Source organism: Gasterosteus aculeatus, chromosome 21 (genome assembly GCF_964276395.1).
Source record: "Gasterosteus aculeatus chromosome 21, fGasAcu3.hap1.1, whole genome shotgun sequence".
NCBI classification, from domain to species: domain Eukaryota; kingdom Metazoa; phylum Chordata; class Actinopteri; order Perciformes; family Gasterosteidae; genus Gasterosteus; species Gasterosteus aculeatus.
The window spans coordinates 12,138,775-12,281,415 of record NC_135708.1 but is presented as its reverse complement, the minus strand read 5'-3'; the positions used below and the strand labels follow the sequence as shown (position 1 = coordinate 12,281,415).

General features: G+C 43.9%; 8 protein-coding genes and 1 long non-coding RNA gene across 32 annotated transcripts; 4 read left to right on the top strand and 5 right to left on the bottom strand.

Moving 5' to 3' along the window:
- The first annotated feature begins 67,214 nt into the window (after positions 1-67,214).
- Positions 67,215-70,607, top strand: LOC120811611 (beta-1,4-galactosyltransferase 1). Its single transcript, XM_040167130.2, has 2 exons — positions 67,215-68,494; positions 69,106-70,607. The coding sequence occupies exons 1-2, from the start codon at positions 68,135-68,137 to the stop codon at positions 69,772-69,774; spliced, it is 1,029 nt and encodes a 342-aa protein (XP_040023064.2). The 5' UTR covers positions 67,215-68,134; the 3' UTR covers positions 69,775-70,607.
- Positions 70,608-73,421: 2,814 nt separating this feature from the next.
- Positions 73,422-78,682, bottom strand: amer2 (APC membrane recruitment protein 2). The gene has a single exon (XM_040167128.2). The coding sequence runs from the start codon at positions 78,334-78,336 to the stop codon at positions 76,252-76,254; it is 2,085 nt and encodes a 694-aa protein (XP_040023062.2). The 5' UTR covers positions 78,337-78,682; the 3' UTR covers positions 73,422-76,251.
- A 5,208-nt stretch (positions 78,683-83,890) lies between these two features.
- mtmr6 (myotubularin related protein 6) lies at positions 83,891-93,705 on the bottom strand. The gene is made up of 15 exons (XM_040166991.2): positions 93,348-93,705; positions 91,304-91,435; positions 90,031-90,193; positions 89,765-89,922; positions 88,928-89,056; positions 86,763-86,897; positions 86,517-86,649; positions 86,294-86,403; positions 85,890-86,015; positions 85,684-85,733; positions 85,498-85,591; positions 85,306-85,412; positions 85,025-85,159; positions 84,770-84,896; positions 83,891-84,648 (listed from the first exon to the last, which is right to left on the bottom strand). Exons 1-15 carry the CDS (start codon positions 93,369-93,371, stop codon positions 84,277-84,279), a joined length of 1,995 nt encoding a protein of 664 aa, XP_040022925.2. The 5' UTR covers positions 93,372-93,705; the 3' UTR covers positions 83,891-84,276.
- A 202-nt stretch (positions 93,706-93,907) lies between these two features.
- Positions 93,908-104,884, top strand: nup58 (nucleoporin 58). 4 transcript variants are annotated; one of them, XM_040166992.2, is made up of 14 exons: positions 93,909-94,411; positions 94,874-95,037; positions 95,134-95,166; positions 95,275-95,544; positions 95,765-95,930; positions 96,112-96,177; positions 96,472-96,646; positions 97,005-97,084; positions 97,255-97,373; positions 97,476-97,558; positions 97,669-97,870; positions 101,966-102,049; positions 102,908-103,003; positions 103,380-104,884. In XM_040166992.2, the coding sequence occupies exons 1-14, from the start codon at positions 94,329-94,331 to the stop codon at positions 103,544-103,546; spliced, it is 1,788 nt and encodes a 595-aa protein (XP_040022926.2). In that variant the 5' UTR covers positions 93,909-94,328; the 3' UTR covers positions 103,547-104,884. The 4 variants fall into 4 exon arrangements, with proteins under 4 accessions (XP_040022928.2, XP_040022926.2, XP_040022927.2 ...); XM_040166993.2 differs by lacking the exon at positions 101,966-102,049; XM_078095772.1 differs by lacking the exon at positions 102,908-103,003.
- Positions 104,885-105,078: 194 nt separating this feature from the next.
- On the top strand, positions 105,079-116,983 carry LOC120812026 (ropporin-1-like protein). 7 transcript variants are annotated; one of them, XM_078095795.1, is made up of 6 exons: positions 105,079-105,281; positions 105,968-106,100; positions 106,748-106,868; positions 107,387-107,548; positions 108,120-108,295; positions 108,911-109,064. In XM_078095795.1, exons 1-6 carry the CDS (start codon positions 105,173-105,175, stop codon positions 108,960-108,962), a joined length of 753 nt encoding a protein of 250 aa, XP_077951921.1. In that variant the 5' UTR covers positions 105,079-105,172; the 3' UTR covers positions 108,963-109,064. The 7 variants fall into 7 exon arrangements, with proteins under 7 accessions (XP_077951921.1, XP_077951925.1, XP_077951920.1 ...); XM_078095799.1 differs by having other exon boundaries at positions 105,146-105,307; XM_078095794.1 differs by lacking the exon at positions 108,911-109,064 and adding an exon at positions 116,451-116,983 and having other exon boundaries at positions 105,183-105,281.
- On the bottom strand, positions 111,750-116,104 carry LOC120812056 (uncharacterized). Of its 4 annotated transcripts, XM_078095781.1 has the most exons (4): positions 114,153-116,104; positions 112,851-113,660; positions 112,629-112,772; positions 112,035-112,135 (listed from the first exon to the last, which is right to left on the bottom strand). In XM_078095781.1, the coding sequence occupies exons 1-3, from the start codon at positions 114,337-114,339 to the stop codon at positions 112,636-112,638; spliced, it is 1,134 nt and encodes a 377-aa protein (XP_077951907.1). In that variant the 5' UTR covers positions 114,340-116,104; the 3' UTR covers positions 112,035-112,135; positions 112,629-112,635. The 4 variants fall into 4 exon arrangements, with proteins under 4 accessions (XP_077951906.1, XP_077951904.1, XP_077951907.1 ...); XM_078095780.1 differs by lacking the exon at positions 112,035-112,135 and adding an exon at positions 111,750-111,853 and having other exon boundaries at positions 112,629-113,660; XM_078095778.1 differs by having other exon boundaries at positions 111,821-112,135; positions 112,629-113,660.
- A 2,587-nt stretch (positions 116,984-119,570) lies between the features above and the next one.
- On the top strand, positions 119,571-132,628 carry LOC120812058 (uncharacterized). Of its 12 annotated transcripts, none has more exons than XM_078095787.1 (9): positions 119,571-119,681; positions 120,343-120,475; positions 121,123-121,750; positions 122,792-122,821; positions 122,952-123,091; positions 123,397-123,549; positions 123,742-123,834; positions 123,934-124,182; positions 132,096-132,628. In XM_078095787.1, the coding sequence occupies exons 4-9, from the start codon at positions 122,809-122,811 to the stop codon at positions 132,231-132,233; spliced, it is 786 nt and encodes a 261-aa protein (XP_077951913.1). In that variant the 5' UTR covers positions 119,571-119,681; positions 120,343-120,475; positions 121,123-121,750; positions 122,792-122,808; the 3' UTR covers positions 132,234-132,628. The 12 variants fall into 12 exon arrangements, with proteins under 12 accessions (XP_077951913.1, XP_077951911.1, XP_077951917.1 ...); XM_078095785.1 differs by having other exon boundaries at positions 122,792-122,830; XM_078095791.1 differs by having other exon boundaries at positions 122,792-122,830; positions 122,948-123,091.
- LOC144389989 (uncharacterized) lies at positions 125,414-126,673 on the bottom strand. The gene is made up of 2 exons (XR_013454035.1): positions 125,705-126,673; positions 125,414-125,508 (listed from the first exon to the last, which is right to left on the bottom strand). It is a non-coding gene; the product is annotated as an uncharacterized LOC144389989 (long non-coding RNA).
- Positions 127,882-130,117, bottom strand: LOC120812055 (uncharacterized). The gene is made up of 3 exons (XM_078095773.1): positions 129,822-130,117; positions 128,289-129,329; positions 127,882-127,988 (listed from the first exon to the last, which is right to left on the bottom strand). The coding sequence occupies exons 1-2, from the start codon at positions 130,006-130,008 to the stop codon at positions 128,296-128,298; spliced, it is 1,221 nt and encodes a 406-aa protein (XP_077951899.1). The 5' UTR covers positions 130,009-130,117; the 3' UTR covers positions 127,882-127,988; positions 128,289-128,295.
- Positions 132,629-142,641: the final 10,013 nt, after the last annotated feature.

Sequence of the window (142,641 nt, the reverse complement as noted above, 5' to 3'; positions counted from 1 at the left end):
CATTTATGCACAAAGATACGCACAAAAAACACACACGCTTCAAGCTCTGCTGTGTGTGTGACCCTTAGCTAATCAATTTTTCGCCACATGATAGGGACGCCACGCGCCGCCATCATCACTGCTGCATAATTAGACAGCGACACACAGACACACACACACAGACACAGACACGCGCCTGCTGTTGTTGGGGTTCTAAAAGATTACGGTCTACAAAGACAAAGATGGCTGTGATTGTCCATTCTTAGCCGGGGACAAACACACGCAGGAGTATATGCACACACGCAGACACACATACGCACTCGTCTCTCGTGACGTCACCCCTGCAGCTCCAGCACCCTGGATGGATGTCAGCTTATGCCGCTGTATGTATTGTGGTTATTGTCATTCTAATGACGGACTGAAACAACAGTATGAAGAGCAGGGGAGACGGAGCTTGTGTCTTCAGATAATCCGACAGTCCACACTCTGCGCACACCAATTGGTCACAGTCAGGGGTCTGCCAAGCCAGATAGTGCAGCATGCACGTGTGTATGCTGAGCTGTGTGATCCGGTATAAGTGTGTGTGGAAGAAAGAGAGCGCGGCAGGGGTTGGTGGGAGAGAGAGCGGGCCGGATTTTTGACCATTTAGACCATTTAGAATATCTTTATATAAAAGATAACACTAATCATTTATATTTTGACATGGCCTGCAGGTGCAATATTAATCTAATTTACTGTGAAATATTAAGCATTATTAAAGAGGGAATACTGTAAAGCAGATGGTTGGTCCCATTTTTGTTATGTCAATTTTCCACACAGAGAATATTCCATCCCCCTTTATTGTATTGCGGCAGGATATTGTGTATCCAGGCAAACAGAACCTGGACTATCTGCATGGTAACTACCACTAAAAATAAGAGAGAAACAATTTTGTTTTTAGTAAACCGACCTTTGATTTTTCCCATTTCGGATTTAATTGCTTGATGCTGTAATGAGATAGACAGTAAATGTTCTCTATTGAATTATCTCTCTCTCTCTCTCCCCCCTCTGTCCCCACTACACACACATACAACTCTCTCTCTCTCACACACACACACACACACTGTACACAAGCCCATCCAGTGAAGTAAACATAATTCAATTGCATATCTGGATAACACAATTCAATTACACATAGGCATTTAAACCAATCACTCCCATGGTCTTCATTCAAATCAGTGACATCATTCTGACCATTTGTGGCACCACTTAGGCAGTAATGAGCCAAATGAAAGAGGAAATGTGCCACTGAGAACATCACAACAGGCTGTGGGTGGGTTAACGACTTAAATGGGGGTTCTGTTTTTTTACCGTCGCGATTAATTGACTTGTCTGTCTGTGGAAAACAAACAAACCGATGAGGGCTGCGTTAAGAGTTGTTGTGGAGCGCTTTCATGACTTAAATGCGCTGATGATGTCAGAGGAAAATCATATGATGTAAAGGGGGCAACTTTATGCAATCAGAACACAGCTAATTATTAAAGGGAGATGATCAAGAGCCATTCGGTTTTATTCATGAGGTAAGCCTGAGGGACAGATGTACCACTTATAAACAACCCAATAACTTAAAATGAGGTCAGTGGATGAGAGCTTTGGTGCAATCCCCTCCTTTTTTTGGGGGGCTGTGCTTTGATGTTCGAATACATACTTGAATTCTAGCCACAGCACTGGACTCTGAACTTCCCCCTTATTGTCAGGAGAATGTATTGTTTTGCGGTTGATGTCTTGACCCTATTTAGCATACAGATACACTCGGAGAGGAGGAGCAAAGCGTGGAGGGAAAAAAAGTGTCTTTAAAATGACAATAGTTATTACCTTTGAAATGTTAAAAGCCATCCCAGTATGGGGGGTTTGCTGTACAGTAAGTGGTTCCATCACTTAAGTGAAAGTTAATTGTACCCTGCATACATCCAGCGTGTAGGGCCTGTATGGTGCTTTGTTTAAAGCGCCCGCAAAAACTGCATGCGGCAATATTGAGGCAATAAGAAAAACAAAGCATAAAACCTAAGAACTAATCCTCCGACTCCCATAAGGAGAGAGGGCGATTGGACTGGCTGTAAAGTAATGAAAATAATTCTTTCAAGGTTTAACCTTTTTATGGGGTTTAACCTTTCAGAGGTCACCAGACATGAGCTTTATTCCTCTGAGAGATGACGGATGTTTTATTTATGAGCCGGGGTGAATAATCTTGCAGTCGCCATATACATTTATTTAAAAAAAAAATACACAAACACTTCAGTGTAACACTAAATGTACGCTCGGATGTTCAGACTTCACTTGTGCGTGTTTGTGACAGAGAAAAAGATAATAAACAATATTTGAAAGGCCTGTTTATTTATAACAGATTTGTTAGCATTAAACCCGTGTGCCTTTTCTCTTTAAAGCACTGTCAGTGTAAGACCAAAGGAAATGTATATTTTTCTCCCACAGAGATTCTTTCCCGAAGCAATTAAACGGAAGACACACACAATGTCATTTAAAGTAAGCGATATACGACATGCAGATTATGGCAGCACATAACTATTTGCTATCTAGATATTTAATAGGTTGACATCTACCTGACCATTTGAGCTGTGAGCTTTCTTGTGATCCACTATAGAAGGGGGTCCCCGATCTCGTATTACTAGTTTGTATCTTTCCATTTCTTCCACTGGAGCTCTGAGAACTTACTTTTTCCTGGTTCAGCATTTATATCAAGTTTCTTTGTGTAAAACAAACCTCCGACCTGAGAAAGTCAAAGTGCCAAAGAATATAGCCAGACAAAACCACAGAAAACTCAGATTTTAATTGGGTTTATGTAAGCCATAGGCTTACAGATAGATTGCGTGGCTTCATGCTTTCTGCCCGGCTTTTGAGGACTAAACTCTGAGGCATTGAAAAGCATGAGATGAACAGTGTTTTTTTTTTTTTGTAGTTTCGGTACATCACTTGCCCAATCACGTGGCTCCTTTCCCTTTAAAGTTCAATCAAAAGACTTCCTTTGATAGATTTTGATGTACCGAAGTCCTTTCAAAGTGAAAAAGTGTATGTTTTTCAAACCTCTCACATCACAGATTGGACCGCTGCCTTGTTCATTCACAACTGCTTGAACCCTGTAAGACAGCGTCAGATGTAAAAATAAAGTGAAATAATCATTCAACTTTTTCTGGTATTTATTTTTTACGTTGAAATTGGCAACCGGGCATGTGGTTTCGAGTAGTCCAGTGTTGTTTGGGAGCATTGATTTATTCTGACACCAATGTGTCAGTTTGCTTTTTCTGGGAAACTTCACTCAAGCTGCCACGTCGTCAGAAGTGAACGCAGAAAGATGAACCAAATTAAAAGAGTTTCAGAGTAGTAGAAGCTGAGGTGAAAAGGAGGACAAAGTGGAAAATGATGACAGAAAAATCATAAGCGAGGGATCACGGAACGGTTAAAAGGCACTTAAAGAAAGTGGTGGGTTAAAAAGAAAGGACATTTAATACGTCTAAGTAAAAGGCATTCTATTCTACTGAGAGAGTACAGCAGCAGCCAGATGTAGATGTAGGTGACCGCAAGGGGCCAATCAGCTGATTTGAGCCAATAATAACTAAAAATACATGTCACACAATCTATTTGCTCTTGTAATTAATCAAGTAATAACAGCGCATCAAAATCACATGGAATCTAACATCTAACACAATTAGAATATAGATATTCTATATAATAACAACCATAATCCTAAATGAAACGTGCTCTTTCCGTTCATGTGTGTTCATCTTCCCCCCCGTCTATACCCGACATTTCATCCTCTCAAAGAGCCCTCATCCCAGCATCACCGAGGATCTGACCGGCAAATAATATGGATCGCCGTGTCCATAATGTGTCCCCTTACGTGTATTAATCAACTCTATTGACCTCACTTTCTCCCTGCACGCCACTCCGGTTGTTTGTTTACCATTACGGGCGAGTGTCTCGGCTGCTCAATAGCCCACCTATATCTGCATATAAACAATGAAAATATCAGCTAGGTAACAAGAGTGGGGACAGCAGGTCAATAGTGCTATGAGAGGTCTCCAATAATCAACTGTGTTGGGAGGCAGGCGAATACAAGCAAGCGGTATTGACGGGCGGGGGTTGCTTTCAATCAGCCGATATCCACTGGCAGGGAGATCGGCCGCACTCTGCATGCGCCCAGAATTATCAGTGATGAAGAGATCAGGTGGGAAAAACGGGAGTTGAGGGAGAGAAAATGAGAGGGAGGGGACAGGAGGCTGCAAGGAGGGAGGCGCTAAGCGACACAGCTGGTTCAACTTGTGCCTCTTGTTTGTAGTTTCGGGACTCATTCTTTTAGCAATACCTGTTGCTCGCCGACTTAATGATGGGATGACGGGACATGCGGCAACAATGTCCTTAAAAGAGCAAACCGCAAAATAAATACCCAACCTCTGATCGTATGACCCGTTGGGTTTCTTGACCGGTTGGACTTTTCAGTGCAAACCCGGACTGCAGCTCCTGAGGAAAATGGGCTGTGAGAGGTATAAAGAAGGAAATCTGTAAAAATATGATCCACATTGGGAGGAAAAAAAGAAGTATGTTTGACATCTTAGAAAATATTATCTTTCAAATTCATTTTTGGTAAAAAAATTATTTGGTTCTCTAACTGCAATCAGAATTGCTGTTTGCCCCTGTTTGAATCTTGCATCAAATGAATAATTGTACTGTCCATCATAGCAGAGATGGTGACTGCGAGGGTCTCCCTTTGAATGTCGGCGAGATGGGATCAATTCTAGCCTGATTGCATGATACACACACTCACACGTCCAGACACACTTCAAACCCCAGTGGTTTCCAAGCTGCCAACACATCATTTACATAATCAGCTCTTTTTAGATAGTGGACTTCCTTGTTTTGGTAAAATATGTTTAACCTCTTCACACAAACACACACACACACACAATTCCCAGCCACGTAGTGCTGTGCTTGGGTCATATTTAGGTCACACCTAAATTGGCTGAGGGCAGAAGGCCTCACAACTTGTAGTTTATGGAGGCAAATTAATTAGTGGGCCATGCAGCACCGTGAAGTCAACACATTATGGATGCAGCTCACATCACATGGACAGCAATACCATCATTGCTCATTTCTCTGGCCTGAAGCAAGGGTCATTGGTACGGGATAAAAGTAGAAAAAAAACAAAAACGTATAAAATGTTAAATAAAAACGTATTAATTTTGCAGTCATTTCGTATCCGTATCAGGTTCTAATGTATCCTGTTATGGAACGCAAGGAAATCAATCCAGTTCATGAAAAAGTGTTTATCTGAACAACCCAATGGCTCCAACAGCTGGAACGTGATAAACAATGTGTTATCTGTTTTTTCTTCATAGCACAAAAACATGATATTTGACGAGGACAGTAACCCGAGTGGGTTTAATGCAGGAGATTATAAATAAATACATTTTAACAACCACAGCTTAATGAAAAAGAACAATAAATAATACGCAAATTATTGTTGATATGCATATTCAAAAATCAATCAAAATTATGAAGGTAAAAAATGTTTTACGTATTGTATTGTTTGGGGGGAGAATATACATTTCATATTAACCAATAGGGATTTTTACACTTGGCAACAGTTGCCATGAGGTGCAAAGCCTGTAGACTTCTCCCCCCCCACCGGGGTTTTCATTTACATATCGAGCGGCAACCGGTGAATGACAACGTGGGGAAAGTGTGTCGCTCGTTTCGCAGCCGACACACACACACACACACACACACACACACACTTCTGCACTCTGCACTCGTTCAGTGCCGCGTCGGCTGCTGAATCATCAACGGCAGAGAAACTCCCATCGCCGACGCCGTCAGTCAGCGCGGTGCAGTTCAGGCGGTGACGGGGGAACAGTTGGCAGCTCGGGGGCCCGCGGGCCAATCCACACCATATGGCGGACGCTGTAGCACCGCTGTGTCATACTCTGGCATGTTTTAACGACCAATTAGGCTCATTAGACCTTGATTAGAGACGGTGAAGCCTGGGGGAGTCACAAGGGGAGGAAGGCGGGGAGGGAGGAGGGGGGTTGATGACTTATCAAGAGAGGGAGAGAGAGAGAGAGAGAGTGGTGGGGAGAATGTAATGAATCAGTAATGATGTGCACTCGTTGCATGAAAGATTAGGAACAGGTGTTCTCTCCTTGAAATGGATGGACCGGTTGAGTTCAGGTGAGAGCCTTGATCTTGTATTGATTACACTTATTAAATCTCTTCCTGTCATGTGGTGGAGATGTAGGTGAAGGGGGGGTGGGGAAGGTTATGAAGAGCTTTGAACCTTGAGGTAGCTGGGAAAAGTCTACATCTGTTGTTTTTTCAGGTATCCTGACAGAGACGATCGCGTTTTGACGGACTGTTGGGGAGGAGGAAGGGGTCTATGGGGTTCTATGCGGCCGATTTGACACGGATTGGCGCAGCGGGTTTCCACAGGTACACAAATAACCAGGTGACATCACTGATGAAACATCAGGGAAGAAGGCATCTCAGCTCAGCTTTTACCAAAACTGCCCTATTTGCCTAAACCCTGACGCGGGGATTATCGGGGTAAACATAAGTTGACTGCGGCGCTCGTGGCTCTAAAGTCTAAGGAATCTCTGGAAGTACTCCGGTGTTTCAAATTGGAGACCTATCGTCGCCTCGGTGTTCGGGCAAATAAAGGAGGAAGTCGGAGGGCAACTGAGGCGGAGGCCGAGGTAATGGGTGAGAGAATGAGGGAATGAATCATGCTGAGTAATGGAAGTGGGAGAGGGTGAGTTAACCAAGTCACAGTGAGTGAGTGAATGAAAAAAAAACAGAGAAAAGCACACGGAATTTGATTTAGAAAGGACTACAGGAAGAAAAATAATATTCCCTCTCTCCTCGCTAATAGGATTTAGCCCCTCCCATTGAATCCCTTTCACAATATCATGAGGTTATTTCTACTCCCTGAGTTTATTTCACTGTTTTTTATGTTTTGTATCACCATCACTGGACGGACCCAGCACAAACAAACCCTTCACAAACAGTGGAATGTGTTTTGTCTTTACATCTGCTGTGTTTTCTAGCGGCTAATCGCTGTCATCCCGGAGCATTTAACGGTGGAGGTTGTGTATGTGTTTTTGTGTGAAATGGTCTGCAGGGGATTAAGGCTCTAATGATAATTCTACATATGGTGGCTGGATAAACCTGCCTGAGCACTGAGATCATAAATCCAATCTGACGATGATAATCCTTTTGCCAGATGAGGAATTAATATCAAATGTTCTGCAGTGGTCAGAAGGAGAAGCTGTGTTTGTGTGACACTGAGGACAGGCACGTTTACCGAGAAAGTCACAAAGGAAAATAATAGCAGGATAAATTTGTTTTTCTATGTTCTTTTGTCATATTTCCTTTTTTAGTTTGGCTCGTCTTTCTTTCTTTTAACCCATCATATAATATATATAATCTGTCCCTGCATTCATTCTAAATGCTGGTCAATAAATTAATAAATACATCCTTTGCCTTTTAACTGAATCTTTCACGTAATCGTGTGTCTGTATTCCAGCTGCCTGCAATATTTGCAGTGGTGGTTTTTTCTTTCTTTCTCTTTTTTTTATTGTGTGAAGTCACCCTGCACTAATCCTACAGTGTTGTTATTAAGCTCAGGGCCATGGAAATGGTCAGGGTGTAAGACATGCAGAGTGCATATAAGCCAGATTAGCACTGAATCAACCCCACAAACATTGTCGCCATATTCAAATTCATATTTATATCTGTGTTCTGCTCAATAGGCTGTTCTGCTGTGGTGCGGTTTCTGTGTAAAAGTTCAGACAAAACACGCCGGGTTTTGGTATTCAGCATAGGAACAATTATGCAAAAGTGTTGGGAGAGAAATAGAGCGGGAGCATGAGGAGAGGAAATAAAAAAAAAGCAGTGCGAAACGGATGGGTGATGGAACAAGGGGAGGCCCTTATTGACAGAGTCAGATGATGTTGGGCTACACAAACTGAGATTTAAGGAGGGAAAGTCGCTCGGTGAGCGCGGTGGAGCGGCGCTAAAGCTCAGAAAGAGGGAGACTGACAAAGGGAGAAAAAACGGAAGTCAGAGTTGGCTGAAGGAAAGAGTCAGAGATAGAAATTTAGAAAAAGAATGCCTCAGAGATATGGAAAGAGAAGTTGAGAAAATACAGGGTTTGGTGTGGAGGGGAAGAGGGGGATGGGGGGGAATTCACAGGCGGAGAGGGGGAGGGAAAGGGAAGTGAGAGAGAGAGAGAGAGCTCCAGATCCAGTGTTTGACATTTCACCTTGCTCAGTTGATAAGGGGTGTCACCCTCTGGTCCTCAGGGCTTTGACTGCTGTCTGCAGTCATCACCCCTCCCCAGCACAGGAAACTATTGATCAACCAGACAGCACTGGCTGGGCTTGTGTGTGTGTGTGTGCATGTGCGCTTTGCTGCTAGGTGGGTAGAGATATGTGTATGCAGGGTGTTTTGTTCCAGGACCTAAAAGGATCTGCATTTGGCATGTAATCGTTCAGCCTCCTCTCTCTTTATTTTCACATCTTGCTCCCCGTAACGTCTTAACTTATCTCATTATTTGTGCAGTCGGAAGTCCATTAAGGTTCTGTGGCCTTGGCTGAGTGGAGTGAGAGATCACAGGGCTAAGAGACAGAGACTGCCATTAAAAGCCTCAGTACTCCGTGCGGTGTGAAGAATGGCTTCACACACACACACACACACACACACACTTTGCTGTACTTGGATTAGACGGCAGTGAAACAGTGGGCTGCAACGGCTTCAATTACTGCTCTTTTCCCCTCCATGACACCATTTTTTCTCATTAATATATTTGGGGTAAAGATCTTTTGCTTTTTGTCACCGTGCTCCAGAGCAAGGCGTCCAGGACTGAAGTGGTGCAGTGAAACTTTGAGCCTGAGTGAATTGTGGTTGCACTCGGCGGCACGTCGCCGGAGTGCACAGCTGACTTCTCCGGGATAAATAAATGTCGGCGCTCACGCAAATTACAAAAGGGAGCAGTTACACACAGACGGATCCGTCAGACAGACTGAAATTACATTACAGAACAAATGCCTCTCTAAATAAATCATTAATGCATCAGACGGATGCATTTCGGGGGCGGTTCTGTTATCAGCAGCAACAAACAACGTAGTGTACGATGTGTGGTCTTGTTATACAAAACACTGTTTTAATAAGACTAAGATTTAAGAAACACATTACTGAGTTTGACGTAACGTGAATTTCCATAATCAGAAAAAATATTTTAACTCAACTCCAACTGATATACACTTAAATCATTTTAATCAAAAGTATGAGGCCTTTTTGGACACACGGGCATTATAACTGCAGTGATTGGGTACCTGGGTCCAAACACAAATAGGTGTGTGCGGTCTGTGACACAGACACAGTAGAGTGAGATTGATTTTCTTTCTGTTCAGACTCTGATGTAGATGGGAAGGTATTTCATATTCCACAACACCCACGCTTCATTATTATTATCTCAATCATGTGATCCCTCACATGCGCATGCTCACGTCCGGGATGAGTGTGCAACTCTGCATCGGTCCCCAGACTGCGTTGTATTTTGGGTGGCCAGTTATGGCTACATGTGACTCACACTTCCTTAAAAACGTTTTCCACCATCTGTTTGATACTGCCATCGACTGCCCGCTGACTCCTCACTCACCACCCTTGAACCCCCCCCGGAGGGTGAGGGCTTCTAGTGACACACGAAGCAGAGTACATCGCCAACCCACCAGCCGCACATGTATTGTTTCGGGGGGCTGGTTTGGCAAACCGCTCACTGACTGACACTGCCGCTGCCGCGTGGGCGGGGCGGGTGACTTTAAAGGTTTAAAACGTTTTGGGGTCGATTCAATTATTTTTTTTACAACAACTTCAAGCAAGTGAGTTTCTCCTTGCAGCCCATTACTGATTAAAATGATGTAAGACAATTGCAGATCGTATTAATTCATTGACACAATACAGCGGAGGCTGCTGCAGATCCACACTCTCGTTTTGCTGAAAAACCAGCTCCTTTTGTGTCTGACTTTGGTAAATAGTGAGTTTTGGCTCAATTCTAATGAATGTCACTGTGATCAGCTTCAAATCTCTACACAATGATTTTTGTTCCATTCTAAATGAAACTGAAACCGTTGTGTGCGAGGTAGGAAATTAATATAGAACCGTATTTTGTGCGTCACCTATGTTGTAGGAAAAAATAATAGTTGAAGAAATAGTTTTACTTAAAGGGCCACAAGTTGAACCAATATACCAGGGAATTATTCTCATACCTAACCGGAGTCACACTTAACCACACCCCGGGTAATAACCTCAGCCCTGAACTTAACCTCAGAAATATCGCACGGCGAACTTCACTCAGCACCAGCCAACCTCATCTTATTTTCGCCGCAGGGTTATTTGGTCCTCGCAAAAGTAGAAATATGAGAGCGTGCGCACACACACACACACGCACGCATTTAAACACGAGCATTGGGGGAAATAAATGATGCACCTGCATACAGCATTGAAAATTCCTCCAGAGCTGGATGGATGCAAGGGCCTGCTCCACTCTGCATTCATTGCATGGCTCAAGGGAAAAGGAGGAGGGGAAGAGAGAGTGAATAAAAACGCGGGCAAGCACAGACTCGTGTTAAAAATGACACAATTAGTTCAACTCTGAAGTGCGTGTTAGTCGCGCATGGCTTCCCCCCCTTACTCACATGAGGTGATCAGACAGGCAAATACTCACAGGGCCTGGACGTATAGTCCAATGGAACACTCATATGCACACGCGCGCGGCCCAGACAATCAACAAGACGTGCACACTTATTACGGCGACGCGGCGTACTACAATACAAGCGCACTTCCCCTCTCGCTCTCTCATCTACACTCGCGTAAACAGGACTAAAAGCTTCTTTCTCGGCCATTTGTGACACAATATTTTGTGGGAATGAAAAAAAACACAGACATACACGAGTACAGAAATATAATGCAGTAACTACAGTAAATCACTTGGTCGCTCTAATTCCAAAGCCTCTCACACTGAAAAATTGATCTTTATTTTCAGGGCAATGCACTTTGAAACAAAAGGGAAAAGGAACTTAATATGCAGGAAATGAAGAAATGAAAACCACAGTGCACAGAGCACTTTGAGTTTGCACTTTCAAAGCCGGGAGAAACGAACGTTTGAATCCCCCCCCCCACCCAAGAGATGGCAAGGGAAAGGCAGGGTCTGATTTTATTAATTTCATCTGTAGTTATGTTTCTCCTGAATAAAACATTAATAAGACCAGGAACAAGGGAATAACAGAAACAGAAAGAAAGAGCCGCTTCCCTTTTAATTAGCAAGTGCATCTCTCTCTCTCTCGCTGTTCTTCTGTCAATCAAGCCGTCTTTCCTCCTAACTGGAATGAATGGGAGCTCCGTGTCAACTTTAGAATCACGGCATCCTACTTTGCCGCAGCATCTTTAGAGTTTCACTCCGTGAATGGAGCTGAAAACACGCTAAAGGGGAAGGGACAAAAATAGGAAACGAATGACTCTGCGGTCCGAGGACGGTTTGTTAGTGAAGCGGCCGGCTGTGAATACATCTCATCACCGCATGGACGGCGACGTCGGGAGCGTACAGACTCCGTTGCCTGTGTGATTCCACTCTTCAACCGAAGGCGTGAGCGTGCAGCGATCCTCACCGGACCGAGCTGGAGTAGATGTGAGCGGGGCCATCGAGGCACATGGGAGTTAGAGCTAAAGTAATCCAAATAATCAACTGGAGAGGAAATCGCACCAAGGCAATTAGTCCCTGTGGAAATATTAGACAAATGGGATCGTGATGGCATAGCAAATAAAATTACCATAACATGAGGTCACTATGAAGTCAACAGTGTTATCGGATTGTTACAGTGATGTTCATTAGGGGAAGGATCGCGGGTTGCTAATGGTCATGCCTGCCATCAATTATACTGAATTTTACAGTCTTTTGACATCGGAGATAGTAGCCAACATGCAGCCGCGTTAACAATAAAAATGACTATGTATGGAAATAGCAGGCTAATGGCATTGCGAGGTGAACGCATGAGGGATATCTCAGAGATCATAATGTTGAGCTATGGAATCAAAAGGTCTCGAGGGTGCTTTTCAGGGGTGCTTGTGCCATGCCTAACAAACTGTACACACACACACACACACACACACACACACACACACACGTGTAGTCTCCTCTGCTTTGCCCCAGGGTGCAGCCAGTCTGAGATCACACTGGCAGGTTCGCTTGCAAAGCTGCAGCTTCAGGCTCGCAGACAGAGAAGACTACAGACGGCCGCTGCTGCAGGTGGAGGCGCCGAGCTCCAGCAGCCTCGTTCCAAAACAAGTTATTCCCCGTTTGAAAATGTGTGACAAAGTGATTGCTGGCATGAAAGTGGAACTCACATTTGAATGTTACTGATGTTATTAGCTTTCTTTAGCCTCTTACCCGTGGAGAAGTGTCTTCCGACAAGTACACAGTTTGTACTGTGGGATGTTTTTTGTTGTTGTTTTTTTTGTTGTTTTCTGAGACTTTTGTATCTGACGCGACCCTGTGGGAAGTGCTCCGAGCTCTTCCAGCGACTGCAGCGGTTTGACGCCACTTTTGTGTTGCGTATATATTTCATTTTCCTCGTGCGGGTTCGCAGTCAATCTTAATTTCAAGCAACTTTTAAGCAAGTTTGGCAAGGACGTGAACTAATGTGTGACCATTTTTGATTTTTAAGCAGGAAAAAAATGGAAGTGGAGAGAGAGAAGACGTGCGGAGGCGGGTTCGAGAGTGGAAGAGGCAAAATGGAAGTCTGGGGCGCAACGAGGGGTGAGAAAGTCCCACCAAGAGTGAAGGGCCCCGGTAATGATTGAGAAGGATTACCAGAAAACTCAGTGGACTGGGAAAGGGGGAGAGCGAGAGGTAAAGAGGATAAAAGTGAGAGAGAAAGTACTGTATGAAGGGCAAAGAGACGAGAAAGTGACGCAAGCTGACGTGTGTGCGGGAGGGGAGAGGGGGCCTCTAATTCAGAGAGAACTTGATTCTATCAGGAAATGAAGCCATGCGCGGGTTTTACACGACTACAGTGAAAATAATGCACAATGCTTAAAGCGAATTGACAACGTTTTTTTTCTTACAATTCAATGTGAGCGAGGGCAAAAAGTTTCTCTGGAGTTCGTCCAAGAACTCCATCACCGTTTAGAAGAAGCTCAACACACAGACAAGACGCAAACAATTACTCTTATATTTATATATAAAATCAACACAGGCAGCCTTGGACGGAAGGATGTTGTTTTCCATGAACTTTAAGGACGACAAACTGATGCTTTAGAAAAGATTTTTATTCAAGGATGTGAGAGGATCCGAACTTTGCAGCAGCAGCAGCAACATTGATTAAATATAACATATAAATCTTTCTTCAACAGTCTGTTTACGATTCATCATTTGGGCCGCGCTATCTTTGTTTTTCCATTTTGATATAAAGTGGGGATTTTTTTAATGACATTTAAAAAAAAATGTAATTAAAAACGATAGACGTATATTTACCTTTACTCACAGTAAGCTAATCAATAGTACATGTCATGTCTCCTACTACACACTAATATATATATATATATATATATATACACACACACACACATATACACACACACAGAATTTATATAAAAACAGTCATTTCCATCTTTGTACCAGTACGCTTATTTAAGTATTGTATTTTAAAACATATATTGTGCTGTTTTTCTGTTGAAGGGAAGCTTTGTGCGACGTGCAAATGAATCGTTGGGGATACATCATCTGGCTTGGTGCCGGGGTCTTTGTGTTTCTGTGGTCTACCTATGCCTCCTATTGGTCTCTCGCTGCAGTCCACCACAATCTCAGTCATTTCACAGCAGACGGCGGGAGGGAAAGGGAGCGAGTCCGGGAAGACAGATGAGAGACAGAGACGAACCGGGGAGAGAAGGGAGGAAGGATGGTCACTGACGGAGTGGGAGAGGAAGAAAGGAGAAGGCATGTGGGGGAAGGACGGTGTGAGATAGAACGAAATGGGGGTGGGGAGGGAGGGAGGGAGAGAGGGAGGTAGATCTTATGAATGTTGACCACTGTCCCTCTACATAAATCTGCACATTAACTGCATCAAAATGAGGCTCCCCGTGTTTTCTCATCTTCTCCTCCCTCACTATTCCTTTTTTCTCCTCCACACACACACACACACACACACACACACACACACACACACACGGCACCACCGGTCGCCATCTCGCATCTGATTGGGCGATGTCATTTATAATGTCTGTCCACATCAGGGGACAATGTAGGGACCTCGGCCCCAACAACACTTCCCCCTGTCACGCCCCAATGCCTGATGGGTAGAAATAAACCAACTGCCATGCCGCAGAGAAAGCGACAGTGTCACACAGCTAATATCGACTATGAATAATGGCACGTTGCGATTACAACTGTTCTGGTTCTCATCTGCCTGATAAACATTAGGGAATTGAATGAAAAAAAAATGCAGAGGCAACGTTGATCTGGTTTCATAAACGCAGCGGATGCAGAGAAGGTAAAAAGAGAAGTGCGCATTATTTTTTGAAGAAATGTCTTTTATTTACCGTATCTTTAATAAAAGAGGCAAAAGAAAATGCGGGGAAATATTTTGAAAATATATCACGATGTCAATAAATATGATAGAAATATATTATTTTAAATAATGGACAATGTGGCGAGGGAGCTAAATATTACCTCACACTTCAGTATGTATGTTTGTGTATATATTTAAATAATGTCCAAAGTAAATTCAATCCCTACAGCAACTAAATTGATCATGAATTTAAACTAACATTTAAATTATTTAAATAATCATTTGTATTTACAGGAATAGTACTTATAAGTGTGATAATCCAACAAAATATGTATCAGGGATAATTAAAGTACAAATCATTTCAAACTCCTTAATCTAAAACATTGTGAAAATATGATGTATGTGGGCCTGATGAAGCAGGGAAAAGTTTGCAGGCAAAATGTAATAAAATATTAATAATAATATATTGATTGTGTATTATGTACATATGAGACAGATGTGCAAATATAATTTTTCACAACTGCAGGCTGAAACTGGTCATTTTTCTTTTTGATATTGATTTTAGTGTTAATGGCTATAAAAACTAAACTATATTCAACACAATTAGTCAAAAATCCCGGACTTGAATAAAAGCAATTGCGGCATCTTAAGATTAATATTAAAACGTATACGCAGACCCTTTGCAGAGGTAAAGCGACCACACGTGTATCCTACACACTTCTATTCTTCTGTATCTCACTTCAAATGAAAAAGACATGAAAGATTGAGCCAAGCCTTTGAAGCAGATGCCAGGGCCACTGACTCCCTCCCTTATTCCGCCGCCACCTCCTCAAAGGCAGCTTGACTCCAACACGCGGCGCGGGGACATTAAACGGGCCCGGCTCAATTCTAACGACCCTCCACATTTTCTGACCGCGCGGATAAAGGGGGGGGGCAGCCGCCGATGCACGGCCATTGTGGGTGTTTCGGCAGCGAGCGAGCGATCTCCATGCGTAATGAGTGAGCTGTTGGCCACTATTGACCCTCCCGGTCAATAATTACCAGCCTTGAAGCCTGAAGTGAGTCTATTTTAGGACGGGAACCCCCCCCCGGTTCAACCAGCTTAACTCGGGGCATAAACACAACAACTTTTTTACTCCCCCCCCCTCTCTCTCTCCGGGTAATCCCACTTAGTTGGTTGTGAAGAGCAGCAGAGAGAAAGAAAGAGCCGAGGCCAAAGCCACAGAACATCGGGAGGTCTTCCCCTCTCCCTCTCTCCCCCTCCTCTCCCTCTTCCCACAGGTATTTCATCCATGTGGTCACATGTAAGTCTACGGAAAGTGACCAGAAACAGTTGAGCTGATTGTTTGCTCGCCCCCCAGGAGCGGCTTTATGCTAATGTTTGCATCGCTGCCCACAAAGCCGCCGCCTATGTCCAAAGGCACATCAAGGAAACGAGAGAGCGAGCCGAGCCTTTGTGTGCGCCGTGTACAATAAAGGGAGGATTTAGAGGCCTTGCCGGCCAACCGCGGGGGACGAACAAAATGAATGAAGTGAAGCGGAGTCGGGGACTCTCTCTCGCGCCGGGTCGGGTCGGGGTGGGGTAAAAGGGGGTGAGGAAAGTGTGGGGGGGGGGGGGGGGGGGAGGACTGGCTAATGCAGCCCCTCCATAACCTCCCTACCCGCCCCGTCTCATCGGGACAGCCTATATATATCGCAGACACGTTTGGTCTCTCCAAAAGGTCACAAAAGGGTAAAACTTAAGAGGAAAGATGAGAGCGCTGCTGTCATAAAAAAAGAAAAAAAAGAAAAACGTGTGTAAGGGGAAAATAAGTGGCTATTCCTCTTAAGCCGCAGATAAAATATTTCAGATTCAACGGTGCAGTGTCCTGGCTGGATTTATTGCTGAGGTCAAAACCCAGTGCCGATCAATAGTCAATCAGAGTTATCAAACACTAATTATATGAGGAGAGTGTCCAGATGTACTGCACAGATTGATCGTCCGGTATTTGTTATTTCTCAGCAGAATATGTCTAATAACTAGAAGCCTGGCTATTAAATGACTCAATAGGAATTATTATAGTTCGGGAACCATTTTTTAAATTTAGTCGGATTTTAATTAAACGTGTAAATCATGATGAATATAATTTCAAGCCACCACAATATTCAAAAATTAAATTAATTATTGATGTATTTTATTTAATACTGTATTCATTAATTTGATGTTGATTTACAGATAAAGATCGTGTGCCAGATTTATTTCAATTCATTTTTACTGGCAAACAAGCAAAAATAAATCATTTTTGATTATTTATTTCAATATTACATTTAATATCAAAACAAACATTCAGAATAAGCAGATATCCGAAGGGAGCAGGACCTCATTGCATCTGTACGATCTGGAGATCTCACAGATCGGCTTTCAAAAAAAGAAAAAAAATACAAGGGGGCTGCTGGAGAAATGTAGTGTAATGGAAGCACTTAATAGACATGAAAGGTTTATACTTGAAAGCCCCATCATCCCCCTTAATGCATATCCATTTGTTTATTGAAAAGGGTCTTCATTAAAAACAAGTTGGAAAGGGGAAGAAAAATGAAAAATAATAATTATCTTGATGGCCTAAAATTGCATCAAAATTAAGGTATTTATAGTGCAAGTGCACCATAATCCCTTAAGTGCTTAGTGAAGTTCTGTGATAATGCCACAGACACAGAAAAGGCAAAAACAAAAGCAACTCTCAGAATGTCCTTTATTCCTCCTCTCCCTGCTTTGTTTCACCTCACATCTCTCTTTTCAATCAGCCTCTGCCTTGCTCTCTCTTCTGGCCTTCTCCCTATTTTCCTCCTTTTTATGTTGTTGAAAATGCTCTAATTGCCCCCCCGAAAAAGCAGAAAGGGGAGCAAAGGAGAACAACTTCAATGGGAACTCTCATAGAGATTGAATTAGAAATTTCATTGCAGTTTATTACTTTCTCTTTTAAATTTCAAGGGCGTTGGGGGCGGCGTGTTTCCCGTCTGTCGGACGACGAGGCTCTCGTTGCTTTTTCTCTCTTGCGTCTCCCGACGCCTCACAGCAGCAGAGACGTGCATCTCTTGACCTGTATGTTAAATCCACAGTTCCACCAGTGACATCCGCAATGCCCGGACAAGTGAAGGGAGAAAAATGGTGTATTCGTGTGTGTAAGTCTGTGTGTAAGTCTGTGTGTGTGTGTGTGTGTCGTGGGGGGTGGGGTGGGCCACGGGGTGATTTTTTTTTTTTTTTCTGCCCCCGTAACCATGACAACCCTCATCTCTAGAGCGGTGGAAGGGAAGGGATGGCGACTCACTCTGGGAGATTCTGATGTCTGAGGTCCCCCTGATTTCTTTTGTTGTGCATTTATTGTGTGTGTGTGTGCGCGCGAATCATTTTATAAAATTTAGTTTGACCCAAACCGGCTCAAACACATAATACATTATAAACCTGAAATTCTGAAATCTGAAAAATGAAAAATGCTCCGTCTATATCTTTTATGTATGAATTCAAATTCCACCTTTTCTTTTTCTCCAAACGGTCATCAAATCCAACACAGCTCAGCATCTACAGTCACTAACATTTCTCAGATCAAATTCTACGCCACCATTTCTGAATTCGTATTCGTAGCGCGGCCCGTCTTACGTAGGCAGGAATACAGATAGGGGAATATGAATGTCAGAGGGAACATTTTAATCATTTGGCGAGGTTGGAAGCACAATCTCCAAACATCCACATTTTGACACACAATCTCTCCCTCCCTTCGTCCTCTGGTTTCATCATCTCATCTCACACCCTTCGTGTCTCAGGGACCTATTAAATCCCCCCCCCCCTCCCCCTAGTGTGTCTCTCTCTCTTTCCCTCCCCCACTCCCCCCTCTGTGCGTGCATTAACGTCTATAACAAGTTATTATTATGAATGATATTGTTTCCCCTCTAAACCTTTTGTATGTGGGGGTCATTTAAAAATAAGAATTGCACTTATTTTAATCCTTTCAAACCTCTACACACTGACAAAATAACCGCTAACGTTATTTGGCTCCGACTGGATCAAAGTTCTTTTAACTACAATCTCATGTTGATGCAGATTAACAAACTAAACACACTGGTTTGTGTTCGCGTTGATACTTAATGTGACATTTCAGCCAGTGCCTTTCTTATACATCAGCTTTTCATGAATGAAACAAACCTACTTTAAAAGGAGAATATCTCAAATCTACATTTACACTTGGGTTTAAGTTTTTTTGTCATGTTTCATAGTGAACCTGTGTAAAAGATGACACGGAAAAAGAACTGTAATACACAAGAACAACACACCTGCACACGGTTTTCAGATTCAGTCCACTAGTGGTTATGTGTACTGTGTCATAATATTGTGTTGTGAAAATGTTGAGGCCTGGTTGGGTTCATCTTAGGATCAAAAGATAAGACAAAAGACGAGGGGATGCTCGATTAGATAGAAACACGGCTCTCCTGCGCCTCGTCTCTCTGTGGAGCAGCGCCAGCGCGAACCTTGTTTTACCGAAGAAGAACACGTCGGCGTACCGAGGCAGTGATACCAAACACCTTTTCTGCTAACGCCCCTTGATAATGTCACTTTGCTACTATAAAGTATTGTAGTCTACCTCTACTCCATTCCACCCGCACACACACACACACACACACACAAACACACACGTGCACACTCACCGCAGGCTTTTCAGGCTCCAGCTGCTGCCAAGCACTGCATGAGGGCATAAATTGTCAGGTGTTGGCCAGTAATTCTAAAATGCAATCTTCTCGACCCCTTCCCTGCTATCTCTCTCTCTCTCTCTCTCTCAATTTTATTCTCTCTCCCTCTTCACTCCCCTACTAGTCTTTCTAAAGCTCCTTCCTACCTTGTTTGCCTGTTTATGTGACCTTTCTTTCTGCATCTTTAAATGCATGCTTCTCCGGTTTGGGTTTGTCTTTCCCTGTGTCTGTCCGTCCCTCTCGCTTTCTCTTTATTAATGATAGCAGGAAAAGGTCACATGAAAATGAGTGGCAAAAAAATGTCCTAATGGGTTGGACTAGTGGGTTGCGTTTCTGAGTGGGGGCCCCTACCGTACAGAGGGGAAACAGTGTCCCCATTATGAATAATTCTAAATTACATTTCTACAACTTGTACAGAGAATTAAAGCGAGGGCATGAAGATGAATGGGAAAAGACAAAGAAAGAGAGCATGGAGGGAGAGATGGGGTGGAAAAAAAGAGTGACAAATGGAAGATCAAACAGTGCAAGGCGGAAAAAAAGTGAAAAGAAATAGGAGCAAGGAATTAAAGGAGAGGAGATGGGACAAGAGAAAAGGAAAGACGCCCCCCCTCCACCACCTCTCCACGCCCCTGAAGAGATGGAGTCAAGGAGTATATGAAAGGCAGAATAAGAATGTGATAGAGAGGTCCCAGGCAGGCAGAGAGAAAGACTATTTGTCTCCTCTCTTGACACAATGGGATGATAATGCATTTTAATGACAAGACCTGAGACTGGTTTTATGAGGGGACGGACACAGACACACACACACACGCACACACACACAACAAGGGCACGGGAGCTGTCGCCCCTCACACCCTCTTAGCACATTCCTCGGTCAAACCAGAGGAAGCGGTTCGCCGGACTGGACATTATTCCCTGTTCAGAGAGGCAGGCGGGGAGGAAAGGAGTTCAGTGAGAAATCAGCAGGAAACTATGGAAGAAGGCAATTTAGAAGCAATCAGAGGGAAATTTGAGGCGGATTAGGCCGAGGGCTTATAGGAGCGGGGACCCGACGCTGGATCCATCTGTCTATGAGAGGCCTTCATCAGCAGTCATCTCTTGGCTGGCCAAATCAATCTATCCTGCTCTCCTCTCCGTCGATCTCTCTCTCTCTCTCCCTCCCTCACCCCTTTCCTTTCCATCCACTCGGCTGTCCTTCCCTCTATTCCACTTATCTCCCACTCCCACCACCCCTTGTCCCGCTCCCCAACGTATTACACTCAGAGACCAAACGACCCCAAAAAAACAACAAAAAAAACCTGGCAAGAAACGGCGAGCGTCCAGCGCGTCGCTCAAGAGCACATCGACAGCCGCGTGCCCGACGCGCTGCTGAGAACCTCACCTTTCAACCTGTGATTGTGTAGGCCGATAACCGCAGGGCCCCTCTACTCCGTCCTTCCCCCCCCGCTCACTTCCTTCCATTTCCTGGGTGAGGAAAAAAGGTGTCTGTCTGTGGGTCCGTCTCTGGGAGAGTGTGTGAGTGTGAGTGTGTGTGTGTGTGTGTGTGTGTCGGTGCATGTGCGTGATCATACAGGCAATATGTGAGTAAATGATGAAGTGGGAGTTAATAGGAAATCCACCGCAAAGCACAGACTGTACCTTAAAAAATTGTCGGGCACACGGTAGATATCTACTTTGAAATGAATTGATTCAGTCTCCAGACACTATTCGCCCAATTTTCTATATTATCTCCTTTCTATCATTTACCATACATCAGTTATCATTGGGACTCATTTATGAGGCCTATTTCATCTTTGGAGAATTCTCAGATGATAGAAAACTGATCTCTTCTGCTTTGGTATTACTTTTGACTGGCCCAATCTCAGAGCGGGCAGAGTTGAAATTGCTATAATATTCTCTCAGTTTCAGCGTGTTGCTGGCGTAGTACTTTGTATTACAACAGGACAGTCATAGGGTTGACTGGCAAGAAAGGTAAAAAAATACTAAAAAAAAAAATCAACTTTAAATGTTTAAAATATACAGAGAACACCTGTGACCTCTGGAAACAAAGTGCTCGTTGGCGAAGCATTGAAGTGCAGCAGAACAAAGACAATTAATGGACTTTATGGGGGTTTATCCCAAATAAATGAACCGCAATTCCGCTCTAGCGACGTTTAAAATGCTTCGCTCACATAAACGTCTTCGCTTGTCAAATCTGCGTTCTGAAAAACCCTCCACAAGGCGGCGATCTAGATGTATTCGCACAATATGGGCCATAGAGCGACATAGAAGTGAAAAGCAGACCACATGAAAGTGCAATAGAAGTACTTTGTTGTTTGTGTTGGAGGTTTTCCTCGCTGGTTGAAACCAGCTGAATAATCCTCAGCTGACCAGCGTGTTGGTAAACTACGGTGGCCTCCGGAAAGGGATCTTTAGGATTTGAACTATTGGCTCAATGACTACATTTTTTAAAAACATGTAGAATTTATTTATTAAAAAGAATACTTTATAAGGTCATATGTCACTGGAGTGTATAAAGTCTCAGCCGGCTTCAGCCGATCCTTCATGCTGCCTTTGTGTTCAGGTGAATAAGGTTTCACTTCTGGTACGCATGTTCACTGAAGTGTTGATACGTGTTGCACGTAGAGTGACAAGCGGAGTTGCCATGACGCTGAATAGCCTTCACTTCACCCGGTTCACTTTACCACAGCAGCCCCTCTTCTACGTGTGTGTGTGTGCGTGTGTCTATGTGTAGTTGGAGGAGCTGGACCTTTAAATATTTTGCCCCGAGGACGGTTTAATACCGGGTTTCGGAACGCGCCCCTACCTTTACATAAACCTCTCGCTAGAGCCACTGTTCATTCTTAGCAGTGATAAAACATTTTACAATAAACCCCCCTAAATGCTACACACTGTCCCTTTAAATCAATGAATAATTGAGATTAATCATTATATTGCCATAATCTTGCAGCCTTACGCAGTGGCCACCAAAACATGCCTGTGCCACAGCAGTGTTTGATCGGTTGGCCTTCTGCCCTCATAATGCACGAGTTACCGTCACGCTACAGAGTGAAAAACATGTCTTTTTTATTTTCAATCACAGCTCGATTGGATTCATGAATGAAGTGAAATGTCTTGCTAACACATTACAATCACCTGGTAACAACAGCATCACTGAAAGGCAATGAAAGCCATGTGTTTCTGGAACAAAGCCCACTTAACGCGCGTTATGTTGCATTGAGCGTCATCTTAGTCTTCAATTTATAGCCACAGACAATGAACAAAGTTCCAACGTGGCGAGCCGTAATGAACACTGCGTATCCTTTGCCACGTGATGATTTGAGCTAAATACCGGTGTCATTAGCAGATGCTGCCTTATAGCTGGGAGGCACTGGCCCTGCTTAACGGTTAGCACTAAACTGCTAACGAAGCGCATGTGAAGCCATGCATACATGACATTTATTACATTAAACAACAACACCCGCGTGCTGCTTAGAGCAAGACACTGATCCCTTGTTGGATGATGCATAATTACCCCAGACGTTGTAGAACTGGTACAGAGCCACACACACAGACACGTCCACGCACGCACACAAGCATGCCCCGACGCCACGGGGTGGGAGGAGTCACCTTAACGCGAGCACACAGACCCGTGCGCACACAGCCAATGACTGACTGGGACGATCCAACTTTACAGCTTTTGAATACTTGAAATAGAAGCAGAGGCTGCATTGAGTCAAAGACAAATGGATGCTTTGATATCAAATATATTTTTTAGATTTGTTAATAGCATTTGGAGTTGTGTTTTCACACGCAGACACCGCTACTAAACTGATCTTATAGGAGTTAAAATATTTTTTTATTGTATCAATGCCTGAATGTTTTTATAAATTGCCTTTAAATGTATTCAATATGTTATGAAGCCACACACTGAAATTCATTAGCATTTAATTTAAAGAGCTAGTTGCTAAGTTGCTATTAAAAGACAATGCAAAAGATTCAAAAGATAATGATGAGTAAAAGTATTTGTCTGGGTTTGTTTTACCTTGTTTATAAGTTGGGAAGTTTACAAACGGTCATGAAGAATATTATTCTCAACATTAAATGATATTGTTTAAATATCCTTAACTTTGGTTCCCATTCTCCCTAAAAAGCAGCATTTCAGATGGAATCTTGCTAAGTCTTAAATATTGTTTTGTTATCACAAGGATCCAAAGAAGCAGTCACGCTAGGAGTTAAAGAGATCCCCATTTCTTTGTATGCCTGCAGGCTAAAGTGATAGTGATCTCCTGCTGAGATGGAATTAGCCATAAACTCATTTGCAGTGCCATGACCTGGATTATGGGAAAGGTGGGTCATGGCAGATATGACGTTGTCCTCATTAATATTCAATCGAACAATGGAGGCTGATACGCTGGAAAAATCAAAGGCTCAGCAGGTGGGGACTCGTCCAAGTTCTCCTAGCATTGAAAAAGAAAAAGGATTACTGAGGCGATGATCACAAGCTCCACCACAGAAACTACTGGAACAACAACGCGAATTAAGCAAGTCATTCCACGCATCTAGAAAAATATAGTATAATAGAAGTCAGGTAGCAGAAATAAGTCACTTTAGTACACAGTAGTCACAGTAACGTGCATTTCTTGGTGTAAGATAAAGCACTAACTTTGTTTTTTTATTGAAAAGTATAAAAATATATTGGTTCCATCTCATGTGCAGAACAACAAGTCCAACAAATGTGGCGGTGCACCGTCGGGAAACGACAGCTCCACGTGCCTCCGCTTGAATGAATCTGAGGAGCAGATTGCCTGCAGTCAAGTCCCGCCTACAATTTATTTGCTGCGCTGCATATTCATTATTAAAGAATCACCGGATGTTTACGCCAGACGGCGGACGGGAAAACAGCAGAGCTACGGCGAAACAGAGGAAGAGTCTGCATAGCATGCGGAGGCCATTTTTCTCCCCCCGCCGTGCTCCGAGGCCGGGAGAATTAGAAAATATCATTCTGTCAGGGTGATTTGATAGTGCGATGAAAAATGTCAGAAGTGGAGATGACAAATCATGGTGCTGAGGAGAGGGGACTCGGAGACAGGGGATGTCATTTGTCATGAGTGCCATTTGACTGCACCCCGGTCCTCCTCCTCCTCCGCCGCCCTCCCTCCCTCCCATCTGCCTCCTTTTCCAACCCCCCCTCTCCCCCCTTACCTCGTCCGATCTCTGCCCGTCTCTCCCTCCCTTTCTCTTTTCTTTGTAATGATCTATTTGAACACGTTCTCATCTTTCTTCATCCTCCCTCTCGTGCATCCTCACTCCGCTCGGCTCACCCAAATATTGCCTCCGTTTTCCATCAACTAGCATCAACGGCGGCACAGTGTTTCTAACTTTGCAGAGATTTAACCCGTTTTCGGACCAAGCACTTTATGGGTTTTGCTTCACCATCCCTGTCAGTCGCTTCCCACCTCTTCCTCTTCCTCCCCTCCTTGTCAGTCAGTGGCATTGAGAAGGTTTATACACACATACACTTCATAGAAATACGGACACAAATGCATGGTCAAAATGCCAAGACTGGTGACATTCCAGTTTTTTCTTTTTTTTACCATTAGGTGTGCAGAGGGGTGCGTGTGTGTGTGTGTGTGTGCGTGTGTGTAGGGAGGGGGGGCTTTTTGAATGAATCCGTGTAACATCATTTGCAGTTATTATTAGGAAAATTCACTCACTCCTTTCCCTCATACGTTTCATCGTGCTGTCCCTCCCTCACCCCAACACCCCACCCACCCGCCCCCTCCAGCCCCCTCCTGTTCCCCTCCTTGGCCCATCAAACCCCTCCTTCCACTGTAGCCTCAAGGTGCTATGCATCTGTGTGTGTATGAAAGACAGAGAGAAATCCAGAGAAGAACGAGCATACATACATATATAAATATACATACATGTGTACGTGTGTATATAAAAACCATATAGCCTAGACCTGTACAATATCTATGTATATATCTATGTTCATTTTTGCATGAGGAGGGAGGTAGGGAGTGTGGGAGGGGGTAAAAGGTTGAGGGGGTTGGGGGGGGTCTTTGCTTTGTTGGGTCTGGCCATCGTCAGTGTAGCGTGGTCTGCAGCACCATCCAGGGCCTTAATGCCGGGGTAATTAAGGAACAGCTTCAAGGTTGCATGGACACAAGACAATCCGCGCCTAATGAAGTATCGATCGGCTGCATAGGGGCCCATGCTTGGACTAAGACAAGCTGACATTCATTTAGAGCAGGGCCACAGCAGAGACAGCAAACACGCACACGCACACACACACACACACCACAAAAGCAGGCTGATGACAATATAAGAGACTCAACGGCACTCGGTTTTAATCACATGGGAAACAATGAAGAACCTCGTTTAGAGCCGATGGGTTTATCTGTGTGTGTGTGTGTGTGTGTGTGTGTGTGTGTGCGTGCGTGCGTGCGTCTCTATCTCCCTATCACTCTCTGAGCGACCAATAGGAGGCTCAAAGCAATCTCCCTCAGAAAACAGTACTGATTATACCAATGATGATTATGGTGATAATGATCGTCCTGCCATCAGCCCGGTCATTACTGTCTATACGTATATGAAGAAAACGTGTCCCACCTTACAATCAATGTCATCGCCACATTTTTTTTTTTTTCGACAGGAGGGTAATAACCTAATTCCGATTTTCTCAACCTATTGTATTTACATTTTAATTTTCTCACATTTAGTGAAGTCTGATAGTCTCGTCGAATGCAATTTAAGCTCAGGCTGCACAACATGATGGAGATCAGTCAGCGGAACAGCTGCTGAATCTACATTGGCGTCATGATCACAAGTGTTATCTCTTCTTGAAAGAAGTCAAATGTGTGGCGGACATCAACGGACACCTTTATTCACCTGGTGTCCTGGACGTCAGGCCGACGGTTTCAGTGAATCGTAGTGAGTGAGCGAGTCCATTTGAGGTTTCAGAGCCTCGCGCAGGGACACCCTGACCCGCCACATGCTGGCTGCCGGCACAGTGGCCCCAAATCACACTGGCTTGTTTCTTTTCTTTTCTTTTTTTTCTGAACCAAATTGTCTCCCTTCGTATCTGCCTTTTAAAAAATATGACATGCACTGTTGAAACCTTTCCCATAAAAGCTTAATGTGCGCAGCAGCAGGACTCGGCTGGGCCGCCGTACACTGTGTTCTCCGGACTGCACCTCCTTCACCGCCGCGTGCGTCTACTCACAGGCCTGCATATTACAGTCCAATGAGAAACGTGACTTTACGCTACAGACAATCAATCAATCAATCAAATGCTTGATCTTTGTATGTTGAACGTGTATAGAGACATTGTTTGTTTGTTCCGCGTAAAATACAAGTAATCCAAAATCTCTCATCATATATGATTCTTACTGAACATAACTGACTCCAAATGTGTGTGAAGACATATACATGTATTGGTGTGTGTGTGTGTGTGTGTATTTATTTGTGCCGCCATAGTGTCCACTGTTACAGTTCCCACCTCAGCCAGAGGCTTGATGATTAGGCTTGATGATTGACATATGCTTGGATTCACATCTATTGGCCTACTTCTGAGCTGATTGAAGTCTTGACTTCTCATCTCCAGACAACTTTATCAAGGCCGTAATGGTCCGACAATCAGACTGACAGACAGAGACAAAAGAATAGAGAGGAGAAGGAGACTCAGAGAGGACGGGTTGAACATGAATGATCTTGATTGTAATGGGTATAAGTGCTGTTTTTCTTCAGATGCAAAGAACTCAAATCTCTCTCTCTCTCTCTCTCTCGCACTCTTTCTCTCTCTCCCTCCCCCATTTCTCTGTCCACACACACACATAAAAAACGCATGTGTTAAACGATGGCAAAAAAACAAAAAATCTGAACATAACTTTGCCATTATAGCATTCATAATTGCACAAAAACTGCACAGCTTGCACTCTCTACTCCCACGACAATAGAGCTACATGTTCGGTGCCTATTATTCCCGGTCTTTGTATTCAAATGTATTTAAATGAGAGATGTTTAGATCCACTCTGCGCTGGCAAAACAGCCCAACGCTCAGAGCTGCACAAAGACGGGGTACCGCTGTCCAAGTTCCATCAATAACCATGATTTTGAGGACATAACCCCACTCTCACCCCCGTAGTCCAAGCAACTTCTAAACCTGCAGTTAAAGCGCTGACTTCACATTACTATGCCTCCTGCCCCCCCCCCCCACCCCTCGCCCACCTCCCCCTCCCTTGATCTGGCGGCGTACTGTGAATTTTTGAGCAGCGCCAAAATGCTCTCATTTTAACTGATCGCTCCAATCATATGCAAATGTGGCAGGCAGGTGGGGGGATATCTTTCAGCGGTAATTGGCGGTTTTCTAATGGAGACTTCGGGTGTCAGTTGGAAATATGTTTTAAGCCTTAATGAGTTTTGACGGGTCAGATCAGAAAGCGCATGGCACGCAACTGTGTGCGTGCGTGTGCTCTGGCTGCGCGGCTGCGTGTGTGTCTACGGCGCCACGCGGGACCTGATGCATTTTTAAACAGCGCCAATTACCCCACATAGTGAGCTTTACCGAAACATTTTTATTGTGTAACACCCGTCACGTATAGAGACATCAGCATTCATTACGCTCACAGTCACAGCCAGGTGATATCCAAGGTAATCCAGAACTAAAAGGGGGAGAACGACTCAAAACGGATGCTAAATGCAACTGACTCGGGAGGGTCAGATATAACCTTTCATATGATAATAACGTGCACTCACCCCATCACCACGTCGCACAACGCATTTCAGATGTTCCATAAAAATGTTAAATAAAATAGCAAAGGTCCCTTGATCTAGCGTTTTCATGCATTAATGGGAAGAAGAAAAAAACACACACACACGATAGGACAGTTATCACATGTGTGTCATGGTTGCAACAAATCAAGCCTGGTATGAAGTGATTTGAATAAATGCCTGTTGGTGTCCGTGAAAGTGAAGTATCCGTAGCCCGACCGAGTTTGACCGCAAAACATCCGGCAATTATTTCTTTTGCATTGGTCAAAATGCACGAACATCCAAAATCCGCCATCAATATGCATGCGTCGCCATCCCTTCAATTTACAAAGCAACTCATCACTTCGCCCGGCAATAAAAGTGCAGCAGAGGCAACAGATTGCCTTGACACTCCAAGTGGTTTTAGATTTATTGTGCATAATAAACACATGAGCAGGTTTTGAATGAAATCATCCAATGCATCTACATCTAGTTTTTCTTTATCTGTAGTGGGTGCATGTGTAAACGAAGGGCTGGGTACGCGGCGGGACTTCTGCACGCGGACGGATCATAAATCACAGGAATTATAAATCATGGTTTGTTTGGACGTAGGGAAGGCGGTTGAGGAGTGAAACCGCTGTCCAGTTTATAAAAGCGTGCATTAATAAGAGATGTCCTCCTGGGTGGTCGTAAATACCAAAACACGCGGTGGCAGCTGATGATTTGGATTTGGGGAATCAGATGACGACTCTTTTGCATTCTGCATGGGGGGGGCGATGCCTGCTGAAGTTTATTGTTGCTGAAAAGGACTAATCGAAAACATTATAGCTGTGGATGTGTTAGGGACCAGAAAGGACCAGCTGTTCTCCCTAGAGAACCACACTGTGACTTAGTGGACTAGTTTATGACTTAGTGGAGTCATAAACTACTTGGTCATATGCAGCAATATGCTTTGCCTTTTGAAGATGCACTGACACAGTCCCACATCAGAAGGAGAGTTTACAACTCATCTCTACCTGGAAGGAATGAGGCGTTTCTCTTTAACTCCTGCAGCATGACTTTTCGGTTCTCAGTGAAATTCAAATACCGAAAAGTTGTAGCTAAATTTAGTTTACGTTACGGATTTGTTAAGCGCTCCTCTGCCTCTCTCTGTAACTCCCTCGCCAGCCCTTCTGTGCGGGGTCGCATGTTTTTCCCTCGTCAGAGTGGGTTTTCCTCCGGTTCTCCGGCTGCTTCTGCAGTCAGTCCAAAGGCATGCTGGTTTCAATTGTTGTCTTTGCCCGATGTCAATTATAAGCAGTACAGATACTGGATTCATAAATGCTAAATACTATTGTTAAGGTTGCTGAGGAACATTATGTCACTAAATGCTGCAGCCTGCAATCGGTGCTCTCTGTGCAACTGAGGAGTTCAAAGCAGTGTATTTAGCAGTGCTTTGCTAAACAAACCTCCATGTCAATTTATGCCATGTGGAAAAAAGTAGGGCAGCATAATCCTTAGCACAAACCCAATCTGGAAGATCTGAAGAGTACGTGATTAATTCTTTGGTATTAATCATGTAATTCTTTCATATAAAACAAAGCTTAATCCTTATTTGCTAAGATATTTGACCTTGGCGAAGAGTTAAGACATTACAGCTAGGATTTAAAATGCATCTAAAGATTAAAAATGATGGTTGACTATTACTAAAGATTATAAATCCAAGGAAAATTGCTTTTTCATTATGAAACAAAACTGATTTTACAAGGGAGCTACAGGGTCAGGTGGTATATGAGGTGACAACCTGAACGAGAATGCCGCATACATTTATTGATGGATAGGAGCGCCGGATGGAAGATAAGACATTGCTTTGTGTTTTGCATTCATATTTTCATAATTTGCCCCCCCTCTTTTCCCCAAAGCATAGAAATTAAAGTAATGCCCTTGTAAGAGAAACAAGATTTGTTCCAAATTTATGCTTCACTGCTGGAGGCTACGCGGCACCTCAGACACACCGAGTTTATTTGATCTCTGCTCGTTGAGGGGAAAAACTCCTTTATGACTATCAAACGTGTCTCACTCTTTCCCCGCGAATCTTGTTTACCGTTGCTGCCGTGTGTTTATCTGTGAATGAAAATGACTCTGGAGACAATTTGTGAAAGTTTATGTATTGGTATCGTTTGGTTTAATTTGCCTTGGTTCAAGTGTGAACTTTGTCTTGTTGCACCGTGAGAATAAATATATGAAATGAATTCATTTGGATTGAATAAATATTAAATAAATGTTAACTGCATGTTAACATTATTTAGTTTTTGTTTTGTTTAAAAATGACAGATGAACCAGAGAATATCATTGCTATCATAGGGGACATTATTGTAGCGTTCCTCCATGTCTTAGGGAGTCAGGGCAGTAAACAGAAGGATTAAAGATTATGTTGCCTGGTAATAGGGTTCCACTGCAAGGAATCACTGCGGAATGTCACTTAACCTAGAAATGGCAAACTTCCCATTTTATTAATGAAATCCTGTTTGTTTTGTTTGTCTGAATTTAAATTGATTGTATTAATTTCTGGTGTTTGTGACTTAAGCCCTCAACGTCGGGTTTCTCTCAGATGCTGGGAGTCGGCTTTGAAGGATGGAGCATTGGCGGCGTCGAAAAGCGAGGCCTGGTCTCTGAAGCAGATGAGCCCAGGGGACAGCTCGACACGACACGCACAAACAACTTGTGTTGACCTTGTTGCTCTGGGCAAAAGGCCTTCAAGGTATGTATGCAAAAGCTCCAAAAGAAGAGTCTGCTTTTGAAGTGTGTGTGTGTGTGTGTGTGCGTATGTGTGTGGTTGGGGGAGTGTGCTTTCTTTCAAACGTGGCCATGGATACCCATAGGCCTGAATTCTATGAAGCGCTTTGATATGGGCATCTCAGAGTGTTTATAATTACAAACACACCCGATCATGATTAAAACATTGCTACCGAGCACAGAGGTGGCCGGGGAGAACTGGTCTGACCCAGAGTGCGTTTGTGTGTGCACGTACCTTCAGCGTGTGTGTGTATGTGTGTGTGGCATCGCAGCGACAGGGGGAAGGGGGCGGGCCTTAGATCTCCCGTTGACATCATCAACTGTCGCCAACGCGAAGGCGAGCCGTAAAGACACGCGATCAGCATGTCACACCTGGAGGGCTGACAGCCAACAGTGCTCATGTCTCTCAGCATGTATATTATGTGTGCGTGTGAGGGGGTTTGTTTACGCGCACACACACACACACACGTATGTCCACGTGTGTTTTTCATCATGGCCATGTTTCAAACGGCGCATGTTTCAAAGAGACGACTAATCCCCAGAAATGAGGCATGAGATCAATATTCCCGGGTTTAATTGGATGCCGACTGATTCGGCTCAGAAATAGTCGGCACGTCATCCCTCTGTCATGGCAGTAGAGGCCCACATGTCGGCCGATTGGACTCGTGTAAAAGCGTGCAAGAAAAAGGGAGACCAACAGACGGGCAGACAGACAGAGGAAGTGAAAAGAGTGGAATTGGGACTCGACTTCAAAGTGTGAGGACGTTATGATTGCTCCAGCCATTTAAGGAGTGGTTGGGGAAAGAGGAAAGCCTCGGGGGGTTGTCCCATCATCATATGCCCCACTTGCTGCTGTGATTTGGTGATTTTTGTCCGGAAGCCATGTTTCGAGAGGAGCGGGAGGGAGTTTGGGAGGGCAGGGGGGCTGGAGAGAAAGGAGGGGAGGAAGGAAGCCAAGGACAGAAGGAGTCAGGAAAAGAAGATGGGTGGTTGGGGAGGAGTGTCCGGGACCACTGTCAAATGGTTGAGGTGTTACCATGGCGACGGTAATGAAGGGTCTTAGGACACCCTGGGGGGATGGAGGAGGAGGAGGGGCCTGGGGAGGGAGAAGGGTGAGTGATGTTGCAGAGGAGGAGGGGGGTAAGAAGTTGAAAGCTGGAGAGGAAGAAAATATAAAAGAGGCCTGCAGGCTTTTTTTTTATGCTCAGACAAACTTGACTATGTTGACACACATTATGCCACAATGCCGACATGGAAATGTACTCTCGGATGTGATGTTAACACTCACACATCACATAATTCTGTATAAAGCGTTCAGAAAAAGCACAACTCAGGTTTGCTTGCTTGTCTACATTGGATTAGCCACAGCAAGCTGAATAAAATCCACTTAATGTAAGTGCTACTTTCAGGTCAAAAGTCATGTTTGGATTTCAACTGGGTCCTAATTGTATGATTGCACATTAGAATAATACATATATATATATATATATATATATATATATATATATATATATATTATATATATATATATATATAATGTATTATTTATTATTATTATTTATCAGTGGAAAAAGAGAACAAACACAATATATAGCTAACCAAAATCAAAAGCACTGAATTACCGGTTACAATTAAGATTAAATTTCAGGTTTCAAACAGAGTTCAAAAGACTATTTTCAGAGTGACTTATTCCTTCCAACAGTAGAACATTTCACACCCTCCCCCAGTTCTCACACCTGCTACGGTTATTATCTTATTTGGTATCAAGGCGCTCACCTTTGAACACTTCAAACTTTTACATTAATTATTGGTTGTTTACTAGATGGCTAAAATCTAAAAGTATACCCAATCAAGATCTATGTTTTTTTCTAGGTTTTATCTAAAATAAAGTTTCTTTGCTTTTTAAGTTGTAAGCTTGAACATTGGCACAAAGAGACGTCTAGTAGACAATAGAAAGTACTAAGATGCACCTGTCCACAGTCACATGGACACAAGCTTACTCTCCAAGTTCCGATGGTAGCAGTTCAGATACAGCATGTTCATTATGTTAATTATGCATGGAAACTGTCTATCGGTTCCATGAACTCTGGCTCCGGAGTTAAATGGGCCATGCTCCTGCTGCTGGTGAGTTTCCACATGTCAAGAGCAGTAATATGTTTTAATGAGCCTGTTTCTCCGGGTGAGAGACTAAACTTCTAAATCGGGCATGGGCGGAAAAAGATGAAGAACCTCCGGCTTAAAACAAGCAGGACTTTTCCCATCCAGAGTGGCCCACATATTCAATTTATAGAGCACTTTGTGTCGGGGGAAAATGTTCCATTTGCTAATGTATTGCAAATGGCGTGTGTATTACATCAAAGAGACGTTGAAGAGCTGTTAACCGGGTTTACAACAAATTGCCAGGCAAATTTTGGGGCAAACTTTTGAAATGACGCAAAACTAATGTGAATTAGGCGTGTTTGCATCAGCTGGTCGCCGCCTATAGCGTGCTCTGAAAGTGCTGCTGTAGGTGGTGCACGGCTGTGACACACCAGAGAAGAGGGGGTTTTGAAGTGGCCACCGGCCTTCCGATCCTCCTACAATAGACAGATGGAGAGAGGTCTTCATTTCAGCGCAGGCCATGATTCATGACGGGCATTGGTGGAAATGTCCTGGAGGACCAAAGTGGAAGCGGCCGGTCAGTCGTGTGAGCCTTTGCTGTGTCTGAACGGACTTTGCAACTAATTCGCATCAACCCTTCTGATAAAAATAAAAAGGTAAAACGAGCTTACGTGAGCTTAAAAGAAAAGTCATGTTTTCCATACAGCTTTTCTAAAGTGATACTTCTGAATGGAAAATATGGAAAGCAATGCTTTCAAATGGATATCTATTGTAATAATATAATACATGATAGCGTATAATAAACATTAGTAAGTTAGTCATAAAAGTTGAACTGACCGTCTCTGACTGCAGATTTGTGATCCATAAAGAGGATTTAATAAAGAAACTAACTACAAATAAGCTTTTTAGAGTTTTTAATGAATGCATATGATCTTATTCATAATTTACACTTTCATCTGCAACAAACATTTGATCAGTATGCAATGTACAGTCGAGGGAGATTAAAGTCTCTAGCTTACATCTTGTGGTTAGTAATCTTCTCTCTGCCCAGAGGTAAAACAAATAAATAAATGTCGAAGAAACACACGAAAACTAAAAAATGTAGACGGTGCCACTGCCATAATGTGCACTTTTATTTGATGTACTATAATCAGATGTGCATTCATTGCTGCCCGCAAAGGCATCTAAGAGCCAATAATCTTGCCCTGGAGGAGATCTTTGGCTGAACTTGAGCTGATCTCAATGTGTGGTCTCAGTAAAAGTCTAAACAGATCCACGCGGCTCTGCGCAGCCGGAGATCCCTCATCGCTCATCGATGGGCTGATCAATACCTGGACATGTGGGTATTGACTAGGGTAATGATGATAGCTGCGCAACCGCACGGCCAAACACACAATATGGAAATACGGCCCGTACGCACACACACACGCACACACACACGGACACGCGCATACCTCACACTGGTTCGCACTACACACACTGTCCCACCGAACTGATCTCAGAAGGCAACCGAGTGTGCGTGTGTGCATATTTGTGTGCGAGTAAGCCTGTGTGTGTGTGTGTGTGTGATAACAAATAAACAGCACAATGGTTATTGTAGACTTTCCACAGCACCACTTTATTTGCTCTTTACTGACCCCGACGTGGCATTGAGTGACATTCATTGACGTGCTGACCCAGACGGACTCACGCCATAAGGCCGAGAGTTTGACTCCATCGGCCGCTTTTCTTTGCGCTTTTATTTCCTGTGACAATAGATTCCCATAGAAAATAGAAATAAACGCCTGGCGCTGCTCTTTAAGAGTCCATTGAAAGCGGCTGGCCTCACCTGCGAGGTTTAGACCCAGACTGGGTCACGGGTTCGGGTTTTGGCAGGTCCTCACTGGACAAAAGAAGCAATATATTTGAATGAGTCCCAGCCTCGTGGTAAAAGATTAAAGCACTCATTGTTGTTCTGTTAAGTTTAGAGACCTCTGCTCAGACTGGGTCGGATAGGGCTCGGTTTTAGAGCGTTGTTTTATCCTGCAATCCAGCGAGGAGGTTCACTGTTCTCCTTCATGTTGGAATTGAATTAAACAGTTCAACAGCTAAACTCTTTCATCACGATTCCTCCAAGGAGCGGGATTTTGTGGTGACTGGCAGGAGCTAAATTAACGAATCTAAATCACTTTTCTTTTCAAGTTTAACCAAGCCTTAAAAATGATTTGAAACACTCGCTTGGCTGTAAAAAAGGAGACAAGAATATATAATTTAGAGGGAAAATAGAGACGTACACACATATTTGGACGGTGCTAAAGGTGTGCACTGGTCACCAATCAGAATACGTCCTCGTGGCTAAAAAGGAGGGCACCTTAATTCATTAAAGCAATCTCGGCGTGTCTTCGTGTTGGCTTGAGCCGTGACACACATCAATGCATTGTTCAGGGAGGCCCAATAAAAGCAACACTGACTTAACAGGCAATTGTGTCTGTCTTGCTGCAAGCGCACTCTTAGTCACAGACAGTGAGTTTATTGGGCGGATCAGTGTCAGGAGCACATGCACACACACACACACACACACACACACACACACACGCTGCTTTAATAAGCCCACACTTTAATTTAGGCCCCGTCACTACAATGAGGCTTCCAACATCAGACAGCAAATTGTTCTTGTTCAATGAAAAAAAAACATCCTGTCTTCTTGTCTGGAAAGAAAGACTGGCGGACAAAACAAAAAAAGGGGGAGGGAGGGAGGGAGGGGGGAGACAGTGAGTGTGCAACCATGTGTGTGTGTGTGTGTATTAGGGCATGGATTTGTTTGCATGTGTGTTTGCGTGTGCACGTGGGCAAGCAGCCCCGTCTGCAGTTAGTGCAGATAGAGTTGTGTGTGTGTGTGTGTGTCCACCACGTTGCACACCTGGTGCTTCTACATATTTATCTATGCATGTCACATATATACATATATACACATACATATATACACACACGTGTTTCTGCGTGCATACGTGCACGTGAGAGTACTTGTGCATGTTTCAAACAGTCGTACGGGTGTAGAGTACTCCATGCAGGAGTTTGTGTGGGTGTGTGTGTGTGGGGGGTCTCAATGTCTCTACAGCCTCTTGAATATGTTTAGTTAAATAAGCCGATTGTTCTTTAAAAGCTTAATCAAACCCTAATTAGCATAGCGGTAATTGCACTTGCCTCGTGGCGGTGGCCCATTGACATGGATGCCCATGTTAATTATTGTAATTGCCTTGCTAATGCTATGAATACTTCAGAGTTATGCAAATTGTGATGATGAGTAATGCACCAAGTGTTTGAAATAGCTGTCATTAAACACACGCGCACACACACACACACACACACACACACACAGAAAAGCAGATTGTTGAATTGGTGGGAGAGTCTCTTTCTAATGGTAACACTCGCATTGACACCCAGGTGAAGACATATTCATACTCAAACACATGCACAGTAGGACAAACAAGTTAATACAAAAGGGACACGCACAGGCACCAACATTGACTAACAACCCCCCTGCCTACACGCCATCGAACACTCAGATCAAAGTGTTAAATCATGAAGATAAGAAGCTCTCAAAGAGTCTAACACTTCAAGGAGGGTGGTAGTTGTATTAGTACAAAGAATGAATGAGGGCTCACACACACACACACACACTCCATGGCAGACGTGCAGCATGTTGGACTGTTCTATGGACTAATTACCCTTGGTTCATCTCTCTCATCTGCCTTACTCACTCACTCTCTCACACACGCACACAAACACACATCAATGAAGGCCTGTTGACTGCTGTAATCCCGTGCTAATACTCCGGGGAGTCAAATCAATGTGACCCCACAGTCTTTGTGCATAAAGCGCTGCTATAATGAGGGTGGTGTTGGTACACGACGTGTGTGTGGGGGCGCGCGCGCACAAACCCACACACAGACACACACGCACAAACACTTGGTTCATCTCTCTCTCGCTCTGTTTCTGAAGATTAAAGACTCAGTAAATGATAATATAAAAGTGCGTCTCCGCGTGAGGCAAATGTAAGAATTCTTTTGTTCTAAGTGTGCGGCCGCAGTGTCGGACCACCAGGCAACATTTTCACACCCATTCAGGGAATTAGGGGCGTACATTTTTAAATATAATAATCAGATTTGAATTAACACTCCATAGAATGTTGATTGTTTTAAAACACAGCATGGGATTTATAGTTTTTTCAATATGAAATGTATGCCTAAACTGAATTGCATACAAGCGTATAACTTCAAGTGCATTTTTAAGTAAGCACTCATTTGAGTATTGCCGAGCGTATTTTGCATAATGTGTACTGTACAATGCTTGAGTCATTTGGGAACTTGCAAATGCAATATCCCATCCACCCGTGAAAGATTAAATAAGGAACAAAAAGGCAACAAGTCTGATTGTTGCACTTGTGTCCATATTCCCAGATTGCTTTCTCAGCTCCTGAATGGACACCGATCATTGAAGGACACGCGTGTCATAAATATATTATCATGCTTTGCATCGTTTAATGTAAAACAATTAAATGCGTTCCCAACAGGGACGGTCATTGTGGTGTAGACGGAGACAGGGGACAAGAAGGGCAAACGCAGACCATATATACACTGCATACCCATCAAATCATGTACATACATGCGTCACCCACTCACACACACACACATAGTGACACAGTCCACACGGACAGCTCCCAGGAGAGTGCCACTACAACTTCCACCACTTTATTATTGGTCAATTTGGAGGCTTCTTTCACGGGGGTGACATGGCTTAGGAGATGTCACAGCCCAACCAATCAATACCACTCTGAAAGCTCAGGACCCACAGCCGCAGTATGCGGTGGTGCGTGCACATGTGTGTATGTGTGTGTGTGTGTGTGTGTGTGTGTGTGCGGGCACGCGCAAGTGTGTGAGTTCCTGAAAGCTGCAGCAGCTGTGGATGGACTCTCCCCTTCTGACCTGTTTACCGGACAGTAATTACATGGGAAGAGACGTCCGTCCGGCTACTGCTGACCAGCTCAACTAATGAAGTACAGCGCAGACAGATAGGCAAAGAGAAGGGCCGGTCAGGGAGACGGGATGGACAGAGACAGATACACAAACACACACACACACACACACAACAACAGATGGCCAGATACAGGAAGAGATAGTACACGTGCACTTGTGCTGCAGATGCTTTGTTTCCACTTGTTTGTTTTGCAGGGCCCGTGTGTGTGTGTGCGCGTGCGCCTCCACGTACGTCCTGCCAAATACCTATATGCGCCAAGTTTAGCCGTAGCCCGTGGCGGGGTGGGCCCGACTCGTGGATGAGCAAGCCTCACAGCGTGGAGGCAATCCCCCCGGCGTGAGTTTCTCAGACGAACCTATTGATTCTATGGATTTCCACCCAAAGTTGTGATAATGATACATCACGGACGGATTTGGCGGGACGGGCTGCTGGGAGAGGAGGTGGCGGAGCAATTTGCAGCCTGAAAAGTCCGAGGGGGCGACTGTGATTACTAATACCCCGACGAAAACAAAAAGGAGGAGGAGAAACGTGGCCCCTTCATCTCTGCGTCCGTCCCTCCGTCCCGCTCTCCTCGGGTGTCTCGTCCCCCGGTGTGTCGATATGGATGTATGAATTTGTTGCAGATGGTTCGGGCGCAATGGATTGGCTTTGCTGCTTTGTTAAGGATAAGGGCTGCGCCGGCATCATAGACTTTGCCGTGTTTAGCGCGTGAGCAGCAAGAACAGAGCTCAGATAAAACCCTTGTGCCTTATGTGTGCTGTTTTCTTTTGCTTTGCTTTTTTTTCCTTGCCAGGCTCAGAGCATCTTATCTTAGCGGCTCAATCCCGAGGTGTTTTGTAATATTAAAAACTATATTTCACTTTCTGGCTGAAGGGTGTTTTAAATAAATGCATGAGTTCTTCTTTCCCCCACTACACTGCTGTGCAGTGTTGTACATCAGCTTTTTTTCTTTCTTTTTTTGAGCTGTAGATTCCAGCGTGATGCAATATGTTCAGGGAAGCAAATCACACTCTTTTGGGGTCCAAAGATGAAAAGTTCCCAGCGACGACACAACGTGAGCTCCAAGTTTAAGGTGCCTGCCATGTACTTTATGTTGGGATCTTAGTTGGCTGGCGTCTATGAAGCCGAGGCAGTTGTGCTCCAGCCGGGGCAGGTTAATTCGAGTTTATAATGTAATTCGGAGAAAAACCTTACAGTATTGGAACATAATCCCTACGAGTGAAAGTATACCCGAATTACTTTTAATTCAAAGTTCCTGAATAAAAATAACTATCTTTTAAGCCTCTTAAAAATGCAGAAAAATTACATTTGTGATGCGGGCGATGGAAAAACACAAGTTTGCATGAAAGGCAATAATTTATGGCCCATATTTCACTCTGATTAAAAACCTAAGCAGCGATTATAGCGTCTACTCAGCAATCTTCTCTGACATCAAGGCATGTTTTTTTCCTCATTCTAATCCACTACATTATAATTATTCAGTCATTTCAACTTTCATAGGGGAAAAATAATCATCTTTTGGTTATGCAAATGATTGGGCCGTTGAAAAGGCCTTCCTTGGCAGATGGCTGGTGTTTAAAATGGGGTATGTGGTCATTTGGGTATTTCCGTCACAAGAAGGATCTTTGATTTAATAAAAAAGGGGCTTAGGCTCATTCTGAAGTAAAAACAATACAATTACTCTATAACCACCGTTGTGATTATAGAGAGTATTTTGTGTGTGTGAACACTTTGGCTCTGCTGCATTTTGTTCAACACTTGTGACCCACATACTTTCCTTACAATCTGATTGCAATTATTGATGCACCACGTTGTTCATTAATCCTCAAATACTTCAGCAGTGTCATCTGACATTCACTGCAAAACAGATAGAAGCATTTAAAAAATGCTCTCTTCACATTATGAAACAAGCTAAAAAAAAGGGGGGGGGGGTTTAGTAACCATCAAATGGTGAGGGGCACTCTTCAACCCTTTTCTACTCCCTATTTAGTCCTCGCTCATAAAAGAACAGTCTCCAGCCCCTTTGTCTTTGAAAGAAAAAGTCTAGCTGCCAGTCGGTTACCCAATCCCCAGCCGTTACAGCCAAATCAGGATAATAACACCTCCCTTTAAACCAAATGACCGCAGCGTGGGACTGCCAGCTAAAATTAATTCCACCTCTGACCAGAGGCGAGAATACCCCACTGCTTAACCCCCTCTACACACTCACACACCCACATGTAAGCTCTCTCACACACACACAGACACACACACAACAACACAAAGACACACTTAAGCACTTACGCGCGCGCACGCAGGCTGATGCATGCGCGCGCGCGTGCACACAGGCACAAATAGTGAATATGGAGGAGTCCTCGTCGGCGCTCGCTACTCACTATTCCGTCTTGCCTGTCAGCAAACAGCGAGCGGCAGCTTTCAGCCGAGCTATTGTGCATTTAAGCAAATGGTTCCCTTTTTCTCATCCATCTCTGTAATCTAACACTAAACTTTGAAATGATAAAACAGCCGCAACAAAGTTACAAATTCCATACAAATTGGGGGGGACTAAGCTAAATTTGGCCTCCTTTTGTCTTGTGAGTCGATGCATGAGATGATGAAGACGAGTCACGAGTAGGTAGCTCGTCTTGTTAGAACTGGGTTTGCCTTTAGGTGGACCGTTAAACATCTCAAACCTTTAATTGTCCCACGGCCGGATTTGAAAACTATTTGTAAACTATATAAAAAAAGCGCCGACACATGATATCCTGTGAAGAGGTACTGTATGCTGCCGCCGCTCAGCGCAAAGCCTGTTAAAATGTGTACGTATTGAATGGAACACTTGATACCACAGCATTAGCTCCCCTCTCCAGCGATATTGATTTACAACATCGATATAGGCCGGCTCCCTCTTAATACATTTAAACTCTAAAAACAGCAATATGTCACAGCTACTTGACTGTGATTCTTCAAAATAAACACAATGTTCTAAAAACACTGCGTGACGCGTGTCTCCTTAGACCCTTGGTTTTTTTATTTTTTTATTCTGGCTTGCTGTTAGGTGACCTTTTGTTAAATCCTATTTAAGTGACATTCGCTCTCCTGTCTCGGGGCGCACTTTGTCTGTGTTACCGAGTGTTGCAACTATTCAGATTTCCATGTTCTTCATGCTTCACGCCATCATCGAACCAATAGAGCCTTGGCCTTCTCCTGCCTTTAAGGTGTTTATGCGCAGACAGAGGTAGCAAATGATCAAGATTCATTGCTGCTCATTTGTCTTCCCAAAACCAGAGGAAAGACGTCCACATTTGATTCAGGGGCCCGGTGACTTTCTGATGAAGATTAAGAAGATGGGAGCAGCGTGAGGTGACTTTTAACGCTCAAAAGTTCTTTACACACATGGGTCTGTGTATAATTAGAAGCATGGATCTACAAACGGAATTGTTATTGTTATACTATTGTGTGTGTGTGTGTGTGTGTGTGTGTGTGTGTGCGCGTGTTTGTGTGTGAGAACACGTGCGCCACCCATGCGTGTATGTGTTATTTCTAGGACAAGTCCAAACTCTGTCATGTTGATTAGCTGTAGGTGTTAACACACTAGATACTGCCTCCTCTCATTCGCTTCCCGACTGCTCAATGTCACTCTGTCTGGCTTCTCTTTGCTCTCCGTCCTCCCTTTGTCTCTCCAGCTTGTATCTCATCCATGAAGCCCATTCTATTATTATTATTATTATTGTCAATACAGATGGTTTTCATTCCGTTAGTGGTACAAAAAAAAAAAACGGACATCCAGAGCGTTTCTAAACATCTTTGGCCCGTTTTTTGCGGCGATATTTCAGCTTGTTGCTAATTGGGCCTTTTCAGCAGCCACGGCAACCATGCGGCCATCAACAGATTGTGTCCTCTCAGCTGACAGCCTCCCACCAACTGCCTTTGTGCCTCTGCCACTTGACATCTCCATTCGCTGTGTGTGATGATGTAAATAATTACACTCAATTAGCACTTAATTAAGAACGCTGAAACAAAAGGACAAGTCCCCGGGCGCAGCTCGTCTCCTCTCGCCCCCATCTCACTGTGCACTGCTCTCTCTCTCTCTCCCTACACACACACACACACACACACACACACACATCAGGGAAAACAAAACATGTCAGCTTTTGACAATGTGCCATCTGTCCTGGAGCCAAGAGATAGGCTTAGACACACGCACACACAGATACAGCCCCTCAGCGCCCGTAAGACATGCAGGAGCACTAATCGGGTCCTTAGGCGAACATAATTACAGCTTGCCATGTTAATTACCTAACAATTAGCGGGCCGTCTCTTCCAAGGGGGCAATCAATGAATTAGCTTGAGATTCCCTGTGATGAGTTGGCAGACGAGCCCTTCCCACCCACGCTCTCCTCACTTCTCCCAATTACTCCGCGTCACTTTTTTCGGCACTCACATTCACCCGGTGTACGTGTCCAACACGTGAAGAATGAGCACCTACATGGTGCAGAGGATAGGAATTAAATCAAACTTCGACCCAATTAGCTTAGTGTATAACCCAAGGTGGAATGTAAAATCGTTTTGCGCCTTCAGTAAGCAAAGTGGTCAAGAATTTCATTTCCCCGTCTCTATATATGCACCCACTGCCTGAGGGCAGCAGTTTAAGATTCAATGTAGAAATGGACTGAGGGAAGAAATGTTCAGAAAAATAATCACAATAGAGGAAATTGAACAAATTGGGTGTCTTGTTATTGCTCTTTGTCTTTGTAATCCCCGCTCGTTATCACATGAATAATGGGAAAATCTCGCAGCTTCGATGCCAAATATGAATCTTAATGCCAATTTTGATTGGAAACAAATTGGTGAAGCAGGTGCAGTCCTGAGACTAATGATCAATAATAAAAAATAAAAAAAAAACTCATATTTCATCATTTTTAGAGGACCAAAAAGCTATCAGTTTGAGAAATGTGCACCCGTTACGAGAAATCATCCATCACTGCCCCTATTGAATTTCCCATATTAAAACTCCAATATGGAAGTCATATAGGCTGATAACACAATCAGATTGAAAATTGAGAAAAATTCACCTCCTGCCGATAAATGTATACCAGGGATTAATACACTTGGATGGTTGCTTCCTCTGGAAAAAAAATAAATGAATGTATAAAATGAAAAACTGTTGACCTCTCAACAAACCTTTTGCCCTCTCGCGTTGCATTCAGGCCAAGACGAGCCGTCTTACACTATGCACGATAACCGCACATTTACACAACCACGCATTGGTTCTATGAATACGCATCTGCCTGCCTGCTGTGGCAGCTGTTGGTGACATTATATACCATGAAATCAAGAAAAGATGCAGCATAAACTCGTTTAAAAACATCCTGCTGGGGTTAGAAACATTAAACAGTCCAAAATGGATACACATTCTTTTCTTTTTTTTCGGCATCACCATCCCTGACCACAGTGGCCATGCTAGTCCAAGCCAAGAGACAGCTCTCTAATAGGCCCGGCTGTCTCCTTCTTAATTTGCTGAAATTGCAAAATCAATAGGTGTAGTCGTGGCCGCCCGCTCCCTGTTTTAGTGGGAAAAGATAAAGTCTATGGGAAGGCAATCTTCACTTTCAATTTGCTCCCTGTTCAGCATCGGGGCCGAAGTGCTTATCACTCTACTTAAAGAGACCGTATGCCTGTCTCGTGGTGCGGGAAGTACTGGTGGACAGGCGAGCGGGTCGCGTGCTCGCAAAGCACAGTCACACAGATACGCACACGTCATGTTCTGATCACTCTACCACAGCCAAAATAATACCAGCATTTTTAATTACTGTCCGCTCTGCAGATTTGCTTAACTTTCTAAATCAAACATAGCGAAATGATCATCATTTAATCTTTCCGTCGTGGATTTGACTCCTTCTCTCCTGCTCTCTGGGTGTGAAAACTTTAATGTTTAGTATCTCAAGACTCCTCTCCCGAGTCCAGAGGAGTGTGTGGGGGGGGGGGGGGTCTTCTAATTCTAAACCCACGGGGATTATGTGACAACATCTTGGCTAAACCCTGTACTGTAAGATCGGTCGCAATGTGTCACAGGAATTGTTGCTTTCCATTGTACATTGGAGTGGGCTTTCATGCATGTGTTTGCAGATGTGCCTCCGAGGACAGATGCGCGTGAATGCACGCTCGCCGGAGAGCGTAGACGCGTATTTGCGTGTGTTTTGAGAGCGCCGTGCTCTAAGCAGCTCTTGTCAGGAGGATCTTTTGTCTCAGCGAGCCTGTTGGTCCCTCTCCTAATCTCCTCTTGATGCTGCATTTACCCATAATCCTTTCTTTCATTAACTGCCCTCCTCGTACAGCGCCACCTTTATTGCAGTCTTTCACTTTCTAATTGCAAAGAGACAAGAGCAGGGGGAGGTGTGTGTGTGTGTGTTGTAAAGAGGCTGGGTGGGTGGTGGATGCAGCCGGGGCATCTGCATAAGAAGTTGTATTTGCAGAGGCCGGACCACAACCGAGGGGAAGGGGAAGGACAGAGGGTGTGGGTGGGGTTGGCTTTGTGGTTGATTGCAGAAATAATTTCAAATGTTGTAGAAAAGGGCTTAAAGAAAAAATTTAATCTAGATATTAAGAACATTATATGACCGAGTTAAGAGGGTCACTGCTCTTGGCAGGAAATCCATAGAAATTAGAAACAGGATTTTGATGATGAAAAAGAGACGAAGGTGGGGGGGGGGGGGGGGTAGTTAATGTGTGTGCTTGTAGTACCACCATTATAAGTACAATCGTACCAATTCGTAGAATTCTCTAATTACTTTGCGACTTCAAAACATTTTTCAAATCATCCCGCATTATAATACAATAAGCAGATTTACCGGAAGAGAGGAGGAGAGACACGGGGGAGAGGGGGAGAAAGAGCAGCAACAAGAGAGGGGAGGGAATAGAAAATGTTTCCAAAACATCCACTGGTGGGTTGCATTTTTAAAATGTTGTTTTCGTGTTGTTAGCACGAGGCAAAAAGAAGGAGGGAGGGGAAAAGGGGGAGGGAGAGGAATAAGAGAGGGGGAGAGGTTCAATTTTGAAAACACTCGTACTTATGCATATTTATGATCGTGCGTCATAAATGCACTTTATGATAAGGCAAATAATTCACACGGCGCATCACAGACATCACTTTAACATATTCTATAAGCAGAGTTAAAGAACGCCTTGTTTGCCGTTTCCCATTTCTCAATAACCCTTCCAACAAAAGCCCCCCCCCCGCCCCCCTCCTCTCCATCCTCCCCACCTGCTTCCCCCACCCGTCTCTCTCCTCCACCAATGAACACCCGCTTCAGCGAGGCCCTATACTTGGTTACACACTGGCCCCTATTGGCCGTCTCACCACTCGGCCGGATCCAACGTGGTGCATGCAAATAGACAGAAATGCACTTCTAAATATGGTTGAGCTTTTCTTATTTGGTGTATTGTAGAATAAAAGTTGCCGTCCTGAAATGTCAGATGGTGTTATTTTTATTATGTTGCGACTACATTTTATTACTTCAAAACACACAAGATCGAATGAAAGGGAATGAAGAGTAAATGATACGTAAATTAAAGTGGAATTCTTACATGGGGGGCGTGTTTTTTAAAACTGTAGATGAATCTCATTCACAAGTATCTAAAAAAATGGTCTGAAATGATGGGATAGTTTTCATATTGATTTCTTTTACTTCAGAGAGATTTCTTTCTTTTTTCTCGCCCAGACATAAATATTTGTTCAGGTCTGAGGGAATGAATATCACTGTCAAAAACATGGAAATTGATCTCAACAGTAATATCCCCCAATTAATGTTGGGAGTTCTCTTTTTCCAGGGAGGAACAGTGCGTCAGTACATTTCTGCAGCTAAATACATGATTATACTTAAGCCCCTGTAGTTAGGTGTGCCCAATTTCCACACACTAACACAGAAGGACCCCAAGGTCACACACAGAGAGGCGGAGGGCAAAGTGAAAGACCAAGAAATGGAGAAACAGGGAAGGTGTTGTATGACCACATTTTTTTCGCTACGCTGTTCTGAAAGACATTCTGGAGACGAGGAAATCGAGCGAGTTACAAACCGGGCGACGGATAACCTCGGGGAACCTATGTCACCTACAAAGTGTCAGAGATGATGACGAGTGATCACAAAATAATGAATGTGTTCCCTTTGCGGAGGCGACGGGCTCGTACCTGCACGCGCCCTAAACATCCGGATCCAGGGAGCAGAAGGAGAATATGGGAAGTTGCGGTGGGCACCTTCTACATGTTTTTTTTATAAACTCACTCACTCACTAAAATGAAATAATATTTGGAAGATGATTTGATAAAAAGCGAATAAAAGGAGAGTTGCAGCTTCAGACTTAAATAGCAAATGATAAGGATTTGTACGTTTTATTTAAGGTTGTGACATTTTTTCATTAGTGCAAAGAAGAGCCGTGACTTTCTTACATTAAACTTGATTTACTAGACAAAAACAGATTCTGCAGGGATATTTAATGTGAATGTTTTGGGTTAGGGTTGATTTACATGTTAATATCATAATGACAAATATATACTGGAATATGAGATTTGCTCCATATTGCCCATCCTGGCTAAATAGTCTGAGCTTTCTACATCAACATCAACATCAAAATATATGCAAAAAAAACTTAATGAATCCTGATAGAGAGGACTGAATATTCTGTTCAGTCTATTCAGCTCCATTCATTCAAAACATACTTTTTATATCCAGTTTATCCATCCAGTATTTAAACTTTAAAAAAACAACTGTTTCCACATTAAAGATTCCTGACTGAGGCGTTGCAACGCAGATGTAAAGCAGAAGTAAAGCAGAAGTAAAGCAGAAGTTGTCGAAAAGGCCTCATGCACGGCAGTGAGGTTGCATTTGTAACCACACGGGCAAATGAAACACACGCATTTAGCCTCAGCTCTTCACGCTGAACGAAAACACCAAATGTATACATCAACACGGCCCTTATATTCAGTTTCCTCAGACGGCTTTTCAACAGTTTCTCCTGCCTATGCAAAGGAGTGCAGTCTCTCGCACTCCCAATCGCGGTGGAGGGATATGAGTCGCTGAATATAAATGATTGGGAGTGATTGATGGACCCTCCCACTTGCCGCCCTCCACAGACGGATAGAAATTCAGACAGGCATATGCATCTCTCCTGCTCCTTCCTGGCACCTCTTTCTCCGTCTCTCACTCACGCTGTATCCGTCTCACCCACTCACTCGCTAATCCACTCAGTCACGCATTTATATACACATGAAAACATGCTAATTCTCAACAAGTTATAAACCATTAATCATGTTTTAATTTGGGCCTTGGAGCCCAGATAAACAGTCAACAATAAAACTCAGACGCTCAAGATTAATCTCAGTTTAGTCTCAAAAAGTACTATGTGCAATATTCGCTATAATTAGCATATCATTAGAATATTTCCCCCTCCCCGTCACAGTTTATGAGAGAACCTGCCGGAAAGAACAACAATATTTTAATGACTAGCTTTCCGAGAAGTTGAACATCAACTCTGCAGACTACAGGACATGACCAGTATACATGAATAAATCAACTCAACGGACCATGAGAGTTTTCAATAAGTCACTGCAGCCATTTTAAATCCCTCAAGGTGTCGACTTTTGCTCCACGGTGAGACTTAACGCGTGACAAGTAACTGGTGAAAAACCCTTCCGACTGGTTCTGCACCATCCCGATTGACGGCACAACTCACCTGACTGTTCAATGCGTCAAATTTGACTGCGGCTCTGCCTGCACCTGGCCGTGCACTCGCTGGGGATCTTTCCCTGACAAAACAGCGAGCTGGGAAGAAATAGGAACCCGCACTCAAGAGGGCCAAACTCGAGCAGGGGGGCCTCTTTAAAACATACACAAGAATAAGAGAGTGTTTACAGTGAGAAAGTAACAAAAACACACGGCTGAGACTGGGAATATACAACGCGGTGGACACCCAAGAGCGAAGAAATAATAAGAGATAAGGCTTCATGGTACATACGGCATGCCGACGCAGACAAACAGCAAATATCTACAAAAAGGATGTATTTACCCGACTGTTTCCATCCGTTCCCCTTTCCCAAATGCCCGACTGGCCAGGTGTGTGTATGTCGGTGTGTGAGCTACCGTTGGAGGCTCTGTGTGTGTGATTTCTTCTCAGACAGGAGACTGGAAATGGGGTAGAAGCCATTACACTGAGAGAATCACCCAGAGCACCCCGAAATGAGGGGCAGGGGCCTGTCAGCACGCATGGATGTGTGTGTGTGTGTGTGCGTGTGTGTAGACAGGGTCCAGCCGGTGACCTTCTTCCAATGAGCCCCCCATGATTTATTTACTGTGCCCTTATCCAACCTCTCCCTGTACACACACACACACACGGACGGACAAAAACATGATTTCTAGTATTTCAGCGATAAGCCAGAATCTGCAAATGTGGCGTTTTTTTCTCCCCCCCCCCCCCCTCGCTCAGGACAGGACAGGCAGGAGAAAATGGTGTTTGGTGCGAGCAGAACAGATCTGTCACCCTATCTCCCGCTGCAGTACGTCTCATTTTCCCCTCCATTTCTCGAGCCTCTCGGTCCTCTCCTCGTTGTTAGCTCCTTCTCCAGAGCCAATGTCTGCCTCTCACCCTCGGTCTCCCATTCTCACCCTCGCTGCGCCTTCCCCTCTCACGTTTTGTACCGCCCCGCCTAGTCGAGATGCCGTCTCCCGCTTTTCACCCTCTCCTTCTTCTTTTCTCTTTTTCTCTCTCATTCATTCGTTTCCTGTCTCCCTCATTTTCCCTCTCGCTGTCTCTCTCTGCGAGGGGGGTGGGGTTTGGCTGTCGTGGAGCGAGATGAATTTCAGATTGCTGTCGGGGCAGCACAGCGCTCTCATTGGACAGAATGAGCCGGGGAGGAGAGGCAACGGCTGCAGAAAAGAAGGAAAAAAAAAAAGAAAAGAAAAATGACTTTTTTCTCTTCTTTTTTTTCCATTGGCTGCATATGACCATAATTGCACCCCCACACCCCGTTTCCCTCTCTCAGCAGAGCAGCAGCAGGCTCTAATTTGAACCACCGGAGCCAATTATGCAGATTAGCTGCCCTCAGGTTGACCAATGACCTTCTCCCAGCGTTTACATTTGTTTACAATATGCAAATCACCTCTGGGTTCAAAAACTTAGCTAGAGTGTCAAAACACCAATAGACGAACATCGTACTGCCTCGAAAACTCCTCACTCTCTGCCGGGACACAGGAGGACGGGCACGCGCCAATGAGACGATAAGATGCTGGTTGATGAAAGGGTTTTTTTGGGTGGGGGGGGGCGGGGTCGTACAGAAATTACTTAAAATTAAACACTTATTATCTTGCTTTGTCCTCATGTCTTCCCTTTCTTACTGACATCTTTCTTTTTGTCTCTCTGTTCCTTCCTTCTTTCTCCCTCCCTCCATGCCTCCACCCCCCCCGCCCCCCGTTGGTGGAGAGATGGAAGCCGGTCTGTCTAATTAGCTGTATGGTTTACCTTGGCTCAGTGGGGCCCGGCTGCCTTAGCCGGGTTTAAGGTTTAAACAGGAAGATGGACGGGCTGAACGCTGAAACCCTAGACTGTAATTAGAGAGGCTCACTGAGGGCACACCGCTGCTGACACAGAGCCTCTGTTCCGCCGAGCGTGTGCGCGCGCACGCACACACGCACGCACACACACACACGCACACACACACACACACGCACACACAGGAAAGCTTGGGAGTTGGACATACACACAAAATGCATGAAAACAAAAAGGTGTGGGCAACGAGTGCATCCACCCATCCAGGCACGGCCACTGGCATGAAAACTTCTGCTGTTTCCATGACAAACACACACACACGGTTTGAAATGTGCGATTGCTCTCATTTAGTTCAATCTCTTACTCAAACTCATATTTCTGCGGCTTATTTTTTTGCGTTGCAGCAAGATGTCCCCAGAACAGAGCACCAATTATGTCTTCCCCCTCACCTCCTCTATTCCAGCCGGCTCTCCACCACTTGTTCCTTTTTTAAACACTCGCTTGCTTTCCCCTCGCATCTCGTCCCGTGATTTATTACTTTTTTTCCTCCGGATTTTAATCCTCCCTCTCTCGGTTACGATCTTATGCTTTGTGGTAGAACCCATTTCTATTTTCCGTAGTTGGGCAGATTAAAAAGACACACAGCAAAAGACAATGTGACACACGAGCGTGCATGCCCGTCTGCAGCTGGTCTGATCGGGCTGTTTATTCCCCTCAAAGTTAACTTCATCAAAACAAGAGACAAAGAGACAGAGCCAATCAATGACATTCCTTAATGAAAACTGAAATGCATTTTATTCTTTTCTAATTACACGCATTGAAGCTCATAATTGAAAGAGGTGTGTCAAGACTTGAGATTAGCTCACATTTGTGCCTGTGTTGCCCTCGCTGCGTACGCATTACTGCAAAAAGCAGTAGGAGAAAGACGGGCAGACAAAGACAATTGGATGGAGCTGAATGTGGAAAAAAGTGATATCAAGAGAGGACAGAGGGACGGGGTAAAATGAGAGACAAACAAAAATATAAAGCAATGGATTGTATCAAATCTATTTTTCACTGGTATCATACTGCCCCCATCTGTTGATGCACAGAACAGCATCTACCGTCAGTCAGACGGGTGTGTGAGACGAGACCTTCGGTCCCGCGTCTTTTCAACTAGCAGCATTGACACAAACTAAAACAGTCGCACCGCATCAGGACGACACGTGGGACTTTGATCTGGGTTTCATAGTTTGACAGCGTACACTAGATCTGGTTGAGCTTATTGACTTCCCATGCAAAAGATCTAGGCAGAGATCCAGTAAAGAGAGTCATCACAGAGCCCCCCCTTAAAATTGATAAGTCTACTTTTCTTCTTTTTGATCCGTCTACAAATGTTTGACGAGTTGTCACGAATCCACGTCAGCCCAACAAACCTGCTGTTACGTTTCATTGCTAAATGGTGAGTGTTGTTTTTGAGATTAAAGTGGACCGTTATGAAGACAGCGCGTACTTACAGGTGTCAGCGTTTTAACGTGTTGTGACAACTGCGAGACATCACCGTTGTGCGTGAGGACGGCACAGACAGACGCCTCACGTTCGGTTAGGCGTCGTTCACCCACAATCAAACAGAGGATGATTAAAGAAAGGTAGATTTCATGTGCCTGCGTGAGCAAGTGTACGTTTGTGTGAGTGTGTGTGTTTGCGCGTGTTTGTGTATGAGAGGAATGTTGTGCCATCTGGCCGTAACTGCCCCACAATAACGAATGTTCCAGCTTTCTGATTGGGCAATTAAAAGCAGCAGGGGCCGTGTGTTGACGGGTGAGAGTGTGACATCCATCATCTGAAACAATCGGCCCCTACCAAGTAGAGTTGAGCATTTATATATATATATATATATATATATATATATTTATGTGTGTGTGTGTGTGTGTGTGTGTGTGTGTGTGTGCGTGCATGGAATGAGTTTCTCAAACTACCCCAAGCCCCCTGTGTCTCTATAATAACTTCATGAAATCAAACACACAACTCCTCATTCCCAGTTGATGCACAGTAGCCGGTGGCATCAAAAAGAGAATCAATAAGTACCATGTGACCAAACCAGGAAATGCTTAGACCGCGTCGGGCCGGGTGTGGAAGAAAACTGCACAGAGGAACCTCATGGAAACACACGAGTTCCGTCTGTGTTACTGTACACGGTCATGTTCGTAGTTACGGTGGAAGAACAATCCGGATGTTGCAACTATTTTCTGCGATTTGTGGTTGCCAGCATCTAGAGGCCCTTAGAAGGACTGTAGCTTGAGGCACTTCCCCGTTTCTATTTCCCATCACAGCTGAGTGAAGCAACTTGCCACAAAATCATTAGTATGTTTGTATTATGTAGAATTGTTGTGTCACAGCTTATTAATGGAATGAAGAATATGATGCATGAACATGAAGTGCATATAAATATGTTGCTTACTTTGCAAAGCAAGTTAATGAATTTCACAATGTGAGATTAATTGGTACATATTTTTTATGTATTGACAGTCATCATACATGATATATATGATGACTGTCGTCGTATTGTAAATCTGCTACGTTGAAGGTTTACTATCCCATCCAAAGTTTGAGAGATATGGAACCTCAAATGAAGTCCATTTGATTATCCATTCAACTACGATCTAAAAACAAACCATCATTGAGAGCTCATGTGTACTTATTATTAGAAACTGTGTGAAGCAAAGTGCTCTCAGACAAAATGAACAGAAATAAGTCACATAAGCCAATAATTACTAATTTGACAAGTCCCATGTGTCTCTTTGGTATGCAAAAGATGTACTATATTTATATTTAAAAGAAATAAATAAGTTCACACTTTCCCGTGCATATCCATGAAGGGCTTATACTTTCTGCAATGCAAAAGCGAAGCTCAGTCTTAGCTGTTGATTGTCTGAGAGCATAATTAATACAGCAACTAATCCAATGTGCCATCTAGCCAACCCAGAAATGTCCAATCACATTTACTGCGTCGGCTGGGGTTTGAAGCTGCTCAAAGCAGGCTCAGTCCTCTGCCGAGGAGCTTTGAGACCACCGAGCACGGCACTGATCATGACACCATTAGCTAAGAAAACACTGGGAATTAGTCAGATGAGGAAAAGTTGTGCTTCTCCGCAGAGCTTTTGTTTAGTTAATTCCCTGTTGACAGCCAAGTGCTCCGCTTGCCTGGAGAAAAACTTCCTTGAGAGGGAAAGATTACTTTCTATCCCTAATTAAGGCAGCTTATTTGCATAGCTCACCAAGTCATAATATATGTTAATGTGCATTGGAGAGCTCTGCGTAGGGAGTTAATGTGGCCTAAATATGTCCATAAATATTATTTTCTCATGTTATTTTAAGCCTTATCATGAATCTTTTTATATATATATATATATATATATATATATTTATTATGTTTACTATTTCTCCTCATGGTGTTCTTAAGTCTCTCAGGTCATGCTCAAATACACTGAAATATAGATTACTTAAAGCAACTCATATGGGACCCATATTCAGAATGTAACTCAAAAAACAGCCAACATCATTGACGCTGTAGCTCTGTGGTGGATTCGTTTGGGGCCAGATGTAAATGCTGTTCAGTGTTTGTGATAAAGACGAGATCCAATGTGATTTGCTTGTGTGGGTTTACTTTGATTGGTCTGCTGTAACAGACCAATCAACTACAGGAAAAGGGACGTTTCAAATGGTACCATCAAAAACGAAAGGAAAAGTGCATGTTTCATGAATAGACCCTGATGCCCAACGGATGCAGCCATGGAGCAGCAGGAGCTGCCTCAAGTCAGCAGGCCGCTGTGCAACTGGGGTTTTTGGAAAGAAAACTCAACCTCCGGCAGCAGAAAAAAAAAAAAGAGCTTTTATACATGGAAATGGGTTGTATTGTGAAACACAGTTAGGTGAGTAAAAGATTGAAAACCGACCCGTGACAAACCTGATAGACACAGAGGGGGAGATATATGATAATGACTCTCCTGGCAGAGATAAACCCACCATATAGTTAAGACAGGGCCTTCTACTTCCACGGCAGTGAAGTTAGCAGGGATCCAAATTTGTAGGAAAAAGTGGAAAATACATCAAATAAAATAGATTAGTAGATTACATGTTGTGAAGAGGAGCACAGACTTGTGGGTTGTTGATACAAATGGACTCACCCTTTTCATTCCCGTGTCTTGCATCCGCTGAAGTAAAGTGGATGCAAGGTCTGTGATCTCCCCTTTCTCTCTGGTCATTTGCAAGGCTCACTTATCTTCCCTTGAGTGATTTCATTTGGTTTGGAGTGGTTCCGGGAGGAGAATAACAGCAGATGAGGCCAACTCAAAAACCAGGTATCTCAGATTTTCCCGTTGTCCTCATGGATATTCAGTTTAGTATTCTCAAACGAGCAAGACTCTTGGGAGCTATCGCAAATGGTAAAAAAAAGCTGGGGCTTTCTGTATTTTTTTAAACAAAAGAAAGAGGACGAGAGGAAGAGACGGGGAGAGCGGGAAAGGTGGTATATGAAAACAATAAGCACTTTCCTCTCAATCTGAGGCAGTGTAAGAGCGCTTTTCTGGTAATTGGCTTTGCCTAAAAAGAAGGGGAGATTGAAGAATGCAGCGAAGATGATAGAGAAAGAAGAATAGGCCTTCATTTTACAGAACATGGGGACAGGAGCACTAGAACAACAGCCCACCGCTTTCTCCTCAAGTGCTCTCTCGTTTGATTACCCCCGCTGCCCTCCCCTCCACTTCCATTCCCTTCCTGCCTGCGAGCAGCGATTTGTGTGCCTTTCTGTAGCATTTTGGTTTTCAACGGCAGGGACGTCGGAGGCACAGAAAAGGAAATGTGCGCGTGCACAACCCGAGCGCGTACGCATGCCTGCACAGCGGCGTGACCGTGTGTCTATAAACTTTTTTTCTGTTTTTCCACCCGTGTGTGAGTTAGAGACCATATTCCATCTTCCAAAAAAAAAAAAAAAAAATTACACAGCAGCATCGTCAAATGAGTCACCCCTTTCATCTGCTTCCACTGCGCTCGGTTACTCCGGCTTCCACGCCTTGCCTAATGGATTTTCAAATGCAGGTACACGATTTCTTTCAAGACTTGACAGGCATTTCCCTTTGTGCTTAGAGATGGGGATCAGGCCCTGAGTGGTTCACCGGGGATGGTGTTGTTGAAAGATTCTGCATACAGAGTAAAAACATTTTTTGAAAAACTTGTTTGAAAAAAGGCCAAATGTGGGACTTCTTTCTGTTATGTACACGTTGTTTGTTGTGGGCCATATTCTCATATTTTGTAACAGTGGACGACATGTAAAAAAGGGCTCAGACACAACTGCAAGACGTCTCATCGGCATCTGATATACACAAACCCACACGCATTTATTCATTTTTTTCATAAAAACATTTTGACGGACTTCTAATGTGAAGAAATTCAACGTAAGAGAAAACTGTTTGTTCAGCCAAATATACTAAACTTTGCACTACTGTGCAGTAATATGTGCAGACATTATTGACTGTAAATGTAAAGCATGAAGCCATTATGGTCAGCATCCGATAAGATGTGACAAGCCGACGTGCGGTGCCAAATTCATGTTAAAGCCTGGATGTAATTGACTGTGATTTCGAACTGCCCTCTGAGCCAGAACGGCAACGTCTCCTAATTAGCCAGAGAGCGCTGACAGCCTGGTGCCACCTCCATTTGGTCCCCACTTGAAACGAGTGCCATGTCCTGAGGGTTCCTGTCAGACCTGGTGCTCCGTGGATGGTGTGACATGTCCCTTCATGTCGCCAGTCACATCTCTCTGCGATTTTCTTCTAATCATGCTCAGGAAGAAAATGGGAGTGCGTTTGGCCGCAAGGAAGAAACAGACTTTAGGACTGATAGTGGCCCCATCATGTTGGTAGCTGCTAGGCTACTTCCATCATTCCAACATCTACCCTAGGGTTTAGAGAATGGTAAAAAAAAAGTGAAAACATCCAGTGAGCAAACTGGTTCCAGATGATACAAATGCAGTAACTAAAATAACTCGTTATAACCCAGGAGTATTATCTCGATATCATCGAGAATTTGGAGTAACCAACATGAGAGCATGGACGCATCCTGCCTCGTGTCAACGGTTCAGGCTGGTGCTGGTGCTGTAATGGTGGGGGGGGATATTGGTACCAATTGAGCATTGTTTAAATACCGCATGCAGCCTACCTGAGTATCGTTGCTGACTGCAAAGTAATAATGCGTATATGATACCTTTTTTCTTTGCATTGAATCATACTGGAATGTTTACTGAAACAGATTGGCTGGCCCAACCAAAACAAAAATCCACCAGGCGCCACTGTATAATGCACCATGTCCCACAGCTCACATCATCTCAAACTGGTTTCCTTGAACGTGACAATGAGTCAGCTGTACTCCAATGGCCTCCCCCGCCACCACATCTCAATCCAATAGAGCACCTTTGGGATGTGGTGGATTCGCATCACAGACAAATGTGCAGTAACGAAGTAATGCTATCACGCCAATATGGACCAAAATCTCTGAGGAACGTTTCCAACACCCTGTTGAAAGTATGCCACAAAGAATTAAGGTAGTTCTGAAGGCAAACGGGGGGGTCCAACCTTTTACTAGCAAGGTGTGCCTAATAAAGTGGATGGTGAGTGTAGAGATTTTTATATATATATATATATATATATAAAATAAAAGACAGAGAGGGATTCATAATAATGTCGTCTTATCTGTCTCTCGGTACACTGTGCTTCATTAACTGCCTGGCCTGAGGAGTTATGTCTTCCTAAACCAGCACAGCCAGCCTGCAGGCTGCAGCCGCCGCCTTCACACTTATTGCAGCACACAATCAGCAACATCATTTATTACATACACACTCACACACACACACACACACACACACACACACAAAGACAATTAAAACCGTCAGAGCTCCTGAATACTAAAATGCAATATGCATGCACAATCTGGTGAACACATTTGCACTGCTAAAGGACAAAAGGCAGGGCGCGGTCGCCCGGATGCAAAGCTTGTGAGTCAGACAGAAAAAAGAAATATGAAGAAAATGTAGCGATAGTAGCACGTCACTAATGGAATGACTCCATAGGTAAAACCCTATTAATTGTGCCGAGGGTGATGGGGTTTAATTGAGAACAAGGACCAGGTCACTCGGAGAAAAGGCTTCTCTAGGCGTTTATGAAGCTGGAAGGGGAAAGAGATTACGGCGAGTTAGGCAGTGACGTTGTGGCTCATTTAAAAAGGACGAGTCCAACATTACACATTATTGACGTAGCTCAGCTTTTGGATTAATACCTTTAAAGCTTTCAAAGTACTTTAACTTCTAGTCTGTGCCAGTTTAATGAATTCCTCTCTCAGAATAAGTAACCGGTAGCAATGATTGGCTGTATGACGGCTACAATGTAGCATCTTGGGAGATCCACTGCTAGTGGGAATAGCATAATTTAACATTATAATATACTATTCGCTATGTAAAGATCTTGTTTAGCGTATCTACCTAAGCAAATTTCTCTCTTATGTTGCTAAGGTTCTTTTAAAGCATTATAGTGCACGTGAGCGTGCACTACTGGGGAGCTCACAGCCACTGCTCTCACTCACTTCTGGGGTCAAAGAAACTGTAGAAAATTTAAAAAGGGAACAGTATGTAACATTTAGGGGGATTAATCGGCAGCTATGAAATATTATTATTATTAAAATATGTTATAAATCAGCATGTAATGACCTGAAAAAAGATATTTATATCAAGACAGAGAGCAAGTTGTCGTCCACGGACTTCACATCTTCCACCGTCACGTCTCCTGAGCAATTGGTTGTTTTACATTATTTGGAACTAGTTATTAAACACACACCGTTGGTGAATTAACAGTGCACTGATAAGCCCTGACATTTTATTACTACTCTATAATGTTTTTATGTCATTTATTGTCACACTGCAGTTTTTTTACTTTTTTCATTTCCTGACGACTGGGTTTTGAAGTCCCCTCAATTAGCCTTCACTAAACCTGGATTTACAGAAAGACATTTGTCAAAAATAAAAATAAAAAAGCCAAAAACATCCGTCTCGGCAAAAGTATTTAGTGTGTTTTGCTAAATCTCTGTGCCGCACAGCAGGATCCGTCTGGTAGTTTGAGGTGCATCACAATCAGCCTAATTGGACAGGTGTTTGTGAGCCATTATGATGCTAAACCGTTGTGTCAGTAGAAGAGCCCCAAAAACAGCAAGACACCCCCAGAAACCTGCCGAAGGATTTGCCTTTGGTCGTTAAGATGTGCGAGTCGGCTTTTGCGTGTCAGAGTTGAGGGAAATTAAGATAGGCGAGAGAAACACAGAGCGGGAGGGAGATTAAAGAAGAGCAGCGCTCTCAGTGTGTGGTAAGCCACAGTCGTCGCTTGTCAGCCGCCCCTGGTGGGAGTATGTACCCCACACAGAGAAACAGGGACACACATTTACACTCCACTCAGACTCAATCGACTCATTTACTACACACACACGCACAACGGCAAACTGTCACTTGCTCCTCCTTTCATGACTGTAGCACATCAAAGCGCGATGTTGTCAACTGTGTATTTGCAACCTAAATTGGTCTTGCTTAATTGCGTGATTTATTTTTAGCAGTAGATTGTTTAAATGTAGTTGGTCTTCGGGGGGCAGTGTCTTCTGTCTGTCCAAAAGTCAAATGCATCTAAAAATAGGGAACTGGGAACACACTTATGCACCCCTAAAGAGATGTATACCAATGCACACACACACACACACACACACACACACTATAACACATACTGCACGTCGTATTATGGGGGATGAGCCACACAAGCCTGAAGTGAGGCCCTCGTTGAATAGATCCTTCCTGGTCCCGCCTAAATGACATGTACTGTAGGGCCAATTCAGATTCTCAACAACTCACTCATGTCACATCTCCCTTACAAATCACCTAAACACCACCATAAACACACACACACACACAAGCACAATGCACCACGTGCACAAACACACAGTGCATACCCCCCCCCCCTGCACTCCAATCTCTCATAAATGACCCCGTGAAGTAGGGTGAGGCTCTTCACACATCTAGCAGCAGTGGTGGAGACACAGCGAAATGTCTCCTCATTGATCGGTTGACGGCACCCAAAAGGTCAACAAGGCAGCGTTCGCAGCAGGCTGAATGGCCCAAAGAGGTCCTGCTGGCAACCGATGAGCAAGTGAGAAACTCTCAGTACTCGAACGGGATGAGCTAATAGCTGGCGCGTCATCTCAAGCATTGGAGCGTCTCGCTCTTCTTTCCCCTTTTTGTCCAGCATAACTCGCGTGTCGGGCTTTTCTGATTCAGTGGACGGGTTTCATTTAGTTATTAATCAGATAATGTCAGTACTACCCTTGCAATATGTGCTATTTTTCTGTTCAGGCCCCAGGCTCCAATAATCTCAGCTTTTTTTTAACCATTGGTGTATAGACTGGTGATATAGAAATAATAAGCAGCATTAGCTTGTAGCACTGCTTGTATGATTGGCAGACCGCCCATTTAAGGCCTGTTTGTGTAAGCGGCATCAGTCTTTAAGAAAGTCTACGTGATCTACAAAAATCTACAAAAGCTCAACGTGCGATTCAGAATTCCCATCTTAGTTTGTGTGTTTATAAAAGTTCATTCAAAATGAATATAAAACAACGTTTACCGTCCTCAGTAACCTAGACAAACATAATAATACAAATACAAACAGTAATGGTTAAGGAGTGTTTATAAAATGAGTTTCAGTGACGCTGGAGTTTATCTAGAATATCACAGTTATGATGTGTTTGGGTGTAGCAATCATTTTGTTTTCTACTTAAATTCAGCGCTTTGCTATTTAGCACCAACAACATTTTTTTTGTATAATATACGAGTATGTCTCTTGCACACACTGTAAATCAATTCCAAAATGGATTATTAAAAAAGGTCCAATTTCTTTGTTTTTTTTCTATCAATGGAACCTCTTGCCATTTCCCAAATGTGCTTATTGTGAGTAAGCAAGTATCTGCCAAAAAAAAGAACAATGTAGTTGTAGAAAATACCAGAGGGCTTCTTTAATGACTTTGTGAAAAAGACAACGCTGATTCAAGAGGCTCAAAGCTATAGATATCTTAAGCTCTCTCGGATTTTGTGACTTTTCAGTAGTTGTATCACCATAACGTCAGAATGATGTGCAATCACTCTTCCTGCAAGACACTTTTTGTTCAGGTTTTTTCGCAGATGAACAGTTGACATCCAATTCACCACGTGTTCATGGATTTAGATTTCATGAATCCCCCCGGACGTGTTCATTTCTCTGTGTGTGCGCGCGTGTTAGGTACGTGCCAGGGCATCTGTGCATTGTGTGTGTTTGCATGTATGCGTGTCACCAGGGTAATTAGAAATAGGAGGAAGGGGGAGATCAAAGCAGGCACTTTACACTCTCCGTTTCAATTCTGATGCGAGTGTGTGTATGTGTGTGTGTCAGGGTGTGAGTGCATGTGCGCTTGTGTGATGATCTCCTCCAAGCTTTGATGCTGTAAGCTCTGGCGGTTAATGTACTACGGATAAAAATACTACACCATGTAATCTGGCATTTATCCCTCGAGAGCAGAAGCCCAAAATGTGACACGTGTCAAGAGCAAGGATGTAGGAAAAGGGGAGAAGAAGAACAAGCGGGGGGGAGAAGAGGAGGAGTTACTGAAGTAAGAGACCAAAAGTCTTTGGTTATTCTGCTGCTGCTCAGATGATTCGAAGATTGACAAAGATTTTTAACTGTAGAGAGAATTTTCCATTAATTATAAGAATTAATTATGCATCGTGAAAAATTAAAAAATACAAAGCTAGCAAAGAGACACCCAGTGCCTGGAGTGTCTCTAGAGTTAATGCAACCCATTACACGCACTAAAGACGGAGCCAGATCTCAAATGTATAACGACTTACATTTCATATCCTAAGAGAAAAGTCATGAATTGAACATTATTTTATACATTGTCCATCTCTCTAAAAGGTTTATTCTAACCGGCTCAGAGATACCTGTAAGACTATGGCTCAAGTTACAAAACGGCACGCGAGTGTGTTTTCGTAACACGCTGCTTGTATAAAGTCCTATAGAGCAAATAATTAGGAATTATTACCCTAAATTAGGAAACAAAAGGTCTCCGGCTGTACTTCCCCTGAGAGCAATCTGCAGCACGCATGTCACACGTGTATTACATAGGAATATAACAAGTGCAGGTCATCAGCTCTATTAGTGGACAAACATTATCACACGACCAGATCACAATCAGAAGAGGGACACATTAATTCAGAGTAATAATACAGTTCAACACAAAACTAGCGGGCAGAGAAAGAGACGGTGATGTCCATAAAAAGAGTAGTAGAAGCAGCATCTGGGATGAGAGAGAGAAGCCGCACTGGAAACTAGGCATCACAGAACAACACAGGCTGCCAACGTGTAAACAACAACAACAACAACATGAGACTCGACAGTCCACTGACCCCTAGGGACTGTAGAAGAGCGTCCAGATGAAGGCCATGGCGTCACTTAATCACGCAGTTCCTCACCTTTTAGAAGCGTGTCGTCTGGATGCAGCAGCAGCAGCAGCGGGTTCCTGTCGGGTCGATGACGTCAGAGTTTCGCAGAGTCCTCGTCAAAAGTTAGTAAACAATTCTTGTTTTTCACGCGCCACACGTGGGTGGGTGCACGTGTTTAATATTTGCTCCATGTCGTCGTTTCGCGGGGGCCCTCGAGCTCGTCTCGTGCTCGTGTCGTGTCACCCTGCATGATGGCCGTTAGCTGACGTTAGCTAGCCCCACCGTGACCCCGGCGTGACCTTCAGCCCCACGCAGAAGGAACGTGCTGTTGTTCTCATAAATATGAGGGAAAAAAACAACATTTTACATTGCGAGTGGCTCGGTGGTGTTTAAGAGTAATAAGTAAAAGGTAGTAAAGTAAGTAAAAGTAATTGATGAGGAAGTATGCAATGCAGCTTTTAGCTTTTTTTAATTAACTACTTAATTACTTGCACCTGTTAACTTACTATAATGACTTTTGGTTCATTTCAGTTCTGGTTTAATAGTGATTAGGATATTTAGTTTGGGTTCTGCATTTGTTGATACTAAAAAAGACATTTGTTGTCATTTAACTTTACTAATTGTATTCATCTTTAAAATAAAAATGCTTCTATTTACTTTCTTACTAAAACGTTAGAAGAAAAGCCAGTTTGTTTTCTAGTATGGTGAGTTTGCTATTAGAACCGGCTCAGCACAAAGACTGGAAACAGCTGGAAAACAGCTGGCCTAAGTCTGTCCACAGGGAACCAAATCTGCCCACTAGCACCTCAAAAAGCTCAATACATGTCGTAGTGACAATCAGCCACTTTCATCTGGGCGATGTTAATGCCTCGCTATACAAATAATGCTAACGTTAGCATTGCCGTTAGCTTGTTGCGGACGTTGGCTTGCATACAAAAGTGTTATATAATTCTTCTTGTGCAGCTCTCGGCATGAATGCTAATTAGTAGATTTCCCAAAACGTCAAGCTTTTACAGTTACTATTTATTAGCTATGGGCATTCACAGGACATAACTTCTGAGGCCATGTCCTTAGTGAGTGGAATATTCCTGCTACAATACTCAACATTCGATATATAGATAGATCATTTATTAATCCCGCATGGGGAAATCATTTTGCTTCAGCAGCATTTATATTTACAAGTCAAGGGGTAACCACAATATATACAAAGAAAATATAATAATATTATTATTAAATTAAATTAACCAAACAATAGTGCAAAGATTTAAACAAACAAGCCAACAGTGTTTGTTGTTATAGTAGTATGATTGATTTGCCCAGAGGTGATTTATTGTGTGACCTTATTGCAGCGGCAAGGTACGACCTCGTGTTTCTGTCCATGTGACGGCGGAGCTGGACAAGTCTGTTGGGTGGTCCGGGTTATCGGGCCTTTATAATCATTTCTTCAGTTTCCTTCCCTCCCACACCTTTTCCAGACTCAGACTTTGACTTCCGTGTTGAAGCCCACATAAAAGTATTTTGTAATTTCACTGCAGTAACACCTTAAATGAGCACACTCACCTGAGCAGATTTATTACCAAAACAAAGCATTTATTTAACCCGGAAAAGCTATTTTTGTATTCCTATATCAGAAACGCCAAGTTCTGTCTTTGCATTCAATGAAATGTTGTCCAATCCGAGATAGACATAAAATATTAACATACAACCAGTTGCAACTATCGCATCAAATTCACTGTGAATGACAGCGTTGCTGAATAGATATTCTCATCCAGCAGGTCGGGAATAGGAAGCGCCGTGTCTTAAAATGGTGGCAGGCAAAATAAATGAGCAAGGAGGTCTATCTACCTGAGATAGAAGGGACCCGCGCTAATGAAGAGGGAAATGAGTGAACGGGCGAGACAGCTAGTGCGTGGGTGTTTGAGGCAAGTGTGCGACTGAGCCGAACAAGTGAGGGAGAGTGAGCCTCGGCGGCGCTACCTATCAGGGAGGGCAGAAAGCGATAGTTAGGCGTGAAGACCATACGTCAATGGGCCCTAATTGAGCGCTTCCCCTCCGTTGCCCACTTGCCACTGACACGTCGCCCCCAGGGCCTATTGGGAGCTCGCCGGCTCCCCGTCACATAGAAAACGGATGATAAGGGGGGGGAGGAGGATGGTGCTCGTTGTCTCCTCCTTCCGTGAGTTCAGACCTGGTGCAGCCCTCGCAACTTCAGGTTGATGTTTCCTGTAACATTTGAAGGAAGCAAAGTTGCCGACTCGGCTTTCTCCTAAACACTGCAAATGGTTTTGGGCCGAAGGCTCGAGTGGCAGAATTGTGACCACAAAACTGCTCAATCGAGTTGCTGGACAGGCTGTGGAAGCAGAAGATTGGAATAACACTCCTCTTTAGCGAGGCACTGAAATTGGACCGTATACGTTAATTAAGAGATTATCAAAACATATTTACCTCATTCACCCTCTGATAACAGCTGTCATGGCACCAGTTGTTATATATATATATATATATATATATATATATATATATATATATATATATATATCTTCTTAGTTAGTCTTAAGTGGTCATAAGTGTTGTTGGCGATGAGGTTAAATGTTCATGTCCACATATTTCTTTGGGTACCCCAAGTACTTTGGGTGCTTTGGACAGAGCACAATAAATGCAGCCTTCGAGCCCAGTAATGTGGCATGACTACTTTAAGGAGACCAAAATAGACTTGATTGGGATTTTCCCTTTTAGTTTAAACCATTCATACCATTCATATTGCTGTTTAACTGCTTAAATAGACTGCAATGTAAGACCTGTAAGATCATTTTAAACAGCAAAAGTGAGATATAACTAATAATCTCATTTGCAACAACCCATTGTCTTTGGACGTTTTCTACCAAAAGGTAAAGTTAAATGAGTACTTCTGTAAGGGTAAATTGAAACCGCGTTAAACTCAGCTGATCATGATCTATATTTTAATACCTAAAAGAGACCTACACAAAAAGACAATTGATTTATTTTACCTATATTCAATTTAAATAACTTTAATACATATATATCAATACAAAATGTGCCTGTGGAATAAAGGCTTTTCAAACAGAAATGCTGAATACATCATAGAATCAGATTTTGTCAGAACATTTGAGCAATGAGAAGCAGGTGGAGAGCACAGCAAGGTTGAGAGGTGTGCACACAATACACGCTCACATTCATACATACAAACACGCGTGCGCACACACACACACACACACACACACACAAACTGCTTTGTTCCCCCCGGGTAGACTATGGAGCCGTCAAAACCACTCTGATTCTGAATTAGCTCTGATTGGCTGTCATTGCAGTGTGTCCCACACGGCTGAGACCACTCAAAACCACACACACATAGACACAGACACACACACGCACACTTTTATGGTCTGGGTATCATGTTTCACTAAACTGCTGAGTTCTCTAGACTGTAACCAGGGCTGTTTTAAGAACTGTGGTTGAGTTTAAATGTGCATCTTTGTGTTTTTTATGTGTGTGTGTGTGTGTGTGTGTGTTCACATCTGTCTGTGTGATTACATTAAATGTATTTAGTATATTTACTCAAAATTTCAGATGGTCGGGCAGTTTGTCGTGCCTCTTACAACCTTTAGATATACTCCGAGGATCCACACAAGGCTATAATGCATCTTGACGTGTTTAATATATTTCAGAAACAACAATCTACTGGAACATCAGTTCAGTACAGCTCGGATCTGTGAAAATGCCTTTTTGTCACTCCGAAGTCATTTCAAAGCTCTCGAATCTGTTGTGCTAACCCTACAGAGAGTAAAGGAAAGCAATTGTTTTAACACTGCCCTCCTCTATCTGATTAGGAAGTTGTGTTGATGTTAACATAAAAGGTTGCTCTGACGCCACAAGCGTGCATGCTAAGCAAAATGAGAGGCCAAGAAAAGCAGAGGCGCCCACCTCCAAAGGGATTCACACCGCCAGCAAAGACCTGCAGGGCTGAACCGGCGGGGGTTTCCAGTCTTAGCTGGCTGTTTTGGGGTTGGACATCCATGTAACAAGCCCACGTCTCGTCTAGAAATATGTCTCGGTAAGCTTCATTCTAATTCCGAAACTCAAGCTGGGAGCAGCAAAAATAAGCAAAACGAGAAAGCGGGAGAAGGTGTAAAAAAAAGATTCCATTGAAATGTTCAAATACAAAACTAGATTCCATCTTTAGAGGCCTCGGTATCGGGTTCCTCAATGAGGAGCACGACCACGTCAAAAGGGTCCCACTAAGAATGGAAAGTGGTACTCCTTAAGAAAGCAGACACACATGTGCAGTAGCATGCATAAACACACTCATTAGTGCATAGTGTGTGTGTGTGTGTGTGTGTGTGTGTGTGTGTGTGTGTGTGTTGTGAGATCTAAACAGGGTCCTCCATACGGGAATGCCAAGTAATCCTGGCAAGAAATTTCTCTTCTGATGCTCTCTTTTTTTATTTGTGATGCGTGACTAGCCTCTAGTGGCGTTATACAAGACTACACTCATGATATTTACAGGTACACGCTGCTTTTACAGGTCCATGCTGCATACACTAATAGATCCAGACACTGTCCCCCAAAACAATCACCCTTTGTGTGCCCACTGGTGGTTTTCTCCCTCTGGTTCTCAAAACACTGAACCTTGCACTCTGTAATTAGCTGTGTTACACCTTATATTTACTCTAAATAGTAGCTATGTCATCTTTGTTAGTTCCTCCTCACCATCCTGTCTTTCAAACATCTCCCACAAACCGCTAATGAAATGTCTGAAGCTGGGAAAGTGCACATGCATTGTTCTAGTTTTTGAGGAGATCGGCTTTTATGTCTGCCATTACATGGATTGCAGTCAGAACGCCTCACTTCAGGCTGTTTTTATTTTAGAACTCAAGTTCAGTAGAGCGCCAACGTCAACATATCAACCTCGTATATCACAGTACTGTAACCACCAAAAAAGGAATTCACATGGTAAACGCAATGAACCATGGTTTGAACAGGACAACATGGGGACAAAAGAAACATCTTCATAAAAGTCCTGGGAAGGTACCACCATTACCACCAGCAGTCTGCAACCCTGCTCAAAGCCGTGGTTTACTTAAATGGAATAAGTTGACGGATGTAGCATTTAATCAATCGTGAGCCCTGCTTAGCCACAGCAAACCATGACACATTGTATACCGAATGATATGTGCGAGTCCTCAGCGTTCCTTCTTTTTGGCTTTGTTGTATGTAGTCACACCAACTGAAACTTCATTGTATTTGCCTTCATTGTATTGGATTTTCTAAAGTCGCAACATGACAAAGTCGAGCAAGACACCCGACCCCTAATTGCTCCCCGGGCAAAAGTGTATAAAGCCATGGGTTAAAAGTGCAATGTAAGTCGCTTTGGATAAAAGCGTCAGCTAAATGACCTGTAATGTAATGTACACTATAGTCTTGTAAACTGCCACCACACTGGCTCACTCTCAGCTGTAATTCCACCACAGAAGGGACCCTTTACTAAATTCAACAGAAAGCTCTTTTTAAAGAGCAAAGCCCACGCAACACTCCCGTTTCAGTTGAAACTACTAGTGGGTTTCAGGTCAGACATGTCACGCATTACAGGAGAAGTTGGTTTAAAAAAATCCACACTTGGTTCATGGACTATATAGAGCAGTCTGGCCTGCAAGGGACAATAACCTTAGGGCCCAATTTGATCGTCTATTAAAACAAATTACTCTTTTCAGCTATGCTTCACAGTGCACCTTTGAACCCATTTGCAGTGTCTCACCAAAATAACATAAGTGCCATTGGGGGAGTGGGGGGGGGGGGGGGGGCACCATTTGTGAGGTGTTAAGATATACATAAGCAGTACATGGGTGAAGCGTGTTATGGGTGCACTATAAACTGTATTTACTTCTAGTTAATGCGGGACGACTTGTCTGATGTTTATGCCAAGATTCATTCATTCATTTCTCGCCCCTAAAAGCAGAACAGTCACTCAGTTGAGCCAGAAAACTTTAGGACATTGACAGGAATGGTTGGTTTTGCCAAACCTGGATTAACTTTGCCGGTGACTTTGGTGGCCGGTGAGCTGAAACCACTCAAAATGCTGTTAACCTGTTTCTAAACAGGAAGAACAGGTCAGAACAGGCGTGTTCATTGAAACTACACACATACCCCCCCCCCCCCCCCCCCCCGGTTTGTTTACGAAGAACCAGTTTCCTTCTTTTAGATGGAACTTCCCTCAGTGCAGCGCATGTGACGTGCACTCACATAGGAAGTCAACTGCAGGGCGGAACACTTCAGGGACATTTCACCAGAAGAGGTTTGCCACTGACAGGAATACTCCAAATACTATACCACGTTGCACGGGACCACCCTGTTGAGCAGGACAACCGAAATCATCTCAGGGAAGCCAATGCGTTTCAACCGGAAAATGTGGACAAGTTGCAGCACCTGGGGATATAACTCAATTGTTTTCTAAAGGATCTGGCTGAGGAGGTCTATCGGGGTTGAGAACGTCCGCTTTGGTTCTGAGGCCTTTTCGACAGCCTTCTGGGTTCATTTGAACCCAAATCATGACGTTTTTCTCTACTAAATAGGCTGTTCCTTCTTCCATGTGACAAGTCTCACACACGACACTCAGGAAATCCGGTACTGTCTATCCTCAACCACTAGAGGGTAACGTTTGATAACAGAAAGGAAGTATTTCTTTCTATTATTTACAATAGTTATACTGAATTTAAAATATAACATTTTTTATATATATTATCGAATAAGTGAGTCGTTTGTTATCTCTGTAAACTACTTTTGTTACAAGCTAACACCTGTTAGTTAGACAAAATTCAAATGAGAGGAACTGATTTAATAGTTTTATGGTCTAGTATGGTGGTGCTAACCAAGACACAGTAATACACTTTTAATTGAGTCTTTTGAGTTGTAAATTCTGGGAAGGATATGAGGAAACGAATTAGAAGTATCATGATCGGTCATTAACAACAGGTGTGAGGTCGAACCCCATCAGCTGACGTGAGAAAGGAAGCTGCTGCCAGGAAAGGTCGTGTTGCTCTATTGTTTGGGAAACATTTGACTTGTAAAGAAATATGAGGGCGGCAGAGCTGTAACCAGAGCGACTAAGTTTACAGAACTCAACTTCAAGGGAGGAAACATGTTGCAAAAAATCTTTCACGGATTGGCCCTTTTTGCTTTTTTAAGTGTGGCCTGTTTCATTCTGTTTCTATTCAACAACCAAGAAAACACTTTTAATCTTTTTTCAAAGTCTTATCGTCTTCAAAATCGCAGCGACACACTTCCCCAAGTCCTAAATGCTAGTCACATAGAGACACCGATGCCACCCACTAAAATCACGACTTTGGGACGCTGTCCCGAAACCCCCCCGGATCTTGTGGGTCCAATGCTTGTGGAGTTTGCTTCTAAACGGACTCTGGATCAGGTGAAAGAGCAATATGGTTATGCTCTTCAACAAGGGGGCCGGTACAAGCCGTCGGACTGTATCGCACAACAGAAGGTAGGTGATGGAACGGACAAACTAAAAGGAGCAGTTTCGCATTAATTGTAAATACTCTTTTAGTCAATATGTATAAAAACTGAACTGAAGGAGGAAATGTTCCTGCCATAAAAGCTCACAAATATTTCACCTGTGTTTACACGTTGATGTATTTTGTATGGAAATTGATATTAAGTGTTCACGGAGCACAGTCAACGCATATACGCCTGTCGTGACTGGACTTACACTCAATTTACTTAAGGATGGGTTTTCTTGTCTGTATTTAGCATTCAATTATATTTTATATATATTATTATATTTTACTTACTTTACTATATTTTACTATGTTATGTTATTTTCTCTTTTGAAAAAATAAAAATGCAAAAAAGAACTTGAATATGCACAATAGTTAGTTATTAGTTATTAGTGCACTTTTATGTGGGCCTACTGTTCAAGTTCAGTAAAAAAAAAAAAGCACGTTCTATAATTTCACTTCTATGAGACGTAATATTACAATGGGTTTTAAGGATTTCACACACCACATTGTCATCGTATTTCATTAAAGGGAAACCCACCAAATCTTAATTATCTGATACATTTATGGTAAATGTTAACGTATTTCATTTGTTTAGGTGGCGATCATCATCGCGTTCCGCAATCGGCACGAGCACCTCATTTATTGGCTGCATTACCTCCATCCGATACTGATGCGACAGCAGTTGGACTACACGGTGTACGTCATCAACCAGGATGGAGAGGGCGTGTTCAACCGGGCTAAACTGATGAACGCAGGCTACGTGGAAGCAATGAAGGAGTACGATTACGACTGCTTTGTCTTCTCTGACATAGATTTGGTCCCTATGGACGACCGTAACCTCTACAGGTGCTTTGACAACCCTCGACACTTGGCTGTGGCCATGGACAAATTCAACTTCAACTTGCCCTACAACTCGTACTTCGGCGGAGTTTCCGCGCTGTCTAAAAGCCAATACCTGAAGATCAACGGCTTCCCGAACACCTACTGGGGCTGGGGGGGTGAGGACGACGATATCTACGGGCGAATCGTCTTCCGCGGCATGAGCATTTCTCGACCCGACTCCGTGATCGGAAAGTACAGGATGATCAAACATAACAGGGACCTGCACAATGAGGCTAATCCAGAGAATCCTGGTAAACTACGCCAAACCACACAGACCATGGACAAAGACGGCCTCAACTCTCTCAAATACACAGTCAAAGAGATTAAGAAGGACGTACTGTACACCTTCATCAACGTGGATATTGAGGCCCCGATAAAATGACGGAAGATGGAACCCGTGGGTCTCGGACTGCTGTGATTTATTGGTCTTTCAGGATTTATTAATGTGAGGGCGTGTTCTGTAGTGCTGCTGTTTGTCTTGGTGTATGCACACCTGTGCTTGTGTGTGGGCCGAAATGAACTTAAGTGTACGTAATGAATACTGAGTGCAGATGTGCAGTTTTGTTTTTTTATCAGTTGCTTCGGCACAATCCTCAAATAACCGCTGTTACTCTGAAAATAGAAAGTGAATTATTTATGGAGGTCATTTCTCATGGCTTCCACACATAATGTGAATGTGGAGGATCCTTTGAAGGCACCTGTGGAGCGTCGGGCCGCTCTGTGGATTCGGAGACCCCAACTGCTCATGAGGAAAGCTGGCAGTTTGGATAAGTAGACACATCCATTTATATATATATATATATATATATATATATATATATATATATATATATATATATATATATATATATATATTACACGGGAGTATAATAAATATAGGGTTTTATATTGTGTCATTTAGACAATATTTTTCTAAATTCTACTGTTTTTTGTGAATACAATTGTCTTCACTGTACAATGCGGTGATGAAATAAAAAGGGGAAAGGTCATTTTGGTGGCAGGGACGCACAGGTTGATGTATCTTATTTATTTGAGGATGGTGGGCTTTCTTTCTTTTATTCATGGGTTTTTGGAACAAAATGGTGTTCTGCATACCTGATGTCTTCAGTTAAGATGTCTTCTTTGCTGCTATACAAAATAATATTTCACCAAATACAAAATGTTCCTATTTACAGTTGTTTTGAACTGAGGTATAATAAATTCTGCAAGTTTCAATCAAGGCTACTGTTCTACTTGTCTTGGCTCATTACAGGTAATGTGTATTACTGGAAACCTGGACCTGCTGTAACTGATATGAAAGCAGGAAAAGGGAAATTTCAATCTCCACTTGCTTTCATTTTTGAAAGTAACCGAAAATAATGAAATTCCAGTTTAGTGTTCTGTTTTGCTTAAACTCTACGCCCTCAAGGTTCCAAAGGGCTTGAATTACCAGTTAAAGTATCAAATTGTAATACTGCTTTTGTTTATTCCACCAAGCAGGTTCCTTTTGTGGTAACTGGTAAATGTTGAGTGCTAAATTCAAGACATTGTGCTGTGTATCACACATGAAATGAAATCTCTCTCCCGACCTTTTAAAGTCATCATTCATCTTGTGACTCATAATTCAATTCATATTCTAATCTGCAGCTCACAAGGTCCCATTCAGTTTGGATCATAACTAAACATTCTTACCCGGAAACTATTATAAACCGGATATGGCTGTGGCGCTAAAGCTTTCCTGTTCTGCGTGCTCCCATTTTTCACACTGAGCCAAAGAGCCCTGCCCGTTCACAGCTTGTCTGATGGTAAATTATTGACAAGTGGAGGGATTACACAACATTGCCCCCGGAGGAGCCGTGGCAGTGTACCAGAGAGTAAAGCACAGCAATGGGGTGGGGCAAAATGGTTGAGTTAGTGGAGGTGAAAACCAGTGGTACGGAGTGGAACCTTTCCATGACTTGTTGGAGTGTTCAGAACGACTACTGTGCGTGCACTCCAACATTTTGGTTAGTGCCTGTTATCTGTATGAATGTTCATTCGAATTACAGCAACCCCCCAAACACGCGCCCATCCTCCTTCCTGCCCAGCCCCCTCTTTTCATTGGTTGACCTAGTAGAGTTACTATGGGAACAACTGTAGAGAGGCTGCCATGAGAAATGTGGGGTGCAGCTTAGGTCTCCATCACACACACACACGCACACACACATTTAACTTGGCAAGGTAACCCTACCTGTAATTATTTTTTAAAATATCACTCCACTCCATGATAACATTTATGGCAAGTTAGCCAGAGCCTAACCCTGTAACGCTTTTATTTATTCAAATTCTTATCTTTTTGTCTCACACCACACCAGAGGTGTGTTTTTATGACGGGCAGTGTGAAATGTGTCTGCCGGCTGGCGACGGAGCACACATACAGTACATGCACGATGTTATTGTCTGTATTTTCTAAACAGCTGACACTGTACGTCTGACACTGACAAATTTCCTTCGGGACAATAAAATCTAATTTTTCTCCACCGATATCTGTAATACATTGGTAGAGAGGGAATCTTCGTTGTTCTTTCTGAGAAGGCCAAATGAAGTTTTGCTCTTCATATGTATATTCCCTTCTATAAGAGAAATGTCTGTCTACTTTATAGTAAAACATGAACACCTATTTGAATACTAACACAATATAGTTTCATTACAATGGCCTGGCTTGAAACTGAGAATCAGCAGACACAAACATCCCTTAAACACAGACAAAACATCTAAAGTAGTGGATCAAAACACACTCATAATCCATGGAATTGATGGGAAAAAAAGTCTCACTCACACCTCACATTTCAAACTATGCTGCCTTTTAAAGAACATTCATATCCTTAAAAGCAAAGTAAAGCTTGTATGCAATAATTGATGTAACACCATAAAAATTCACCTGTGTTTCCTTTAGTACACTCATGAGTGTAGCTAATGGCAAACTGTAGACAGAAGATGCACTAACTTATCTTATTGAGTCAGTTTGCCGACCCTTCTCTTCTGGTGTTACTAGCACGGGAAGCTTACCACTAGGCCATTATTGCCACCTGTGGGTGCTGTTAACCAGATGGCTATATAAGCTGGCTAAAAACCCTTCAAGCAAGCGAATAGACCCAGAAAAAATCCCTTACTCGCATCGCATTCCCTCACTTCTCCATTACATTTCTTTGTCACTCCCTCGCATGTTTGCTCCCTTCGACGGCGCATTTTATGAAACTTATTGTTTGGCACAATGTTGATCCTCCCTGTCTCGTGCCACATTAATGCACCAAAAACAAACACGCACCCATGTCCTCAAACGAGGCTCACAATGAGGACGAGTGTCCACATCCAGCACCCGGGCAGCAGCAGATTAATGATGAGATCAGCCAACGCACACAATTCTCGCTGTCAGCATCACTGGCCTTGATCCGGCGGGCTGGTACAACTGAGTGTTACGGTATTACGTAATGCTTCTACATAAAGCTCAGCGTGCAGAACCAGAGGGAGAAGGAGCTGGATAGAGGGGAGGGAGGTAGGTGGGGAGGATGGGGGGGGGTTGCTGCACCATTCAAAAAGGGGATTCGCACTGCACCAAATCCTCCTCCCACCACACGTGCCTGCGCACCCACAACGCAACAACATATGAGCTTCCTCCACGTGTGTTTCCCTCAAAACAACGAGACCCACATTAGAGGACACGAGGATGCAAACACGCAGGTTCGTCGTGCACAGGCAACAGCCGCCCGTCTCAGTCCTCATTTTGTCCCTGTCTCTGTGCAACTTTACCCCCCCAGAGGCCAACGGCAGACAATTACACATCACATCAGGCTTAATCTAGTCCAAGCGGACCCCTCACCACACAAACGCCACATTCACAACCTCTCTCACACCCAACCGGCTCCGTGGAGACTCAGGCCACCTGGGGGTTTCGGGAGGAATGATGAGAGGCTTCGTCTGATTTTGCACTAATTTATACAATCACACAAAGCTTCTGACATGGAGTGTATGAGTTACTGTGTGAATGCGGTTAAAAAGAGACGGGAGCAATCAGCGCAAATAGTTTTATTCATTAAATATGAAAAAAGTGGAAAGATCTTCACACTGTGAACAAACAGACTGTTAAAAAAAGAGGAAACCTAATGTGCTTTTTCATCACAGCAATTGACCACATATTAAAGGCTCAGATTTCAGAAAGAAAGAAGAAATGCATCTACAAAAAATATACAAGTGATTTGAGTGGCAATGTGATGCATCTGTGGTTGATGTTATTACTGTGTACAGGCCAATGCAACTGATAAAGGTACCCAAACGTTTCTTGTCACTGTCATACTTGGAAAACGTGGGAAAAACAAGTTCTACTAAAACACCAAGTTGCAGCATATGTGACGTTAACCGAGTGGGAGGCCACATTTAAACTAAAAACTGATCATTCCTTTTCTCTACCTTAACAGTGATATAATTAGATTGGTGACAGTGTCACAAAAAGGGAAATTATCATCTGTTTAGGTCAACATTCAACAAGCATCACCCCAGCTGTTACAAAAAAAACCTCTTTTTAATGATTTATCCAAGGAATACTTTAAAGGTTCAAAACGGTTTCACCCCTAAATCATCCATCTATCCCTCTTTTTTCAAGCGGTACTCTGACGAAAGGAAGATGTGATTACACACTAAGGGCAAAGAGGATACAGAAGACGTGGACGGACATGATCTTTGTCTGCTCCCTTGATGACCTTTGGCCCAAATGAGAATCACTCTCACTGTAGACCTGGGATCAGGCATCTCCGTGCCCTGTCCTGCACTACGTTATTCAAATGGTTGAACGGTTATCTGAACCTGGAACCAGTCGGCGCGGATCAATCCTTACATTCTAAATGAGACGGAAAGCTGTCCTGAACTAGAATGACCCTCAAAGGTCGTTAGTATCCTCGTGGTAAAGATTAGAGAAAACTTGCATCATCTCAAATGTGTTTCGCTACAAACGCCCTCTGTGTGACTGAAGGGTAAGGAACACTGTGCTCCCTTTAACTTGACTCACTGCATCGCAGACAAAGGCCTTACAGCACTGCAATACACCCCCTCGTTATTAAAACAAGTGCTGCTTTGGCAGACTCAACGCACTGTGCAGCAGATCTTCAGAGCACGGGGGACTTGGAAAACAGTGAACTCAACCGTTCGTCTTGCCCCCACAAAAGAGGGACAGAAGAGAAAAACAAAAGGGACCAACACAGATGACCTAACGGTCTCCGATGATGACGAGCTACATTCAGATTCACTCACAGCTGCGGGGGTCCGTTCAATGAAGCTGTACGTTTGTTTGTAAGTACAACAGAGAGTGAGGCAAAAGCACTCTGACCTCATTTAGAAATAGTCCCCAGGTTTTACTTTGCATTTTAAGCCGTGATCCAGATAATGATGTGACTCAGAAGTATTTCACTGATCCGAAACCCTGAATTTCTTTTGTGTTTTTTTCTGGATCACATCTGATTTTAAAACTCTTGCAGGCATATTCTGGCTCTCTAAAAGTGGCAGACAGCAACGGAGTCTCCACCTCAGCCACTCGCATCGGCTTAAACAGCGTGTTAGCAGCGAAGAACAGAAGCTGGTGCAATCACAGTTTAAGATCTGAGCTGTATGACCTATGAAAGACGAATGGTTGTTTAGTGTCCTTGCACAAGAAAGTCAGCCAGTGTAGCTACGAAGACGGTGCCAAATGCTGAACAGTGTGTGTGACTTGGTTCATTCAGCATTAGATGATGTTCCCTGACCTTTGTGCCTTGTATGTGCGGCACTGCATGCAAAGAGGGAGGGAAAAATGCTTGTGTGCATGTCGGAAATTGCATGTGTGTGTTTGTGTATGTGCGTGTGTGTTTTGAAGCATCAGCGCACGGGATCCCTCCAGGTTGAGTATTGCGACAGTTCTGCAGGCTTTCATTGGTTATTCAACAGTTGTAAATCCCAGAGATTGACATCCTATGGATGCACTTTTAGTGAAATCCAGATGGCTGAAGCCAAACTTTGTCCGTCCACAAGAATAATAATTATAATGAAAATCGCCAGTCAAAACAGAGAACAGCTCCCCGTCCTCAATAAAAAGGAAAAAAAAGAAGATATTATGTGGCCTCCTGTCGTGCAACTTTGCAATATGTCTAGCTGCAAAGATCTCAGTGTTTATTTGATGGTCTGCACATACGGTTTAATAATCAGTGTGCGGTCAGAACAAAACCATCTTCAAAAATCAGAAAAAACAGCCAAACTAAAAAATGCTGTGTTATTCCAGACTGTGGGTTTTGTTGAATCTGTTAAAGAGAAAATGAGGAGGATTTTCTAACTTTGGCTCAAAAATCAAAAGATTTAGAGGTAATTTGTTACAGATTAGACAAGATGACAATTTTAGAAAAAACAACGTTGATTAGATTAGGTCCGTATAAACAAATTATGAGATACCGTGTGGGGTTTCATAGTAAAAGATAAAAGGTGCTCTGCTTTTCTCCTTTTTCGCAGCGTGCAGTCGTTGTAGCTGTCAATCTCTCAACAGGTCAGGAGCTTTTCCAGGAAGTTACAAGGCAAACGTGTCAATAGCGAGTCCATGGATTGTCAAAAGTCGACCTCTTAAGTTCCAGGGAGGGAGCCGCGAAGTGTGAACCCGGCTTTTTTGAGTCTCCCTGCGACTTTCTAGAGTGAACAAAACCACCTATTCAATCCCGGCCCTGTCGTGAGCCAGAACTCTCTCTGAATGAGTGTTTTTCATGGGAATTTGTAAGCCGTTAACTCTACAGCTCAACATTTTTTCTTGGTCTGGGAAAACTTTTGGCTCTGCTTATACACTCGAGTCTTTCTGCCAGCGGGAGAAAATCCCCCCTCCATGTGACAGGAGCTACTTCTTGTGGGCGGCTCCTCTGGTTGTGCTGCCAGGTTTGTTCCCGCAGCGTCGGACCGGCACCTTGGATACGGGGATCCTGGTGCGAACCGGGGGAGGCGCCTGGGTCTTTGGTGGAGGGGATTCAGCCTCTAGGACGGACGCCAGGGCCGACTGGCTTACAGAGTGGGGAGGCGAGGTCTGTCTGCTGCTTACTGGGATCTTGGAATCCCGGGGAAGGCTCGTGCTGCCTTTCAACGACAGGAAGGAGGAAGAGGAGGAAGAGGAAGGGGGAGATGTTTGGGAGGTGGGGCTCAGCTTGTATTCACTTGATGGAGAAGGAGTGCTGTTCAGATCTTCATCTCCCTCCTGCTCCACATCCTCTCCCGCCCCCTCGGGGTCGTTGTAGAGGTCGTACAGGTGGTCTCCAGAGCAACTGTCGCGTGTCAGGGCCGTCTTCCGGTTGCGCTGCTGCCCGCTCTCGTCGGGTGTTGCCGTGGGCGTTGCCGTGGGTGTGTCCCAGTAACCCTCGTCGCTCAGCGGCTCTTTCTCTCCGGGTGATGCGGCGTGACGGCCGTGCGCGTGAGGGATGGGGGGCTTAGCTGCCCGGCCCCCCGCTGCACCAACCACGGGAATCTTACTGAGGCCCAGTGCCTTCACCGGGGGTAACCTACGGTCGGCACTCCTGTGGGCGGAGAGCAGGTGGCAGCCGGCCGCGTTGGTCGTCGCCCGAGGGGGATAAGTGGAAGTCGGGGTGGTGGAGGGAGTTTGGTGCGACCGAGGCAAAGCGGGGGAGTTGTCGCCCGTGGAGGGAAGCATGTGCCAGAGGCCCTGCATGTCCGCGTCGTCCACTCCCTCCGGACTCGCCATTTCTTCCCCGCCGCCCATGTAGGCCACCACGCCGCTGCCAGCCGGGTGCGGCTGCGGCGGTGCTCGGGCCCGGGCTGGGAGGGAAGAAGGCAGCGAGGTCAGGGGGACGGAGAACATTGGCTGGGTCGGCTGCGGAGGTAGGTAGGGTTTGGTCGGGGAGCCCCGAGACGTGGCACCGGCGATACCAACAGCTCTACCAACGCACACTCCCCCATTCCCCCCTCCTCCCCCGCTGCTGCTGCTGCTGGTGCCACTGCCCCCGTTGCCCCCTGGCCCGTCCTCCTCTGCGTCGGCAATAATGTCGCCACAACCCGTCAGTGAATCGAAGCTCTTGAGGGACGTGACGTCAGTGAAGAGGAGGGAGCAGAGGCGGTCCACCGAAGGTTCCGATGGGGGGTCAACGTTGCTGCAGCGATCCAAAGGGGGTGTGGCGAGGGAGGGGGTGAGGCTGGAAATTGAGGCTTTGGCTTTTTGGGTGGGGGGGCGCAGTGGGGAGTCGGTGGGTGTGTAAGGAATGGGGGAGTCCGGCTCACAAGATTGCCCTGGCATGGCAACAACACATAGAGGTGGTGTTATGGTAACACTAGTACTGTGAGTCTCTGGGTCAGGTGATGCAGCTGCATCCCCACAATCCACTTGGTGATGGTGCGGAGGCGGTTCAAGGGTGAGCGTAATGTCCTTTGCCCTTTCGGGGTCGCCGACCTCCCCATCCTTTTCCGCCTTCCGCTCCGCCTCTTCCGCATCTACCTCGTTTGTTTTTTCCTTGCGTCTCCATCGCATGCTGCTAAAAAAGCCCTTTAAGCCCCTCCCTCTTCTAACAAGCCCCGCCCCTCCATTTTCACCCGACCTGAAACTCCCACGCCGGAGTAAAGAGAAGAAACTCAGGGATTTGCTGAGGGATCTTACCGGCCCGGCCTCCAGGATGGCGAGCCCTTCCCCTCGCTGTCCATCAGCGTCGCTATTAGAGCTCGTTAGTCCATCGTGGGTTTTGCTCCGGACGAGCTCGGCCGAGGCCGCTGAGCCGTTCCCATTCACAGAATTCCCATTGTCAGGGTTCCCGTTGCTCCCGCCGTTGGTAGCCCCTTTGTTCCTGAAGGAGAAGAAGCTGGCCATCCCGGACCCGGTGCGCCGCTTCCCGAAGAGTTTGAAGGCAGCTTTGTTGATCTTCCCTGTGGGCTGGGGGTCACACTGGGGGGCCACAGGAGGCTCCGCACACTCCGTCTGCACCTCCATTATCTAGCACTCTATCGTCCCCCTCAAGCTTTCTGTCCCCCCCTCTCTCTCTCTCTCTCTCTCCCTCGGTCTCTCTGACCACACATACACTCCCCCTCTCTCTGTCTGTCTCTCTCCCTCCACCCTGTTGGCTGGTGCTCTTTCACGCCCCCTCTGACTTGCTCTGATGTCTGCCTGCTGGTTTTCTCCCTCTGCCTCCCCCTCTCTCTCCTTCCCTCTCTCTCTCTCTCTCTCACACACACGGGCAAGCTGGGAGCTGCTCCTTACTGTATCCATGGCAACTGGGTGGGCTAAGCAGCTTTTGTCAACGTTGGCAGGGCGCCAGTGTCTGTCCTCCACACCCTCCCCCATCCTCATCCTCCTCTCTTCCTCTACCCTGTCGCTAATGCACGGTTTGCTCTTTTCTTTTAACCACTCGTCGAATTTGAATTTCACACATTTACTGCGCCCATCTGCGTATTTGTGTCAGTGTGTGTTTTCCCTGTTTGCCCCAGTGTGTTTTGGTGAGTATTTAAAGATGCACACTCGGTAATTAATCATGACGGATAAGACGTGAGCTCAATATGTGTATGAGCTTCCTGGGCGGATCACGGGTGGAAAGGCTAATTATGAAGACTTCTCGCAGTAAACCGTTTAGGTCTGATGTTGTTTATCGTTGTTCATTGATGTCTGAGGAACTTTGGACATGAAGGGAGGACAAATCTACCGTAAAAGCACACAAGCACAAGTTTTAGTTATATTTCGAATTAATTCTTATCTGTCATCATGTGAGGTAAGCCACGTTAAAGCTTCGGGCAAACATTGCTTGACATGAATTTATCAGCATTACTTACTTGATCCAGTCTTGTGTGTACTGTTGTGTGTGTGTGTGTGTGTGTGTGTGTGTGTATGTGTGTGTGTGTGTGTGTGTGTGTATGTGTGTGTGTGTGTGTGTGTGTGGAGGAGCGCAAAGTAAATTTAAAGAACCATGTCAGAAGCCGTATTAGACGACTCAAATACAAGACCTGCTGATCAACAGTATGACTTGGTTAAGCCGGGATGTGGATTTTGAAAAAAACATTCCACAACTCAGGCGCACGCACGCACATACACACACACACGCACACACACACACACACACACACACACACACACACAGCCAGACGGCCGTCAAATACGGTTGGGGCCAGAGATATAGGCCATATGGCCCCAAGCCCTCATCCGCATGGACGCAGCGTACCAGGTGTCTAAGAGCCATGAAAACACATCCAACCGTCATCCTATCAATCAATGCGCGTGTGTGTGTGTCTGTGTGTGTACGCGCGTGTTTGCCTTTAGTTCCCCGGCTGCAGGAAAAAGGCTTTTTTCTGCCTAAGTTCTGCCAAGTTTTTTGTTATAACATATGTCGGATTCATGTAAAGTGTTTGAGGTTTTACACCATGCTGATCAAGCAAATGGGTGATCTCTGTCTGAGATGTTGCCGGCCGCCCTCTGAAACAGAGATTATAAAGAGGCGATCCGCACATCTCTCCTGTTGAGCAATCGTTTATCTTTTCCAAAATATATGTCATCCTGGTCTGCAGGGAATTCACCCAGAGTTCCCTATTTTTTTCCTTTGGGTGCTCTTTTTACTGCCTGTTCTATCCTCACAACCCCCCCACGAATCTCCCTGATACCCCGACCCACTTACAAGCCTCCCCTCCCCTATCCTTCCTTCCCTCCCCTGCTCCTTTTCTGCCTCTCCTCCTCGTCGGCGTCCTCCTCCTCCTCGGTTGCTTTGGGCACCGGCTCTCCTCTTCCAGCCCACTGCTAACAAACAATGTCTGCATTCACCAGCCCGAGGCAGCACACACACACACACACACACACACACACACACACACAACGAGAGATCCACAGACATGCTCACACCCACACCAACACATTTTGAGGGCTTTCCCGGAGTGAAGCATTCGAGCATATCTTCCATGTGCTCGCCCCCAATAAGAAAGATAATTTGCCATCCGGCCCGTCTGCCTGTCAGTCAGTCAGACGCCGATTGTGCAGGTTTTCAGGTACATCAGATACTCAAGCTGCTGGCAGGTGAGCCGGCTATTGGATGGACTTGAAACTGACTCTGAGCAGCAGATGGTCGGCCAACAGCGCGGACGGACTGAGTGGGCTCAGTTATCACACGACAAGACAAAGGATTTCGCTCACTTGTCATGGTGGAAACGCGCCATGTCCTTCCAACAACAGTAAATATCTATTTGTATATTCATGATTAAGACCAACCACAAACTAGATTGGATTTTGTGGGAACGCAAAAGAGTTTAGAGGCCAGGACCTATTGTCTTTAACTCTTACACTTTATTGATATAAATATGTATATAATATTGAGAAAACAAAGATGCTACTCCTCGACTGAAATGCAGAAAGAACATGATTCATTAATCTGAGAAGAACTGTGAGCAAAAATATATCCACAGGCAAACAAGCAATAAAAGAAGCCCCCCCGGCCCCCAGCTGCCCACCCGATCTCCATCTGTCTAAATAGAGTTCCCATTTCAGCCCCCCTGAGTGAAGCACAGTACTAAGTGGGACAGTTAGAGGACATTTCTCTCTCTGCCTCTCTGTCTTGCTAATTGTGTTTTCGAACACAATTGTTTGAGTGTGCGTGCATTCAGTACAGCATATATCCTTTTACACGCTGTGTGCTCTGCGAGTGAAAAGCAGGATGCAAATATCAAAGCGCTTTTGAAAGCACATGGATGTGTAGCCTGAGTGTGAATTTTCATTGGCCTCTAATGCCTGTAGGTCATTATTTGCAAGTAAAATAAAAGTGCATAGCCAAGGCAAACATGTTCCCGGGAGGCAAATTAGCTTTATGAACTGCATTTTTCTCTATTTTGTGGCAGTAGCTGCTCACCTCGTCTAGCAAGCTTTCCACTGCCACGCCACAACCTCATCATCTTGATTTATTAAAGCATGTGCTGTGAACTGACTGTTACGGGTTTGCCAACGGTGTCAACGGTGAATACGATGCTGTCTCTACAGTCATGATCTGGTCTTTTTTACATACTACGACCAACCTTGATAACCACAACAACATTATGGCTGCTCCTGTCGAAAATCAAATCAGCTAAACATGCTGTACGTCCTGCCAGTACCAGGATATGCTTAAACCGTGTGTATAATTACACACAAAAAGGGTATGATGCAAATGCAAACAAGCCACAGGTGCAGCTGCTTGTCCGTTATCGGTCCGGTGTAATCACACACTCAGACCACACACACCTTCGTCATTATTATCCCTGTGGGTCCTGCTTATCAGGGGGTTTCCAGATTAAGTCATAGTGTTAGTGTGTCTGTTTGTCGGCGCACAGATCAGATTTGTGTGTAATTACACCCCCCAGGGGTAACCCCCCCCCTGTGCTCTTTTCTTACTTTAGTGATCAACAGGGATTGGACCTTAGTGCAGACACTTTTACATTCCATAAGATTCCATACGAGCATGTTGGCCACAAAATCGTAATAAAATAAATAATACTAACAACTAGAATGATTGTCTAGTCGTGTTATAATGATCTATTCAATGACATTTTTGACATTTTTTCTCAGTGCGCATGCTTCACAATAATCATAGTACATACGCATAGTTGCCAATAAGTAATAATGGAAATTCTGCTCTGTGCAGATGTGAATTACTCTCAAATGTATGGACACTAGACACAGACATGCAGCCTGTATGTGGCCTATCTACATACACACTGTGTACACAGTATGCACATCAATGTGGGCTGTCTGTATGGACATTTTCCAAGAGTACTACTAGCGTTTTATGTTGAGTGTCTCCCAACATGGCGTGCAGTACTCTTCTGAATGATTCAAAGCCCTGGGAGAGGACCCAGCAGCTTGCCTCTGGAAGAGACTCCTCAATATTTAATGTGAGGTAACGTGCACAAGGAGGCTACACGAAGACTTCTGCAACAGAGATGGCGGTGACGTGGTGACAGAGGTTCCTCAACCAGAATGACGCCTTTTGTCAACGTTATGAATAGAAAACATGCAGGACTCAAAGCGTGTGTTTCCTTAAAGCAAATACGTTTTGTTCTTGGTGGAGAAATGACGTTACAACTAGAGGAAAAAGTAGAGGAATGACAGTGACTCTTAAATAAAAGCGTAAGCCAGTACGTGTTTGTCTTGTGAAATGAGGCATAACAACGGCTTGTTTACACACGCCGTGTCAATCAAACTAACACATGATCACAACTAAGGCAAACAGGAAGATGAGAGAAAAAGGTTTGAGAGAAAAAGGATTGAGAGGACAAGATAGTTCAAAACATATTTGTCATTCTTCTACATGTGGTTAAGTCTAAATGAAATATACACTTAAGACTGTGTCCTTTATCTTGCGATTGTAGAGATTAAGGAGCTTTGGAGAAAGCTGACTCACACGCATCACACACTGCAAGTTGTGCCGGTTCTTCGGAGGCCGATGGTCACTTTGTCTGATTGCTGTGTGAATATGTGTGTGGAACTTTGTGTCTAAGCACAAATCTCCCTTCATTCCTACAGTATGCAAGGCAGTTCATGTGGATAATCATGAACTTGCACACACACACACACACACACACCTACACACACACACACACACACACACACACACACACACACACACACACACAAACAGAGGCTTTATGGATACATCTGATAGAGGAAGATGACTTCCTGTACAGAAGGTTCAATCCAATAAAGATCAAATCCTCCCTGAGCTCCCACACAAAATAAAGTTACAACCTCAGTCTGGCATTAACAGAATTATTATGGTCTTTGATAAAAGCTGAGCCAAAGCACACATTCTGGCTTGCAAATATATATGCAATTCAGGCCTAAATCAACAAACCACGTCCCGGGGGAAATAACTCTAATCCTAATCCAGGAAATCCTGTTCAATATGATATTCAAAGCAGATAAAAATATCATGAAGTATTAGCAGTAATAATAACTCCCAACTCAAAGAACTAAAACAAAATCATAGACCCAAAATAAAAATAAATTGGGAGTCGATTTAACCTAAAGTAGTTCAGCATTTGTAGTTTCCTTGACACACAGGCTCATTGACACGTTGTCCCAGTGTATCCATGACAGCGACTCCTGATCAGGGTCAGCCGTCATTAATAATCAGTCAATGACAAAGGCGGACAGAAATGACCAATAGGAACCGGGGCTCAATGCGCTTTACTGAATGGGATTATCTGATCAATGTGAGAAGTAAAAGAGGATTACATGATCAATGAGGGTGACAGTTAACAGCTAAACCTCTTCAGGGTTTGGACATTACAGCTCATTTGTCCACAGTGACAGAAAAGATATAGTCACAGAAATAGTATAGTGACTAAACAGCATTTAGTCAGTTAACAGTGAGGCACATTTTGGCTGAGCGTAGTTTCCAGTGATAGAATTTGATATTTTTTCCTTCTCCCCCCCCCCCAATCAGCCACATTCCAGCTAAATCAGCTCAGCTCCCAAAGACATTCAGATTAGGTCAGTTTCAAGCCTTTGGATGAGATGAAATATTACCGGAGCCAAAACACAGATTTTCTGTGGGTTTTAATATAGATGAATATGAGAATTTGTTTAGAGCATCAAGGTCAAATCCATCGGGTTGTATAAAAGCACAAACTGCTGACAAACTGGAAGAGTCATTCTTTTTTTGGATGAATTTATTCTCTTGTTGTATTCATTAGTTCTCTATAGTGCTTTTCAACATTCATAAAAAAGAAGCTTTTCCCCCCCTATTATTAGGTGCAGTATATAACATAATGACACTTTCCATTGAGCTTTGGACTATACACACACACACGTACAACTTGACTCCACCCGCTCAGGACCATCAGCCTTCCCCTTAGCCGCGCACACACACTCTCAGTAAGCCGCGTCTCTTCCCCCTGCCGCCCCCCTCCCCCCCCCCGTTTGGTCTCAGCAGGTCATGCGTGCCACTCCAAACTCCAGGCTGACAACAGCTGGCTCCTCTTTTGCCAACTCGCTATTGTATGTCCCTTCCAGCTCTCCGTAGCTTTGCTTCCTGCTCTCGGTGCCGCTGCTGCCCTCCACTGTCCGCTCGGTGTCGGTGCTCTCTACGGCCTCCTCGCCCACTTCCTCCTCCTCCTCCTCTTCCTCCTGCAACTGCTGCTGGCGCTCGTTCGCCTGCCGCTGCACTTCCTTGTCGTTTATGGCCGCCCCGAGAATGAGGGAATCGGGACGTGGCGGGAGAGTGTTGGAGCGCTGATCCCTTGTGGGCGGAGCAGGGTCAGAGGTCACGACGGGGGTCGCACCGAGCTGGTGGAGCCGCTGTAGAGGGTGGAGTAGATAGCTACCTTGTTATCCAAGTTGTTGTGCTCAATCATTTGTTTACATATTTTCACAAGAAAAGTTAATTAGTTAGTTAGTTAATGAGTGTGCTTAAACTCACATCCTGCAGCGCTTGCAGCGTGCTCTCAGCCTCGCGGCTGTTCTCTCTAAGAGTCAGAACGGTCTTGAGGACAGACTGGCGTGGGTGCATAGACCGGTCAAACTGGTGGTACATGTTCCTCCAGAACCTTGGGGGAAAAAAAGGAAGCAAAATGCTGTAAGAGGCCTTGTTGCATGACCAAGGTGCAAGGGCCAACTTAAGTGTGGCATGTCAACTATGTGGCCACAGCAGGCAGGTGACGACGGCTGTACTGACTTGAAGTGGTAAGGCAGAGTGGAGGGCTCCAGCACAGGGTGGCTTTCAGAGTACGCAGCGCTGTAGAACGGGTTGGAGTACATCTGTTTTTCACTCATTAGATATGCCCAAAGAGAGTGGGTCCGCTCTCTGAGCCTGAAAGAAAAAAGAAAAACTGCAGTTAGAGACACGTACACATAACACGTTAGAACAGGTTTTCAAATTGATTGATCTTCTCTTGCTTTCACACAAAGAAATGAATCGAGAACCCTGTGTTTGGTTTAGCCTTATCCAGGACTCACCGCAGGTCCTCCCTCTGCCGCTGATTGTTGCCCAGGAAGTTTCCGTATTGACAGGAGTGGACGTGTTCGTGGATCTGCAGCAGGAACCAGTCGCTAAACTCAAATGCCTGCGGAGATCATTCAAATGAATACAACGAGCACACAGGACGTGGAGGACTGTGCAAATACGCCACGCGTCACCAAGCCGCACACCTGAGGGAACTGCTCGGTCAGCTGCCAGACACACTCCAGGAACTGAGTGAAGATAGGGGACACTTCCTTTGGATCCCCGTCCAGCTGGTCACACCTGAGGGTTGACAAATGAGACACAATGGTGGGCCCGAGATCGCCGTACCACTGGCGGACATGCTGGCTGATTGGATCCGGTTGAAACCTCACCTGTCGGCAAACTTGTGGCCAAAGGAGATCCAGTCTTTCTCGATCAGTACCTGGATGACACGTGCAAGAAAGTAGCACATTTGAAGCAAGATAAACACTAATTGGCAAAATAGGAGGCTCATATTGTTATCAGCACTTAAGTCCTGTATTTGTGTCACACTGTATGTGTGTGTGTGTGTGTGTGTGTGTGTGCGTGCGGTCGGTACCATGAAGCCCTTGATAGTGCGGTAATAAGGGTCCATGAGCAGCGCCCCCAGGGAGCAGACCTGGGATGTTCTGTCCCATCCGTCTGAACAATGAACCAACACACTGGCTCCTTCCACTGTCACCGCCTGAGGGGGGGGTGGAGACACACAGCAGTCGATTATTGTAAGTAATTTTGCAGTCCGTGACACACAGCCCAAGGTGAACTAGTGTAGTGCGGCCAGTTAGGTTCAGGTGAACAGACAAGTCTTTGAGGAAGAAAATCGCTGCATAATAATTTCCAGTATTGAATGCTTTAAATTTGTAGGAATATGCCAAATAATACTTTAATAAAAAACGTCAATTTGCAAATCGATTCATATTGAGATAACTAAAGACAAGGAGCAGGAAAGGAGGAATGTTTCACCTTGCTGAGAAAGATGGCGGCATCGATGACAGCCTTGATGTGCCGCAGCCAGCCGCTGCTCTCCAGCCCCACCAGGTGGTCGCTCATGGAGACCGAGCGACTCCCGATCACTGAGAGATGCACAAAGGGAATATCAGGTGAGCTCATTGGCTACTTCTTTAACATTAAAAGGCCGGAGGAATGTGATGCGAAGTGGGCGTTTGTGTAGCGAAATGTGTTAAACCTTCTAGCAATTTCTGCAGGCTGGTCCTCATGACGTGGATGTTTTCAATGCCGACAAACTGAAAGCGGATGTTGGAGTAGTTATCCTCGTTCTCGTAGCCTTTTCCTGCTGCTCGATTAGCTAGCGCATTCAACTGCAAGTGGAGAAAAACCAAAACATTTAAAAAAATATATATATATATATATATATATTATATATATATTTGCAAATCATCTGCTGATGTGGCACTACGTGTTTAGCGGTCACCTTTGGCCTGGTATCCATGACGTAGACGAATTGGCTGTTGTGATTGGCCTTGCTGATGGCCTGCAGCATGCTCTCGTCCTCCAAGCATCGCGCACTGAACCCAGAGAGGGGCTGACTGCATCGACACACTGCCGCCTGTCGGGGTGAACAGCACAAGGAAAAACATAAGATCTCCGCGCATAATCTGGTTTACACCTTCTTTTGCTGGAATATACCGGACTTGTTAAAGAAAAGTTCTGTGAATCAACAGCCTCTCCCTCTTACAGAAACATACCAAGAAAAGTCAGCTTCTTGGAAATAAGCTGTTTTTTCTCCCGGTACTCGGGACGCCACACTGAATAAACAAAACGATTTCCTTTAGGCCTATTGGAAAGCCAAGATACCTCCCTCCCTCCAAAATACCCTGAATACAGACAATTGTTTTATATGTCGTGTAACCTTGTGTCCTTAGTTGTAAATTTGATAAAAATCATATGAAGTAACTACATCGTAACCATAAATGTGTGTGGCAAGTTAAGGGAGGAGTTTGTCTGAGTTTAGTGTCTAGAAACCGTGCTAGGGCTTCTTCATGAAAAACAAAATAGATAGACAAAAGTGTCACTTTTCTAGAACCATTTCTTAATAATTCTTAAACATTTTTGTGTTGTTGAACATGGCAAAGGCCTTAAAAGTGTGATTGAAGACTTTCAGCTGGCCCAGGCCCTAATAACACATTATATTAGGGCATTAATTAATGAATTGATTAACATGGATGCAAACATATACGGGCGATGTACATAACATACCCGCTCCAAACTCATGCAAATACTGAACCATGGTGCCCTCTCTTACTGGAGTTCTCATCTGAACCTATGAACCATTTCAGTTCTTTCTGCGTCATGGCAGCTTTTGTGCTCAGACCATCCCTCATATCTTAAATTGGGACGACCACGTTTATGGAGCACGATGGTGGTCGACATCCACGATGAGCGACCCTGTGCCCCCGATGTTTCTCTGACCTCAGGGAACCTGGCTTCTCCCATGACCCCAGTATATACATAGGACAGGAATATACAACAAGAATACAGCAGAAAGCCTAAAGAGCTAGAACCTGTTGTGTGAACTTGGACTATGGTCCAAAATGGGGAGCTCTTATTTTATTACAAAAACACGTTTCTAAAGTTGCTAATTAGCAACCTTTTTCTACACTACCCGTTCATACAAAACACTTTTGTCAATCACTTACGTGGCTGGACATTAAATGCACTTACACAATGCTCCTCAAAATTAATTTGTTGAATTAAATGACGAGGAGGAAGACGTGCTTTTCATCTTTTTTCATTTTCAGTTTTAAGAACCTTTCATTGAACTTACTTTCTTATAAATCGGGACATTAGTAGATTAAAAAAAAATTGCACCTTTTGTTCCGGGGACAATGTATGAAAAGCAACAGGCAGCTAGGGGATGTGAGCCAGATGGAGAATTCTCAATAATTCTGTGTTCCCTCCCTAAAATGTAGTGATCTCTAGTCATGGCCATCTTGTTGACATTTTTACATGTAGCATGCATGCATGGTTGTATGGCTAATGGTTAAGAGCAAGGAGCATGTTAAACATAAATGGATGCCTGCCACAGTCACTCTAGACCCCATGAATAAATGTAATGGCTTGTCACATCTGCCGGTCCACTTATAAAGTTCCAAATGATGTGTAATCCGGGTGCAGAAGAGGTGGCACAAACTAAACTCAGTTTTAAGTGTTGGCAATGGCAACAGTTGGCTATTTCATATTGTGGATGTAATGAATTGTCTTGTTGCTTAAATGGGCTGTGCAAATCAATATTGTCTTGCATTTGACGTGTCGGCCGTCATCAAGTCGCCACGACTCTCAACTTCAATTTAACAACCGCACCTCCCATGAGTCTGCCTCAGCCAAAGCAGAAAGAAAAGGGTCAAGGAACAAAAAACCGTAGCAATGTGTTTGAGCTTTCCAATCCTAAATGGATCAATGATAATGACCAAACTACTCTGTGTTATAAGTAACAAGAAGACCGGTTTGTGTGCTCTCTGCTCTTCTTGTACGAGGAAATTGAATTACTAGTTCCTGAACTTACATTTTGTGTTGTATCTGTGAGAATAAGTACATATTTCCTTTCACATTCTCTCTACAAACCAAATAAAAACAAACCTTCTTTTCTTGGTAGAAGTATGTGAGTACAGGAAAGCGTCCTTTGCTTCTGAACTTGGAACTCCCCACAATGATGGGCTTACTGGCCGTGATGGGAACATACAGGTCCCGTGGATATGTCTCACACACCTGGAAAACACAGAAAATATGCATGCGTCACACACACACACACACACACACACAAAAAAGAGATCGCCGGATGTCCCCTGATTTGTGACCATCAGAGTTAGTATTACTCTGAGCCGTGAAACAAGCCGTGATGGCTCTGCACTTCCCTGCCTCTTGAATTGTTGGGACTACGGCTCTGCAGGTCTGTCACGTCGGCGTCGGAGCCAACAGTGAAACTGCATCGCCCTCTGCTGGCCACGAATGCATCCTGTTTGCATAGTACGTGGTGCTGCCTATAGCTGATTTAACCATTTACACAAATCACGACTGATTCGCCAAAGTACCACCAGGCCCGAGAGTTAGAGCCTGCTTAGTGCCTGATGTTTGAGCCGGCGGGCCGAGAACATCTACACAAAACACAATCAAGTGTTAGAGTGTCAGAACACGAGACTAGACTATATGCAGGAAGTTTTTTTTGCTCCGTAATTATGGATTATGGAAGGAATATACTTTGCTGCAGGTCATGTTTATGGCGCCCAGTGACGTGCCCACGGCCAACAACAGACAGGAAGTGCGCTGCTTTTTATTTGGATCGAACAATATATCTTTAAAATGACCAAAACCCATGACATCATTTGAAGTGTTCCATTCCCGCACATGAAAGAAGCATTTACATCTGAAGCATCCGTTTTTTCCTAAATATTCTCCTCCTGAGGATTTTTCTCCGACCTTGTAGTCTCTGTTGACGTTGGTGAGCTGCCATTGGTCGCAGGGGACGCCCATCCTCTCGAACTCCGCCCCCAGGTCGATGAGCTGCCACCCTTCATCTCTCTGCTGGTCGCTCTGTTTCGGGTTGTAGGAGAACGCGTAGAGCTCCTCGTAGGACACTAAGGGAACAAGGAGAAGTAGCCTTCAAGAAAACGCAGAGCACAAACAGCCGCACGGATCCGCCCCCCACACCCCTCACCCCCCACATGGGGCGAGCTGAGACCCACCAGGCCGCAGGAGGCGCAGCAGCGAGCTGTAGATGTCGTGACAGTCTCTTTCTCTCTGCACCACAAAGTGAACCACACGGAAGTTACGACACTGGATGACCAGAGGACATCCGGTGGTGGTCAGGGACAGCTTCTCCACGGACGCTATGTGGTGATGCAAAATCTGCAGAGGAGGGGAGAAGACGGAGGGACAACAGAGAGAGAGAGAGAGAGAGACAGCTGGTGATCTTCAGTCTTGGCTTAATTTGACAAAGGACAACAACTGAAATAATTCAACTATTACTGCTGAAAAATGTATAGTATGCAAGGGGCTGCTGTTCCTTGTGCGGCGCAGAGTATAAACTCTGGTGCCTTCTATGTTGTCAGTAGTCCACATGTCCCTGGATGTATCGAGAGGTCAGATTCCTCCTCGTTCATTATCAGCTTTGAAAAAGTATAAACAACCACATTTAAAAGTCACAGAGAGACGGGCAAAATATTTTTTGGAATACACCCGAAAACACACCGCGTGCAGTAGGAGATAAACACGCTGCACAGCATAAGCAAGCCAACAAACAGAGAGGAATATTCTCCTTACTCGGCATATAAAGCAGGAAGGATGGTGGGGAGGAGGTCATCGCCCGCAATCTGCTGGACAAGGCGATTTTGGATGCCAAAAGGGTTTCCTCCGTGCGTAGAACGCCGCCGCAATTGCGTTGCCATTCCGTTGCCATTGCGAAAGTAACAAAAGGCAACCATTGTCTAATCAGGATGCCCTACTGACTGCTGCAGCCCAAATAAATCAGCCACTCAAAGTGCTGCATCAGCAACTTGATGAGGTGTTTGAACCTCTATACCCTGCTTCCTCTTAGCGCACACACAAGCTTGCAAAGGATATCCTTTTGCCCAACACACACGCACACACACACACACACACACACACACACACACACACACACACACACCTTTGAGGTGGTCACACTGCATCCTCTTTAAACGGTCTGCACGTTCAGAGCAAAACAATCTGACAGATGCAGAAACTATTTGGCAATGAGCTACTGGCACCATTACAGGTCCTCCCTGCGCATACATTATGCAGTACAATGCAGACTAAATGTTATTAAATAAACTAAAATCATATTAGTCCACATTGTCCGCCGGCCCACATTGGAATTGGGGGAAATTGGCACCGTGAGGGGAAAAAAAAACAAACTTGGGGCACACGGAGGACCGGTCCCACCCCACCCGCAGACATCCATGCTGCATCAAAGTGACCGGGCAGAGAGCTACTCACCCAGATCTCCTGAGCGGTAGACGTCGAGTTGTTGGAGCCGCTCTCCACAAAGATGAGATGCGTCGCCGTCAGGTACAGAGTGCCATTTGTGGATTTGTTGCTGAAGCGGTCCAACAGTCGCACCTGCTCCACCTGTGTATACACACACACACACACACACACACACACACACAAACCAGTGATAAAAAGATTAATCAGTTGAAGGTTGTTAAACGTCTTTAGCTGGGTGCACAGTTACGGATGGGACGTACTGAGGAGGAGGAGGGTATGTTGCAAACATGTCATTGCTGTTCTGTCCATCTGGGCCCAATTTTCAACTGACACTTTCATCTCAACACAAGCCACAAATGACTTCTGCACAATGGGGGGAAGGGTAATTCTGGGTTTGAGAGAACATTGTCGCAAACGTGACGTTAATGTGCACGGAGCAGCCAGGCCCCGCATTTGTTTTTCCTTGTCCTTTTGGACCCATTGCGAGCACCTCAAGCCACACTCAGCGGTTTGTTCCTGTATTTTTTTTTTTTAAACACATTCTTCTTGCCGTGACGCCAAACTTTTCCACACATGTAAACGAGCAACAGCTTTAAATAACTTTAACGACTAACACTGCTAAAATAAAAGGTTGGCAGGATGGCAGAAAACGATTATACGTTCTGCAAAAAACAAAAAAAATACATACGCTGATTGTAACTATTATCTGTCCCTCTGTGTAAAAATAAGGTTTTTCTCTAGTCAAAATCCCTGATTCATCATATAGGCAGTTACCCGTTCCTCTCATTTGTTTCCCTCTTCCCGCTTATTGTTGTAATATATATATTACTGTATATGATTAAAAGCTTTAGTCTATCTCGGCCTTCCAGCTTTGGCAGAAGTCAGGAGAGTGTGTGTGTGTGTGTGGGGGGGATTTGAGTTAGACTCATCTCAAAATAGATGTTCATGTTTATTATCTGTTGTAGACTAATGATACAATCTGACCGCTTAAAAGTTAAAAAAATACAATATTCACCAAATTGCATGTTTTTTGATTGTATTTTTTTTTTTTTACACATAAATCTTCATAAAGCAGCATCAACTTAATTCTCTAGCGGGTCGACCACCAAGTGATTACGACTTCAAAAGAATCTCGGTTTCTCCACAAAAAAATGAAACAAAAGCACTTTCCATAAATCTGGTGTATATAACAAGAGATCTGGTGAGAATATCTTTCTTGTAAGTCCAGCATGACAAAAAAAATCCTTAAAAATGACCAATCGACTAAGACTAATATTTACATACCAGGTGTAAACGTTTCCTGGGAACCAATACAGCCTTTTTATTAAATCAAACATCCAGGAACATTAGAGACAATGGGGGGACCACACCCAGGCTGCTTGCTTTCACACCCAAAGATCCAAGCCCATCCCTTATTAGATCCCCTATTCTATAGGAATGTAGATTCCCAAAGAATCCTGTGCAACACAACGTTGCATGATTGCACACATATGACGTCATGTGCACATGTGAATAGTTTAAAGCTGATGTTCCAAACTGTCAGTCTTAAGATAAGTGTCGTGGACTTTAAGGGAAAGGCACAAGAGTCAATCTAAAAGTAGACGATGAACATTAATGTAAAGTGCTGTCTGTCTGAAGGTTTGTGTGCACGCACGAGCGTGTGTCAGAATTACATGCAATTGGCCTGCTGTACATGTGATGCGTCCATAAAACACGCAGTCAAGCTTGCATGTGCTTTGGTGTCTCCTGGCGGTGTTTTTGTATCACATTGAACAGCGTTATTTTTTGACACAAATCCTCCCCATCAGACGGTAGCATCTCATTTCCTGTACGGGAATAAAACCAGCAGCGCGAGGAAGAGCTCGTCACGTCAGACGAGCTCTTCCTCGCGCGGTTAGATGCGCGGACATTTAGGAGCGCGTTAGCCTTGGCGAGTCCGGAAAACACGATCACACTCGAGCGTTAGTGAAGTCCCACAGCGGTCAGGCCCGAGCAGCCGACTTGTTTGGTATCAACTCGCGATTATAGCTCACAAGTGTTAAGCTAACGTTACCTTTGGCGTCCGGATGTGCTCCATTTCACCCGTTAGATCAGCTGTCAGCGCCCGCGAAGCTTCACACGACCACTCACGCCGATGGGTGTATCATTGATGATGTTTTGGGGCAATTTGCTGCACAAGTAGCCCGCAATTTGTTGGAGGCATACGTTGTGTGTTTATTGTCAATTATTGCACTCCTCCATCCGCGTAAAGGTGCCGCCAATCACGTCAGCGCTTCGTGTGGAATGCTTTTCAAAGTAAAAGTTTATTTAGGTGTGTAACACAACGGTCTCCCGCTGCTCTGTAAGATGTCTTTGTATACGTTTCTTTCTGCTTAATCAAGTTCAACTTTGCCATTTAGGAAAGTGCGCCATGTGTGTACGAATACATGCTATGCTGTTGTACCCTGTGGGATAGTTGTCAACTTTAAATTAGACATAACATTAATTCTACTTACGAATAAAAATAAGTAAAAAACACAACGAAGAAACTAACCTGACTGCCCTCCTCTTTTACTTGTCAAATGGGGTGTTTTATTTTGAAAGAAGGTCGGGACGTGTCCGGAAAAGAGCCGTTGGTATCGCGCGCATGTGTCACGGGACACAAAACAGTGATACGGACGATGGGGGATGTAGTTTTACAATAACAAAAACATTACCCAGAATGCAATAGTTTACGGGACATACCAGGCGGGTAATAAGAAAAGTAACATCATGAGAAAACTCATCCTGCGGCATTTGACAGTTGTAAATATATAAATCCCAATTTTAGTGACGCGGAAAAATAACACGTCAGCTGATTATTTCCCGTTGGTCGATAGCATTATTTGGGAGAAGCCGAATTCTGGATCGTATTCTCGGTAAAGGCGACAACGTGGACTCGGCCCTCACGCGGGCATCTTTCAAGGCTAACTAGCCTGTTAGCTGGGATGCTAGTCATGAGTGGCTGAAGAACGAAACGACAGTTGGTGTTGAGTGTGTACCTCGTGAGGACAAAATGTCTGGCTTTAACTTTGGATCGGGCGCGCTCGGTGCCGCCAACAACACTGGCGGAGGATTTTCATTTGGTGCCGCAGCAAGGTAACTTAACTCAAAAAGCCGACGTAGCTAACGTTAGCACAACCCAAGCTAACGCGACGTTAGCAGGCAGCATACTTTTCATGACTCGTTAACATCGGCTGGGTTTTTAATTTACATAAAGCCTGCGAAGACCGTTACGTTGTGTGAGTGAGCCTCGTTACTCGGTTTAACGTTCGCAATCAAAACGAGAGCGTCCTATTGTTTTATTTTTTTTTAAGTTAATGTTCTTCTGTTGAGTATCGTTACACGCGGGGTTATCCTATCGAGCATGGACTCATTTGCCTCGACATTCCTATGCGGAATAAAACAAATCGAACCGATCACTCTTTCATAGATCAACTCCGACAGAAAGGTTTTAAAGGAACCGTTTGCATCACTGTGAGATGATGTCGCGCTTTGCTCCCTGACTGAATTGTGACCATGTAACCAAACTGTCTTGCCCTCCCTCCTCCTCCTCATCAGTGCACCTGCGGCCAACACCGGCGGCTTCTCCATCGGAGCTGCTCTGGGCGCAGCAGGCACCACCCTCGGCGCTGCCACCAGCACCCCGGCCTCGTCTCTGGGTCTGGGAGGCTCTCTGTTCGGTCAGAAGACCGCTGGCTTCTCTTTCAACACCCCCGCCTCAAGTAATCACGGATGCAAGAAAAACCCAACCTGTTGACTTGGACACCTGTGTATTTTGTGGATGCACCTCTTAACGTTGGGATGTTGTTCTCTTTCAGGCGCCGCCGCACCCACCACTGGCCTTACGTTAGGTATGTTTTTTGTTACTGTGGGGTTTTTTTTTTTTTTTTTTTTGAGGGAGGAAAATGAAAATGTGTTATAACTTATTTTCTTTCTTTTTTTCATGTACTTTCTCTCAGGCGCCCCGGCCGCTACAGCTGCGTCCACTGGCTTCAGCCTGCCCTTCACCAAGCCCACCGGCTCAGCGGCCCCCTTCTCCCTCACCACCGCTCCCACCTCCTCGGCGGCCCCTGCGGGGGCGGGTTTGTCATTTGGCTCTGTCCTGACGGGCACAGCTGCGCAGCAGCCCGCGGCGGGCTTCTCGCTGGGGCTGGGCTCAACAATGACCACGGCGGCGGCGACGGGCCAATCGCTGGGCGGGAGTCTCTTCTCCAACACTTTGTCTACAGGTGAGCGTCCCGGTGCACCGACGCGGATCTCGCGCTGAGTTGCCACCCTGTTTTTATGATTTATTCAAGACAGAATTGGATTAATGTGAAAAAAGTGGTGCCATTGCACAGCGCTGTGACGTCTGATTATCAATGAGGACATTGTTACTGCTGCAGTGGTTCTCAACCACGACATGGCCCCATGTTATAACCCCAGGTCTGTGTTTACTTGGCGTGGCAGGTTTGGGTCAGACCACTCTCGGAGGAGGCGGGTTAACGTTGGGATCTCTATTGGCTTCATCCACGGCCATATCAGCGGCCCCTGCCCCAAGTATGGGCCTGGGCGGAGTCGACTTCACTACTTCCTCCGAGAGTAAGAGCGACCCGTCGTCCGGAGCCAACGCAAAGTAAGTCCTGCTGACCAACAAATGCGTGTTAATGCAAGTAAATGGGAACACTAAGTGTCCATCACTGCACATGGTTTATAGTGAAATGCTTTAAAAACCTGTTTGCTGAGAGGCTTTTATTTTCCCCATAATCCGATATGTGTGTTGTCGTGATGAAAAGCATTCTCTCTTTCTCCCTCAGGGACAGTAAAGCTTTGAAAGATGAGAACCTCCCTCCAGTTATTTGTCAGGACGTTGAGAATTTCCAGTAAGTGTTGAATGTATATCTAATTTCTAATCACAGGTCACATGCACCAGCACATTCTTTGGCAGAATAATAACATCGTCGTGTTATAGACATTTGTTTGTTGTTTGTTCTGAACTTTGCTCGAAGGAGTGTTGCATTTTAAAGCTATGACCTCTTGAGTGAGGCAATTTACTTGAAACAAGACTACAATTAATGCGTCATGGGGTTTCCATGTCCATATTTCACATTCATTTTAAGCAGAAATTAATTAATTTCCAATTGTCTTAACTTTTCTTCCTTCTTTTTTTTTAATAGAAAATTTGTGAAAGACCAGAAACAAGTTGAGGAGGACATCAGCAGGATGTCCTCGAAGGGCATTTCTAAAGTCCAAGATGACATCAAGAGCCTCAAACAGCTTCTCTCTGTCAGTGCCAGCGGCCTACAGCGTCAAGCTCTGGCCATCGAAAAGCTCAAGCTGGAGACGGCACAGGTAAAAAGTGTCAACATTCATATGTTTACTCAAGTTTAGATCACATGCTTATTTTCAAATGTTCGCACGTATGTATTGTATGTGTGCTGTTGCCCATTTGTAATAACAAATAATCTGTGTAATGTAAGAAAAAGCTGTAGTGGTATATTGTTGTTGTTGTTGATGTTTTTCTTTAATGTATACTATAGATAAATCGTATTTTTTTGCAAATGGGACTCAAAACAAGCTTAATTGTCCAGACTGTTACAAACACACCACGTTAACTAAAAATGTGGACAGTGATCTCCTTTTTAAAGAAATTACACCGTAACTGCATAAATGTGTCTTTTGGCTTTCCTAATTTCCTTTTGTTCTCAAGGAGCTGAAAAATGCAGAAATAGCATTACGTACGCAAAAGACTCCCCCCGGACTTCAGCATGAGAACACTGCTCCGTCAGAGTAAGTGAGCCGCCAATACAGGGGCATATGCATGTTGCATTAGTTTCAGCTACTTGCCGTGTTAATGCAATATGCCCCTCCTGGCTAGCAGATCAGCTGTTCTCCATCATTCATGGATGAAACAATGATTGGTTACTTGTATTTATTAATATATTTGTGTCTGTGTGTAGTTACTTCCACAGCCTGGTCGAGCAGTTCGAGGTGCAGTTGCAGCAGTACCGGCAGCAGATAGAAGAACTGGAGAACCACCTGACGACGCAGAGCAGTGGCTCCCACATCACTCCTCAGGGTGAGCGGGCATCTGTCTGCCTTCTTTAACACAACGCGGGGAAGTATGGCGCAGCGTGTCTTACTCATGTCAGGGTTTTGGATGTTGTGCGGTTGTTTACAGACCTGACGTTGGCCATGCAGAAGTTGTACCAGACATTTGTCGCGCAGGCGGCCCAGCTCCAGTCCGTTCACGAGAATGTCAAGGTCAGTTGTTTTCTGAAAAGAATGTCCAGTGTACAGATCCCCGCTGAACTGTAGTTAATGTCATGCACGGCATGTTGATTCTACACTCTGTTTTGTTTGTGACGTCACAGATCTTAAAGCACCAGTACCTTTCGTACCGCCGGGCCTTCCTGGAAGACTCAACGGATGTCTTTGAATCCAAACGGGCATCCAACAGGAAGTGGCAGAGCGCACCGCGAATCACCACCGGGCCCGCCCCGTTCTCCAATGTTCCCAACGCTGCAGCCGTTGCCATGGCAGCCACGTTGACCCAGCAACAGCAGCCAACTCCAGGTCTGACTGCCTACAAGTTCTAGAAAGTTTTCTTCACCTCGCTTTAAAAAAAGAATAAACCGAAGAGAGGTAGATGTTCAGAGAGGACACAAAACGTGTGTAAATTAAATTTATTTTTTATTTTTTAAATGATTGGAGTGGAAAGGTCAAAAGGGGACAACGGGTGATCATAAACGATGAAATCAACATAAAAGCCTCAGCTGGTCCCGAGCTATTGTCTGTACTACTTAGTAGAAAGCCACAGATGATACATCTGTTGCTTGATTTCGACAGGAAACCTTTGTACTGCCTTACCGTCTTGTTATACTTGCACTTAAACAAAACAAAAAAACGCAACTACTACAAATGTCATACAAGCCCTTTTTAGTACTGCCAAGGACATAATAACCTACTATACCCTCGCTAATCGTATGACACAGCGTTATGAAAGCAGTTGTATAGTGCGACTGGGAGGAAAAAGTCCAGCTCTCAATTTTACTCGCTTGAATTGGGAAGTTGTATTAATAGCTTTTAAATTTAATTTGAGATTAATTTAATCGATGCTTGAAATGAGCCTACTCCATGGCGGTTATCATGTGACGGGGTTCGAAGCATTAGAACGTTGCTGTGCGATTTAAGATATACTTTGCAGATATTGCCGGAGTCATTCTGATGTCTGCTGGTTTTTGTTTAACGTTGCGTCTGGGTGACACGTCGATCCATAAGGTATAAATGAACGATCAAGTGCCGCCTAATGTCTTCAATTCAAGTGTAAAGAGGTGTCTTTGATGTGGGAGAGCTCCAATTGATCAGAGGCCAAGTGGCGTCTGAAAATACACGACTGCTCTCAAAGAAAGTATCAACATTATTTATTGACGCATGGAGCTGCTCTTGTTTGGGGTCCTACTGAGCTTTAGTTTCGGTTTAGTCCAGGCCCCACATTTACAAGCAACCATACACATAAATAGTAAGAGTCAAGGCCTACTTCGCCTTCTTTATTAATATAAAATGTCTTAACTATCCTACCACACGCCCCACTTTTTTTATATCGTTAGCCGGAACAAACAAATGTATTATAAATATTATTCAACACAGTATTATTATCCAGCATATGCGGACAGGTGAAGACTGATGTTTTTATTTCACACACTGCCTACTTGCCGATGTGTTGGGGTTGTTTTTAGGGTTGGCGATTTATATCGCAAGAAATCTTAAATAAGCCAGTACACTAACGCTTGTGTTATGTTGTTAGCACTCCATTGCACACAAATTCACTTGTATTAAATATTGTACAACTACATAATTGTGTTGCCACATCACTACGGTGTTGAACTAAATTTCGGCCCTTTTTGTAGGCTTTGATCTATTTCACTGGCAGATCAGGACACAGGCATGCTTCTGCTGTCCGTTCTAGTTTCGTGTAGTAAAAATGTAATTCAAGAATTTGAGAGCAATATTTGAATTGAATGAAGCAGCATGGCTTTTACTTTTTTTTACTTTTTTTACTTTTTTTTTTAATTCGCCAATTTCTGCTGCTTCCTTCTTAAATCCTCAATACTGCTCAGACTTCCATCAGGTCCAAGAATGTGGCTTTCAGTGTAGTAATATTGGTTTCCCACACTGTTCTCTCTTGCTCTTTGCAAGTTGCAGCTGCAGTTGGTCTGAATTGGCATCTTGCCTATTTAAGTATGTGCCAAGTAGGGATGGAACTATTACCTGTTGGGTCTTCTGTTCCCGAGACCCAATTTGGAAAGAAAAGCCCCACACAAGCCAGTGCTATTGGTCGGTAGAATCCCCCCCCCCCCCCCCCCCCTCATGGTAGAAGTGCACAGAACCGTTTGTGCCTGCTGAAGACATTTCTATTTGACGTTGTTCTCTGCCAGCTGTCTAAAACGCACAGCGTTGCAAATATGCTGATATGCAGAGTTTGGTACCAGTTCAAAGTTTGCCATTTCATTGCCAACAATAACAAGTTCCCAAATAACTAGTATTTCATGCAGACATTTTATTGACCAAGACTGATCCACAAATGCTTGTCTTTCGTGTCTCTGGTATTTATTTACTTATTTATTCCTATTTTATTTTTGTGTGTAGTTTTTAGTGTTGCATCAAGCACTTAGAACACTGACCATGCAGCTGGGTGCGTAGAGCGATTGTTGTGCCGGCCAAATGCTTGATCATATTTGTGCCACAAAAGGTGCCAAAAGACTCAGGACTGAAAATATACAATATTTAATAGCTCCGGCTGTAGTTAAGGCTTTTTTTCCATTATCGCTTTTACTCTCTTTCCTTCTGAAGGCTCATTTCATACACAGATAGCCAACATTGCGATAAAAAATATTCGGGATTACCTCACAGTTCATTACGACATTTGGTCGGCCACACCACCGCTACCTGATTTAAGATGGATCACCTAAGGGCTACTGACGGAGTAACTGGGCTCCATCATTTCACATTCCAACGTAGATGCAAAAGTGCTGTCAACAAGTAACTAGTCATTTCAGGCCTTTTGTAGTGTAGTGTTACTTTGTACAGAGGCTTTTTGCTGTAAAATGGACTGTCGTTGGTTTGATTTCATTGGTTGAGAGCAGTTTATTTAATAGCTCGGAAGAGAGTGGTGCCTTTTTTTTTTTTTTGCTGCTGACGCCGCCCCAAGTTGCCATCTCTTTTCGTGCTTGGGTTGTTGTTTCCCGCCGTTTTAAAGGTGCGGCTCCACATCGAGTCGCTGTGGTGAGTGCGGGGCCTTTGTGACACTCTGGAGTCGGGGTTAGAATGCGGTTTGCTTTGACTTGACTTGTCTTCCATACTTGGCACAGCAATGACGTTTGGATGATGAACTACTTAATAAGCTGTTTGGACCTCGAAGGCGATGGTGGATGTTGGGCCAATAGGTTCTCGGAGGCAAAATGTGAAATATCTTTGTCTTTTTACGGTGGACACAGTGCGAGCGCCACAATGTACCTGCAGTGCTCGACTCATTTCTGAAACTAATGGATCAGAAGTCTTTTATGTATACGATGTTGAGCTCCGATGCCAGAAATGCCAGCAGGTTCTCCAGAGTTGTTGGCTGTCAGACTGTTTTGAATGTTCTTACTCTTTGTTATTTCCGTTTGAACCATTCATCATACGCTTACTTTAGCCTGTTTCTAGTGGTGTATGTGGCTTTCTGGCGGTACTATTGCAGGGAGTTTCTTTTAGGGGGCGGGTGTTCTCTGAAAAAGCGACGCTTTTTGCTAATGTTCACCCGAAAACTAGACTCTTCCCGCTTAACCGCTCACTTCACCAAAACCTGCGTTGATCGAGCGCCGAGTTGGTAGCCTCCGGTCGAGTGTAGATTCATCCGAGGTGCAGCATTTGTGTTTTGTGGCTGTTATTATGTCTGAGAATACACTGGGGGGGGGGGGGGGGCGTTTACACTGAGAGGCAGCCGTAGATGCCAAATTCACTTTCCCTGTCTGAATCTCGAGTGCTCTTTTACTTGCTGATGAATGTGTTTTGAACCTATATAACCAATGCCTGTTGATATAGTATATCTAATATATAATATGGTGTGCCTTTTTTTTGAAGCTATATTCAATAATTGTGTGGTTGATTTGTTGTTTTTCGGGCATATGCTAGTTCATTCACTCTCAGAAATCTTAAAAATTTGGAAACTTGTCAAATGCAGTAGCAGTTAGCAATTAACAATCAATTCTGTTCTAAACTGTTTGTTTGTGTTTTATGTAAGTGGAATTGCATATTAAATTGAAAATAAATAAATTTTAAAATAAAGAAACGTTTGTCCTTGTTTCTTTTCGACTGAAGTTGTTCTAACAATCCAGACTAATTGGAAGCCTTACAAAATTTGTAAAGTAAAAGAACAAACTGCATAAAAAGACAAGTTTCTGAGTGAAAGAACTATCAGCATTTTCCCATCAACATTGTTTAGTCGAATGTTAAGTCTAGAACCTTTTCTAATATTACTGACACAAATACAACTGTTTAATTACAATCTATTTGCAGACAAATACATTTAAAGACTTTTAAAGTAAGACAGTAAGATACTGCTATTTCACTTGAGCCACGCACACAAACTGCATGAAGAGGAGTAAAGCATACGCTGTCTCTCTGCCTTAGGGACCCAGGCGCCCCTGGGGGCCGGGTTTGGAAACCCCTTTGCTTCGGCAGTGGGCAGTAGCTTGGGCTCTTCTACCCTTGGAGGTATTACCTCTGCCTTTTTATTTTGTTTAAATGAATATTCCCTTTTATTTTGCCATTCTCTTGAACAGTTCACCACTACCCAAGCTTTTTCTCTGTGTGTGCGTGTGCGCGGTGCGTGCTTACCAGTGTTTTTCCTCCATGTGTGATATCTGAAGTGCGTTCACACCACAAGTAATCTGAGCAACCACTCTTTTTGCCCCCATAAGCCAGTCGGGAGTAACTTGGCAGTGTGGTTACGGGTGGTCTGGACGCACAGCGAGTAGGTGTGTTGTCTCATAGTTTGTGTACTTGGTAAAAAGCGTCCTCACTCAGTGTACTAATTTACCTCTCCATTCAGGAGGAAAGCTGCGCGTTAAGCGCTGTTGATTAGGTCGTGGCATTTGTTTTGGGTTATTCTGTGTCAAATCAGACAACAGGTTTTTGTTCTAATGTTTGCTTTTTGTTCAAGCTTTCGAAACTTTATATACCGGTAATTATATATACTTTTGAGAATTCAATTTTTTTGGCCCATTTCAATGGTGCAATAGCTCCTTTTTAGTCATAAAAGTTGATCAGGTCAGTTAAAATGGTGTTGAAAATAAATGGGTGGTAGCGTGTATTGGATGTTGTCACATTCTGGCAACAACAAAACAAACACAATAATTGAAGGATGTCAAACAATATTTCAGGGGCTCAATACATGCCAATTTTGCCCAGATTGCAGTTTGTTGTCTCCCCCTTTTTAAAGTTTTAAAGTACCATCTAAAATGTAAGCAAAAACCTCTGATTTGACATGGAACGGCACGGATGTGTTTGCTCGTGCCTGGTGTGGCCTGTGTGCATCGCCCCAACTGACGTCCGTGTCACTCTCTCCCACAGGTTTTGGTGGTGGGCCAGGATTTGGTGGGGTGGGGACTGGGGGGTCTTCTTTTGCCTTCTCCACCAGTAAGCCCACAGGGGGCAGTCTGAGTGCAGGTACATACATAATGTTTATGCCCCCTCACACACCCCTTAGCAATTACAATAACCTATTACAATAACAGTGTGCCCCCCCCCCCCCCTGAAATGAGACGTTTCTCTGAGCATGTGTCATCGGAAGCAGTTGGACAATCTTTCCATATCAAGCTACTCCTCAGCAGTGTACACATATGCTGTGTAATGAGGAGGCTTTGTCAACAGTGTGATCCTTTTATATCAGTTGGCAGTTTGGCCAACAGGTTTTGGGATACGGGTTGTTACCCCACGTGGACACAACTTGGCCAAAGCTGAAGTATGTGCATTATAAGGACTGCCTATATTTCAATCATTAGTAACTTCTAAAATTTCTTGTGTTTTTCTCCCTTTTTTCTAGGTTTCGGTAGCAGCAGCAGCTCGGGCTTTAACTTCAGTAACCCGGGCCTCAACCCCTCGGCTGGCCTGACCTTCGGCGTGTCTAACCAAGCCGCTACGGGCTTTGGCGCTGCTCCCCTCCTCCAGCTCAAGAAACCCCCCGCTGGTAATAAACGGGGCAAGAGATAGAACTGAGAGCGTAAAACCCCCCTGACAGTCCAGCTGACGGGTTTGTATCAAGTAAGGCCCGGTCTCCCAAAAGCATACAAGTGCTCCAATAATCACTATCCAACTACACCGAGGGATCAAATTTAAACCACCATGAAACCGCAATACGGGAACACATGGGTTTACACACGTTCAGATAAAAACAAGCGTTATCGGTCAGTCGTATGTACTTTATTGTCCAAGTTCACGTCCTACTAGATTAGATCGTTCAATTGTATTGCTTCTCTCTCGTCAATCTACAACCTCCGGCTGGATGTGATCGACAGTGGAGTGTATTGAAATGCCGTTTGCATCATTTTAAATGTTATTTTTCCCCGTTTGCATTAAATCTATAATGTTTAGCGCTGCAACGCTTTTGGGGAATCCCAGCCGTGAACACAGCTGGCTCAATGACAGATAGTTCAGCTCTCTGCGATGAAGTGCTTTTGTCGAGCCGGATATGTTTTTGTGCTCTGCGGTCCAGAGTGCATTTGGTTTCATTGGGTTGAAGAAACCGCAGATCGCTTAGCTGCACTTGAACTCCGCTAAAATGATAAATTGGCCCGAGCCTCGTCCAGGGAAGGGTAGGATTCCATTTAAGGAAAGAGATTTAGTGGGTTTGGAGCAGTGTAGTCGCTGCGTAAGGTGTCCATCGGGAGTATTATGTGATCCCAGGTGCTTTTTTTTTAGGCACAGGAGAGCGTCCAGAGGGGTTTGGGGGAAGCACAGTTTTATTTTTGTATTAAGTGGAGTAAGAGATGACATACGGGAGGGGTAAAAGCAGCACCTTGGGACAGTCCACAATCAAGTCCACGTGACCTGTATTGTTTTGCTAAAGTCCATCCCTCCATCATTGTTTCGTGGTGGCGTTTTAGACCCATTCAGTTGGCCATAATGTAAAAACATGGGAGAGGAAACGCTGTGCTGTTTGTATTACATGGCTCCCATTACATAAAAAGGTGGTTGAACCTGGAAAGGGTTTTACCAGAAGATTCTAGCTGCTCAAACCTATTAGTGTGCTAGAAGAGGTCTGCACATGTCGTTGTATGGGACCTGGCAGTGCATGTGTGCTCATTGCACAAGTATGAATTTGTCTCCTGTCGTCTTTCATAATTGCTGACTTCTTTTGAACGTCAAGGATGGTGGGGATATTTTGCTTTTTTTTGTGTGTTCAGTTACCAAATACTGGTAGATGTACAATTATTTCCGAATCACTGTCTGTAAACTTGTATTTTCAAGAAGCTGTTTATTAATAAAATCTTCATTAGGATGTTTTGCCTGTTTACGGCAACACTTCAATAAATGTGTGTTTACACAGAATGGTGTCTGTCAAGTTCTTGTCCAAATGTCAGTGTTTTCCACTTTTATGGTACTTTTAATAACATTTCCACGGCATATATCCCTTACCTTTTGGTTTGACATTTCCCAAACAAGTAAATTAATGAAAAGGCTTTTTTTTTTTTTTTTACTCACGGCCTCATGTTGCATCGTTCATTCCAGTAACTTTACACAATCGGTCGGATTAGAATTCACAAAGGCAAGCCGATGTTAGGGTTAATCAGTTGACGTCTCCCAACAGGAGGGGGGCAATGTCGCACTTCACGTGGCATGACATCTACCCCTCAAAAACCAGAGAAGAAGACCGTCGCTATGCAACGGGGCTGCAAGCGATACACAGGCTGCCTCTCGCGTTGTAGTTTATCTCCTTTTTCTAAAGGTCATTATTCAGCAATCCAGGGAACGGTAAATTTGTTGATGTGTGGACGTTTATTCAAAATGAGGTTTTATGACAATGTTGGACATCAGGACCATAAAACAAGAAGTGTGAATACATGGTCAACGTATAAATTCTGTATTTAACTTCAGTTACCCGTTTCTACTGCGTGTCCTAACCTGCGCTACGGGAGCTAATGCTAACGTTAATTTAAGGCTCGTGTTTTTGCGGTAAACTTACCGTTAACCACGTCGGTTTTAGCTGCTGTTAGCTTAACGTTACTGTAACGTATAACTTCCGGGAAATGACGTTGATAACATGTTCGGCTTTTTACTACCGTTACCTTGCAGTCTTACATCTCATTCACCTAAACGCTCTTAAATTGATGTCTGGTTCATTTTAAAACCTAGTTTTCAATTCGGATTTTATCTTATTGCTCACGATGAGGAAATGAATCTATGGAGATGTTATCTTTTTTTTAAATGTAGCTCCCATGGTCTTTACTTCGTATTCCTCTCAACCGTATTGAAACAGCAACTTTAGGTCCCCGAGAAGAACCACTATTCCATCCTTAAATTAATATTCTGGTTGCGAGCTGCCACTTTATTTCAGATTATGTCTCATGGATGTCCTCTCGGATGAAGCTCCTATCTGCTAATTGGACAATGTTGCAATGTTTTATATTGCAGCCATGCCTCTTCCAGACACAATGTTCTGTGCCCAGCAAATCGACATCGCCCAAGAGCTGCCAGACATCCTGAAAAACTTCACCAAGGCAGCCGTCCGTACGCAGCCCGAGGACCTGCTGCTGTGGTCTGCGGCGTAAGATTCAATCTCTTGTCAGTGGTCGTTTGGATACAGGAAGGGATACATGTGATTACGTTCAATACGTTCGGTCTTGATCTCTCAAGCAACACCATGACTTCCTGCATGCAGAGGAAGTAGCCTCTGTTGTAGCCATTTTTGCATTGACCGAGCTTTAAGTGGGGGGGGGCACATTTTCTACCCCTAAGGAAAGTCATTTCAGCTGTTCTTTTATTTGCCAATGTAGCTTCAGTGTTTACAGCAAAAGGACAGTACACGAGCCATCTGGTGAACCAAAAACAAATCACATTCTCCTGGGTTGCAAGAAGTTTATACGCCATTAAAATAACACCAGGCTCTGTAGCTTTTCAAAGATGATGAAAGTCATGCTGCCTCTAAACTCATTGCGAGAGCTAGTTTTTGAATAATTTAAACTCTGAGATAAAGTTATCCAGTGAGCCCTTCGGCACAATTGGAAGATCAGTAAACCTCCTTCTAAACTGCAACACATGATGGTTTTTCAACTGATTAACCCTCATGACAATTTATTCTAATGTCAATCCATGCATCATTTGACTGCATCACTTATTGCCTTGAAAAGCATAAAGCCAAGCACCGTGTTTTTAATAGTACAAATGTGTGCGTGTGTGTGTGTCCGCTCGCAGATACTTTACTGCGCTGTCTAAAGGAGAGCGTCTGCCTGTGAAGGATCGGCTGGAGCTGAATGTCACACATAAGACGGACAGCGCGATGACTCCTGGTCTGCTAAAGACTCTCCATAAACAGGTGCTGTCCTTACAAAGGGACCACACCTTAAATAACCAATCACATCAAACCTCTCGCACATTAAACCTGTTTTTTGACCTTTATACCTATTGATTATCAGTTGCTACTATGCTGATACCCCCATTTTGCTTCTTTTGTTTTAGCTGCATCTGCATATTGCAATGATGTCCCATGTGACTCATTAAAGTTTAGTGTTATTGTAAAAGTACATTTCAAAATGTTTGCTCACGTCATGCCCACAAATCATTAATGAATTCAAAACAATATTGTCAGACATGATGGTGACACCCAGACATTCATCTTTTCAATCTACCAGCTCAGAGCGGTGACCGACCCCTCGTATGTCCTTAAATCAGTGCTGTGTGTTAATTACAAACATGAAAGTCAGTCGATAAACAGCTCGCTGATCCTCCGTTCGTTAATGCACTCATCTGTTAAACTAGATAACCTTTTTTTTTTTCTTCCTCTCCTTCCCTTCATCTACCCCCGCACCTGCCGATCCCTCAACCCGATCTCAGCTATCCATCAGGGAGACGTGCAGCGAGGAGGAACTGCGGGAGAAGTGGAGGGGTCTGTGTCTACCCACGGATCAGCTGGAGACCCTGCTGTCGCTGGGCAGTTTTGGCTCAGACATCGATTGGATGGAGTTTTTTGCCCTGGGCTGCAGTTCTCTGGGAGAGGTAAGACGTTATATAAGGCCAGATACATAAATGCTAACACCACTTTATACCTTTTTGAGGCCACGCACAGCTGGAGATCCTAAAAAATACTTTTTAGGATCACCACACAGTCCAGTCTTCTCGTGTTTAAACTAGATCCAGACATCAGTGATCAGAAGACTTCAAGGTCCGTCAAGGTCCCTGGACCCCGGAGATCAATCATTCTCTGACTACTTGAATGCTTTTAAGCTAATGATTTTGTTTCAAAAGAGAGAGACCAAAGAGAATTTCCCTCACGCACGGAGAACTCTGTGGATGACAGCTTCGCAGCTCAGCATTGACAACACAATGTGCTCAGTGAGGCTGTTAAACACTTTAAGCACATGAGGGCAGTCATGTTCTACCTTGATTTGGTCTGTCACGGGTTGCTGTGCATGCATATAAGTTCGAGTTAAGTGTATTTACAGTGTGTTGTTGCCATGATCAAACGTGCCTTGAATGCTGACGCATTGCATTGTTATATTGCATCTGTATTTCTTCTGAAAAAGTCCTCTCGTCTTCTTCTCTCGCGTTCCTGCGTACACCTTCTCAGACGCTCATAAGTTCCCTCAAGGTTGCTTGCGAGCTGCTGACGGAGGACGAGGAGGGCGGTCCTGCCAGGATCCCGTTCGACATTTTTGTCAAACTCTACACCTACCTGGCTCACCTGGAGGGGGACATGCCACAGGATCACATCGATAACTTCCTTGGCAGCCTGCAGGCCCAAGTGTAGGTGCTGCGTGGATGTGTGTTGGTGTGCATGTGTCAATATGCTTCTAGAAATGAAGCCTAGCTCACTGCATCTACATGCAATAATGAGTCTCCAACACAGATGTTATTGACTTGTCTTTTCTCAAAGCGCTCATTTGAATCAGTTATCTGTGGGTTAACTTTCCGTCTATACAGGTGATCAGTCATATGATGGATTAGACTCACGTGACCTCAAAAACTGTTATGCACAAGCAAGCAGAACTTTTCCAGATTGTTTTGATCACTCGAGATGGCTAACAAGTCACCAAGACTTTGATAATGATAATTGTAATATGAGCACAGATGATTCGACCCCCTTTTTGTTGCTGAAAAGTAGAAACTTAAAACTCCAGTGTGTTTAACAAGCGACACACTCATATAGAAATGCAGGAAATGCACTCAAAACGACTTTTGGCATTAAGCATGCATCAATGCGTCCTCTGCAGTGATTGCTGTGGTCTGTAAGTGTTGGTTATACACACAGACAAGCGAAGCCAGATCTCTTGGCCTCAGATGATGCTGTGAGCTCATAATTGTCACTCTTGTGAAACGCCGAGCTGTTGCACTGATGGACTGGTTTCTCTGCCCCGACAGAAACAAGCAGGGTAACATGATTCAGGTTTCCAACTTCTACATCAGGAAGTGAGGGAGGAAGAGACGCCAAGCAGTGGAGGACAGGAAGGGAGCGATAGAGACAACAAGCTGAATGTTCTATTAATAAACGAGATAGCGGATGCTCCTTCATGCACAGCTGTTGTTTTATTACCCTAGAAATTTAATTGTTAGCGTCGTACACAGTGGATTATTATTGGTCATTGTCCTGCACAAAAAGGCTGCTATCCTCAGTCAGGTTGGTATTTTCTTAATGAGCAGCAAGAGAGGCACAGAGCTGCTTTCCCCAAATTGTCAGGTGGAGTGTGTGTGTTTTTTTTATTGCCTGTTCCCTTCAGTCGGGGTTAGCCAAGTTAATTTTTCACACACACAACCCGCATCAGCTGGCGGCCTCTCTGCAGGCGGATGCAACACAGTGAAATGTGCAATTTTCATTGGACTTTTTTTGGCATTCGACACTTCATTTTTATGATTTGTTTCCAGCAGTATTGCCCTATAACGTAACATTGTTGCTTCTTTTATTACATTTGTAAACATATTTAACAATTTTTAACGTACAATAGGATGACTTTTCATGAGTTTTCCTATAAGTTCTATTCACCCACAGCTTCTAATTGCATTTCACTTTTTGTTGTTGTTGAAAAGAATCAATATCCTATGTCAAAATACGTCATGTAGCAGTATCAATTGTGGTAATACTACCACTGGAGGTACTAGTCATTATAGTAGTAGCTCTAGTTTTTGAAAGAGCAATACAGATTTTTTTAAAACAGCTTAATTCTGGCCTTCATGGTTGAGGTACAGATAATCAGAGGGTTTTTCTTTAATTATGGATTGGAGACTGAATGAGAGAGAGAGTTTTGTATTTTTTAAATTTTTTATTTATTTATCTAACAAACAAACAAACAACATTATATGGAGGGGGCTCCACTGGTCGTCCAACGCTGTTCACCTGTGTGAGTGGGGGGGGGGGGGGGGGGGGGATGAGAGGGTGAAGCAGCTCAAAATATGCACGGAAATAGAAAGAAGAGAAAACTACAGCTTAGAAGAACAATACAACGGTTTAACATTTACTGGAATGCTTAAACAGCATTCAAACAAATATGAAATCGTTTGAGAAGCCACACAAAACCCAAAGAATGTGACTATTTTGTGACACCTACCTTATCCTTAAGGTGAGGAAAGCAACACGTGTGGTCGTTTCTGCTGTCTCTTGGAATAGCTGGTTTCCTCAATCCTTTAATAACAGGCAATGTTGCTGAGTCATCCCACTTTGGCACAGATTTCTTTGGAATAGTTGTCTGCTGTTGGCTACCTGTGCCTTTCTTCTGTGGAATTGGTGGAATCGGTGGTAAAACACTTGTTTGTGGTGCTGCTTGTACACGCGTAGTTGGGCGTCTAGAAGGGGGATTGACAGCTGGATCTTTAGGTGCTGACTTTTGGGGAATTGTCGGTAGACGTTTTTCTGGTGTCTTCTTGGCGTCATCAATGGTTCCTTTACTTTGCTTTTGACTTGTAGCTGGTAACATGGTGGTTTTGTCTTGGGGATTATTCTGCTTTCTTTCTTTGGTCTTTGGCTTCTTGCTGGTCTTGGTGCACTGCATTCTTTAGGTTTTTGTGGTAACACGCTGCTGGCATTTTGTGGCTTCCCCCTCGTGCCGATTGGTAGATTCTTCCTGGATTTCGGGGGCACATCTGCTGGAACTTTAGGTGATAACTTTCGGGATGTTTTCTGCGTGTGTGTTTCCGGTGTCTTGTCGGCAACAGCAGGGGTAAGAGGTACAGGCTTCTTTTCTTTAACCCCAGTTGATGGTGCATGTTCACTGATTGCAGATTCCAAATCTGGGAAGAGAAAAACATTTTGTTTGAGAAAAACATTTTGTGTGTGTGTGTGTGTGTGTCACACACACACACACACACACACACACACACACACACACACACACACACACACACACACACACACACACACACACACACACTGCAACAGGCTCCGTTCAGGTGTGTTTTATTCTGCAATAACAACAGACAGTCAGCAACAATCAGAATCAGAACGACTGTCTGTACTTGCCGACGCGGAGTCACTTGCTCTAAGCAAGTGTTACAGCGCCCGTCAGGTCTACTAAACCCGCTACCGCCACCTGCTGGCGGAAACGAGTGCTGCCCCACTGCCACTGCAGGGGGAAGGAGGCAGGCTCAAAAAGTCACACGAAGGATTTCTTTACCCAATAATCAAAACAAACACAATAACAGGGGAATGGCACTAAACAATACAATTCAAAGAAACAATGGAAGTCCTTAAAAATGTCCAGGGTGCCACACCAGCACCATCGAAGCAATTAAGAATAGCATCATATTTTTAAGAATGACCTTTAAACAAAGGTTTATTTTCATTTTTATCTTCCTCAGTTTCTGAAATTTTGTAACAAAACAAATGATTACCTAAACATCATCTTTTATATATTTAGACAATATCTTACCACGTGTCTCTTGGTATTGAAAGCACATTTCCACTGGATTGTGGACTCCGGATTCTGGACTGGGTTCTATTGGTTGGAGCACTTTTTTCTTCTTCTTCTCAAACTGATAATTATAAAAGTAATATTTTCTTGAGAAAACAGTTGTAAACATGTGGTTAATGTTGTGACATGAAACTATGTTATTATGTTCAGACAACAGAACTACCTGATTGCATTCAGGAAAACATTATGGTTTGGGTTAACATAATGAAATAACGTCCTAGCCATATATCTTGATATATGCATAAATATGCAGTCAAAGGTTTGGACACACTCACTGAATTACAACGCGGGTCGATGTGGGGAGGGAGTAAGAAAGGGAGAGGGAGCGATGTCCTTTCACGAGTCGGTTCGTCTACTGCACGGCTGCGTCAGGTGGCTCCACTGGTCGTCCAACGCTGTTCACCTGTGTGGAGGGAAGGGGAAGGGGGAGGGGAGGCGAGGGGGAGGGGGAAGGGGAGGGGAGGGGAAAGGGAAGGGGAGGTGGAGGGGAGGGGGAGGGGAAGGGAAGGGGGAAGGGGAGGGGGGGTGGGAAGGTGGATGGGGAAGGGGAGGTGGAGGGGAGGGGAAGGGGGGGGGGGGTGGATGGGGAAGGGAAGGGGGGGGGGGGTAAGAAAGAGAGAGGGAGCGACGTCCTTTCAGGTGTCGGTTCGTCAGGTGGCTCCACTGGTCGTCCAACGCTGTTCACCTGTGTGAGAAAAAGACAGAGAGACTTCAGCCTGTGTCTGAGTTGCCACGGGAACGTCACCCTATCATTGTCTCCCAAAATGAAGCATGAAGAGTGAATATTGTGTGATGAGGACCAACTACAAATATTTTTTGAACCAGATTCTGATGCTGCTCTCTCCTTTAGCTCTCCATCTCCACTTTAACTGGTGCCATACACACTCATGTCAATCTCAGAAACTGAAAAAACTAATCTGTGATATTTTGGAAAAAGTCCAAAAGCTGAATTTTATTTTTGTAGTTAAAGAGTAACAGTTGTAATAGCTGAAGATTTGAAGGAGGAGAAGCAGCTCAAAATATGCACGGAAATAGAAAGAAGAGAAAAATACCGCTTAGAAGAACAATACAACGGTTTAACGTTTACTGGAATGCTTAAACAGCATTCAAACAAATATGAAATGGTCGAGAAGCCACACAAAACCCAGAGAATGTGACTACTATTTTGTGACACCTACCTTATCCTTAAGGTGAGTAACGAAACACTGTGTGTGTGATTCTTGCCCTGTGGATTATTTGCACCAACTGAGGGCGTTGGTGAACCAATTGAGGGCATTGGTGGTCGTTTCTGCTGTCTCTTGGGATAGCTGGTTTCCTCAATCCTTTAATAACGGGCAATGTTACTGAGTCATCCCACTTTGGCACAGATTTCTTTGGAATAGTTGTCTGCTGTTGGCTACCTGTGCCTTTCTTCTGTGGAATCGGTGGTAAAACACTTGTTTGTGGCGTTGCTTGTACACGCGTAGTTGGGCGTGTAGAAGGGGGATTGACAGCTGGATCTTTAGGTGCTGACTTTTGGGGAATTGTCGGTAGACGTTTTTCTGGTGTCTTCTTGGCGTCATGAATGGTTCCTTTACCTTGCTTTTGACTTGTGGCTGGTAACAAACATGGTGGTCTTGTCTTGGGTATTATTTTTCTTTCTTCCTTTGGTCTTTCTGTTCTTGCTGGCGTTGGTTCACTGCGTTCTTTAGGTTTTTGGGGTGACACGCTGCTGGCATTTTCTGGCTTCCCCCTCGTGCCGATTGGTAGATTTTTCTTGGATTTCGGGGGATTGACAGCTGGATCTTTAGATGCTGACATTTGGGGAATTGTCGGTAGACGTTTTTCTGGTGTCTTCTTGGCGTCATCAATGGTTCCTTTACCTTGCTTTTGATTTGCAGCTGGTGGTAACCATGGTGGTCTTGTCTTGGGGATTATTTTTCTTTCTTCCTTTGGTCTTTCTGTTCTTGCTGACGTTGGTTCACTGCGTTCTTTAGGTTTTTGTGGTAACACGCTGCTAGCATTTTGTGGCTTCCCCCTCGTGTCGATTGGTAGATTCTTCCTGGATTTCGGGGGCACATCTGCTGGAGCTTTAGGTGATGACTTTCGTGGTGTTGTTTTCTGTGTGTGTGTTTCCGGTGTCTTCTTGGCAACAGCAGGGGTAAAAGGTACAGGCTTCTTTTCTTTAACCCCAGTTGATGGTGCATGTTCATTGATTGCAGATTCCAAATCTGGGAAGAGAAAAACATTTTAGAAAAATAAAATTAGTACACAAGATTTAGCAATAACAATTTTCCAGCTCCAAGCCCCTAACTACAACATTACAGGTCATTTAGCAGACGCTTTTATCCAAAGTGTAATGTAAGTCGCTTTTCAACAATGGCTTTTTCACATTTTTGCCCGGGGAGTAATTTGGGGTTAGGTGTCTTGCTCAGGGACACTTCATCATGGAACATGGGGCAGCCTGGACTCAAACTACTAACCTTGTGCTTCCCAGCACACCTTCTCTAACCCCTGCACCACGACGACCCTTACTACATGTTAGTACTTAGATACCAAGCACGATCGGAGCAATTAAGAATAGCATCACATTTTTAAGAATGACCTTTAAACCAAGGTTTATTTTCACTTTATGTTCCTCACTTTCTGAAATTTTCACATTCTATAAACAAAACATACGATAACCTAAACATCATGTTTTATATATTTAGACAGTATCTTACCACGAGCCTCTTGGAATCGAAAGCACATTTCCACTGGATTGCTTTCAGTTTTAGAGCCTCTTGTTTGGTTGAGCTCTGAGGTATACTCCACTAAAAAGTCTGGCATGTCGGCAGGATGTGCGGAGATTGTAGCTCTGGCCATACACTCGACCAAGCTTTTCAGTCCTTTCGGCGGCTGGCGGGCCATCTTTGAGTCTTTGAGAATCCCTCTGCAATGTAAAGTTGATGTGTTCACGCTGAGTGGGGATCCAAAATGAGCTCTGATAATCTATCCTTCCACATTCTACATTCTGTATGGAGAATTCTCTGTGATGTCATAGAATGTTCTACATTCTGCTCCGTGTTCTATTGGTTGGAGCCCCTTTTTCTTCTTCTTCTCAAACTGATGATTATAAAAGTAATATTTTCTTGAGAAAACAGTTGTAAACATGTGGTTAATGTTGTGAAATGAAGCTACGTTATTATATTCAGTAAAAAGCTGTGGGTTAAAAGCGTCAGCTATTAACCCACAGCTTTTTACCCTGCAGCACACCCCACAGCTTTTTTACCCTGTAATGTAATGAATTAAATGGGAACATTTGTCCAAAACTTTGACTGGTATTGTATAAATATACTGTTTATGTATCTACTCTTGCTACTACGGTGACCACTGCTACATTTCTTTTGTATGATTGTTACTATTAGTACACTGTAAAATCCAATTAGTAAACCTTACTTAAAAAAAGCATGCAACCCAATTGCCTTAAAAAAGCAAGTAAAGGAACTTTTTACATTCAAGTAAAGTTAATAATGTATTATATGTTGTACTAACGAGCTTACTTAGTGTAGTATAGTTACACTTTAGTTGAAGTAACTAAGAAATACTCAGTTTTCATTACTTCAAATGACCATTTCAAACAACTTAATTATTTCAAGTGAAGTATACTTTGTGTGCATTACAAACATCACAGTTATTTAAGTTGGGCTAACTAATGTTACATGTTCTGCAACTAGAAATATATCAGTATTATCTACTTGAACAGAAAAGTAATTTACTTGATTAAACCATGCAAACCGATTGCCTTAAAGCAACCAAGTTCACGTTACTCGTAAACTTAAGTGCTTCAAACATCCTATACAATAATGAAAAACAGGTAATATTCTCTTGATATTAAATCCCAATTAAAGTTATACATAATAAATCCAAGTAGAAACAACGTTCAATTATATGATATGGAAGTAAGAAAAAATAAAAGCATAACAACCAGCATTGGTTCTTTTTAAATTGAATGCAACAACAAACCAGTTTTAGTTACAGTAATTTTAGTATTAAACTATGGAAATTATCTATCGTTTATTTAGGTATTGATGACATCATCGGCCAATTTGCAATTGCTATAAAATATACAACTTTGTCCCTGATGTGGCATGATCAAGTTGTCGCTTTATTGAAACAAGGGGTGTTGCAGCTTCCCTCTATGATTTATATGTCTCTGCCAGTTTCCAAAACTTGTACCTTCTGCTTTCTCTGACAATTTATGTCAGCAGCTTTGCATTGGTCTCTACGGGCCGAGAGAAGGACTTTGTCTCGCTCTCTGTGTTCAGCGGCCCAGCGTTCTGCTCCAAGTTCTATTGGTTGTAGCTGGGGCTGTGCGGTAGACTGTTTCAACCGGTACGCTGGTATAGGATTTGCTTGGGTTAAGCCGGTACAAATGGCATTGCTCTTCAGCAGGCAGCATGGTTTATTTTTACACCTCATCACCAGGCGCAAAGCGGTCGGAGCTACTTATCTTATGTGTATTGAGATTGAGTTATGGTTATACATGTATAACAACAATGACAAAGCGCAACACACGCTCTTTAACTGGGTGAAGTACCACGACACGGCAGCTTGTGACACATAAACAACTGCAACTGTAATACCAAACTCTGTTGAAATTGAAAGTGATCAAATCTGTTGATTTGGTTTTGCTAATTTTGTTTTATAGTAATCAGTGTCACCACTACCAGTATTAGTGGTATTTGTAATACCACTTTTAGGACTAGGAGTCATTTTAGTGTTAATAGCAGTAGAAATAAAAGTAGTGCTAGTGTTAGTATTTAGTATATTGAAAAATGCCAAAGTATGTTTGAAAAGGTTATGAAATGTTGAAAAAGACACAATATAGTAAAAACCCTCACAACCAACTAGCAGAAGCATGAGGCAATGCATTCTGCAGCATCATGTCAGTGCGTTTCACTACTGGAGATTTAGGCAATTGGTTGTGTTATGCAGTGAAAATGTATTTCCTAGATGTCTGACATCCCGCTTTGTTTCAGGGAGCTCCAATGCGGGATGATAAAACCGCTGGACTTCATCCATTTGGAGGATACGAACCCAACTGCTTCTTATCTTTCAAACTTTTCCACAAAAAACCCCATCAAGAGCTGATTCAGAATGATGAAGGACAGAAATGACCAAATGCATTTATCTATTCAGGCCCAATTATCTTCTTCATGGAATCATGATCTCACAATCCCCAAATACACGAGTGAGAACATAGATGATATATTCACTTTGTAATTCTACAGAGAAGTCACAGGGGTTTTCCTCCGATGTCAACACTTTTCTGGGACTTTCAGTATCCTCCGTTTAATTTCTCGTCCTCACCCAAAGACGTTTTGTGTGCGTTTGTGTGTGTGTGTGTGTGTGTGTGTGTGTGTGTGTGCATTGGGAGGGAGGTTCTTTTCTTAATAGTATGTATTTGAGTCTATGTAAACTTTTGAGTGTATTTATTAATAATACTACTTTCCTGATCAGGTGTACCAGCGTTTGTTGAATATGTTAACAATAAATTACGTTGATTTGTCCAGCCTGTAATTAAGAGTTGTTCTTGCACACATGAAAACAAATTACAAAAATAACCTAATTAGGGGTCGTTGCTGACTGATTAAAATGTGTACATGACCCCTTGTGGAATATTACATTTCCTCAACCTTTCTCCGCCCTTGATTACACGCATAAGTGTTGTCTCATAGCTTATGAAACACACAGTGTTGACACTCCTGGCGCCCTTAACTGATTTGACAATATGAAGTATTTTTAATCAAGCTACAGCTAATCACCACATTGGGCCTTTGCCATAAAGTGGAAGTCATTTTCTGGCTAATCTTAGTTACAAGCAGCCTGTTCAAAAACACTCAACACTATTTTGGACAAACGTTCACTTTAGCACCACGCGCCTACTGAAACTCAAACAGTTGAGCACTTGTGTCAAGACTCATAGGAGATCTTTGTGTGGTGCTGCTGCTTCAGGTATGTCCGAGAAGAGGCCGTGGTGTGTTGGTGTGTTTTGGCCGCTCCGGGTTTTTGGGAGTGTAAATAAAACGACTGAATGGGGGAAGGACAGCGGGAGATCGCCAAAAAACCTTCCCTATCAGGATTGGAGTAATTGGCTCATTAGGTGCATTTGGAAATGCACCTAATGAGCCATCTTAAGAAAGAAGATGTTTGAAAATTGTATTTATGATTAAAAAACAACTGTTGAATAAAAAAGCTTTCCCAGAAGTATAATGGTGGAAAGGAAACATTTCAATGCTAATTATATAAACACCCTTTTTGTGCTGATGACCAACGACATATTTCAAACACATTCTGCCCAGTGAGCCTGTCCGACAGTACCTCAATGTTCAAGTATCCTGTGCAGATTTAAAGTTGGAGTTCGGTTTTGATCACTTGTGGAAAATCCGCCCACCTTAAAAAAAACATATTTGATCAAATAGCATAGAGAGATGTAGAGAAATAGAAGACATCATCAATCAACTTTTTGGCCGATCGAATTTATCTTAGTTTTTTTGGGAGATTAAAGATATTAAATATCAAACAGCATTATAAGGACTGCCTATATTTCAATCATTAGTTACTTCTAAAATTTCTTGTGTTTTCCTCCCTTTTTTCTAGGTTTCGGTAGCAGCAGCAGCTCGGAACAATAACAAGCGTTATCGGTCAGTCGTATGTACTTTATTGTCCAAGTTCACGTCCTACTAGATTAGATCGTTCAATTGTATTGCTTCTCTCTCGTCAATCTACAACCTCTGGCTGGATGTGATCGACAGTGGAGTGTATTGAAATGCCGTTTGCATCATTTTAAATGTTATTTTTCCCCGTTTGCGTTAAATCTATAATGTTTAGCGCTGCGACGCTTTTGGGGTATCCCAGCCGTGAACACAGCTGGCTCAATGACAGATAGTTCAGCTCTCTGCGATGAAGTGCTTTTGTCGAGCCGGATATGTTTTTGTGCTCTGCGGTCCAGAGTGCATTTGGTTTCATTGAGTTGAAGAAACCGCAGATCGCTTAGCTGCACTTGAACTCCACTAAAATGATAAATTGGCCCGAGCCTCGTCCAGGGAAGGGTAGGATTCCATTTAAGGAAAGAGGTTTAGTGGGTTTGGAGCAGTGTAGTCGCTGCGTAAGGTGTCCATCGGGAGTATTATGTGATCCCAGGTGCTTTTTTTTTAGGCACAGGAGAGCGTCCAGGGGGGTTCGGGGGAAGCACAGTTTTATTTTTGTATTAAGTGGAGTAAGAGATGACATACGGGAGGGGTAAAAGCAGCACCTTGGGACAGTCCACAATCAAGTCCACGTGACCTGTGTTGTTTTGCTCAAGTCCATCCCTCCATCATTGTTTCGTGGTGGCGTTTTAGACCCATTCAGTTGGCCATAATGTAAAAACATGGGAGAGGAAACTCTGTGCTGTTTGTATTACATGGCTCCCATTACATAAAAAGGTGGTTGAACCTGGAAAGGGTTTTACCAGAAGATTCTAGCTGCTCAAACCTATTAGTGTGCTAGAAGAGGTCTGCACATGTTGTTGTATGTGACCTGGCAGTGCATGTGTGCTCATTGCACAAGTATGAATTTGTCTCCTGTCGTCTTTCATAATTGCTGACACCTTTTGAACGTCAAGGATGGTGGGGATATTTTTCTTTTTTTTTGTGTGTTCAGTTACCAAATACTGGTAGATGTACAATTATTTCCGAATCACTGTCTGTAAACTTGTATTTTCAAGAAGCTGTTTATTAATAAAATCTTCATTAGGATGTTTTGCCTGTTTTCGGCAACACTTCAATAAATGTGTGTTTACACAGAATGGTGTCTGTCAAGTTCTTGTCCGAATGTCAGTGTTTTCCACTTTTATAGTACTTTTAATAACATTTCCACGGCATATATCCCTTACCTTTTGGCTTGACATTTCCCAAACAAGTAAATTAATGAAAAGGCTTTTTTTTTTTTTTACTCACGGCCTCATGTTGCATCGTTCATTCCAGTAAGTTTACACAATCGGTCGGATTAGAATTCACAAAGGCAAGCCGATGTTAGGGTTAATCAGTTGACGTCTCCCAACAGGAGGGGGGCAATGTCGCACTTCACGTGGCATGACATCTACCCCTCGAAAACCAGAGAAGAAGACCGTTGCTATGCAACGGGGCTGCAAGCGATACACAGGCTGCCTCTCGCGTTGTAGTTTATCTCCTTTTTCTAAAGGTCATTATTCAGCAATCCAGGGAACGGTAAATTTGTTGATGTGTGGACGTTTATTCAAAATGAGGTTTTATGACAATGTTGGACATCAGGACCATAAAACAAGAAGTGTGAATACATGGTCAACGTATAAATTCTGTATTTAACTTCAGTTACCCGTTTCTACTGCGTGTCCTAACCGGCGCTACGGGAGCTAATGCTAACGTTAATTTTAGGCTCGTGTTTTTGCGGTAAACTTACCGTTAACCACGTCGGTTTTAGCTGCTGTTAGCTTAACGTTACTGTAACGTATAACTTCCGGGAAATGACGTTGATAACATGTTCGGCTTTTTACTACCGTTACCTTGCAGTCTTACATCTCATTCACCTAAACGCTCTTAAATTGATGTCTGGTTCATTTTAAAACCTAGTTTTCAATTCGGATTTTATCTTATTGCTCACGATGAGGAAATGAATCTATGGAGATGTTATCTTTTTTTTAAATGTAGCTCCCATGGTCTTTAACTTCGTATTCCTCTCAAACGTATTGAAACAGCAACTTTAGATCCCCGAGAAGAACCACTATTCCATCCTTAAGTTAATATTCTGGTTGCGAGCTGCCACTTTATTTCAGATTATGTCTCATGGATGTCCTCTCGGATGAAGCTCCTATCTGCTAATTGGACAATGTTGCAATGTTTTATATTGCAGCCATGCCTCTTCCAGACACAATGTTCTGTGCCCAGCAAATCGACATCGCCCAAGAGCTGCCAGACATCCTGAAAAACTTCACCAAGGCAGCCGTCCGTACGCAGCCCGAGGACCTGCTGCTGTGGTCTGCGGCGTAAGATTCAATCTCTTGTCAGTGGTTGTTTGGATACAGGAAGGGATACATGTGATTACGTTCAATACGTTCGGTCTTGATCTCTCAAGCAACACCATGACTTCCTGCATGCAGAGGAAGTAGCCTCTGTTGTAGCCATTTTTGCATTGACCGAGCTTTAAGTGGGGGGGGGCACATTTTCTACCCCTAAGGAAAGTCATTTCAGCTGTTCTTTTATTTGCCAATGTAGCTTCAGTGTTTACAGCAAAAGGACAGTACACGAGCCATCTGGTGAACCAAAAACAAATCACATTCTCCTGGGTTGCAAGAAGTTTATACGCCATTAAAATAACACCAGGCTCTGTAGCTTTTCAAAGACGATGAAAGTCATGCTGCCTCTAAACTCATTGCGAGAGCTAGTTTTTGAATAATTTAAACTTTGAGATAAAATTATCCAGTGAGCCCTTCGGCACAATTGGAAGATCAGTAAACTTCCTTCTAAACTGCAACACATGATGGTTTTTCAACTGATTAACCCTCATGACAATTTATTCTAATGTCAATCCATGCATCATTTGACTGCATCACTTATTGCCTTGAAAAGCATAAAGCCAAGCACCGTGTTTTCAATAGTACAAATGTGCGCGTGTGTGTGTGTCCACTCGCAGATACTTTACTGCGCTATCTAAAGGAGAGCGTCTGCCTGTGAAGGATCGGCTGGAGCTGAATGTCACACATAAGACGGACAGCGCGATGACTCCTGGTCTGCTAAAGACTCTCCATAAACAGGTGCTGTCCTTACAAATGGACCACACCTCAAATAACCAATCACATCAAACCTATGCAATGATGTCCCCCTCATGTGACTCATTAAAGTTTAGTGTTATTGTAAAAGTACATTTCAAAAGGTTTGCTCACGTCATGCCCACAAATCAACAATGAATTCCAAACAATATTGTTTGCACTGTAAACCCGGATTTTGTTTCTAATTAAGCTTACGAGTGATCATTACTTATTCTTTTATGTTTAGTAAAAACCTGCTATCATTACTAAACAACATTAGTTGTTTGTACTAATTAGCTGACAAATTCATTGCACTAATCATTTTTAGCACAGATAACTCGGTATGTTTACTTTTGGAAGAAAGGGGAGGGGCTAATTCAAAAAGCTGCCTGGTCACGTGACCAGACCAACGTCTAACGTGCGTCCAAGGGGCTCTTCACCTGGCGGGACGAGCACAGGCATCGGCAGCAGACGGAATCCAAGAAAGCAACCTTACCACCTCGAAGTGGAATGGTTAGTATGTAAAATAACTATTGTAGCCTAGTTATCTTTGTCGGAATGTTTAATACCCAAAAGCTTGCAGATAATTTGACGCAGCTTTTATTTCCGTCTAATGTTGTTGTTTGAACCTGTGCATGGTGTAAATACATGCTTATTGCTAAAACTAGCTAGCTAGCTACTCAAAAAGTGTTAGCTGAACTTAAAGTTAACTTAGTGTTAACAGTGTGAAGACGGCTCACATACCGTTAGTTTGTTCGACTGTATCACTTATTCAACCGCCATTTTACGCAATAGAAAAACGATTCAACCGCTGTCGGGGCAAATTACATCTGCTGTGGAGGTGTTTAGCTACACCCGAGCTACTTGCAGCCATTGATTCACTGGCCGCTCTCTTTTCCCCCCTCACTCTCTACACACTGGCTGCGTATCGTGTCTGTTTATAGTTAAACGGTTAGAGCTTACACACTGCCTGCCAGAAACAGGACCGACGGCTATTTCACGCCACACGCAAGCATTGGAAGCGTTTCCAGGCTACATTTTATATGAAAAGATATATTAGTATATTTCATTTAATAAATGGCATGTTGATGTTCGAAGTCTCGAGTTTATGACATAAATGCAGATATACAAATGTAATTTAAAAAACAAAAAGATGATCGATTTTAGATGTACAGAATGCAATATACTGTAGTGTATTTACCGTCAATACTTGTCTTTGTCTTTGCTGTAATCAAATCAGTATATATTTATGTGTAACATGAAGTATACTGCTTGAGTGCAGTAAATCAATGGGAACCATGCATGTGTCCAGACAAGGCTAGCAGCAGCAGCGCCACGTCAGACACTTTTCTGGTGTGAAAAGACAGAAAAATCCACGCGGCTGACATGCAACAGAAATGCCACCGCGGCAGTGTGTAACCGGCCTCACACACGCTTGTTTACATGCCGGTTTTCTCTGTAACACAGGTGTTGTTTCGGTTTTATTACCTTATTGTATTTAACAGTGACATTGTTGTGCTGAGTTGTTGACCTAAACGTTTTCTTGTTTTACAGATTCTTGTGGTGTGAGGATGCTGTGGAAGTGTAAGTACGGTGAGTTTATCTGTGTGAAAAGGGGTTACCTTTTAAAACATCGGTTAAAACACGGAAACTATCGTAGAACTGTCCCATTTCCCTGCTTACACCAACAATGTGTGTGCATTTGATCAGGCAGCCCTGGAGGCCTGTAAAGACTTGGTTGATGAAATGCAGAAAAGAACACCAAACGGACCTCTTGTGAAACAGAAGATGGATCAGACGTTTGCTCTGAGAAGAAAAGAGGTGGTGGAGTCGGAACCTGCCATAAGCACGATGGTGAGACGCTGGCCTGCCCTTTTCACTGAAGATCAAGAATGTTTAAGAAAGAGAACATAACAAATAATTATCTTTCTATTATATAATGTGTCTAGATGTATATTTCCCTTGTCCTCTTTAAAGGAAACATTGGTATTTTTAATTTGGGGCATGATGTTTTTAATTTAAACATCAACATTTCAAATTGTATAAAAAGGACATTCATGGATGTTTTTCAGGACAGCACTACTTCGCAGATGGCTTAGCTGCCTTGTATAGTTCAGTTGATCTAAATTCAGATTTTTATTGTTCTTTGTATTTTTCAGGTCTTCATGGAGTTCAGCAGGATTGTGGGCAAGAACCTCAAGACGGAATTCTATGAGAGCATCGACCGGCACAGTCCTCGTCTCCTCGAGTTATTTGGATCCAAGAGAGGGAATGTTGGACAGTTGTTGACACATATTTTACAACAGACCAATGTAAGTCCACACACATTATGTACTTGGCATGGTTTTTCTTAGGTTAGGTATAAACATCATATCACAATGCTACTCTATTAGTTGCATAATTCTATCCAAACATTGCTCGACCTGTTTAAGCTTTCTTAGAGATCATTATTTATTTTTGATTTTAGCTATCTAACTTGTGGTACTGTGTTTAATTCCCAAAAGACTACAGAGCCAACTGCGATCCGGACACAGGTGCTCAGAGGGCTTCCTATCATCCTTGGGGACAACCCCACAGACTTCTTCAAAGCAGGCTTTGTAAGTAAGCTCTTGCTTTCTTATCATTTTTAATGAAAGTTTTTTTTCAAATGACAAATATAATGTAATGAGTGGGCTCTTCTGTTTTTATTTATTTAGGAATCTGACGATGACGATTCTTTTCGTGACCCAGACATTGGGATACTTCTTATTGAGCGTGAAGGTGCTGTGCTCACATCTTCCCAGCATCTCAGTCCAGCCTCGTTGGAAATCATCATTGAGGGAGAAGTCGTGATGGACAACATTCAAGATCTGCCAAAAGCAATGTGCATTCTGTTTGGACTCATGTATGCACTCCATCTTAACTACCCCAAGACTATGAAGCTCACATTTCAGTTCATCCAACAGGTATTGCTCTTGTTAGGCCACACTGGCCTAAAGCCAAAGCTACAGACTTTGAAAAATCAGCTCGCAATGTAAAGAGATGTCAAGTCTACTTTAAGAAACTGTTGACTATACCTGTGGGGTAAAGCTTTTTATTTTCTGTAAAACAGGTGGACAAACAGACGCATAAAACGCAGACACACACTGGTCTGTAAGTGTTGGTTATACACACAGACAAGCGAAGCCAGATCTCTTGGCCTCAGATGATGCTGTGAGCTCATAATTGTCACTCTTGTGAAACGCCGAGCTGTTGCACTGATGGACTGGTTTCTCTGCCCCGACAAAAACAAGCAGGGTAACATGATTCAGGTTTCCAACTTCTACATCAGGAAGTGAGGGAGGAAGAGACGCCAAGCAGTGGAGGACAGGAAGGGAGCGATAGAGACAACAAGCTGAATGTTCTATTGATAAACGAGATAGCGGATGCTCCTTCATGCACAGCTGTTGTTTTATTACCCTAGAAAATTAATTGTTAGCGTCGTACACAGTGGATTATTATTGGTCATTGTCCTGCACAAAAAGGCTGCTATCCTCAGTCAGGTTGGTATTTTCTTAATGAGCAGCAAGAGAGGCACAGAGCTGCTTTCCCCAAATTGTCAGGTGGAGTGTGTGTGTTTTTTTTTATTGCCTGTTCCCTTCAGTCGGGGTTAGCCAAGTTAATTTTTCACACACACAACCCGCATCAGCTGGCGGCCTCTCTGCGGGCGGATGCAACACAGTGAAATGTGCAATTTTCTGTTGACTTTTTTTGGCATTCGACACTTCATTTTTATGATTTGTTTCCAGCAGTATTGCCCTATAACGTAACATTGTTGCTTCTTTTATTACATTTGTAAACATATTTAACAATTTTTAACGTACAATAGGATGACTTTTCATGAGTTTTCCTATAAGTCCTATTCACCCACAGCTTCTAATTGCATTTCACTTTTTGTTGTTGTTGAAAAGAATCAATATCCTATGTCAAAATACGTCATGTAGCAGTATCAATTGTGGTAATACTACCACTGGAGGTACTAGTCATTATAGTAAGAGGCTCTAGTTTTTGAAAGAGCAATACAGATTTTTTTTAAAACCGCTTAATTCTGGCCTTCATGGTTGAGGCACAGATAATCAGAGGGTTTTTCTTTAATTATGAATTGGAGACTGAATGTTTGTCCTTCGAGAGAGAGAGAGAGGGGAAGGGACAGAAAGATTTTTGTATTTTTTAAATTTTTTATTTATTTATCTAACAAACAAACAAACAACATTATATGGAGGGGGCTCCACTGATCGTCCAACGCTGTTCACCTGTGTGAGTGGGGGGGGAGGGATGAGAGGGTGAAGCAGCTCAAAACGGAAATAGAAAGAAGAGAAAACTACAGCTTAGAAGAACAATACAACGGTTTAACATTTACTGGAATGCTTAAACAGCATTCAAACAAATATGAAATCGTTTGAGAAGCCACACAAAACCCAAAGAATGTGACTATTTTGTGACACCTACCTTATCCTTAAAGTGAGGAAAGCAACACGCGCCATGTGGTCGTTTCTGCTGTCTCTTGGGATAGCTGGTTTCCTCAATCCTTTAATAACGGGCAATGTTACTGAGTCATCCCACTTTGGCACAGATTTCTTTGGAATAGTTGTCTGCTGTTGGCTACCTGTGCCTTTCTTCTGTGGAATTGGTGGAATCGGTGGTAAAACACTCGTTTGTGGTGCTGCTTGTACACGCGTAGTTGGGCGTCTAGAAGGGGGATTGACAGCTGGATCTTTAGGTGCTGATGTTTGGGGAATTGTCGGTAGACGTTTTTCTGGTGTCTTCTTGGCGTCATGAATGGTTCCTTTACTTTGCTTTTGACTTGTGGCTGGTAACAAACATGGTAGTCTTGTCTTGGGTATTATTTTTCTTTCTTCCTTTGGTCTTTCTGTTCTTGCTGGCGTTGGTTCACTGCGTTCTTTAGGTTTTTGGGGTGACACGCTGCTGGCATTTTCTGGCTTCCGCCTCGTGCCAATTGGTAGATTTTTCTTGGATTTCGGGGGATTGACAACTGGATCTTTAGGTGCTGACGTTTGGGGAATTGTCGGTAGACGATTTTCTGGTGTCTTCTTGGCGTCATCAATGGTTCCTTTACTTTGCTTTTGACTTGTAGCTGGTAACATGGTAGTTTTGTCTTGGGGATTATTCTGCTTTCTTTCTTTGGTCTTTGGCTTCTTGCTGGTCTTGGTTCACTGCGTTCTTTAGGTTTTTGTGGTAACACACTGCTGGCATTTTGTGGCTTCCCCCTCGTGCCGATTGGTAGATTCTTCCTGGATTTCGGGGGCACATCTGCTGGAACTTTAGGTGATAACTTTCGGGATGTTTTCTGCGTGTGTGTTTCCGGTGTCTTGTCGGCAACAGCAGGGGTAAAAGGTACAGGCTTCTTATCTTTAACCCCAGTTGATGGTGCATGTTCACTGATTGCAGATTCCAAATCTGGGAAGAGAAAAACATTTCAGAAAAATAAAATTAGTACACAAGATTTAGCAATAACAATTTTCCAGCTACAAGGCCTTAACTACATGTTAGTACTTAGATACCGAGTGTTACACACACACACACACACACACTGCAACAGGCTCCGTTCAGGTGTGTTTTATTCTGCAATAACAGTCAGCAACAATCAGAATCAGAACGACTGTCTGTACTTGCCGACGCGGAGTCACTTGCTCTAAGCAAGTGTTACAGCGCCCGTCAGGTCTACTAAACCCGCTACCGCCACCTGCTGGCGGAAACGAGTGCTGCCCCACTGCCACTGCAGGGGGAAGGAGGCAGGCTCAAAAAGTCACACGAAGGATTTCTTCACACAATAATCAAAACAAACACAATGACAGGGGAATGGCACTAAACAATACAATTCAAAGAAACAATGGAAGTCCTTAAAAATGTCCAGGGTGCCACACCAGCACCATCGGAGCAATTAAGAATAGCATCATATTTTTAAGAATGCCCTTTCAACCAAGGTTTATTTTCATTTTTATCTTCCTCAGTTTCTGAAATTTTGTAACAAAACAAATGATTACCTAAACATCATCTTTTATATATTTAAACAATATCTTACCACGTGTCTCTTGGTATTGAAAGCACATTTCCACTGGATTGTGGACTCCGGATTATGGACTGGGTTCTATTGGTTGGAGCCCTTTTTTCTTCTTCTTCTCAAACTGATGATTATAAAAGTAATATTTTCTTGAGAAAACAGTTGTAAACATGTGGTTAATGTTGTGACATGAAACTACGTTATTATGTTCAGACAACAGAACTACCTGATTGGGTTCAGGAAAACATTATGGTTTGGGTTAACATAATGAAATAACGTCCTAGCCATATATCTTGAAATATGCATAAATATGCAGTCAAAGGTTTGGACACACTCACTGAATTACAACGCGGGTCGATGTGGGGAGGGAGTAAGAAAGGGAGAGGGAGCGATGTCCTTTCACGAGTCGGTTCGTCTACTGCACGGCTGCGTCAGGTGGCTCCACTGGTCGTCCAACGCTGTTCACCTGTGTGGAGGGAAGGGGAAGGGAAGGGGGAGGGGAGGGGAAAGGGAAGGGGAGGTGGAGGGGGGGGTGGGAAGGTGGATGGGGAAGGGATAAAGGAGAAGGGGGGGGGGGGGGGGGGGAGGTGGATGGGGAAGGGAAGGGGGGGGGGGGTAAGAAAGAGAGAGGGAGCGACGTCCTTTCAGGTGTCGGTTCGTCTACTGCACGGCTGCGTCAGGTGGCTCCACTGGTCGTCCAACGCTGTTCACCTGTGTGAGAAAAAGACAATCTCAGAAACTGAAAAACTAATCTGTGATATTGGAAAAAGTCCAAAAGCTGAATTTTATTTTTGTAGTTAAAGAGTAACAGTTGTAATAGCTGAAGATTTGAAGGAGGCGAAGCAGCTCAAAATATGCACGGAAATAGAAAGAAGAGAAAAATTCCGCTTAGAAGAACAATACAACGGTTTAACGTTTACTGGAATGCTTAAACGGCATTCAAACAAATATGAAATGGTCGAGAAGCCACACAAAACCCAGAGAATGTGACTACTATTTTGTGACACCTACCTTATCCTTAAGGTGAGTAACGAAACACTGTGTGTGTGATTCTTGCCCTGTGGATTATTTGCACCAACTGAGGGTGTTGGTGAACCAATTGAGGGCATTGGTGGTCGTTTCTGCTGTCTCTTGGAATAGCTGGTTTCCTCAATCCTTTAATAACGGGCAATGTTACTGAGTCATCCCACTTTGGCACAGATTTCTTTGGAATAGTTGTCTGCTGTTGGCTACCTGTGCCTTTCTTCTGTGGAATTGGTGGAATCGGTGGTAAAACACTTGTTTGTGGTGTTGCTTGTACACGCGTAGTTGGGCGTCTAGAAGGGGGATTGACAGCTGGATCTTTAGGTGCTGACTTTTGGGGAATTGTCGGTAGACGTTTTTCTGGTGTCTTCTTGGCGTCATGAATGGTTCCTTTACTTTGCTTTTGACTTGTGGCTGGTAACAAACATGGTAGTCTTGTCTTGGGTATTATTTTTCTTTCTTCCTTTGGTCTTTCTGTTCTTGCTGGCGTTGGTTCACTGCGTTCTTTAGGTTTTTGGGGTGACACGCTGCTGGCATTTTCTGGCTTCCCCCTCGTGCCGATTGGTAGATTTTTCTTGGATTTCGGGGGATTGACAGCTGGATCTTTAGGTGCTGACGTTTGGGGAATTGTCGGTAGACGCTTTTCTGGTGTCTTCTTGGCGTCATGAATGGTTCCTTTACCTTGCTTTTGATTTGCAGCTGGTGGTAACCATGATGGTCTTGTCTTGGGGATTATTTTTCTTTCTTCCTTTGGTCTTTCTGTTCTTGCTGGCGTTGGTTCACTGCGTTCTTTAGGTTTTTGTGGTGACACGCTGCTGGCATTTTGTGGCTTCCCCCTCGTGTCGATTGGTAGATTCTTCCTGGATTTCGGGGGCACATCTGCTGGAGCTTTAGGTGATAACTTTCGTGGTGTTGTTTTCTGTGTGTGTGTTTCCGGTGTCTTGTCGGCAACAGCAGGGGTAAAAGGTACAGGCTTCTTTTCTTTAACCCCAGTTGATGGTGCATGTTCATTGATTGCAGATTCCAAATCTGGGAAGAGAAAAACATTTTAGAAAAATAAAATTAGTACACAAGATTTAGCAATAACAATTTTCCAGCTCCAAGCCCTTAACTACAACATTACAGGTCATTTAGCAGACACTTTTATCCAAAGCGACTTACATTACACTTTAAAACAATGGCTTTTTCACATTTTTGCCCGGAGAGTAATTTGGGGTTAGGTGTCTTGCTCAGGGACACTTCATCATGGAACATGGGGCAGCCTGGACTCAAACTACTGACCTTGTGCTTCCCAGCACACCTTCTCTAACCCCTGCACCACGACGACCCTTACTACATGTTAGTACTTAGATACCAAGCACGATCGGAGCAATTAAGAATAGCATCACATTTTTAAGAATGACCTTTAAACCAAGGTTTATTTTCACTTTATGTTCCTCACTTTCTGAAATTTTCACATTCTATAAACAAAACATATGATTACCCAAACATCATGTTTTATATATTTAGACAGTATCTTACCACAAGCCTCTTGGAATCGAAAGCACATTTCCACTGGATTGCTTTCAGTTTTAGAGCCTCTTGTTTGGTTGAGCTCTGACGTATACTCCACTAAAAAGTCTGGCATGTCGGCAGGATGTGCAGAGATTGTAGCTCTGGCCATACACTCGACCAAGCTTTTCAGTCCTTTCGGCGGCTGGCGGGCCATCTTTGAGTCTTTGAGAATCCCTCTGCAATGTAAAGTTGATATGTTCACGCTGAGTGGGGATCCAAAATGAGCTCTGATAATCTATCCTTCCACATTCTACATTCTATATGGAGAATTCTCTATGATGTCATAGAATGTTCTACATTCTGCTCCGTGTTCTATTGGTTGGAGCCCCTTTTTCTTCTTCTTCTCAAACTGATGATTATAAAAGTAATATTTTCTTGAGAAAACAGTTGTAAACATGTGGTTAATGTTGTGAAATGAAACTACGTTATTATGTTCAGTAAAAAGCTGTGGGTTAAAAGCGTCAGCTATTAACCCACAGCTTTTTACCCTGTAACGTAATGAATTAAATGGGAACATTTGTCCAAAACTTTGACTGGTATTGTATAAATATACTGTTTATGTAGAATCTACTCTTGCTACTACGGTGACCACTGCTACATTTCTTTTGTATGATTGTTACTATTAGTACACTGTAAAATCCAATTAGTAAACCTTACTTAAAAAAAGCATGCAACCCAATTGCCTTAAAAAAAGCAAGTAAAGGAACTTTTTACATTCAAGTAAAGTTAATAATGTATTATATGTTGTACTAACGAGCTTATTTAGTGTAGTATAGTTACACTTTAGTTGAAGTAACTAAGAAATACTCAGTTTTCATTACTTCAAATGACCATTTCAAACAACTTAATTATTTCAAGTGAAGTATACTTTGTGTGCATTACAAACAGCACAGTTATTTAAGTTGGGCTAACTAATGTTACATGTTCTGCAACTAGAAATATATCAGTATTATCTACTTGAACAGAAAAGTAATTTACTTGATTAAACCATGCAAACCGATTGCCTTAAAGCAACCAAGTTCACGTTACTCGTAAACTTAAGTGCTTCAAACATCCTATACAATAATGAAAAACAGGTAATTTTCTCTTGATATTAAATCCCAATTAAAGTTATACATAATAAATCCAAGTAGAAACAACGTTCAATTATATGATATGGAAGTAAGAAAAAATAAAAGCATAACAACCAGCATTGGTTCTTTTTAAATTGAATGCAACAACAAACCAGTTTTAGTTACAGTAATTGTAGTATTAAACTACGGAAATTATCTATCGTTTATTTAGGTATTGATGACATCATCGGCCAATTTGCAATTGCTATAAAATATACAACTTTGTCCCTGATGTGGCATGATCAAGTTGTCGCTTTATTGAAACAAGGGGTGTTGCAGCTTCCCCCTATGATTTATATGTCTCTGCCAGTTTCCAAAACTTGTACCTTCTGCTTTCTCTGACAATTTATGTCAGCAGCTTTGCATTGGTCTCTACGGGCCGAGAGAAGGACTTTGTCTCGCTCTCTGTGTTCAGCGGCCCAGCGTTCTGCTCCAAGTTCTATTGGTTGTAGCTGGGGCTGTGCGGTAGACTGTTTCAACCGGTACGCTGGTATAGGATTTGCTTGGGTTAAGCCGGTACAAATGGCATTGCTCTTCAGCAGGCAGCATGGTTTATTTTTACACCTCATCACCAGGCGCAAAGCGGTCGGAGCTACTTATCTTATGTGTATTGAGATTGAGTTATGGTTATACATGTATAACAACAATGACAAAGCGCAACACACGCTCTTTAACTGGGTGAAGTACCACGACACGGCAGCTTGTGACACATAAACAACTGCAACTGTAATACCAAACTCTGTTGAAATTGAAAGTGATCAAATCTGTTGATTTGGTTTTGCTAATTTTGTTTTATAGTAATCAGTGTCACCACTACCAGTATTAGTGGTATTTGTAATACCACTTTTAGGACTAGGAGTCATTTTAGTGTTAATAGCAGTAGAAATAAAAGTAGTGCTAGTGTTAGTATTTAGTATATTGAAAAATGCCAAAGTATGTTTGAAAAGGTTATGAAATGTTGAAAAAGACACAATATAGTAAAAACCCTCACAACCAACTAGCAGAAGCATGAGGCAATGCATTCTGCAGCATCATCTCAGTGCGTTTCACTACTGGAGATTTAGGCAATTGGTTGTGTTATGCAGTGAAAATGTATTTCCTAGATGTCTGACATCCCGCTTTGTTTCAGGGAGCTCCAATGCGGGATGATAAAACCGCTGGACTTCATCCATTTGGAGGATACGAACCCAACTGCTTCTTATCTTTCAAACTTTTCCACAAAAAACCCCATCAAGAGCTGATTCAGAATGATGAAGGACAGAAATGACCAAATGCATTTATCTATTCAGGCCCAATTATCTTCTTCATGGAATCATGATCTCACAATCCCCAAATACACGAGTGAGAACATAGATGATATATTCACTTTGTAATTCTACAGAGAAGTCACAGGGGTTTTCCCCCGATGTCAACACTTTTCTGGGACTTTCAGTATCCTCCGTTTAATTTCTCGGCCTCACCCAAAGACGTTTTGTGTGCGTTTGTGTGTGTGTGTGTGTGTGTGTGTGTGCATTGTAAGGGGGGTTCTTTTCTTAATAGTATGTATTTGAGTCTATGTAAACTTTTGAGTGTATTTATTAGTAATACTACTTTCCTGATCAGGAGTACCAGCGTTTGTTGAATATGTTAACAATAAATTACGTTGCTTTGTCCAGCCTGTAATTAAGAGTTGTTCTTGCACACATGAAAACAAATTACAAAAATAACCTAATTAGGGGTCGTTGCTGACTGATTAAAATGTGTACATGACCCCTTGTGGAATATTACATTTCCTCAACCTTTCTCCGCCCTTGATTACACGCATAAGTGTTGTCTCATAGCTTATGAAACACACAGTGTTGACACTCCTGGCGCCCTTAACTGATTTGACAATATGAAGTATTTCTAATCAAGCTACTGCTAATCACCACATTAGGCCTTTGCCATAAAGTGGAAGTCATTTTCTGGCTAATCTTAGTTACAAGCAGCCTGTTCAAAAACACTCAACACTATTTTGGACAAACGTTCACTTTAGCACCACGCGCCTACTGAAACTCAAACAGTTGAGCACTTGTGTCAAGACTCATAGGAGATCTTTGTGTGCTGCTTCAGGTATGTCCGAGAAGAGGCCGTGGTGTGTTGGTGTGTTTTGGCCGCTCGGGGTTTTTGGGAGTGTAAATAAAACGACTGAATGGGGGAAAGACAGCGGGAGCTCGCCAAAAAACCTTCCCTATCAGGATTGAAGTAATTGAAAATTGTATTTATGATTAAAAAACAACTGTTGAATAAAAAAGCTTTCGCAGGAGTATAATGGTGGAAAGGAAACATTGCAATGCTAAATGAAGCTTAGGCGTAAATTCAGTCAGGAAGACTGGACAGGCTGTGCCGTTCCCTGATGGCCTCCTCTCTCCCTGGTGGCCTCCTCTCTCCCTGGGGGCGCACGGCCAGCTGATTAGGGGCGGGGTCGGGTAGTATCAGACGTGGGTGTCGTTACCGTAAACCAATCGCATTGGGGCAGGCAAACGTTAAAAACTGTTCTCCTCTCTTGTGCTGTCAGTTGTCATTTCAGCACGCTCCAAAGGTGACCCGCCACCACCCCTGACACCTCCAATCTACAGCAGAACCTGGCATAGCAGGAGAGTTATGCAACTTGGGCTCTACCACCACCACCGGTGTCTGGACTCCCAAGGGGGGGGTATGGCTCGTCTCGGCTCGAGTTCCCGGCCCCGGGTCTATCCTGCGGCAGGATGGAGTCCAAGCCCCAAACAACTTGCAATATCATATTATACCTGTTATAATAAAGCATTGTTCAAATTTCAACAAGTCCCTCCAGATTGAATTATATATGTGAGAGGTGGGACCTTAGGGCCTGGGAGCCTCAGCATAGAGCGGGAGGCTTAAACTCAAGGAGAGCCTCTCCATATAAAGGAGATCCCGTGAGAGTTGAGCAACTCACGTTTGTTCTCGTTGTCCGGCATGTGCTGAAGTCTGGGTGCTTTGTTTGTTGCTCGCCAGTACCGTGCGGGTGAGCAAACCGTACTAAGGGGGTAGGTTGTGCAATTTTAATCTACATCTTGTAGGCCATGGGGAAATTAATATAATGTTCTTTTCTATGGTAGAAGGTTAGACCTGAACCAGACCTGGTGAGCCCAGGGTCCTACCTGCTGGTGCATTGGGCCAAGGAAGTAGGAAGTTGGGCTTGCAAGCACATTATGTGTTTTGTACTGAGAAGGATGGTGGGTACTTGGTGATTAATGGCTGTTTTGTGCATTTCAGGCTGAACTGGTGACACGCAGTGGTCAGCAGGACAGCCACTGCTCTTTTTCTCCGACCATAGTTTTAGTTTAGATTGTGCTCAAGTGCCTCCATCTTGCTCCCTCTATTTATAGAGATAACACACTGATATTGTGCCCTTTTGATGACCGTTGCTTCCCCCTTCCCCACTTCTATTGTGTTGTGTCTTTTAACTAGGATCAGTAATCGTATTTGAGTGTGTTGGTTTGTAGTGTTGCTTATTTTAGCCTTTCTTAACCGTGTGCAGTGTTTTTATTGTTGGAAGTGTCATTGTGCCCCCGGTCAATCACTACTGGTATAAATTATTTGGATGTGGTTTTATAAAGTTATTGTTTAAATAAAAGTGATATTGCATTGTACACGCAGAAGCCTCTGACTGTCTATGATCTACCTCGTATGGGGTTTTGGCCAATAAGATAATTGAATTCAGGGTCTCTCCCCTCCAAAGAGTGGCGTTGTCACGTCTGGATACGATTCCCAAAGTATTTTAAGTGTCCATTAGGTCACATATAAACACCCTTTTTGTGCTGATGACCAACGACATATTTAAAACACATTCTGCCCAGTGAGCCTTGTCATGATCCGGATTCCTCCTTGTTTTGTTTTTCTACACACGCACACCCAGCTGATACTCATTACACACCTCCTCATTCCCATTCACAGCCGCTTTCCATAGCAATCAACTCTCACACTGATTCTCAACTCACCTGTTTCTGCTCACTGCTTAATTTGTTTGACTATTTCTAACCACTGTTTCTCTACTCCACCCGTCAGACTGTTGTTGAACGCTGAGCTGTTGCCTTGTGTTACCAATCCAGCGTTGTCTTTTTCGAGATCTACTGTAAGTCTTGTCCCGGACTGCGTCTGCTGACTGCAGCCCCCTTAGTTCGAGTTTGGGAAGAATAAAAGACATTTTTCTGCATCTGGGTCCTCTGTTCTCCACGTAACAGAACAGTCTGACCAAGATGGACCCAGCGGAGGAGGCACCTTTTCGCTCGGCGATCGAGGCCCAGGGAGCGCTTCTTGGAAGACATGATGGGGAGATTTCCGAGGCACGCCGTGCGGTGGAGAGCCTCTCTGTCCAAGTTTCAGACCTGTCATCACGGCTCCAGTTCCAGCTGGAGGCCCCCAGTGTTCGCGGAGGTTCTGCTGAACCCCGGATCAACAATCCCCCGTGCTATGCCGGTGAACCTACTGAGTGCCGCTCTTTCATCACGCAGTGTGAGGTCGTCTTTTCCCTGCAGCCAACCACCTATGCACGTGATTCGGCGTGCATCGCTTCCGTTATCTCCCTGTTGAAGGGGAGGGCGCGCGAGTGGGGAACTGCCGTCTGGGGAATGGATTCGGATCTGACTGAGCGTTTTGAGTTATTTAAGGAGGAGATGATCAAGGTGTTCGACCGATCCGTCCACGGACAGGAGGCTTCTCGAGCCCTCGCCGTGCTTCGACAGGGTAAACGTCCAGTTACAGATTACGCCATTGAGTTTCGTACTTTGTCCATCTCATCTGGCTGGAACGAACCAGCCCTGGTTGCTCACTTCTTGGAGGGTCTTCACTCTGCCCTTAAGGAGGAGATATATGCCCGTGAGATTCCTGATCGGTTCGACCAGTTGGTGGAGCTCGCTATCCGTCTCGAGAAGCGCTTGGAAATGCGCCACCACGCTCGAGGTTGGAGAGAGGAACAACCGGTCTCCCCGCCCACCTTCTCTGTCCCAGCAAGAGTCGAGCCGGAGGCTGAGCCCATGCAACTTGGTGGTATCCACATCTCGGCTTCCGAGCGACAGCGAAGAATTGCCAATCGTCTCTGCCTTTACTGTGGCTCGAGTACCCACTTTGTTTCCACCTCCGCAGTAAAAGCCAGAGCTCGCCAGTGACCAGGGGATTGCTGGCGAGCGCGACTACCCTCTCCCCCAGATACAGAGTTAAGTCTCGCACTACATTCCCGGTAACTCTTCGGTGGTCGGGCGGTGCAGCATCCTGTCTGGCCCTCATCGACTCCGGGGCGGAGGCCAGTTTCATCGATGAGCAGTGGGCACGGGAACATGGCATACCACTGGCTGACCTTGAAGACTCCACGCCGGTGTTTGCCCTGGACGGTAGTGTCATATCCAAGGTCCGTCTATCCACCCGGCAGGTGAGTCTCTCCATATCGGGGAACCACCAAGAGACTATTTAAAAAAAATATATATATATTTTTCAATCTCCTTTTTGCCCTGTTGTTCTTGGCCATCCTTGGTTAGCTAAACACAATCCTCAGATTAATTGGACTAATAACTCCATTCTTTCATGGGGCATGTCGTGTCATGTTGAGTGTCTTGTATCTGCAGTTTCTCCTGTCTCCTCTGTTTCTGTGTTTCAGGAGGAGCCCGGGGATTTGAACGGTGTGCCGGAGGAGTACCTCGATCTGCGGGCGGTCTTCAGCCGTTCTCGGGCCACTTCCCTCCCTCATCGACCGTATGATTGCTCGATTGATCTAATTCCCGGTACCACTCCCCCTCGCGGTCGATTGTACTCTTTATCTGCTCCTGAACGCGAAGCGTTAGAGAAGTACCTCTCGGAATCTATTGCCGCGGGCACCATTGTTCCATCCTCCTCTCCCGCTGGTGCTGGATTTTTTTTTGTGAAGGACGGATCCCTGCGCCCGTGCATTGATTATCGAGGGCTGAATGACATCACGATTAAGAACAGGTATCCTCTGCCTCTCATGTCATCAGCCTTCAAGGTTTTCACCAAATTAGATCTGCGTAATGCGTACCATTTGGTTCGTATAAAGGAGGGAGATGAGTGGAAGACCGTGTCTAACACGCTCCTTGGTCACTTTGAATATTGGGTCCTCCCCTTTGGTCTCGCAAACGCCCCCGCCGTCTTTCAGGCCCTCGTCAATGATGTCTTGAGAGACGTGCTTAACATTTTCGTGTTTGTATACCTCGACAACATACTCATTTTCTCACCCTCTCTCCAAGTGCACGTCCATCACGTTCGTCGTGTCCTACAGCGCCTCTTAGAGAATCGCTTATTTGTCAAGGCTGAGAAGTGCACATTTTATTCTCAGTCAGTGACTTTTCTAGGGTCGGTCGTGTCCGCTGACGGGATTGGCATGGATCCTTCTAAAGTTAAGGCGGTCACTGACTGGCCGATTCCCGTGTCGCGCTCCAGCGCTTCTTAGGATTCGCCAATTTCTATAGACTGTTTATTCGCAACTTTAGTCAGGTGGCCGCACCACTCACTGCGCTCACCTCAGTCAAGTCTCGCTTCTCTTGGACCGAGGCAACCCAAGCCGCGTTTGATCACCTAAAGACCTTGTTCACCACCGCTCCTATTCTCATCAACCCCAACACTGAGAGACAGTTCATTGTCGAGGTCGACGCGTCAGATGTGGGGGTGGGGGCGGTCCTTTCACAGCGCTCTCCTCTCGATAAGGTTCACCCCTGCGCGTTCTTTTCCCATCGTCTGTCCCCTACAGAACGGAATTATGACGTGGGTAATCGAGAATTATTAGCGATCCGACTTGCATTAGGAGAGTGGCGTCATTGGTTGGAGGGGGCGTCTCATCCGTTCATAGTCTGGACGGATCACAGAAACCTCGAATACATTAGATCTGCTAAGAGACTTAACGCTCGTTGGGCACTTTTTTTCTGTCGATTCAACTTCACCATTTCCTACAGACCCGGATCGAAGAACATTAAACCTGACGCTCTCTCTCGTCTTTTTGGGTCTTCTGAGAACGCCTCGACCAAGGAGAACATCCTTCCTGAGGAGTGTGTGGTGGGAGCTGCGGTCTGGGGAATCGAACGGGTCGTTAAGCAGGCCCTTAGCCGGACCGTCACGCCCCCTCGGTGCCCTGACCGGTCACTGTTTGTTCCCCAGTCCGTTCGCGCGGCCGTCCTCCGGTGGGGTCATTCGTCCAAATTGGCTGTCCACCCTGGAGTCAGGGGAACTCTTGCCGTCATTCGGCAGAGATTTTGGTGGCCCACCATCGAACAGGATGTCCGTCGTTTTGTATCCGCTTGTCCTGTCTGCGCCCAGACCATGTCTGGTAACTCTCCCCCTGCCGGTTTGCTCCGCCCTCTCCCGACTCCATCGCATCCTTGGTCGCACATAGCCTTAGATTTCGTTACGGGTCTCCCTCCATCCATGGGTAACACTGTCATCCTTACCGTGGTCGATAGATTTTCTAAGTCCGCTCACTTCATTCCGCTTCCTAAACTACCCTCCGCTAAGGAGACCGCTCAGTCGGTGGTTAATCACGTTTTCAAACTCCACGGTCTTCCCACTGACGTTGTTTCTGATAGAGGTCCGCAGTTTGTCTCTCAGTTCTGGAGGGAATTCTGCCGACTGATTGGCGCCACGGTCAGTCTGTCATCGGGATTTCACCCCCAAACTAACGGGCAAGCCGAACGAGCTAATCAGACACTGGGTCGCATGCTCCGCAGTCTTGCGTTCCAAGATCCTTCGTCGTGGTGCGAACAATTACCATGGGCGGAGTACGCACACAACTCCCTGCCATCGTCTGCAACAGGACTATCCCCCTTTAGCTGCTGCCTTGGGTATCAACCTCCGCTTTTTCCTTCCCAAGAGGTCGACGCTTCTGTTCCGTCTGTAGAGGCTTGTATTCGGAGATGCCGTCGCACATGGAAGAGAGTGAGAACTGCCCTCTGTCGTACCAAATCACGCACTCGCTTATCCGCTAACGCGTAAGGGCTCCGAGATACGTTTGCGGGCAACGCGTCTGGCTGTCGACCCTAAATTTACCGTTGCAGTCTAGCTCCCGTAAACTTTCATCCCGGTTCATCGGACCGTTTCCCATTATTAAGGTTCTTAGCCCTGCGGCTGTCAAACTCAGGCTTCCCCCAAAGCTCCGTCGCATCCACCCGGTCTTTCACGTGTCGTGTATTAAACCCGTTGTTCGGATGCCCACCCGTCCTGTTCCCCCACCACCCGCCCTGGCCGGTGGGTCCTCTATTCATATTGTCCGCAGACTCCTTGATGTTCGGGGTCGTGGTTTCCAGTATTTGGTCGATTGGGAGGGATACGGTCCTGAGGAGAGATGCTGGATTCCCTCCCGGGACGTCCTGGACCGCTCGCTCATCGAGGACTTCCACCGCCTTCGGGAGCGCCAAGGGGCGCTCGTTGAGGGGGGGGTACTGTCATGATCCGGATTCCTCCTTGTTTTGTTTTTCCACGCACGCACGCACACCCAGCTGATACTCATTACACACCTCCTCATTCCCATTCATGCTTTCACTCGCCCTAAACGCCCACAGCCGCTTTCCATAGCAATCAACTCTCACACTGATTCTCAACTCACCTGTTTCTGCTCACTGCTTAATTTGTTTGACTATTTCTAACCACTGTTTCTCTACTCCCCTGTCAGACTGTTGTTGAACGCTGAGCTGTTGCCTTGTCCTTGTGTTACCAATCCAGCGTTGTCTTTTTCGAGATCTACTGTAAGTCTTGTCCCGGACTGCGTCTGCTGACGGCAGCCCCCTTAGTTCGAGTTTGGGAAGAATAAAAGACATTTTTCTGCACCTCTGCATCTGGGTCCTCTGTTCTCCACGTAACCGAGCCTGTCCGACAGTACCTCAATGTTCAAGTATCCTGTGCAGATTTAAAGTTGGAGTTCGGTTTTGATCACTTGTGGAAAATCCGCCCAACTTTAAAAAAACATATTTGATCAAATAGCATAGAGCGATGTAGAGAAATGAAGACCTCATCAATCAACTTTTTGGCCGATCGAATTTATCTTAGTTTTTTTGGGAGATTAAAGATATTAAATATCAAACGGTTTTTGAGGTATCTGGTCCCACGAAGTGGACTCGAATGAACCACAAAAATCCCATCAGCTGTGTCGCTGACCCCGGCCTGCGACTGAAAATAAACCAGAGCGAGATCTCAAGGAGCTGGAGTTCTCATCCTACATCAACTGCAAGCCTTCTTAAATAATCAAGTTTCCTTCCATTTAGCTGGAGATGAATATTTGAGTGTCAAATAAGTGCTGTGAGCACTGGTGTTTATTTGAATTCATAATACAGCTCCCTTAACATCATGTGATGCAAAAACAAAACGTGAATTAGATTGATGCAACAGGGGAAATATAGTCATTTTCTTTTTGTTGTCGTGTGGTTAACAGCGTATTTCTATTACACTTTGCAATATTGAGGGATCTAGAATTCTGATACATTTCTGCAATTTGATGGACTCCAATGAATTAGTGGTGTCTTGGTAAACAGCAGTTTAACAATTATGCAAATTGTGCCATTTACTTTTGTACAAACAGTATATTGTTGTCGTTATTGCGAACATGTCGTGCTTGTTGCAATGAAGACACAACTTCAATACTGAATAAATTATTAAATCAACACAATACAGAATACTTTCATTTCCACTCCTACAGTTAATTAGATTTTCAAACATGTGCTTTACTTGAAATTCCGAATGTGTCTTTCAGTATTTAAATGTATTTAAAACAAATATATGTATATATATTTATTAGGTCCACAAATCCACATATGTGGTCTAACACAACATCCTTAGAATAAATCCTATGCTCATTATAATGTTGGGTGATTATTCTAGAGACTCAACTTTATTTTTAGTTTTCCGTTTACTGGGAAATTTTTCTAACAAACTGTCTGCCCATTTTACTCAAGGAGTATTCGCTATGGATGAGGAAGGTTTTTGGTTAAAGGATGAAGACTATTGTATTCCTAGTCACTTTTTAGAGTGAGGAAGTGAGGAGTTACAAACCAAGTTCAACACGTCTAAAATGGTGACTATTTCAAATTAACCCAAACTTCACCAGAAACCTTTTTTACTCACCAAAAGATGAACTGAAAAGTATTATTTCGTCACGACCTCCTCAAGCGATTGTGCCTGTGGCTGGACCAGATATACATCTCTGGAAGTGACAGTCACCCGCACAGCAGGAGGCCGATGCCATAGAGATGGAGGAGCCACAGGAGAGCAGAGCCCTCAGCTGGGGGTGGATGAAGGTATAATAATAATGCGTACACACACACACACTGGGACTGTTATGCACTTGGTTTTTCCACAGCAGCTGGTGAAACCTGGTATGTATGTATGTATGACACCTTGGGTTGCATCGAAACAGCATGTAGGAGGTGGAGTCTTAACCCTACTGGTGTAAACCTCTTAGCCCTGCAGCCTGATAGGACTGTGAGAACAAGGTCACCTCACTCACAGGTGAACCACAATAAACAGCACGTCCAACGAAGGAGCTGATGCCAATGGTGGGATCAATATCAACATGACAAATCATTGTAGTGACATGGTCGTCTTATTAAATTATTTTGGAATGATCATTTCAAAGTAAATAATGGACACTAAACCAATGCCTGTTCTTGTCTCTTATTTTAAAGTGATTATTTTCTCATTTTGGTAAAAAAAAGATCTCTGTTCAGTCCCTATACGGTGGCATCTCTACCAGCCCAGTAGATTATACAAAAGAAATCAGCATGAATTTCCCGTGAGATGTTACTGTTCATGTACACAGGTCCAACTCTCTCACTGAGTCAAGTAATCCTAATCTATATCTCCATTATCTCAACTGGCCAGTGGTCAAGGAAAATACCACACTGTGGTCAAAAATGGAACCCATTTGCCATTATAATTGAATAATGCTTGTCCCTTAATTGTTATTGGATTGCAATAGCTCCTTTTCAGTCATAAAAGTTGATCAGCTCAGTTAAAATGGTGTTGAAAATAAATGGGTGGTAGCGTGTATTGGATGTTGTCACATTCTGGCAACAACAAAACAAACACAATAATTGAAGGATGTCAAACAATATTTCAGGGGCTCAATACATGCCAATTTTGCCCAGATTGCAGTTTGTTGTCTCCCCCTTTTTAAAGTTTTAAAGTACCATCTAAAATGTAAGCAAAAACCTCTGATTTGACATGGAACGGCACGGATGTGTTTGCTCGTGCCTGGTGTGGCCTGTGTGCATCGCCCCAACTGACGTCCGTGTCACTCTCTCCCACAGGTTTTGGTGGTGGGCCAGGATTTGGTGGGGTGGGGCCTGGGGGGTCTTCTTTTGCCTTCTCCACCAGTAAGCCCACAGGGGGCAGTCTGAGTGCAGGTACATACATAATGTTTATGCCCCCTCCCACACCCCTTAGCAATTACAATAACCTATTACAATAACAGTGTGCCCCCCCCCCCCCCCCCTGAAATGAGACGTTTCTCTGAGCATGTGTCATCGGAAGCAGTTGGACAATCTTTCCGTATCAAGCTACTTGTGGTGATTGTGTTTCTGTTTGGTTGGGTTTTGGCTGTGTTCTCCTGTGTTGTGTGCGGCAGGGGGTGTGGCTGGCTGTTGGCGGCAACTGGACGAGACACACCTGCATCCAATCATCCTCCTCCATATAAACCTGGGCGTCTC

Coding starts and splice junctions, on each gene's coding strand:
- LOC120812026 (XM_078095794.1), top strand. CDS start 105,215: ATGCAACGGGGCTGCAAGCGATACACAGGCTGCCTCTCGCGTTGTAGT. Junction 105,282..105,967: donor TTTATCTCCTTTTTCTAAAG/GTCATTATTCAG, acceptor TTTATATTGCAG/CCATGCCTCTTCCAGACACA. Junction 106,101..106,747: donor CTGCTGCTGTGGTCTGCGGC/GTAAGATTCAAT, acceptor GTCCGCTCGCAG/ATACTTTACTGCGCTGTCTA.
- LOC120811611 (XM_040167130.2), top strand. CDS start 68,135: ATGTTGCAAAAAATCTTTCACGGATTGGCCCTTTTTGCTTTTTTAAGT. Junction 68,495..69,105: donor ACTGTATCGCACAACAGAAG/GTAGGTGATGGA, acceptor TCATTTGTTTAG/GTGGCGATCATCATCGCGTT.
- mtmr6 (XM_040166991.2), bottom strand. CDS start 93,371: ATGGAGCACATCCGGACGCCAAAG. Junction 89,057..89,764: donor ACGTCAACAGAGACTACAAG/GTCGGAGAAAAA, acceptor TGTGTTTTCCAG/GTGTGTGAGACATATCCACG. Junction 85,160..85,305: donor CGGCAGAGGGAGGACCTGCG/GTGAGTCCTGGA, acceptor TTTTTCTTTCAG/GCTCAGAGAGCGGACCCACT.
- nup58 (XM_040166992.2), top strand. CDS start 94,329: ATGTCTGGCTTTAACTTTGGATCGGGCGCGCTCGGTGCCGCCAACAAC. Junction 95,545..95,764: donor CTCCAACACTTTGTCTACAG/GTGAGCGTCCCG, acceptor TTGGCGTGGCAG/GTTTGGGTCAGACCACTCTC. Junction 97,085..97,254: donor GAGAACACTGCTCCGTCAGA/GTAAGTGAGCCG, acceptor GTCTGTGTGTAG/TTACTTCCACAGCCTGGTCG.
- LOC120812055 (XM_078095773.1), bottom strand. CDS start 130,008: ATGGCCCGCCAGCCGCCGAAAGGACTGAAAAGCTTGGTCGAGTGTATG. Junction 129,330..129,821: donor TCGATTCCAAGAGGCTTGTG/GTAAGATACTGT, acceptor TTCTCTTCCCAG/ATTTGGAATCTGCAATCAAT.
- LOC120812058 (XM_078095782.1), top strand. CDS start 122,635: ATGCCACCGCGGCAGTGTGTAACCGGCCTCACACACGCTTGTTTACAT. Junction 123,092..123,396: donor AACCTGCCATAAGCACGATG/GTGAGACGCTGG, acceptor TGTATTTTTCAG/GTCTTCATGGAGTTCAGCAG. Junction 123,835..123,933: donor ACTTCTTCAAAGCAGGCTTT/GTAAGTAAGCTC, acceptor TTATTTATTTAG/GAATCTGACGATGACGATTC.
- amer2 (XM_040167128.2), bottom strand. CDS start 78,336: ATGGAGGTGCAGACGGAGTGTGCGGAGCCTCCTGTGGCCCCCCAGTGT.
- LOC120812056 (XM_078095780.1), bottom strand. CDS start 114,339: ATGGCCCGCCAGCCGCCGAAAGGACTGAAAAGCTTGGTCGAGTGTATG. Junction 113,661..114,152: donor TCGATTCCAAGAGGCTCGTG/GTAAGATACTGT, acceptor TTCTCTTCCCAG/ATTTGGAATCTGCAATCAAT.